The sequence below is a fragment of the Phaeoacremonium minimum genome, assembly GCF_000392275.1.
Source record: "Phaeoacremonium minimum UCRPA7 unplaced genomic scaffold PA7_03_scaffold_134, whole genome shotgun sequence".
In the NCBI taxonomy this organism is placed as follows: Eukaryota; Fungi; Ascomycota; class Sordariomycetes; order Togniniales; family Togniniaceae; genus Phaeoacremonium; species Phaeoacremonium minimum.
In genome coordinates this window covers 115428-257995 of record NW_006921041.1, presented here as the reverse complement: position 1 = coordinate 257995, position 142568 = coordinate 115428, and the positions used below count along the sequence as shown (strand labels likewise).

The 142568-nt window shown below is 49.4% G+C and overlaps 17 protein-coding genes across 17 annotated transcripts in view; 7 read left to right on the top strand and 10 right to left on the bottom strand.

Moving 5' to 3' along the window:
• Positions 1-3530, bottom strand: part of UCRPA7_1864 (putative polyketide synthase protein) — a gene marked incomplete at both ends in the record, with an annotated part of 3946 nt that extends 416 nt beyond the window's left edge. Inside the window, 5 exons of the mRNA XM_007914443.1 lie at positions 1-421; positions 838-1441; positions 1552-1868; positions 1956-1989; positions 2443-3530. The exon at positions 1-421 is cut by the window's left edge and continues 416 nt beyond it. Coding sequence (XP_007912634.1) covers positions 1-421; positions 838-1441; positions 1552-1868; positions 1956-1989; positions 2443-3530 — 2464 coding nt within the window. The remainder of the gene's footprint in view (positions 422-837; positions 1442-1551; positions 1869-1955; positions 1990-2442) is intronic.
• Positions 3531-50420: 46890 nt separating this feature from the next.
• On the top strand, positions 50421-50941 carry UCRPA7_1863 (putative duf1640-domain-containing protein; the record flags this gene model as incomplete). Its single annotated transcript, XM_007914442.1, has 2 exons — positions 50421-50452; positions 50512-50941. 2 exons carry the CDS (start codon positions 50421-50423, stop codon positions 50939-50941), a joined length of 462 nt encoding a protein of 153 aa, XP_007912633.1.
• Positions 50942-51717: 776 nt separating this feature from the next.
• On the bottom strand, positions 51718-52479 carry UCRPA7_1862 (putative pheromone precursor protein 1 protein; the record flags this gene model as incomplete). Its single annotated transcript, XM_007914441.1, has 1 exon — positions 51718-52479. One exon carries the CDS (start codon positions 52477-52479, stop codon positions 51718-51720), a length of 762 nt encoding a protein of 253 aa, XP_007912632.1.
• A 5700-nt stretch (positions 52480-58179) lies between these two features.
• Positions 58180-60125, top strand: UCRPA7_1861 (putative glutamine synthetase protein; the record flags this gene model as incomplete). Its single annotated transcript, XM_007914440.1, has 11 exons — positions 58180-58182; positions 58269-58304; positions 58391-58483; positions 58734-59200; positions 59296-59339; positions 59398-59428; positions 59487-59551; positions 59602-59730; positions 59792-59943; positions 60000-60043; positions 60101-60125. 11 exons carry the CDS (start codon positions 58180-58182, stop codon positions 60123-60125), a joined length of 1089 nt encoding a protein of 362 aa, XP_007912631.1.
• An 8496-nt stretch (positions 60126-68621) lies between these two features.
• On the bottom strand, positions 68622-70267 carry UCRPA7_1860 (putative mfs transporter protein; the record flags this gene model as incomplete). The annotated part of the gene is made up of 3 exons (XM_007914439.1): positions 68622-69219; positions 69277-69934; positions 69994-70267. 3 exons carry the CDS (start codon positions 70265-70267, stop codon positions 68622-68624), a joined length of 1530 nt encoding a protein of 509 aa, XP_007912630.1.
• A 1886-nt stretch (positions 70268-72153) lies between these two features.
• Positions 72154-72669, top strand: UCRPA7_1859 (putative l-psp endoribonuclease family protein; the record flags this gene model as incomplete). Its single annotated transcript, XM_007914438.1, has 3 exons — positions 72154-72318; positions 72382-72539; positions 72603-72669. 3 exons carry the CDS (start codon positions 72154-72156, stop codon positions 72667-72669), a joined length of 390 nt encoding a protein of 129 aa, XP_007912629.1.
• Positions 72670-73262: 593 nt separating this feature from the next.
• UCRPA7_1858 (putative dihydrodipicolinate synthetase protein) lies at positions 73263-74267 on the bottom strand (the record flags this gene model as incomplete). Its single annotated transcript, XM_007914437.1, has 1 exon — positions 73263-74267. One exon carries the CDS (start codon positions 74265-74267, stop codon positions 73263-73265), a length of 1005 nt encoding a protein of 334 aa, XP_007912628.1.
• Positions 74268-75001: 734 nt separating this feature from the next.
• On the bottom strand, positions 75002-76444 carry UCRPA7_1857 (putative alanine racemase domain protein; the record flags this gene model as incomplete). The annotated part of the gene is made up of 1 exon (XM_007914436.1): positions 75002-76444. The coding sequence occupies one exon, from the start codon at positions 76442-76444 to the stop codon at positions 75002-75004; it is 1443 nt and encodes a 480-aa protein (XP_007912627.1).
• A 1185-nt stretch (positions 76445-77629) lies between these two features.
• Positions 77630-78741, top strand: UCRPA7_1856 (putative lipase 2 protein; the record flags this gene model as incomplete). The annotated part of the gene is made up of 2 exons (XM_007914435.1): positions 77630-78075; positions 78132-78741. The coding sequence occupies 2 exons, from the start codon at positions 77630-77632 to the stop codon at positions 78739-78741; spliced, it is 1056 nt and encodes a 351-aa protein (XP_007912626.1).
• A 2212-nt stretch (positions 78742-80953) lies between these two features.
• Positions 80954-82544, bottom strand: UCRPA7_1855 (putative gaba permease protein; the record flags this gene model as incomplete). Its single annotated transcript, XM_007914434.1, has 4 exons — positions 80954-81327; positions 81379-81486; positions 81910-82454; positions 82513-82544. The coding sequence occupies 4 exons, from the start codon at positions 82542-82544 to the stop codon at positions 80954-80956; spliced, it is 1059 nt and encodes a 352-aa protein (XP_007912625.1).
• Positions 82545-86622: 4078 nt separating this feature from the next.
• Positions 86623-87093, top strand: UCRPA7_1854 (hypothetical protein; the record flags this gene model as incomplete). Its single annotated transcript, XM_007914433.1, has 1 exon — positions 86623-87093. One exon carries the CDS (start codon positions 86623-86625, stop codon positions 87091-87093), a length of 471 nt encoding a protein of 156 aa, XP_007912624.1.
• A 2490-nt stretch (positions 87094-89583) lies between these two features.
• On the top strand, positions 89584-94789 carry UCRPA7_1853 (putative clathrin heavy chain protein; the record flags this gene model as incomplete). Its single annotated transcript, XM_007914432.1, has 4 exons — positions 89584-89670; positions 89729-90100; positions 90152-94384; positions 94436-94789. 4 exons carry the CDS (start codon positions 89584-89586, stop codon positions 94787-94789), a joined length of 5046 nt encoding a protein of 1681 aa, XP_007912623.1.
• Positions 94790-95359: 570 nt separating this feature from the next.
• UCRPA7_1852 (hypothetical protein) lies at positions 95360-96293 on the bottom strand (the record flags this gene model as incomplete). Its single annotated transcript, XM_007914431.1, has 2 exons — positions 95360-95588; positions 95665-96293. The coding sequence occupies 2 exons, from the start codon at positions 96291-96293 to the stop codon at positions 95360-95362; spliced, it is 858 nt and encodes a 285-aa protein (XP_007912622.1).
• A 1337-nt stretch (positions 96294-97630) lies between these two features.
• Positions 97631-98290, top strand: UCRPA7_1851 (putative upf0145 domain-containing protein; the record flags this gene model as incomplete). The annotated part of the gene is made up of 4 exons (XM_007914430.1): positions 97631-97753; positions 97813-97947; positions 98027-98128; positions 98186-98290. The coding sequence occupies 4 exons, from the start codon at positions 97631-97633 to the stop codon at positions 98288-98290; spliced, it is 465 nt and encodes a 154-aa protein (XP_007912621.1).
• Positions 98291-98649: 359 nt separating this feature from the next.
• UCRPA7_1850 (putative dipeptidyl aminopeptidase b protein) lies at positions 98650-101358 on the bottom strand (the record flags this gene model as incomplete). Its single annotated transcript, XM_007914429.1, has 1 exon — positions 98650-101358. One exon carries the CDS (start codon positions 101356-101358, stop codon positions 98650-98652), a length of 2709 nt encoding a protein of 902 aa, XP_007912620.1.
• Positions 101359-102210: 852 nt separating this feature from the next.
• UCRPA7_1849 (putative glycoside hydrolase family 79 protein) lies at positions 102211-103795 on the bottom strand (the record flags this gene model as incomplete). Its single annotated transcript, XM_007914428.1, has 6 exons — positions 102211-102732; positions 102783-102994; positions 103042-103073; positions 103125-103193; positions 103246-103680; positions 103767-103795. The coding sequence occupies 6 exons, from the start codon at positions 103793-103795 to the stop codon at positions 102211-102213; spliced, it is 1299 nt and encodes a 432-aa protein (XP_007912619.1).
• Positions 103796-123003: 19208 nt separating this feature from the next.
• On the bottom strand, positions 123004-124129 carry UCRPA7_1848 (hypothetical protein; the record flags this gene model as incomplete). The annotated part of the gene is made up of 3 exons (XM_007914427.1): positions 123004-123092; positions 123613-123988; positions 124049-124129. The coding sequence occupies 3 exons, from the start codon at positions 124127-124129 to the stop codon at positions 123004-123006; spliced, it is 546 nt and encodes a 181-aa protein (XP_007912618.1).
• Between the last annotated feature and the right edge of the window lie 18439 nt (positions 124130-142568).

The window sequence follows — 142568 nt, the reverse complement described above, 5'->3', positions numbered from 1 at the left end:
CATAGTAAGCACGGATACCGGTGATCACTTGTGTCGACTTGATGGGTCGCAGAGGGTTGCGCATGGCAGACTCAATCAATCGCATAGCGCGCTCCGCAGCAATGGGCTCCATGCCAATCTTCGCCAGGCGCTCGCGGACACCCTCGTTCTCTGCAACAAAGCCGACGACTTCGATAGCGCCGAGATCAATAGAGACAGCAGCCAAGCCTTGAGAGCGACGCCAACGTGCAAAGGCGTCCTGGAATGTAGAACCAGCAGCATAATTAGCCTGACTGGTACCGCCACCCACTCCAATGAGGGAGGACAGCATCACAAAGAAGTCCAGGTCAGGCACATGCCTGTGTAAATTCCATGTCGCATCGACCTTAGGACGGAGCGCTGACTGCCACTGATCATACGTCATGAGTTCGAAGATAGAGTCCTTAACAACGTTAGTCATAGCCTCTATAGGAGCTCAGGGCTCGACTTACATGGAGAGCCATGCCAGCATGGATTATCCCTCGTATTGGCGGTACGCCATTTTCATAGCACCCCTGAAGCACCCACAATAAACTTGCCTCGTCGGCAACATCACAGTTGCGAATAGTGGCGGTGCAGCCCATCGAACCTAGCTCTTTGATCAACGATGCCGCAGCCGGGTGATCTGCAGCAGACCGAGATAGCATGATAAGATTCGAGCACTGTAAATTGGCCATGTATCGAGCAAGCTCTCTTCCAATGCCGCCTAATCCTCCAACAATCAGGTAAGATGCCTCAGGTGAGAAACGAACACGTTCTATAGGAGGATTCACCTATACCGTATTAGTAGTGGCCATGAAGCATTGAGCTGACACATACCTTAACTAGATCACCAGCTCTCGGCACGCAAACAACTTTTCCAAGATGCTTCCCCGATTGCATCAGCCTGAAAGCGCTGGTCATCTCGGACATGGCAAACTGCGTAATTTGTGTGGGTGCATTGATGAGCCCCTTGGACCACAAATTCATGACCTCTCGCATGGCTTTCGCGATGGAATGGGTGCGATGTTTGATCATGTGGTTTAGATCAATTGCGGCAAAGGAGGCGGCTCGTCGCAATGGCTGCATCTCAAGACACTTATTCTGTTCAATATCACGTTTGCCGATCTCGATGAAGCGGCCAAAGCTCGCAATACAATTCCACGATTCCTTTAGCAGGTTGCCCGCTAGCGAGTTGAGTATCACGTCCACGCCATTGCCGTTGGTTGCGGCCATGATACCGGCGGCAAAAGACGTGTCTCTGCTCGAGAAGATGTGGTCTTCTGCAATGCCATATATCTGCATGATAAAATCGCGTTTGGCTTCCGTACCCACAGTGACGAAAATCTCCGCCTTGCGTTGTTTTGCGAGCATAATGGCAGCCTGACCTACTCCACCACTTGCAGCGTGGATAAGGACACTCTCGCCTTCTTCGAGCCTGGCACTGACGAATAATGATTGATAAGCAGTCATGAAAACCATGGGAATTGCTGCAGCCTCTTCGAAGCTTGCATCTTCCGGAATATGACCTGCCCACATCCAGTGGACTCGCACGGGTGTTCCGAAATGGCCTTCATAACGGCACAGATTCGGTCGCCCACTTTGAATTGAGAGCTATCGACACCTTTGCCGACACGCGTGATAACACCACTACACTCATAGCCGAGATGGTTGCCATCAATGTGGCCGAGGGTGATCAAGACATCTCTAAAGTTGACACCAAACGCCTTTGGCTCAAGCTCGATGTAATCGTCAGGGAGAGGCTCATACATGACCTCGTTCTCAACGAACCTGAGACTGTCCAAGAGTCCAGTAGTCTCGATGTCCACTTTCAGAGGAATTTCTGACCCGACGAAATCTGCCATCTCATGCTGTGATGTCGCAGGGGAAGCAGAAATTGCTTTGTCCTCTTCCTGGTCTTCGAAAAGGCGAGATACGTGTAAGACCGATTCTCTTACAGCGAACTCGCAGTCAATCTGATGGTGATCCTCACTAAGATTGAAAGATGACATGATGACTTTCTGAACGAAGTCCGAAGTTTCCCGGCTCCAGACATTGCTCTCGGGCTCGAGGTCTAGTGAGATAAGCCTCTTACCATGATCTTCCATTCTCAAAGTTCGCAGGAGACCTTTACTCAATCCGAATTCGGGCAGACAACCGCCGACGATACCACCGGCTGATATCCAGAGAATACCGTTAGCCTCTAATAGCGTTCGTTGGAGATGCTGGAATTCTTCGCTATCTATGCTCTGCAAAAACGGTCCAAACACATCAAGTAACAAGATGCAGAACTTCCCCTTTGGCTCGCAATTCTCAAGATGTTCGACTACTGTTCGGATGCCACTGGAATAATGCAAAGACTGTCTGAAATCTGCAAGCCAAGAATGGGCGACAGCTGAGATGGGAGCGTCGACCGGCCATATGATAGACATTTCTTGAGGATACCGAGGTGGCTTGCCAACAGCTGTGGTAAGCATAGTACTAAATGATGTCTGTCTGCTGTCCTCGCAATCGCCAACTTCCACGTCTAGACCGGAGAAACCAGTATCTAGGAGAGTCATGTTCCATGTTTGCGTGGACATGTTCGGACCAGCCTTTCTTCCTTCTTCCGCACCCGCCCACCATCCTGGCAGGGTACCGAAGATCAGCTGAACATCGATTGTGTCTGTGGTGGTCTCGACCATGATTAATTTGCCGCCTGGCTTCAGAAGCTTGCGGACATTCGACATAGTTGTTTGCATATTCTTGGTGGCATGCAGGACCTGGCTGGCTACAATTAGGTCGTAGCTTCCTGCCTCAAAAGACTGAGTCGTGGGATCTACTTCTATGTCGAGCTTCATGAACGACATGAGGCCCGCCCATTTAGCGAATTTATCAGCGGCTTGCTCAAAGAATCCGGATGAAATATCCGTAAAGTCGTAATGAGAGAAGTGGAATTGAGTACCGGCGACAGAATCGCTGGTCAGAGCCTGCAGTACTGATGTTGTGCAGCCGCCAGTACCGCCTCCTATTTCGAGTATCTTTCCCCGAGGGGTCTTGTGGCCAAACAGGCGGACTAGACGTTCTACTTGTAGGTAGGATCGATCGGCATGGAGAGCGTTTTCGTAAAACTCATAAAGGAGGTTGCCTTCCATCATTAATTCGAGTGGTGCTGTCTGTTGCCTCAAGATATTCACTAGTGAGTGGCCAATGCGACAAGTTAATTGACCGTTGACACTGGCTTTGGAGACTTCGTCGTACAATTCCTTCTTTGAGACGTCACTGGCAGTAGCCCACGATCTGCTCCCATCGTCAAGCTCACCAGTCATAGCCCGATTGTCTACCTTCAGCATCCATTCGAACATGAATCGGTGGTATGGAGTTAGGTTCTTGACATCCGAGTCCGTTAATTGTTCTAGAGCATCGTGAACAAAATGAAACGTAGCACGGGCGAGGTCTTTGCTGATGATGATCTCCTGCGGATCTGACTCAAATGTCAGACCCTTCTTAATGTCAGAGGATGCCATGAGTGTCCAATCGGGATGCCATTTCATCTTGAAACACGTGTTTATTTCATCCTGTGTGTTCTCTAAGGTCGAGATTTGATTGATTGACTGATAAAAGAGGCCGTCAATCTTTAGCAATGTACTACCACTAGTGCCATCTGAATCAATGACACTCATAGTGCTAGAGAAGCCTCGCCGTTCTTGCCTTTCGACCACGGAAAGTGCTTTAAGAAACTCCTGAGAACGTGCGGAGATGTCGCTGGACACGAACATTCGTGAAATAGAACGGGGCAAGACCATCGAGCCATGATAAGCATCGGTCCCCAAAGCCGAATAACCAGCCTGGATGACCGTGTCCAATGTAGTGGGATGCAAGATAAGATTCGTAGTCTTGGAGTAGCCTGAATTGGCTGTCTCCGGGTCTAGTACCTTGAAAGTGGTCGCCGAGCGATTGTCATCTGCCTCGATTGACAAAATGTTCCTGAAAGAAGGCCCATGATAGATCCCGCTAGCGGTGAGACGTTTGTAAATGCTGTCTGCATTTACACTCTTGCTTTGGGCCAGCCCAGAATCCTCTGGGGTTCTTCCAAGCCTCCCCACGGCCGCGTAACCCCAGCCATCTGGAGCTGATGACTCAAATACAGCTGATACGTATCCTTTGCTATGGTGCAGCCAAGAATCACCAGTCTGCTGAGTAGAGTAAAGGTGAAATTCCCACCAGTTCTGGTCATCCAGGTCGCTGCTATTGCATTGACGGATGGAGAATTGGATCTCAATGCCATCAGTAGTATCAGGAATGACCAGCGCGTTGATAAACTCAATATCCCGCAGCTTGAAGTTTAAGATTTCTGATCCAGATGCCTCTGTTATCTGTCGCAATGCCTCAATGGCCATGCTAATGGATCCTGCTCCTGGTAAGACTATTTCTGACTGAACCAGATGGTCACGAAGCCAAGGCATGTCTGTTGGGCGAAGGAAGTGACGCCAGATGGGGGCCAGAGGATTCGTTCCAGGAACCAAGTGACCTAGAAGACTGTTTGGCGCATGCTTACGATGACGGTGCGATGCATTCAGTCTGGATTCTTTCCAATACTTGATGCTGTGATTCCAGGGATAAGATGGAAGGTCATTGAGAACTCGCATGTTAGAGGTTTCGCCAGAGAAGTTGACTGCATCCAGATCAACAGGATATCCCTTGCACAAAAGCGTCGCTGCTAATTTCTGTGCGGTAGTTACAGCGTTCTGCCCACGCACTAAGCAGGAAGCATAGGTGATGTCACGGTCCTTGAGACTTGATAACTTCAGAGTTTGTCGAATAGGTCCAGCCAAGGCGCTGTGTGGTCCAAGCTCAAGGAGTGTATGGATGCCACCATCGGCAGGGCTAATCGAGCACACGTTTTCCAGCGCTGTTGAGAATAAAACAGGCTGAAGCATGTTTCGAATCCAGTTCGTTGCTTGAAGGCTGGATAGATCCTTAATGATGCCTCCTGTTACCGGAGATCCATATATGACTGTAGTCTGACCTTTCTTCGGCGAAAGCAGTGAATTCAAGAGACGCAAATATTCGTCTGCCATTGGCAGCATGTGGTGGGAGTGATACGCGGCACTTACCTTCAGCTTGCGTGCAAATACGCCGGCCTTGGTACAGCGCCGCTCTACTTCGTCGATGGCGACCTCATCGCCGGAGAGTGTTATACTTGACGGGCTATTGACGCAAGCTACTACCGCCTTGCCGGAACTAAGAGATTCGAGGTAAGGAATAACTTCCTCGTGGCCTAAGCCAACAGCCATCATTGAACCTTCCCAGACAGAAGTATTGTGGTATTTCTCCGCCAGAACACCCCGATGATAGAGAACACCGAGGGCTTCTGAGAAGGTCAGTGCACCGGCTGTATAAGCCGCTGCTATCTCTCCACTGGAATGGCTGATCACCGCAGCGGGTCTGATATTCCACGACGCGAGCAGCCTAACAAGGCAAACTTGCAGCGAGACACAAAGTGGCTGGCTTAGAGCCGGGTCGTGTATCCGGCTCGAGCCTTCATCCTTCATAAGTTCTTCTGTTAGAATCGTTAGCAACTAATGTTTTGTGACGATGCAGCGGAGCATACCAATTAGGGACCACGAGGCACCTAATCCCCTAAATATGCCATCAGCCTCCTCCATAGCTTGTCGAAAAACCGGGTATGCAAATAATTCCCTGCCCATGGCAAACCATTGCGCACCCTGACCGTTGAAGACAAAGCCTAAGCGGGGGGCCTCGCGAGTGTATGTTGGCTTTGTCGAGGGATCTTTTAGTGCAGTAACAAGCTCGGAGCCAGTTGATGCAGTGACCGCAACTCGCCATCCGAATAGAGAACGGCGTGCACCAAGTGTATGAGCAAGATCATTCAAAAAATGAACCTCGTCCACTCTCTCCTTCCTCTCAACGTAGTCTGTGAGATTGGACATCATGGCCTGCGTTACACCTGCATCTTTGCTTGTCAATAAGAAGACTCGTTGATCCTTCTTGTAAATAGTTTCAAGCTCGTCCGGGACACTCGACAGCTCCGTGGACGCAAGGCTCTCTTGAGAGCTTTGATTTCCATTCCGCTTATAGTGCTCATCCAGTTGGAGTTCATTTATCAAGCCGTTGCCTTTGGCTTGAAGAAACCCCTTGACCCGAGCTCTCTGAAAGTCATCCGAAGTGAAAGCCTCCAGTATTACATGACCATTTGCACCTCCGTAGCCAAAGTTATTGACAGAGGCACGGCGTGGCGACCCTTCTGGCCACGCTTCAAGTATAGTAGGCACCTTCTGTAGTTAGCTTTCATATACGCGACACTTCTGCTGGAGATAATATCACCTTAACATTCAATTTCTTCGCATCAATAGCTGGGTTGTAGTTCTCAAAGTTCAAGTTTGGTGGAATCAAGCCCTTCTCGAGGGCTAGGACCGCCTTAATCACACCGGCTAATCCGCTCGTAGCTTCCGTATGACCCAAGTTCGTCTTGATAGACCCTACGAGAACTGGGGATGTGGACAGTCTACCGGCTCCGAAAACCTGGCCAATTGCGTTAGCCTCTATGGGATCCCCGGCCGCAGTACCTGGACTCTGTTTAGCTGACACGAAGACAGGAGGAACGGCGATGTGTGAACGAATGCATACCCGTCATATGAGCTTCGACATAGGGTGTGTCGGCTGGATCGAGACCTGCTCGAGCGTAACACTCCTTGATGATGTTCACCTGGGCTTCTAGAGATGGCTGGGTGATCGTTTGGGATTTGCCATTGTGGTTGACAGCGGTTTCGCGTATGACAGCTCGAATGTTATCACCATCGCGAATCGCATGCTCTAAAGGCTTTAAAATTAGCGTCGCGATGCCCTCGCCTCTGCCGTAGCCATTGCCACGATCATCCCAAGCATAGCACTTCCCATCCGCACCTAGAACTCTGTGTCTAGTTAGATTCACGGCCTTGGAGGGACATTGGACTTTTCATACCCGAGGTTTGACAGAATTATGAAATTGTCTGGATTGATGAACAGATTTGAAGCAGCGACAATCGACATATCAGCATCCCCGGACCTCAAGCTTTGACAACCTGAATGAAGTGAAAACAAACTAGTGGAGCACCCTGTATCAATCGTCATGCTGGGACCCCGGAGATCAAAGAAATGAGACACTCTGTTAGAGAGCATAGCAGCCCCAACACCTGTGAGCAGAGTCCTCGGGAACGTTTGGGGATCTCGCATGAGGCTATCGCTAAAGTCTCGAACAAAGGAGGATGCAAATACCGAGGTATTGCTTCCTGCGAGCTGTTCGAGTGGCAGGCCCGCTGGGGTTTGTCAGCTCCAAGATAATTAGACCGTGCAGATTCAGCTTACCATTCTCCATAGCCTCGTAAACCGACTCAAGCTGCAGACGTATCTGAGGATCCATGCTCTAGAGACTGTTCAGTTTGCCGCGAAATGGAAACACACACGAGGGTTGTAAGAACACTGACACTGGCGACCTCAGTCGAAAAGTTGAAGAACGTAGCGTCAAATCGAGATATGTCATCATCGATCAAGTAGGCGCCTTCGGCGTTTGTCTTGATATTTGTCAATACGCTGTCCACCCACTCGCATCTGTCTTCTGCAGTGGTTTTCAACAGATACTCACCATTCCCAGCTTTCCATGGTCAGCATCATAGAAGCTATCATGGTTGAATCTGCTCTTCGGGATCTTTGACCATGCGCTGCGCCCTTGAGCGCACAGTTCCCATAGCTTCTCCGGATTCTTTGCATCGCCAGCAAACTTGCAGCTAATGCCAATGATAGCTATTGGAAATACAGGTTGCAATTCGGAAACTGGCGTCAGAATGGCTTGAGGGCCGGCGCTGCTGGAGAACACATCATCGGACAAGGAGCCCCCATCACTTGAGGAGTCGCTCCGGTCCAGAATCATTGGCGCCATCGCAGAATTGAAGCTTGCAGCTTGATATTGGTAGACTGTTGAAAGTCGAAGAGATCAAAGCATCAGAGGAGTGCTGATGGACGTGCAACTTTCAAGGATGAAGTGGAGATGGCTGGAGTGACTTCGACGACTTGGAGATATCAAGAAGAACAAACAGTCTCCATACTTCTCTTTCAACAGCGACCGTTCTCTACCTGCCTTGTACATACATCCTGTGATCTTTGCCTGCGATAGGTTCACGGCCCGGGCCGTTCTGGGAAACCCCAGTGAGAGCTAGACACTAGACACGTCCAATCCACCAACCCCGAACTGACGCTGCATCTGATGGTGCGCTAACAGCTGCAGTGTCCCTCCTAGCGGCGACTGCAAGTCCGCGGCCCCTTCTGCACAGTCAATGTGGGCGGGGCCAGCCCCAATCGACTGGGATCCTACCCCCCTTTAATGTATGTTCGTTACCTTATTCTAGCATTGTTGACACTTCACCTTACCCAACCCCACGGAACCGCACGCCCAGAATAGCATGTAAGGGTGGTTCAGGCAGGTCGCCCGAGCACTACGAGATATTGTCGTCAGCATGCATTGAGTTTCGTGTACTGTACAGTCTAATGCAGCACGGTATCTTGAATGATCTTTCTCAAATGTTTGATCGTGATGGGCCAATCGGTCCCTACACGCGTTCCCTTGTTTACTGCTCCCCACCCTTCTCCTTCCGCCACACTTCACCCGGTGTTGGGACTCGAGATCCAATGATTGTTGCACGTCGCAGGTATCTTCAGGATGTCCTGTCGCGACTGGAGCCCCTGTTAATCATGGGCTAGGTGGACCTGGTCCCATGCAGGATGAAGATCACCCTTGAACAAGGTTTAAGCTCCAACTGCCTCCATTCTGGCGGCTCAGGCCGAGTAATGCAACGTCGGCAACGCCTCTCTCAACTGCAGTGTCACGAACTGCTCTACACGAAGGGTAATGACCATGTCTCGTTCCTATGTGCTACGATCTGCGATGTCACAATGTACAATTGGTACAGGCCTGCGAGCGGTGCGCATCGCAATGAAGGATGAGTTGCCCGACAAGCGATTGACCACTCAGTGTCAAGGGGTCCGCCATCCCAAGCTCAAGGCGACAAGCTGCTTAATCTACCACTTCGAGCTCTTTCTTTTTCTGCCTTAGCACGAACGGCAACGTGAAGTTCGTCTTCTAGAGCTTACAGCGAAGCATTCAACATCGCGGATTCACAACCACCCAACCAGTCGTCGTCGCACCACGAAACAGCCTGTTTGCTGGAGCTTTTGAGGAAGTATCGAGATCATCAGAATATCTGGCAACTAGGACATGTATTGAAACAGAGAGAGCTAATCCACTAGCCTACTAACACTGACGAGCTCCGATCTAGATTCCAATCCAGCATTCGAGTAACCACCACAGAGCCTTTTGAATTCTCACAATGCTCTCCACTGCCCAACCCGAGAACGCCCTTGGTCGCTTCCCTGATACGGAGGCATCTATTGGCAACCCCGAAATTCTGCTCCAGCCTGTCGACGATGTCTGGGCTAAACAAGTGCAGCATATTGTCGATTACGTTGCGACTGGCTTCTCGTTGAAACAGGGAGGAATGCAGGCACTATTGGCATCAGACACAGCCACAACTCACACCAAGCCAATCGAGTTGATTGTTGCGGCTGCACTAGATGCCTTTGAGCACGTGTTCTTCCTTGATTTGAAGTCGCCAACGGTTCTTTGTGAAGCGCAAGCTGAGGTGGTTGTGGTAGGCTCGCCTACAAATGCCTACCCACTCACTCTCACAGGTGCCTCTGCGACTGGAAACAAAAATACCAACGCAGAGGCGTTAAAGGAGACCATCATGATGGTCAAAGATGCGCATCGTCATTTTGCAGTGATGGGTTCAAAAGATCGGGGTTTGAGCATTGTGGCCGAGCTGGCTGCGGCGGGAACAATCGGCCATGAGCGCATAGAAATCCTCTTCAAGCCCTTGAACGATACTGTGGAGCTGGTAGAGAATGGTATTCTCGACAAAACTGTCGCAGCGCCTACTACAAAGCTCGAGATCTCGACTACCATAGAGCAAGAAGAGCTCAATGTTGAAATCAAGTATCCGGTAAACACGGCCTTGAAGCAGCGCATTGAACACTGGGTAGCAGCGACTGAAAAGTCACTGTGCTCCGCCCTTCTGCTCACACAAGCCTCCGAGCCTGGACCACAACTAGGCATCGAAGACTATCCACTACTCCATTTGCAAACGCAGACTGCATTCGATGAAGTGAGGCATAACCTCCTCTCACAGCTTGATGGGCGCCATCTGCAAGAGGTCGAAGATATTCTACCATGCACACCGATGCAGGAAGGTATTCTCTTCGCAAACCTGAGAGCTTCGCATCTGTACAAGGTATGGATAACTTGGGAACTGAAGCCTAAATGCGGAGCCGCTTCAATCGACATATCCACAATACAGCAGGCTTGGAATGAGGTGGTTCAACACCATCAGATCATGCGCACAGTCTTTGTGCAGGGCGGCGTGGGAAAGCGGAGCTTTCTTCAAGTTGTTCTTCGACGGTCAACTCCGTTGATCACGCTCGTTGATTTCGAGAACGAGTCGCAGATCATTGACGATGTCAGGCCGCTCCCTGGTCTGGACATGCCACAGCACCACTTCACGGTATATCGGATTCCTGACGGGAGGCTCTTCTATCGCATTTCCATGCACCATGCTATCACTGACGGAGTCTCGGTGTCACTTTTGAACCGAGACTTTATGCTGGCACTTGATGGCGCTCTTGCGGGCCAAGTTCGCCCTCAATATAAAGCCTTCGTTGGATATCTGGACCAGCAAAATCCTGATATAGGCTTGGCATATTGGAGCAGATTTCTCTCCGGAGCACCAGCTTGCAACTTCCCGAGCTTCTTTGGCATGGACGTAGGGCAACCGCAGCCTCTTGAGCGTCATGTAGCATGGACTTCTACACAAACATCAGATATACGAAAGACTTGCAGGCAAATCGGGGTCTCGCCGTCGAGCTTTTTCCGATCAATCTGGGCCCTCGTTTTGCAATGTTACACGCGATCTGATGACGTCTGTTTCGGTACGATGAACGCAGGACGACGCATTTCTGTACCAGGAAGCCTTAACATACTGGGCCCCATGATCTCGATCATGGCGTGCCGAGCTCAAATGACGCCGTCGATGAGTGTTGCGACACTTTTCAAGACGATGGTGAACGATTTTGCGAAAAGTCTACCTCATGAGCATTGCTCGCTTGCAGAAGTGACACACAACCAGGGATTGGGCAGCGAACATCTCTTCAACACCATTGTGAATTTCATGAGGGGACATCCCAAGGAAATTTTGGCGGAGTGCTCCCAGTATAGGGCTGATTATATCGAGTCCCGCGACCCCCCTGAATACGACATCACCCTGGAAATCTTGGATCAATCGAGTGTTGTGTCGATGACACTCCGGTCTTGGAAATCATTCATGCGAGTAGAACACGCTGATTCTATCATTGGCACTTTCAGCCAAGCTATCGCATCTGTGGTGGCGAACCCTGATCAAACGATTGGGGAATTGAACTTGTTCAGCCAAGAGGACGCATTGAGAGTCCACGCATGGTATCCAAACCCACCTCGGCCGGTATGCAGCACAGTTCACGAGAAAATTAGCCGCCAAGCGGCCCTAAAACCTTCCAAGATGGCGCTGCACTCTTCAGCACTGAAGTTAACATATAGAGATATCGAAACTCTGTCGGATCGCTTAGCGGGCACACTGGCAGGGCTCGGAGTTGGAAGAGGCAACGCAGTGCCATTCTGTCTGGAAAAGACCGTGTGGGCCACCGTTGCTATGTTGGGTGTGCTGAAATCCGGAGCTGCCTTCGTGCCTTTGGACCCTGCAAACCCGGTGGCACGCCTCAATTGGATCGTAGATGCCGCTGAAGCAAGTGTCATCCTGGTTTCACGTGATACATACCAGAAGGCGGAGAGTCTTGACCGACGAGATCTACACATTGTCGTGGTGGAAGAAGTGTTGACTTCTACGACAAATGATTCGATGCCAACACTGCCCCAGGTTGATCCGTCAGACACCGCATACGTTCTTTTTACTTCAGGCTCAACGGGTACGCCTAAGGGTGTAGTTGTGTCACATCGCTCGGTTTGTGGCAGTTCTGCAGAGTTATCACGCGCACTGTGCATTGATTCTGACACAAGATCATTGCAATTTTCGGCGTACAACTTCGATGCCATGGTCTGCGAGATTTTTGTTACACTCATGGCCGGGGGCACAGTCTTACAACCGACTGATGAAGAGCGTTTGAACGACTTGGTCGCATTCGTCAATCACGCCAACGCAAATTTCCTCTTCCTCACTCCTACAGTACTAAGGTTGATCCATCCCGACTCTGTAAAGTCTGTGACAACCGTAGTGACCTTGGGAGAGGCTATACAGCAAGATCTTGTTGAACTGTGGCAGGAGGAGGTTGTTCTGCGCAACATATATGGACCAACCGAAACTTGCGTGGCTTGCACATCAGGAATCATGAACATGCTACATGGAACATCTCACAAATCCATCGGCAGCCCCATGGGATGTAAAGCTTGGGTTGTTCTACCAGACGACCATCATCGACTCTCACCGATTGGAAGTATTGGTGAGCTTATCATCGAGTCACCTAATCTCGCAGAAGGCTATCTAAAAGACGAGGCCAATACCACGAAGTCATTTATCAAATCACCTCGCTGGGCAGATGACTTCGACTTGGGCCAAAGCTACCGCTTCTACAAGACAGGCGACTTGGTAAGGCAGGATTTTGACGGATCCCTTATCTATCTCGGCCGCATTGATACTCAAGTAAAGGTGAATGGCCAACGCGTTGAGCTCGGCGAGGTGGAGCAACAGCTAGTGAAAGTTTCGAATATCGAACAGGCGGTTGCTATAGTTCCTAAGGAGGGCTATCCATGGAGTGGCAATCTCGTAGCAGCAGTATGCATGCCGCGCTTCGACAGCGTGCCACCGGAGGATGCTAATGTGGATGCTACTGTTGTTGTTGCCGGGAAGCCAGTGCCATTGATCTCACGCTCACTTGACATTGAGGTTGCCACCGCCATTAACCAGGCTCGTCAGCAGCTCGAGGAGAGGCTCCCAGTCTACATGATCCCTACCTTTTGGGTTCCATTGACCCGGTTTCCGGTGCTCTCTTCTGGCAAGACTGATCGCTCGCAAATTTCTCGCTGGCTTGGTAGCAAAGAGGCTCAAGCTTGGGCCATTACTGGAGACGTCTTGGACGAGACCCAAGCTCAGCCGACAAACTCCATCGAGAAGAAGCTGCAAGAAATCTGGGCGGAAACGCTCAAACTTGATCATTTCAAAGTCGGTGTAAACAGGTCGTTCCTCAGTCTTGGGGGTGATTCGATCATGGCAATGAGAGTCGTTTCTCAGAGCCGTTCGTGCGGAGTGATCATAACCGTCCAGGACCTTTTGCAGCGACGAACAATAGCAGAGTTGGCGGCAAGTGTGGCTGATATCACGAACCTGGGAGATTCCCTGGACACATACTTCGCTGAAAGATATTCGCTACTTCAAATGACACCAGACACTACGTTAGACCAGCTGATCGACAACTGCCGTTCACAACTTGGAATTCAAGAGTCACTGGAAGTTGAGGATATTTACCCATGCTCACCAATGCAAGAAGGCATGCTTCTCGCACAGTCCAAATCGACAAACCTCTACCACAGCCAAGTAGTTTGGAGACTGAAAAATCCATCTGGAACCTTTAAAGTGGATATTAATAAACTTCAACGGGCTTGGGAGACAATTGTTCAACGGCATAGAATCTTGCGAACAAAGTTTGTAGAAGCGGATGGGGCTGTTGGCGCGTTTCTTCAAGTTGTACTTGCCGAAATGCCTCCATCTATACAACACAAGGAAGCGAATGTGCTGGAAGACGTACTGTCTGCTACATCAGCGGAAAATTGGGATGAGGTGACCGATCTTTCAAAGCTGACGATCTTCGAAACTACTTCCCAAGAGATCTACTGTGCCCTTGCTGTTCATCACGCAATCTATGACGCAGACTCGTTCAAGATTTTGGTCAAAGACTTTATCTTCGAATTGAACGATACACAACTCTGGGATGCTGAACGCATGCCACTATACCGAGACTTTATTGCACATCTCGCCAATCAGCAGCCGGAGCTGGCGTTGGCTCATTGGCAGAAAGAATTAGATGGAGCTACGATGTGCCATTTCCCAGTCTTACAGCCAGCCGACTTCAGCTCGACAGCAACCTATCATCACAAACGCTTTCAGCTACCAGCCGACCAGACATTGATGATCAAGGATTTCTGTAGACAGTCACAAGTGACTCTGTCGACCTTCTTTCGCACAGTTTGGATACTCATACTACGATACTATACGGGCTCTAATGATACTTGCTTCGGCGCAGTAGCGTCCGGCCGTGATGTACCAGTGGCCCACGCACAAGACATCATGGGACCACTTTTGACACTATTAGTATGTAGGACCCAAGCGAACGCATCAATGGATCTCCTATCTTTGTTGGATAAGGTACAAAGTAGCTACCTGGGGAGCTTGCCCTTCCAGCACTTCTCTTTGGCCAAAATTCATCACGCCCTTGGCCTCCGTGGTGGAGAACAGCTGTTTAACACAACTGTTAACTTTCTGATTGGGTCGGCCATCCCAGAATATGATGATTCATGGGCTACTCTAGAAGAAGTTACAGGCGATGGTCCTGTTGAGGTAAGCTGTCAGGGGACCCCACCCCGAAGCGGATCTTCAGGACACAAGGACTACGATGCTAACATTTTCTTAGTATGACCTCTCGTTCACGGTTACCGATCGATCTACAACTATAGAGGTCTCACTAGATTACTGGGAATCCTGCCTGTCTATAGCGCAAGCAGACTCCATCATCGGTTCCGTTTCTCAAGCCATTAAATCTATCATTGTCAATCCCCATCAAAAAGTAGGAGATCTAGATCTCTTCAGCCTCCAAGATACAGCGATTGTGAAAGGCTGGTACCAAGACATTCTAGAGTCCGTGCCAAGCACAATACATCGCCAGATCACAAATCAGGCTTTGCTACAGCCTGCGTCAAAAGTTGCGATTGGGTCTACGACGCAGAATATCACGTACACAGAATTGGAGGACCTCTCGAATAGACTGGCACAGCACTTGATAGAGCTAGGAGTCACGCCACGCGGTGGTATCGCTGTGCCCTACTGTTTGGAGAAGTCTGTGTGGGCGACGGTAGCGATGCTGGGCATTCTGAAAGCTGGGGCAGCCTTTGTCCCACTGGATCCAGCACATCCGGCAGCTCGTTTAGAATGGTACATTGACGAGTTGGAGACGGACTTCGTACTCTGTTCACGCACCACATACGATAAGGTTCAGAGCCTTTACCACAACAAACCAAAAGCTCGTTCGAAATTAAACGTGGTATTGCTTGAAGATGTGTTAGCTTCAGCGAAACCCACAACGTACAAACTCCCTCTCGTGGATCCTTCAGATACAGCATACATCATCTATACTTCGGGTTCGACAGGTGTTCCAAAAGGAGTGGTTGTAACACACCAAGCAGCGTGTTCTACTATGGCCCAATGTGCAAAGGCTTTTCAAATCGGCATGGAATCTAGAGTCCTTCAATTTTCAGCCTACACCTGGGATGCAATCATATGTGAGATATTCTCCACTTTAGACTATGGCGGAACAGTCTTTGTTCCCAATGAAGTAGAGAGAATGGATGGACTGGTGGATTTTATCGACAGGATGCAATTAAACTGGCTATTCCTCACTCCTACAGTACTGCGACTGGTTCAACCTCAGCAAATCACCCACCAATTGACTATCGTCACAATCGGAGAACTGCTTGGGCAGGATCTTATTGAGCGCTGGCAAAGCAAAGCGCTGTTGATTAATTCTTACGGACCGACGGAGACCTGTGTGGCCTGTACCGCAGAAGTCGTCAAAAGGGGGGGGTCTGGTCATTCCATTGGCAAATCTTTTGGTAGCAGAGCTTGGGTAGTACTTCCTGGGGATCACAATCGGCTCGCCCCTCTTGGAAGTATTGGTGAGCTTCTAATTGAGAGCCCGAATCTTGCAAATGGATATTTCAAAGACGTGGAGAAAACAGCATCATCCTTCATCAGCAACCAGCCACACTGGGCTGCTAAGGTCGGCATGAAAACTCAGTATCGATTTTATAAGACTGGTGATTTAGTCAGACAAAGTCTCGTCGACGGGTCACTGACGTTCGTCGCCCGAAAAGATAATCAGGTCAAAATCAATGGTCAAAGAGTCGAAATTGGAGAGGTGGAGCATCACCTACTCAATTTAGAGCAAGTTGGGAATGCCATAGCAACGGTCCCCAAAGACGGACCTTGGAAAAATAAGCTCGTTGCGTTGTTGTCTTTCACGCACCCGAATACCTCCCAAAAGAAAGACCCGATCACGCCGCTTTCGCAATCGGTCCACGGCGAGCTAGCCAAGATAGTCGGGAAGCATCGACAAAGACTTGAAGCAACCCTTCCAGGATATATGGTCCCATCGGTCTGGATTCCATTGTCAGGGCTGCCAGTGCTGTCTTCTGGGAAGATTGATCGCTCAAAAGTTTCTCGTTGGCTGTATAGACTGGACGATGAGGGTATCAAGGAGATACAAGAATGGACGACAAGCGCCGATACAATAGATAATGACAACTCTCAAGCCACAACCCCCACTCAAGAACAGCTTCGAGAGATTTGGGCCAACATACTCAACCTTTCGTCAGCTAAGATCGGCATCAACAGATCATTCATCAGTCTTGGAGGCGATTCGATCTCGGCTATGACAGCCGCCTCACAGAGCCGGGCTTGTGGTATTGCGGTGACGGTCCAGGATCTACTTCGCCGGAAAACAATTGCGGAGTTGTCCGCTTCAGCTGAAAAGAACATGGCAGCGCAGCGAGAGCATGATTCACAGCAGGTATTCGGACTTTCAAATGCGCAACTGCTTTATTATTCTAGCGCACAGGATCGGCTGAATCATCCTGGTTTGGTCATCAAATTGTGTCAACCACTGAAAACTGACAAAATCTTGGCTGCTGTCAGACAGCTAGTCGAACGACACCCAATGCTGCGATCTCGCTTTCAGCAGGATGGAGTCAAGTTAAGTCAAAGGATAATTGACAATGTTCAAGAATCATGGAACTGTCATACTCATCAACTTGAGTTAATGGATGATATCGAAGGTGTCTATGCCAACAGTCAGCAGAGGCTGTCTTTGAAAAACGGCCCAGTATTCGCTGTTGATCTGATACACGTGCGACATAGTGTATCGCCAGACTATATACTCTTCACAGCTCACTCTTTGATTGCCGATATTCAATCCTACCACATATTATTCGATGATCTCCAGAACATTCTGCAGTCAAGCAGTACGCTACAGCTGGCGTCTGTGCCTTACCGTGCCTGGGTTGATCAACAGGCTCCCGCTTCCGAATATTCGCCCTTCACCAGCGTCCTCCCTGAAGCATATTGGGGTCTAGCAAGTGCTCACCAAAAGGAAGTGGCTGTCGCCAGCTTTTCAATAGGTCATGAGGAAACTGAAAAGTTGATGACGTCTTGCAACTGCGCATTCAATACTGAGCCGATTCACCTTGTCATAGCCACTGCAGCTATAGCGTTCGAGCGGGTATTTACTAATCGACCTCTTCCACAAATATTCAGCGAACAGGACGGACGACAAAACTCATCCGCGAATGTCTCAAACACCGTTGGCTTATTCACAAACATCCATTCAATTATGCTACAGACGGTTGAAGATGAACGTCATCAGAATCATGGTCGTGAGAGAGTAATCGACATAATTAAGGCCGTCAAGGACACACTCTTGAGGGCCAGACGCAATGACCAGTATTGTCGAGTTGACAACCCGTCAATGGAGATCCTTTTCAAAGACTTCAACACTACTCAAGTGCTTGGGGAAAGAGGGGCTCTTCTACAAGCCAAGACTCTTACGAATCGATGCAATCACGCATCGATAGCTATGTTCGAGTTCTTCCCCTATCTAGTCGACGGATCACTAAATTTGGATCTCGTCTTCCCGGCCCACATGCCCCATCACGAGAATGTCATTCAATGGATGGAAGAGTGCAAACATACCCTTCAGGCTATGATTGACCTGACCACATCGACCGAATCACAAGCTACACTGCAAGATTACCCATTACTCCAAATCACATCATATGAAGCTCTCGATGAGGTAATAGAGAGTTGTCGGTCGCAACTTGATATACAGCGACTAAGAGACATCGAGAACATATATCCTTGCTCACCGATGCAAGAAGGTATCCTTCTCGCGCAAGCAAAGGCTCCGTCTGCAATCTACGACCAAAGACTAACGTGGAAGATCCAAGGTCCCACGGTAGATATGCATAGACTCAAGTCTGCTTGGCAAGCATTAGTCGATCATCATCCAATTCTCCGCACAGTATTCATGGAATATCCTTTACAGGAATATCATGTAGTTCAAGTTGTTTTCCGGAAGATTTCCGCCCCCTTTTCACAAATTGAAACGGACGACTATGAGCATTTTATCGAGTCAACACAAGCACTGGTACCAGAATCCCAGGCCAAGATCCTGCATCAACTCGTTGTTTCTAAAACCAGGAGTGGAGAATCATATTGTACTCTCAGCTTCAACCATACCTTGGGCGACGCAACATCAGTGCAGCTAATACTTCGTGACCTTCAACAAGCCTATGACGGCCACCTGGAATCGGCAAACTCGGTCTCATATGCCGAATTTATATCATGCATAGCGAAGTCGGACTCGAGCGAAGTCTATCAATATTGGGAAACTACTCTAGCGGGCGTGGAAGCGTGTGCTTTCCCGAAACATACCGATGTTGACCATGATAACTTGCATTCGGAAGAGAGCTTACCATTGGCGCAGCAATCTATCGAATTAACGGCCGCTCAACGAGCACAGCTTCGTCACTTGTGCTCTAAGCACGGCATTACCACTGCTGTATTGTCCAATACGCTTTGGGCACTTGTGTTGCACATCTTCCTAGGACGTGAAGACGTATGTTTTGGGTATTTAGCTTCAGGCCGAGACATCGATCTGCCAGGTATCGAGACAATGCTGGGCCCTCTCGTGACATTGCTTGTCTGCCGTGCTAATATTCATCCGAAATTGAGGCTCATAGATTTGGCTCAAACAATTCAAGACGACTATCTGCAAAGTCTACCTGCTCAGCATTATTCTTTGGCCAAGGTGTACCATGCCTTGGACTTGCAAGGCGAGCATCTTTTCAACACTGTTGTAAATGTATTACAAACGCGACTACCAGCAGATTCGGACAGAAAATCATCCAACCAAAGGCTAGAAATGGTACCTATTGACGCTAGCACGCCTTCTGAATTCGATATCTCTCTTGATGTCCTATATTCTGATTCCGAAGCTAAGATGACACTGAGCTATCGACTTGAGTACCTTACCGACAGCCTCGCATCAAGTATCTTGTCAACGATGTCGCGCATTTTGAACGCGCTTCTCAATGACCATGAAATAAAGGTCGGTCAACTCGAAGTTTGCGATGAATCACAACAGGAAGCTTTGTCAAACTGGAAAACTTCAGACGACATCGAGTCCGAGTATTGTCTTCACGAAACTATTGAGTTGAGGACAATAGAAACCCCAGATGCCCAAGCAGTATGCGCCCATGATGGAGATTTTACCTATCAGGAGGTTTGGACTCTATCCAACCAGCTTGCACATACACTTGTTCAACTAGGCGTTGGTCCCAATGTCTTTGTGCCTTTCTGCTTCGAGAAATCCAAATGGGCCGTTATCACAATCATTGGAATCTTGAAGGCGGGAGGGTGCTGTGTCCCTTTAGATCCGACTTATCCAGAGGCACGGCTTCAATATATCGTCAATCTCGTGGGGGCAACTGTGATGGTCGCCTCTGCGGAGAACAGCAGCCTAGTGGGACATCTCGTCTCAAGACTCGTTGTGGTCGATGAAGCCTTTTTTGCCACTCCTAAAGACGCAGACATTTTGCCAGCTACAGGCGTCCAGACGAGTGATCCAGCTTACATCATTTTCTCGTCAGGGACCACGGGCGAGCCTAAGGGGAGTGTACTCGAGCATAGATCCATACAGGCATCTTCCCGAATCTTGGACAACTTACTCAACTTCGGGCCACAATCAAGAGTACTCCAATTCGCATCATATGTTTTCGATGTTAGTATTGAAGAGGTAGTCTGTACGCTTATGTTCGGTGGCTGTATCTGCATCCCTTCAGAACAGGACCGGTTGAGCAACCTAGCATCAGTCATGGAACGAATGCGTGTTAATTGGATCGACTTTACGCCTACTGTCCTGAGGACTTTGACGCCAGCGGGCGTGCCGCATCTCAAAACTCTCTGCCTCGGTGGCGAACTTCTAGGAGATGATTTGATTAGACTTTGGTCTAAATCTGTGAATATGTTCAATATCTTTGGTCCGAGCGAATGTTCCATTACCCTTACAGCCTCGAAGAGTTTGGAGCCTGGAGATAGCGGTACAAATGTTGGCAAAGGCTACGGGTGCAGGATATGGATTGTGAATCCCGGAAACCACGACGTCCTTGCTCCTATAGGGGCTGTAGGTGAGATGCTGGTCGAAGGCGGCCAGGTTGGGAGGGAATATTATAAAAATCCCTCACAGACCTCTGCAGCATTCATCAAGAACCCCGCGTGGTCCATAAAAGCAGGCGAGAGTCCCCTAGGTCGAAGAATGTACAAGACGGGAGACCTCGCCCGTTTTGATCAATTCGGCAATCTTCTATATCTCGGCCGCAAAGACCAACAGGTTAAAATTCGAGGTCAAAGGGTGGAGCTGACTGAGATCGAATTCCACCTAGCTGCGCAATCCATGATCAATTCTGCGGTCGTGGTTGTGCCGTCGAAAGGCTGGAGTAAGGGAAGTCCAGTAGCGATTGTGGTCTTGGACAAAGTCTCAAATGACGTGGAGGCAGGCAAAGGACAACTGACGATCTACAAAGATGTATTAGATTCCAACGGATCAAATACATTGGTGGAAGTCACTGCGTCCCTAAAGTCAAAATTGCCCGGTCATATGGTTCCATCTACAATTATACCAGTCTACTCTCTACCCTTACTTCTCAGCGGTAAAGTCAACAGGCGCGCTCTGAAGCAGTGGGTTGAAGGCATGGATCGAGAATTTTGTGATGTTCTTGGAGGTGGAACCGACGCTGCTGATATGCCTTCGACTGAGATCGAGGAGCAGATGCAGGCAATTTGGAGTCAGGTTCTTGATCTTCCTTTGCAACGCACAGGAGTGAACATGTCTTTCCTTGGTCTTGGCGGCGACTCTATTTCCGCCATGAAGGTTGCCTCGCGAAGTCGCGCAGCTGGTCTTGCCACGACGGTTCAGGACCTTCTGAGACGAAAGACAATCGCTGAGCTAGCATCGCTAACACAGATAAACGCAACCAAAAATTATATGCAAGACGAGATGGTGGAGCGAGCGTTCAAGCTCTCGCCGATACAAACACTTCAGCGTACCGCAACAGAGTCTCACAAGCTTGGCCGCACCCTTCTCTTGAGCGCAGCTCCGCGTATCGCAGCTGAAGCAATTCAAGCTGCTGTCGATATACTAGTCAGCCGTCATTCAATGTTACGCATCCGCTTCTGTCGCGATACAGACGGCGAATGGATACAAAGGCTCGTCAAGAACACGTCGGAATCCTGGATTTGGCAAACGCATCAACTCACGGCCGTCAGGCAGATACAGAATATATGGGACAATAATCAGCAACGCTTTCTGACTGAGAATACTCCCGTATTTTTGGTTGACTTAATCCATCTACAGTCTGAGCAGACCCTCATTCTACTAATGGCAAACAAAATGGCCATTGATATGGAGTCCTGGCGTATTATTATACTAGACCTTGAAGAGATTCTAAGGACCCAGACACTTCGGCAGCCTCAGACTTTGTCATACCTAGCGTGGGCTGATCAGTATTCAGTCAAGCCGCAGGAGGCTGCATTATGCGAAAAGGGGGTGGCTGAATATTGGGGCTTGAAAACCTCGCAGCATGATAAACTTCAAGCTGTCTTTTCGATGACAGAAGAAGAATCCGAGGCTCTCATGGCCTCGTGCAACAAAGCATTCCACACAGTGCCTATTGAATTAGTCATGGCTGGTATGCTAGATGCATTTCAGCGTGTCTTTAAGGCTAGGGGTCTACCAAATGTTTTTGTTGAAGGAAAGGAACGAGAGCATAGCGCGATTGATGCAGCACGGACCGTGGGCGTGTTCACAAGTGTCTACCCGATCATTCTCCAGGATATTGTTTCAGATACGAAGGGGCACGAGTTACATCCGACCAGCCTATTACAGACAATCAAGATTGTCAAGGATGAATACAGGATCCGTAGCATATCGTCGATAGCTCCATCTACCTTCCAGCAAGTCGAGGTTCTTTTCAGGACTTTTGATGATCTTCAGAGGCTTGGAGGGGATGAGAGCATGCTCGATGTTCTCCCCGTGCCACCTGAGTGGTCAGCAGATTCTGACCTTGCTTCTCAAATGGCTGTGTTCGACATCTCTCCTGTCTGGAACAAAGGCTCGTTGGCGATTACAATCCGCTATCCCTCTGATATACGTGATGAGCAATTGATCAAAACGTGGATAGGGGAGTGTCAAAATTCACTACGAATGGTGATTGATCTCACCCAAACATCAGAGCCCCAGGCGACGCTGCACGATTACCGATTATTGCAACTTCCATCATATGCTGAATTGGACGAGGTTCTTAACATCTGTCGCTCTCAGCTTGACGTTACAGTCGCAGAAATTGAGGACATATATCCTTGCTCGCCGATGCAGGAAGGAATGCTACTAGCACAATCCAAATCCGCGAATCTCTACAATAGCCAGATGATATGGCGGGTCAAGAGCCCCTCTGGCCAAGTTAATACTCGCACGTTGCACCAAACATGGGAAGCGATTGTTAAGCGACACCAGATCCTACGGACACGATTTATCGAAGCTGGCACTGCCGGAGCATTTCTACAAGTTGTTGTGTCTCACCAAGCTATTGGTTTCCGTTGTTTGGAAGTTGATGGGTTTGACGACATAAAGGCATACAGAGAGGACCATCAATTCACGATCTTCCAGACTGCTGCGCAAGAAATTTACATCAAACTTGCAGTAAATCATGCTATCTATGATGCAGACTCATTCACTGTTCTTGTTAGAGACTTTACCTTTGCTCTCAACAACGGTCCTCTCCCAACTGGCATTCCCTTGTACCAAGATTTCATCGCATATCTGAACAATCAAAACCAGGACGCTGTAATGGATCACTGGAAAGACACATTGACAGGGGTCACAGCCTGTAAATTTCCAGTGTTACGGTCGGCCGATTTCATCAAATCAAAATACGTGAGGGAGCAGGTAATGCTTTCAGCACAGCAAACATTCTCTATTCGAAAGCTCTGTAGAGAAGCGAACGTCACCCTATCTACATTCTTTCACGCTATATGGGTCGTCATTTTACAGTGTTATACTGGGTCTGATGACACTTGCTTCGGAACAGTAGCTTCTGGTCGCGATATACCAGTAAATGGGGCCCAGGACATTATGGGGCCTATGATCACCCTACTCATTTGCAGGACGAAGGTGGACCCTGGGTCGATGAACTTTCTATCCGTTCTAGAGAGTGTACAGAACAACTACCTGGCTAGTCTTCCGTTTCAGCATGTTTCTTTGGCCAAAATATATCACCATTTGGGGCTTCGCAGCGGCGAGCAGCTTTTCAATACGACTCTCAATTTTTTGGTCCATGGAACAGATGTTCAATCTGATTTCGATCCATCCTGGACTGTCTTGGAAGATGCTAGCGGTGATGGCTCCATCGAGGTAACTCAATCCTACGTCTACTCGTGGTGGAGAATAAGCTAACGGGCTCACTCTAGTATGATGCATCGTTTACAATTGAGGATTTCTCTACTACTGTCGCAGTATCTCTAGACTACTGGAGTTCTTGTCTTCCCAAGGGCCAAGCTATTAGTGTCATCAGCACAGTCTGTCAGGCTATCACTTCTGTCGTTTCAGATCCGCAACAGATGATCAAAGATCTGAGCTTATTCAGTCCAGAAGATGCGACAAGGGTTAAGAGCTGGTGTCCTACAGAGACAACTCAGTCTGTCCCTAGCACCATTCATAAACGCATTGAAAGTCAAGCTATGTTACAGACGACGAAGATAGCCGTGTCCTCAACAGAGCAGGACTTCACCTATCAAGAGTTGGACAGCTTGGCACGCAGCATAGCCTACAAGTTGATACAGCTAGGGGTTGGCCGAGGCAGTGTTGTACCATTCTGTATGGACAAATCTGTTTGGCCTATTGTCGCCATGTTGGGTATACTCAAAACAGGCGCAGCTTTCGTACCCCTCGACCCGTCGCATCCCTCAAGCCGTCTGACTTTCTTGGTGAATGAAACAGAATCGACTATCGTTTTATGCTCGCGCAACACGTATGACAAAGCACGGAGCATCGAAGCACAGCGTGGCTTAGAGGTGGTGTGTGTAGAGGATGCAGTCGATGTGGAAGCATGTCCTACGTCCTTCTCATTCCCCCAAATCGATCCCTCGGATATAGCATACATCATATTCACTTCAGGTTCAACAGGCATGCCAAAAGGCGTAATTGTTTCTCATCAAGCAGCATGTGGCAGCATGATTGAGTGCGCCAAGGCATTTCAACTCAATGAGCATTCGAGATCACTGCAGTTCTCTGCTTATACGTGGGATGCGATAGTGTGCGAGATATTTTCGACACTGAATTGTGGAGGTTCCATTTTTGTCCCCAGCGATATGGAACGCATGAACAAGCTCGTGGACTTTATTGCACAGTCACGTTTGAATTGGCTATTCTTGACACCCACGGTACTGCGCTTGATTCCGCCTGCAAGATTTGAAAGTCAAAAACTCACTATTGTGACTATTGGCGAACTCCTCGGACGAGAACTCATCGAGCGCTGGCATGATAAAGCTATACTAATTAATGCATATGGACCAACAGAGACCTGTGTTGCATGTACTGCATCGGTGATTCAGAGCGTTGACGAGACATCGAGCAACACCATCGGCAAACCCTTTGGTTGTAATGCATGGGTAACTGTTCCTGGAGACCACAACCGCCTATCGCCAATCGGCAGTGTTGGGGAACTTATCATTGAAGGTCCAAATTTAGCAGAGGGTTACTATAAGGACGCTCAACGCTCCGCAGAGTCATTTATCCCACAACCTCGATGGGCTAGTGAAGATAGCCATCGTTTCTATAAGACTGGAGATCTCGTTAGGCAAAAAGTTGATGGATCGCTGGTCTTCCTCGGAAGGAAAGATACTCAAGTTAAGATTAATGGACAACGCGTCGAACTTGAGGAAGTAGAGCATCACATTCAACGATTGCAAGGCATTGAACATGCTATCGCTTTGGTTCCCAAACAAGGATCCTTAAAAGGCAAGCTAGTGGCTGTGGTTTCATTGTCGCAATACTGCAACACCGTGGATACGACCCAGGGATCGACACTAGACCAAATACCCCTGCTCGCGCCAACCCTTAGAGGCAATCTGGGACATGCTATCGCGCACTTTCGAAAGTTCCTTGAGAATATGCTACCGGTCTACATGGTACCGACTCAATGGATTCCTTTATCTTGTCTGCCACTTCTTTCTTCAGGCAAGACTGACCGGTCAAAAATCTCTCGATGGTTGAACGAGGCTGATGCACATACATGGGCAATCACTGAAGATGCGGTTGAACAATTACAGCCTACAACACCTGCTGAGTTCAAATTGCAGAAAATATGGGCCGATGTGCTTCATCTACCGCTCGGTAAGGTTGGCACTGATAGATCTTTCCTCAGTCTTGGTGGAGACTCGATATCAGCTATGAAAGCTGCATCAAGGAGCCGTGCAAATGGGATAACCGTCACTGTCCAAGACCTGCTGCAGCGGAGGACGATTGTAGACCTTGCCGCAGTTGACACACTGATGCCAGTAGAGCCAGCTTCCGGGTCTTTGGTTCCACAAGTACTTCAGTCATATCCCCTTCTTCGGATAACCTCACAAGCGGCGCAAAAGGAGGTCACCGATACTTGCTGTTCACAACTCAGTATCCAACTAGCAGATGTCGAGGATATATATCCTTGTTCACCCATGCAAGAAGGCATTCTTCTCGCCCAGGCAAGGTCTTCGGAAGTCTATGATCAGCGGTTGACCTGGAAGGTTTCACCTCCAACCACAAATGTTAATGACACTATCGCCAAACTCAAGAATGCCTGGCAAACCTTGATCAATCGCCACACCATCTTGAGAACTGCTTTTATCGAGTATCCACTACCAGAGCATCATTTTGTGCAAGTTGTTCTACATCGGCATATCGCAGACGTACGGCAAATCGACATTGAGTCTTACGAACAGCATTCGAACAAGCAGGCGCTGGAGCCGGCTTCTGGGAAAGTGCTTCACCGCCTGACGATCTGCAAAACCCAGAACGACGACCTTTACTGCATATTGGACTTCAACCATGTTCTTGGTGACGCCACTTCGGTTCAGATTATGATACATGAGCTTTGCCTCGCATACAATGGCCCGCTCGAACCAGACGCGCCATCGTACGCCGGTTTCATCTCCCACTTGACTAAACAAGAGTCCAGGAACGTACATCTTCACTGGGAGAGAGACCTGACAGGCATCGAGACCTGTGAATTTCCGAAACAAGGGAAAAGTGGCCAGAAAGATTCGTGCCATTTGCAGGAGTCTGTGAGCCTCAGCGCTCATCAAATCAGGCTGCTCCGCCGACTGTGTTCAGAGTCTGGTATCACAATTGCTTCCCTCTCTAATACCCTGTGGGCAATCGTTCTCTCCATTTTTCTCGGTCGCGAAGATGTGTGCTTCGGTTACTTGGCATCGGGTCGTGATATAGACGTATCTGGCGTTCAGGATATGCTTGGCCCTCTCGTCACGCTATTAGTTTGCCACACCAATGTCAGCGATCCTGAAAAGCGTCTCCTAGACCTGGCTTTAGAGATCCAGGACAACTACATTCAAAGCCTGCACGTACAACATTACTCGCTGGCCAAGGTATATCATGCTTTAGGGTTGCATGGTGAACGCTTATTCAACACCGTCGTCAATGTGCTACACACAGCTGCTTATGTCGAGGACTCTCCAAGCCAAGATTTGTCTATGGTCCCGATTGACGCGATCACACCTTCTGAGGTAATGGCTTTTATACTTGTCGATTGACTCGATCCCACTAACACTTTGGTAGTTCGATATATCCCTTGACATTGCGTATTCTGATTCAGCGGCTACATTAGCTTTGAGTTACAGTTCAGAGCACCTTACAAAGGGCATCGCATCTAGCGTAATTACAACTCTCAAGCGTATTTTGGACGCGTTGCTGGACAATCCGGCTGTCAAAATCGGAGAGCTTCAAGTCTGCGACGAAGTTCAACAGGCAACACTCTCATGTGGCCCAGATTGCGTCGAACCACAGATGTGCTTGCACGAAATTATCGAGCAGTGGACTTTGCAATCTCCGCATGTCCAGGCTGTCTGTGCTCACGACGGTGACCTTTCGTACTCTGAACTATGGTCATTATCGAACCAACTCTCTCACCATCTTGTTAGGCTCGGAGTCAAGCCGAATACTTACGTACCATTCTGCTTTGAGAAGTCTAAGTGGTCTATTGTGGCGATTATCGCTATCCTGAAAGCCGGCGGATGCTGTGTGCCTCTTGATCCATCATATCCGATAACCCGATTGGAACATATGATTCATCTTGTGGACGCTACCGTTATTCTTGCATCTGCTCAGAAAGTCGATATAATACAGCACATGGCCCCAAACTCGCTCATTGTCGATCAAGCCTTTTTTGCTACCTGCTCTGCCACTGTAGCGAGACATCCGCCTATTACTGGGGTACAGCCAAGCGATGCAGCATACATCATCTTCACTTCTGGCACTACTGGGGAGCCTAAAGGGAGCGTACTAGAACATCGCTCCATTCAAGCTTTTTCTCGCGTTCTCGGTAATTCGCTAAATGTTAATGCACAATCTAGGGTGCTCCAGTTTGCGTCATTCGTCTTTGATCTAAGTATCGAAGAAATTTTGGGTACTCTGACACATGGTGGTTGTATTTGTGTCCCATCGGATGCAGAACGGCTGGATGATTTGGCGTCTGCGATAGAAAGGCTGGAGGCGAATTGGGCCAATTTAACGCCGACGGTAATTCGAACGTTGAAACCGGCGAGTGTACCCCATCTCAAAACCCTTGTCAGTGCGGGCGAGACACTCGGAGATGATGTTGTCAACGTTTGGACGTCTACCCATGTGGATCTGTTCAACACTTATGGGCCAAGCGAGTGTACGGTGGCTGCAACCATTTCCAATAAGATAAAAAAAGATGATAGTGGAACGAATATCGGTAAAGGCCGCGGGTCGTGCCAGATCTGGATTGCAAACCCGAAAAATCATCATCTACTCAATCCCATTGGCGCCGTGGGCGAGATCATTATCGAGGGACTTCAGGTCGGAAGAGGCTACATTAAACGACCCGAGCAAACAGCCGCAGCTTTCATTGTTGATCCCGCATGGTCTAGAAAGGCTTCCACGCAAAAGAGAAGAATGTACAAGTCCGGAGACCTAGCTCGTTTTGATGAGGATGGAAATCTCATATACATGGGACGCAAGGACCAACAGATCAAGATACGAGGCCAGAGGGTGGAGTTGGCCGAAATCGAGTATCATATGGGTGCACATCCTGTGGTGTCTACTGCAGCTGTAGCTGTGCCCCGTAGCGGATGTCTTAAGGGGCGCTTAGTGGCTGTTGTTGTCTTGACGTCGCGATCAATACCCCAAGGGGCTCTCGCTGAAAGCCAGATAATAATAGCCGATGAGGCAATTGGATCGAACGCCATCGTCGAACTTTCCACAACAATAGAGCTCAACTTACCGAGGCATATGATGCCATCACTCATCATACCTATCCTTTCGCTGCCATTGCTCGTCAGTGGTAAAGTCAATCGCCGGGCTTTAAGCCAGTGGCTAGAAAGCATGGACCCGGAAACACCCGAACGTATAATGAGCGATTCGAAGGCTGACACTGTTGACCTCCCTTCGACTGACCTTGAAATGAAGATACGAGATGTTTGGGGTCACGTGCTGCATCTTCCAACGAGTCGCATCGGTATAAGTCAACCATTCTTCAAGTTAGGTGGTGACTCCATCATGGCGATGCAAGTATCTTCCAGATTAAGGGAGATGAAAATCAAAGTTTCCGTACAGGATATATTTGAAGAGAAAACAATTGCAAGTCTCGCAAGATGCGCGGCACGGAAGGTCACACATGATATGGGAATTCAGGCACCCAGGGCAGCTATCCTTGATGGCACTCAAATTCAGGAGGCATTCTCGAACATTTTCGGCGAGGAGCATGAGGCAATCGATATTGAAGATGCATTCCCTTGCTCTAGTATACAAGAGGATATCCTGGTGGCTCAGAAGCATGATTCCCGCACTTGGATAGCCAACATACTCTTCGAGGTACGATTTCAGTCAGGGTCGGTTCCAGTGGATATCAACCTGCTAGAGGATTCTTGGCAGCGAGTTGTCAATCATCATGGGGTTCTCCGGACTGTGTTCGTGCCAATACTCCATGAGGGAGTCTGGCGGCATGGTCAAGTTGTCCTCAAACGTACAGCATCGTCTGTGTCAAAATGCGAGTTGAGCGATGATGCCGCCTCCACACTGAACCTACAACACACGGAAATACCATTGCACTTACCGGCACATGTATTGACCATCATAAAAACTTTCTCAGAAAAAACTTTCCTCAATCTCCAGATCAGTCATGCTCTATATGACGCAGCGGCATTGTCCATTATTTTCAGAGATCTGCGACTTGCGTATGAAGCAAAATCTCTCCCACTTTCAATCCCATTCAATGACTACCTCCTGAACACTCGCGCTTCTCAAGAGACCTCAGACCTGGCATACTGGAAAGGTCTCTTTGAGAACTACAAGCCTCAAGTCATCAATTTTGATACAATGAAAAGTTGCTCAGGTCCGATATCCATGCGCATGGTTCAAGCTTTTGTGGCAGATCTTCCCAGAATCCACAACTATTGCCGAGAGCAATCTACAACTATAGCAAACCTCTTTCAAAGTGTATGGGCAATCTGCCTTCGAGACATTAGCGGGTATGATGACATCTGCTTTGGCAACATGGTCTCCGGCCGCGAGCTCGCTGGACCCGATCTGAACCAGGCTGTTGGGCCTTGTGTCAATGTCCTCCCGAACCGCGTGCATTTCGATTCGACAACAACAGTGCACGACCTTTATAAAGCGCTCGAGAGAGGTCTTTTCGCCACACTAGCTCATCAACACTCTTCTCTAGATGCCATTAAGCAGTTCGTGGGATTGAGTGATATGCCTTTGTTGGAATCATATCTCAATGTTCGTCGAACTCGCCACCACCAGCAGGACTGTGCTTCTGCACTCTCGCTACATGATGTGGCTAGCTCCATGCTTGAGCAGGTAAGAAACTCGAATTCTCTGATATTCACCAGAAGCTGATTTGTAAATCGAACAGTATCAAATTGTGGTGTACGTGGACGAGTTGGATCATGGCTTGAATATTTCTTTGAGCTACCAGTCGCCGGTGATATCGGACACCCGTGCCGACTATCTCCTGCGACTTATTCAGCGATGTTTACATGTATTAGTTAACAGCCCTCCTACAAGATTGTTGACTACTATTACTTGCATTTAGTTTAGGGACTTATGGATACAGGAAAACCTTGAGGTTTTCAATCTATTGTGCTCAATTCTTTTCTTGCTTTTCATTTGTTCACAATTGTATACTTTCTATATAGCAATCATCTCCCGTTGAGTCTTTTCTGCAAGTTCTTTACTCCGTCAATGCTACCAAGCAGTCCTGGCCAGTATGGTCCATTTAGATACTATCAATGATTTGAATGATTCTTTTCCACGTTATGAGTCACTAGATAGCACTATTGGTATACGTAGTATGATTCAACACATATCATCTTTCAGTCACAGCAAGCAATACCAGACAATTGTATACACGAGAATTTTTCTCTATCTAACAACTTACCACTCCTGTGAGGGTATTGGAGATCTATTGACACATCTCATGCCAGGCTCATGGATTCGGCTGTCTCCAATCTTAGTCTAATGAACGCCAAATAAATACTTAGCGCTCAGATGTATTCCAATAACTTCTCTTGGCTTACCAGTAGGCCTCTGAACACAGGTGCTTGAAAGTAACTCCTACAGTGTCCAGGGGGTGACCCAGTATTAACATGACCTTGCATTAGGACATTGCATTGTAACCTAGAATCTTGACCCTGCATACATAGTATTACGATATTGCCATCCGTACGTTATGAGTTCTTGCGCATGGCATGACATTATCCCCCGGTCCTTTCTGACTGTGCATTTGAACGATCCCAGGTGACATTGCATCCCTGCCCCCAAAAGTAGGCTTTGTTACATGTGTCTTGGGGTCATTGGCATCTTTCGAGTGTAGTCAATCCTTCCAATCGTACTTAAGACATTCTATTCATGTCCTCTTACCGTGTTACTGTTGTTTTCAGCCCTTCTCGTTGTCAGGTAAACTGCTCAAGCTGTGTTCATCATCATAAAGCAAAATGTCTTCCAATTATACCGTCTTCAAAGAGCTTCAGGATTTCCGTTCCAAGGTTCCGAAGGAGCAGTTACGGCAATGGGAGCGTCCTGAGGGCTGGTCTGGCATTCGGTCTGTGTAAACTGGAATTTTGCAGCGCACACTCTTGCTTTCTAACCTAGCTTACAGGAAATTCACACAAGACTGGATCATCATTTTCACCGGGCATCGAATTTTTACTTACAAGCCATGCGTCCTTACATTCGTCGTTGCGCTTTTTGTGATGGCATTGGGTCAGAGAGGTCTCGCATGCGTGGGACATGACTCTATACACGGAAACCTGGCGTCCAACAGAGTACCCACATTGATTCTCCTTCTCGTACGTGCAGAATGACTGACGCAGAGACTATTACAGAAGTTAAATGATGTGATCGCTAATATCTTTCTTGCACCCCCTTTATTAAGCACCGCGACAACGCAGCGAAAACAACACAGTGCGCATCATCATCTCCTTGGTACCAGGGACGATCCCGATCATGGCGAGGGGAATGAGACCAGTCTCAAGCATTATCGCGTGAGTTGGAAAGCCATCATAATCTTTGAGTGTCTAACGGCTAAGTTGTATGTGTATTGTAGATGGGTGATATTGGGCCGATGAACATGTTTGCACTCTTCTTGATAGATGTTTTTGACCCTCCATTTTGGTTTAGGTACTCGCTCGCCGATCTTCCAGATGCATTCATTCCACTCACTTCTTGGTGGGTGGTTGTATACTTTCTCTCCCTTTGGGCACTAGAGCCCGTGGATGGCATCTTCACGATTGGCTCTATGCGTATCAGCTCCTTTCCGATAGTCTTCCACGCGGCACGCTGTTCAGTCAGCTACTGCTGTTACGTTTTCCGCGAGCTTATTGATCATGCTGGCCTGGATCCTAAGAGTGGTGTACTACACGTAAGCAATGATTATGCACAATGATTTCCATGGCTTAACTATGTTTAGTTCTCCCGTACCTCGCCTTGGGGCAGTGTCTTTCAACTCTACTTTCAGCCGCACGATGACAACTATCATCTACTACATCACACCATGCCAAAGATTCCGATGAGCAATCTTCGAACTGCACATTCATGGCTCATGCAACACTCGGATGAATACAAAAAGGCCAATCGTGAGTTGCCCTACGTCCTTGTCTCGAAACTTACCCCATCTCCCCTATATGTCTTCCAGTGGCTAATCGGCTTGATGTTATAAGACTATGACACATATTTTGAGGGCCCGCGCGGACTATTTTCTCAGCAGCTCTTCACGTTCAAGGGTTAGATAACAGCGGACAAGCAGCACAAATTACTCCATTCGCAAGGTGAGGGCGAATGCAGTGTTTGACACGACCAACAAAGGGGAGATGATGATAGACGATAATCTCAAAAAAAGGAATTCAACAAAAAAGTTGCTTAAATCAAGATCGTGACTGGAACTCATTAGGTGGAACCTTTCCAGATGGCACTGAGTTCTGTACACGGTTTGACACATGGTAGTTACGCTTATGGGCGGCTTGTCAATGTAATAGCCATCCATTAAATTAAAATCATACAATAGACCGAGCTAATAGCAGTAGGTAATTGTTTATATTCCAGTTGTATTGGAGTGGAAGATATTGATTTTGATGATTTCTGCTCTTCACTCAACGAAAAACGGCTCACGGCACGCGGTCAGTAAAGCGATCATATTTCGTGCGACTTACGGAGAACGTAGTACTAGATTGCTTGTACCTTGGAACTTGTTCGCTGCTAAACGAGTCAACCGGGTGATTGGAGATTTGGGACACTCTGTTTCCCTAGCGCCTATACTAACTAAGGGGGTTTCACCAGCTTATGAAGCCTCGTAGGTCTACTCCTAGGAGATCTCTTCTTTAAATCGGTTACTAGAGGGATTCAAAATCTTGTCGCTCATTTACATCTTCGGCGGTGGGAAAAAAGCTGGCTTTTGCACGCTCTTGATAACTGCTTTCTTAGGGCCTATATATTGCACGCGGCTATCCAGGTACAAGTCTGTGTACTTCACTATTTAGCAATATTACCTGCAGGATCCAGTGCGGATGATCGGCAACAGATTGTTTCAATGTGTGTCCGGACCTGCAGTATGCATTGCATTGGTCTCACAGCGCCAATGTCTGGTGGTTCAGCCCGGGAGACACCGCATGTGCTTCGTGTGTTTATGACGTTGATAGCATACTAAAGCATACAGATTAGTCGATAAGAGTGGAATGCTTTAGAATACATGGAGTTGTATACTCGACTGAGTGAGTCCTCAAAATCATAGCTGCTGATATAATCATATGACACTTAATTATAGCAGATGGACTCTATTCACTATTGTGGAGAAAATCAAAGGTAGTTCGACAAGAGCAATGAGTTTGAGGGTAATATCTGCAAGTGAGCGGTCATATATGTCAAATATGGAGCATGATATACCTCGCATTGCTAAATATCCTTGATACGAGATATAAAAACTGAGCTCAATTTCTAGTTGGTAAGGTCGTAAACAGACTAACGCATGATAAGTAGGAGAAATGCGTTTATACCGCAAATTACTAAGCTCTTTATAGATTTAAGCGATAGGTAATGTCATCCTAGAGAATCCTCAGGAAATTTGTATAATCTTACTGATGTTCATTGAAGTCATTCCTTAGTACAAGAGCACAGAGACAAGCAATGTATATTCTTACGGCGGGAAGCACTCCTATCACTTTGAAAAAGCAGCGAGTAGGCATCTCAAGTTCTAATACTGGACTAAGCGCCAACAAAGGTTTGATACTCGAACAGAATATATACGTGACAGACTCATCTCCGGAGACGTCAGCTAAGACTCACATACAGAGAATTATAACAATTTCTTCAAGAAATATCACTCATAAATATTAGTAACCCTAGTGTTTATATAGTATTTAGAAAGAACCAATGCTCAAGTATCTCTATAATGATTTACTCGGGACAGTATCACTTCGATTCACGCCAAGAGGTGGAGAATCAAGTCATAGTGCCAAGTTTACCGGAGGTCTCGCTATCGCCTAATATTTAGTAGTAAGAGTATAACTTTATCTATATATCTTTAGGATGAAAGTACAGAATATATAGAAATGACCCCAGTACAACGATTTCTATCACGAGCCTTAGCCTTGACCTTGACACTTGCTTACGTTAGGGACAAGCATATCTAAGTCGTAAATCATCAATTGATGGTGCTATAATATATAGAAGATCGATCCAGTTCACTGATGCAGCTGTTAAATCTGCTTAAAAATCCTCGTTATCTGACACAAAATATGTTGGGTCCTCCCCTATGGCTTAGAGGTCACTTTCGCGCAACAGCACTCAAATAGTGGTCCCTAAATCGTGAAACCATTGACTGTTGCACCGTAACGTATCAAAATCTTGACAATGCCTTCATGGCCGTTTTCTGCACCGTAATAAACTGCTGTACATCCATCATTGTCCAATGACTCTAAATTTGCACCATTCAACAATAACATCTCAACCAATCCCTCATGATTATTAGAAGAAGCATAGTGCAAGGCTGTACGGCCATATTCATCCTTTGCATTCACTTGCGCGCCACTTTCTACGAGTAGTGTTGCAATTTCAAGATGCCCTCTAGTCGAAGCCACATGCAATGGGTATTTAGGGTTTGAAAGAACCCCAGGAAACTGCCACTCATCTTGAGAATTCGAACTGGCTGCCATGAAGTCAGAAAGCATCTCTAATGAGGTGCCCTGTATTCCGCCGTGTGAGTTTGATTTGATCTCCCCGTCTCTCCCCTATAATACATCACTATATCAGTACAAGTGGTCATAGTTATTTCATTTTCGAAATTATTACCTGGTGGGCCGAAGAACCAAACAAGAAGCTTCCGTTCTCAGGTGGTGTTTCTTCAGGATCTGTTTGTTCCTCTATTACGCTTAGCCAGGCTGTGGAGCGATTATCGTAGCCCCAGCCATTGCCATAGTTTGAATCTGAGCCATAATATTGATCAGGTAAATCGATGCGTGACGAGCCCCTAAATGAGTGGTCGGAATTGGGCAGTGAATGACTGTATGGGTCTAGCTGTAGTACATCGCTGAAGCTTTCGTGATCATGTCTAAATGTGTCAATAAAAGCGCTGGCGGCAACGAGGTTCTAAAGGGAAAGTTCCACACATACTGCGAATCAGCTCTTTGACTACATGAGCTGCCATCTGTTTGAGACTGATTATAGTGGTCATTGATTTGGCTAGTGTTCAATTGCTCTTTGGCTTTTCGTTGACCTGTAGGAAGTCAGCATTTGCAACAACACTTCATGAGTGGAATTTTAACTGACGTGATCTTCGCTTCGCTAATCTGTTGCGAGTCTTCTGATCTTCTTCGACACTAAAGAGTGTGTCTTGCATGTAGAAGTGTCTCTCCCCATCGTGACTCATTTTGGAATAGATGAGCGGTGGTGGCTGTGGTTTGTGTGTTTGTGGCGAAGAAATCGGCCAGATGGTTGTGGGAGTATCTGGGGAAAGTGCGCCAAGACGTCATTGGGATATATACACTTTATATCCTTAGATAAAAAAAGTAAAACATGGGATTTCGAGCTCGGTGCACAATATGCATAAGAATGGTATGCTCGAATTACCATACAATCCAATGCACCTGAGCTAAAGCTCCCGAGCTCGAACAGCTGTCTTGTCCTGACCTGCTGGTTTTAGTTTAGAGTCTCACCTCGCTTACTGTGATAAGCTGCGCTGTGCCCCCATTGTGCCGCCACAGTAAATCCAATGGTGGTCGGCATGTGAGATCCATCTTGACGAGTCTACGCAGTAACCCAATTGTAGCGCAAGCACTGGGCACCTGCGAATGCGCAAAACCTAAGATGGCCCGAAGCGGATGATCGATGACGGGGTGAAGCTATAGAAATCTCGCTTGAGCGAGATAGTCAGTCACGTTGATAGTCTATAGGAGCTGGCCATGTCTCTAGTTCATAACTCTGGCTCCTCAGGTCGTCGCCGGAAGGAACACTTTTCGGAGGGTTTTGGCCGTTACTTGCTGGATTAACCCTGAAGCAAATCATCAGCTAGAAGCTGCATCCTCCCAACTAAGGTGGATACATTGAACCCATTATCCACGGCAGTCCAGTGAAAATACGCAACAGGAACTATTTTCTGTTCATAATTGTACGCCCCGTAGTAACACCGTGGTAACGGCGGCTGCTACCTTACGCGTCGCGTTTGGTGGTCGGAACGCAGGTGACCCAAATCTCTGGTAGGCGTGCTGTTATATCCAAAGGTTTTACCAGTGAAGCGGTCGAATTCGTATACTAGGCAGGGTACCCAATCCTCCTACCCCGCTCGAGCTTTACCATATGCGGCTCATTCTATGCTCCCAGGTATCAAAGGGTTTTGCCATTCTGCCACCCAGAAAGCATGGTGTTTGCCAGGATACACGCCTTCATTCTGGAGGATAAAGTCCGTATACAGGTCTTTTGCCCCATCTGTTACAGCAGCAGAGCGGCTATGCGATCAGATCTCGCCTGATCTCAGATGGGGCATCCGATAGCGATTGGCTCACAAGTGCCCTGACAGCGTTGTAATTTCTGCCCTCTTGATTTCACAGGTTGTTGTACGCAGTTGTGGTAGTACAGAAATTCGGCGTTTTTGTTCTTGACCGCCAGCTTCTCAATGTGGGGGTTTGCCTCTCAGTGGCAATCTCTCGTGGTATGTCTTCTGGGATTGTTGGGCGCTGGGATTATTCCAGTTCGAGAGACTTCGGCGCTAATACTGCTTATTCTAGTTAGAGGTAGTCAAGATAGTTTGTTGATCCAGTGCCAGTCTTACTTGACGGCACATCAAATCCCGACAAATTGTGCAGGATTTCTCTTAGACATCCCGAGGTACAGCAGGCAACCCCGCTTGCAACAAACGAGAGGCCACTGGCGGAGGCGCATTTTCCTGCGGGACGGCTTGTCAACAAGGCATCCCACGATGTTGTGCCCGGAACCTTATTTTACGAGGGCAAACATTGTCTGATGCAATGTCATCGAGCGCGGAGAGCGGCGCAGCAAACGCCACATCTTCATGGCACTGTACCAGACAGGCTACAGCACAGCAGCATGGCCTTAGCTAAGTGATCCTGGTATGCGAATCCCACGCCCATATGAGGAAAATCGCTCTTTAAGGGCCCCGGGCTCAAGCACGGAGACGACGGGATCAAAGAGTGATCCAAGCAGGAACAGGAGCTGCATCGGCTGGTCACTTTGCTTCCGAGATCATTAAGTCAATCCTATAGACGGGGATTCAAGATAAGGACACATACAGCATTGTCGCGATCAACATATGGGTTTTCCTTTCTGAGAATTTTTTAATAGAGCTGGGTGGTAAAGTCATCGAGATCTCTGCAAGGCGCAGCGAATAAGAGACACCGGAGGCCCTGTAAGATCTCAAACGTTACTGCAAAGTCATACAGGTCTCTGCACAACAGGGCTCCCAGCCCCACCGTCTCGGCAGCCGGCGAGTTAGTGGATGCATTCCCTTGACGATTGATTTGTGGTGAACATGTCCTGTCATGGTGGTACGAAAGATCACGGCCCAGTGTCGCATACTAGCCCCGGATCCGAAGACAGATCCCCGGAAGGTTCCTGGGATGCTGTTGTAAAGTTCGGCGCTCCCCATTCGGACGACCCCTGAGGTCTTTGTGCCTCCTCGGGGCAACGTTTCCACGACATCTCAATGGGCGTGAAATCTCCGCCCACTGCGTTAGTTGTCGATCTTTGCTGGGTAGATGAAGTGTGCGTGGGGCACTGCAAGGGTTAGAGGTATCGGGTACCGAGAATACATACGATGTCAGTATCACTGTTCACTCAGATATGTCGCAAATAGACAGTGTAGCTCGAGATGTCCAAAGACCTCGACCTAGTTACAACAATTGAATTGTATGAATTTGATAGATAAAAAAACTTCTTAGATCTGTTAGATCGAAGACAACTAACATAGTTGCTAACGTTCTTGTCTAGACACACGTGAACAACATAAGCTTAGCAGATATGGCCAAGTCCAAAATACTCTTAAAACGTAGATCTAGCCTTGGCGTTGCGGGAAGTCCTGGTCAGGTGAGCTTACCTCAAAGGAATCTGGTGGCTTTTAAGCTAATTGAGGTACGGTCAGGCTCCCTGAGGGTCATCCCTGCTAGCACTAGATCGCCTACCGGGAACCGACATTCACTTGTAAATGATCCAAGTTTAACGTCGTTGCTGCACATCAGACACTTGCCTATGATACCATAGCACACCTATTAATGCGTGATCTTTCTGACTAGGCCATGCAATGTCAATCATAAACTCGCTAGCATCTCTCACACGTGTAATGGCATGACATCTCAGTTCTCACATGAGGTTGACCTTCCCTCGATAGGTCTCGTCATACGTTGACTTCACCAAGATTATGATAGTCAAACAAGTGTCACGGAAGCATCGATGAGCCATCTTACTTCGTGAATGACACATCAACTGCGTGCAAATTTCGAAGGTCAGGATTTGACAGCTTGATAATCAAACAGAAGACCTTGATTACGAGATACTAAATCATCTGAATAAGCTTAAGTTTTGCGCTGTGAGTTCAAACAAGTTGGTATAGAAAACTGAAACACAACTAGAGCTCTAACCTCCCACAGGCCGGCCTACCGACGTGATGGTGTCGCCCAGAGCTTATCAGCTCTTTTCGAAAAGTGCCCTCCCAGGTATCTTAAAGAAGTTCAAACCGAATCTAAATCCAGATCCCTTCATTGCAGCAGGACATGTATTTCCAATGCGCTTGAACAATCATGTAGCAGATGACCTTATTGACTGGTTGGTATACTACTTCAAATAACCGTCGGCGGCGAATGGCAGTTGACAAGGCATAGGTCAAATGTACCAACTGATCCAATGTTCAAATTAAGCATTCCGCAGCCGGATATGCTGCCGTCGGACGAGCTCAACCTCATGTTAGCAGCAATGAAGCGACCAAATGCATCAAGAGTTGAGTTGCGAGCTACAGCAGAATCAATACGAAAGAGCATGAATCCCCATCCAGCAGGTCAAAAAGAAGAGAACGTCCCTCGTCTAAATGGCGAGGCCCTACCCGGCTTGCAGCATAAGTATCGTGAGACCGTACTGTTCTTCCCTTCTGAGGTAAGCTCTGCTGTCTCCAAGCATCAAAAGCGCTAGGTCATCTAACCGGATTGCTTCAAGGGTCAATATTGCCATGCATTTTGTACCTACTGCTTTCGGTGGGCTCAATTCACCTCGGTTGGCTCTGACCAAACCTTCAAATCCTCGAACCGAAACCAGCTCGTGGAATATATCCATCGACATCCAACAGTAAACGATGTGTTGTTCACCGGAGGCGATCCTATGGTCATGTCTGCCGCTATGTTGCGGCACTACACAGAGGTGCTCTTCGGGCCAAACAGCCCACCTCACTTGAACACCATCCGGATTGGGACCAAGTCGTTGGCTTGGTGGCCATATCGCTACGTAACTGATCCAGATGCGAAAGAGGTGCTCCAGCTGTTTTCCGAAATTGTAAAATCAGGCAAGCACCTTACCATACAAGCGCATTTCAGTCATCCGCGAGAGGTCGAGCACCCTGTAGCCCAGGAGGCTATTCGACTGATTCGCATGACGGGCGCTCAGATCCGCTCGCAGGCACCTCTCATTCGCCACGTGAATAATGATCCCGAGACGTGGCTACATATGTGGAAACTTCAGACAAGACTTGGCATTGTACCCTACTACATGTTCATAGAACGTGATACCGGTGCGCGTGATTATTTTTCAGTGCCACTTGCCCGAGCTTTGGAAGTTTTCAATTCTGCATACTCGCGCTTGCCCGGCACTGCACGAACAGTTCGCGGGCCTTCGATGTCAGCAAGTCCAGGCAAGGTCTGCGTTTTAGGGCAGACTGTTGTCGGCAATGAGCGATGTTTCGTACTCAAATTCTTGCAAAGTCGGAATCCGGAATGGAGTCAAAGAGTATTTCTCGCAAAGTTCGATCCTAAAGCTTTATGGTTTGATGATCTAAAGCCTGCGTTTGAGGATAAAGAGTTCTTCTTTCAACACGAGTATGAACAACAGAAACTAAGAGTTTACGAAGGCTCTTCCGGCCAGCTTAGCGATGATGATTGGACTCGACCTCAATATCCTATATACCCGTTGGAGACTGAGAGCTTCGCGCAAGCCGCTGCTGGTGCTGCCTAGAAAAGAGACATGGAATTGACATAAAGTTTATCCATCTCCTTTCTTCAGACATGTGTACTTGTGGAAATCCTAGGAGACGCTAGATACTGCATGTTTGGCCATCTTGATATGCGGCCCCTCGTAAGCACAAGCCTGTCACATTGGCTGAGACAAATTGTAGAGCACCCCCACCATTAACGTCATAAGCTGAGGGCTCCCTGGCTAGGTCATTTATACTGTTTAATTGCGACGACCAACACAATACTTTAATAAATGAAGTGTGGCAACTGCGAATTTGAATGCTTACAAGTAAATGTATTCACAAGTTGGCCCAGAATAAGATAATTGTAGTGTTGAATAATTACACATCGTATGCGAGAAAATTCATCAATTGATTATTCGCCGTGTAAGATCAAGTGCATTACCACTGGCGCGTATCGGCTCCTCCCACTTCTTCACTCTCGTCGAAGCATTTGACCAAGACTGCAGACAATCTCTCTACTATGAGATCGATTTCCTCAGAAGTGACAGTATATGGTGGTGCAATCAATATGTGGTCACCGACAATACCATCCACAGTACCCTTGCCGGGATAGAGGCACAGGTTGTATGGCTCTTGCATTGCTAGTTCGTGGAGTGAGTAGCCCACATTCCGGTCTGGCGGGAAGGGTTCCTTGGTCTGCTTGTCCTGCACAAACTCTACCGACCAAAATAAGCCGCGACCCCTAATATCACCGACGTTGAGATGTGATCCGATCTTTTCTTGGAGGGAATTAGCTAGATATTTGCCCATTTTTCGAACATTGGCCAGCAAGTCATCTTCTTGGATGATGTTTTGAACCTCCAGGGCCGCAGCACATGCAGATGGATGGCCCTGAAAGCTTTGACCATGGGAAAATTTGGCAGAGCCCGATTCTAGGATGTTGTTCACGTTGTGGTCGATCAGCACCCCTGAGATGGGTACGTAGCCTGCACCAAAGGCTTTGCCGATGACTTGAATGTTCGGGACAACACCCTCTTGTTGCCATGCGTGCATGGTTCCTGTTCTTCCCATACCACACATGACTTCGTCCATGATGAGGAGTGCGCCATGCTTCTGACAGACCTCTTTGACTGCAGCGAAGTACCCATCCGCTGGAGGCACTGTTCCCGTTGATGCACCAGTGACTGGTTCTGCAACGAAGGCACATACTGTGCCAGCAGGAAAACGAGAGAACGCCTGGTCCAACTCAGCTGCAAGACGCGCCACATATATCTTCTCGGATTCTCCAGGGCGTGGTCCCCTATAGGTGTTGCATTGCGAAACCTTGTCGGTGTTGGTTGCCAACATTGGTTCGAACGGCGCACGTCGACTCAAGTGGCCACCAATGCCCAAGGTCGTCAGGGTTGCGCCATGATAGGAGGGTTGTCGAGCAATGAAATATTTTCGCTGGTTCTGAGGCTCGGGCAGCTCCAGAAAATATTGCCGTGCAAGTTTCATTGCCGCTTCCAGAGCCTCCGACCCAGAGCTCAGAGTCAGCAGTCTGGCCATTTTCCCACCCGTGGAGTCTATAACGGCTTTTGCAAGCTTCTCGCTCGTCGATGTAGTAAAGAATTGGCTGTGACAATAAGGCACATTGTCCAGCTGTTTGCGCACGGCCGCCTTGACTCTAGCATTGTCATGACCGAGACATGCGACTGCGGAGCCGCCACATGCGTCTATTATCTGTCGCCCACAGTCCGTGTAGTAATAAATGCCCGCTGCACGACTAATGACGGGGGTATTTTTGCGCAAGTCTCGAGATAGAACCGCGCTGAAAGCCTGGGTGCTCATTTCTGTTGTGATTGTTTTGCTCATAAGATGTCGTGACATGATGTATGAAATCTTAATGTCAATGTTTCTGTTAGGATAGGCCAAGCAAAGACCTGAGATGTGCGGACTAGCGATAAGAGACTAATTTCCACTGACGCAAAGGTTCTTCTTCAAGGTGGCTTCAAGATTGGAAGGTGCTCTGGCAATGCTTTGTTATTTAAATATTTGCTCCGTTAAGTCGCGAAGCCTTCTATTGCAGTGACAATTTCGAGTATCTGCTTTTGCTACATTACTACAGAAGAAGAGGATAGCGGTTCATGTACCCAGATATATCCCTACCTTGATGATCATCGTCAAGCCGCTAAACGCATCTTGCATATCTGGTCTGACTACAGAAGGGTACCTGCCAGGAATCCACCTTCTAACCAATGCCCACATAAACAGGCCAGGAAGTCACACGTATCCTTGACAACACAACTGATCCGTGGGCTTTGGCAAGGCTATGATTGCAAGATAGCTTGGGCTACTTATTCAATAGCTCTTGAGACGCCTTCCTAATAATAGAAGACCAAATCGCGACTTCATGACACCGCTTGTTACATAGATGTGCGATAATGCTGCGAGGGGAACTCTAAATTGTAGCTCGTGGAGGTAGAAGGTACTTGGGCATGGGATGAGCCGAGAACCAGCTAAGAAATGCCACATGCGGCTAATGACGGCCCGCGTAACATAGATTCATAACCTACGCCTTATTGTAAGCTAGCATGGGTAATTTAAGTCTACTAACAGGCGGGTATATGTATGCTAAGCTATTTACTTAGGTAGTCTACACGTGTAACTTGCACTTGGGGTGCAGAAATAGGATTTTAGTTTAATAGGCAGGTGAAACTCGATGGGACCTTAGTCGGAGCCTTGCGGCCCTGCTGTGCGCAGTCATCTTCTTAATTATTTCCGTTAGCATTGATGATCGTCGGTGCTGCACGGTCATATGCGCAGTCACACTCCACCTCCCGTGTTGCACCATGTTGCTTACCCCACGAGCGGTGCCACTCAATCTGCATCCTTTTGGCGCAATGTGATCGAATTGGCTTATTGCTGCCATTTGGAGCGGCCGCTGCGCTCAATGATCACCTCTCCCCTGATTGGATCATTTCCACGTGCCTTTAGAACCCGTGGATGCTATCCAGCACGTGCCTGTGCTTGTTCACAGCCTACGGTGGGCAGTCCATAGTTTGCCGGTCTACACACGAGGTTGGGGAATCTCGTTCATTCTCTCACAGAAACATGAAATATTTATCGAGTCAATCAATTTAGATGAAGGTTTCATTTCAGACTTTCAAACTGTGTCGCTCATGACGAATGTCTAAAAAAGCGTAAATGAGAAGGCAGGACTGAACGACTGATCCTCCATGCTCAATATGTGAAGCTGTGAAGAAGATACCATAACAAAGATGACTTGGTGACAATGAGTCTGTTTTGTGATATAGTTTATCTTATATTTGTTGTTCTGCTGTGTATCTTCGCGTGCAGTTGGGCGGTATGCACAGACGATCCCAGAGCCAGGTTAATGGGTGGAGATGTGTTTCATTGAATCTGTTCCAATTTATCGAATTGAGCATCTGAGTGTCTCTTGACACGATAGTGCTACACCTCGCATTTTACCAACTTACCTCTTCATCTGTGCGATCATCTAGCTTATTGATACTGCCATCAGGGCACCACCTCGATATTGGCCACTAACAGGGTTAGGAGAGGAGGTCTGACGCTCTATAGGCACGCCTACTATATATCTTACTTCATAAGACAGTCACATGGGTTACAGTGGAATACCGCATAAGCATGGAGAAAGGTGTGATGCTTCAAGCATGAGTAACACGCTATTACCTGGGTTCGAACAGGGGGCGAGCTGCAGGTACAAAATCAAGTTGGAACGAAGGGCGAAGATCATTCGTGTCCGAAATAAACGAGATCAGAGCGTTGGTGTACCAAAGTCTATTTAAGAAATCACCAGTGCATATAAGTATGCAGGTTGGGCATTTCAAAGCCGCCCCTGATAGCCTTTTGGCGAGTTAGAAAGTACGGAAAAGAGATTGTTCCAGCACAACAGGCTGCAGTATACTTTGAACTACATGAGTTCAAAGCCTCATTCCCCGTAGATGGTATAATGTTACTATTCATGTCTTTTAACATGACACTTTTCGAATCTTGCCCTCTGGAGCCCTCTAGTTACCTACCCCCTGAATCGCAAAGAAAATGGTACTGACTAGTCAGGAAAGCACCATATGTCCACGAGCCAGAGCACCGCAGGCGAAGTTAAAGTTGTACTAGCTCGCAAAAAAAACAAAAAAAAAGGGGAAAATTCAGTCCCGAGAGCCTAGTTCTAATTTGAACACAACTGCAAACAGGCATTCGACATTCGAGCCATCAAGACAACAAGTACTGAGCTTGGCCAAACATTTGAAGTTCGAGCCCAGTCTCAATCTATTCAAATTGGCCGTTCCTTTTGACTCACTCGCTCAAAGTCTAGACTTGAGAATTATCGCAAGCATTTTAATGAAACTACTTCTGCTGGGATAAGTGTATCAACGATTTGCTTTTCCAGGCTCTCATCACCTATTCACTCACTCACCTGAGTTTTGCATATTTGCATGTCGTAAACTTTTTTCACCCACAGTTCTGGCATGAGTTTGGCTTATGGCAAGCTGTCAGTCCGATCGCCTTCCTGATTGTCGTCTTGAATTTCTAATGGCTTGCCTAAGTGTTATGGAGACCGTCAGTCAAGCTTGTTGTAGCCAAGAGTGTGAAGGGATCTCAACAATCCTGCCTCATATAGTCTACACGATTGTATGCTAGGTTTTTTGGCGCGTCAGCACTACCTATCTGCGTTTAATCTGTCTTCCTAATACGCGCAAAGTCGATTGTTTCAAAGTATGGATCACTGACGACTGATTAGTGTCTTCATGTAATTTTTGTGTTTCTCCACCAGCGATTTTTGAAAGATTCATATCAAACTTGTCTGCAGGCTTTGAAATGGCCATCATACTTGCACATCTTGGCAGAATACTGGGATCTAGCCAGATCCTTCCTTCACCAGAGGTTTAGAGAGAAAAGAAGCGCGCGTTGCCGACCAACCCATCTCGGAAAGGACTAGGGTTCTTCCGCCCACCAGAAGATGCTATTGCAACCTGCAGACCGACTCTTCGGGTTTCTCTCCTCCTTTCCTCAACCCTGTTGTGTCAATTTCCTCGACAGAGAGATATTCGCGTGTCGCGAGAATTGTCATGAAATCTCATAATCAAAGTCAGGTTTTTGCACTCCTTCCCCTAGAAATCCGACCACCTATTTACACCGACTTCATCCCTCGCGCAATCCATGTATTCTTACAAAAGGGAAAAGCCAGAGTGTCATCATGTACAATGCGCGACGATGCCAAAGTCAAGGACTAACTTGGTCTCGAGCGTAAGGATACTGGAGACCAGAAGACAGATACCCTCTAGGCAAGGCGATTGCAGTCCTCCTGGGGTCCACACTGGAAATGCGAGGAACTTGCACAAATCACAACCGAACCTCTAGGCCATGAGAATACATGTTACTCTGGTGATTGTGATATAATGACTGCAATGCTATTCGTTTGCAAGAAATGTAAGTTGCCGAGCAGTTCCTACTCCCTTCTTCGCAATACTGATGGAAAGCATCTACTAGGCAAGAGGAAGTCTTGTCCCTGGTAGCCGACACTAACATTAACATCATAGACCTTGAAATTCTCGACCATTTAGCAAGAAAGCGCCTTATGGGTAGTCCCTTGTTTATCGAAGAGTTATCACCCAAGAAACTAGATATCACTTTGAGGCTACCTATATCATTCTTCAAGGCATTCGAAGTGAAGTTGTTGGGTTCTTCTGGGATCACGCGAACGCCAGATCACTCACTATCAAGGAATGAGAGTGATGCAAGTAAAAGCAAAGACGATGAAAAGCCGAAGTTATGGAACCAAGTTTGGCCAGTATTGTTTTCTCAACTGGAAAATCTGCAGGTGGTCCGACTTTGGTTGGACCATGAACAAGCTTATTCGTGGACCTTAATCAGTGAGCGGACCGCTCTCTCACCTCTGATCAGCTCAATATTACCAGATGAGGCAAATACATTCGAGTCTCGGCGTATATTTGTCAATCTTCCTCTTTTTCATCCGCGCTGGGAGCAGCCTGAGCGGCACTTCACTCAGGAAAGTCCCCCTCCGACTTGCTTGGTGATCGAGAGAAGACTCCGCCAACGCTATCACTCTGGTGTCAACGGTGTGACATACGAAGAAGATTTCCCTATAATGCTTGACCTCCTCGAATGGTACTCCGGCTTTGAAGACATGACTCTTGAGGAGCTCGAAGCAGAAGAGCGAAGTTAATGGCAGAGTGGCGAGGATGTGAACCAGCTTTTACTCGATTGTGTAGGGTCGTCATATTGTACTTTCGAAGTCATCTAGTCTTCTCACAGCGGTCAAGTCACCTTTTTATTTAAACAGAACCGCGACAAAATCGCAACGACTTAGTCTCGCACAGAATTATTTTTTGACTTGATTATTCGTGAGGGGATCATTTGCCTAGTATCGTTACCATTTAGCTTGGCAAACCTTCCCCTTAAATTCCTTCAAGATTCATACTACGTATTGATGGGAAAATGTTTGGTTCGATTTCATGTATACATTCAGTCTGCAACGACGATAATCATATCATCGTATGCAATACAACCATCAAGGTACAATGCGTTGACCCGTCAAAATCGTACTTATACATAGACACATCTACTTAGATCCACTCTTGCTACCCGCCTCTCTTGCTTTCTCGCTGCCAGGCTCGAAGGAACCTGATGATGCTTGACCACCCTTGGATGCAATGTCGCGCTAATAAGTAGTCAATAATCTCCGTTAAGTCATCGCCAATGTGGAAGACCTTGACTTGCTTATCCGCATCCATGTTAGCAAAGCCGCCAGAGTGACTGGCTTGTCCACCTTTAGAGGCAATTGCTTGGACTTCCTCCTGGGGGCTGCAGGATATTAGGCACTGAAAATAAGTCGGCTCTGGAAAGTGGTGATCAAACTTACCGATTAGCAAAATTGCCGGGGTTAGTGTTGTCGGACATAATTGATAGTACGTGGTCCAAATTTTGTGGAGTATTGGGGATGTTTAGATCGTTGCGTCTTCAAAAAGGTTGGGTTGGGATATAATACTAACGGGGTCTAGGGCCTGATGGGGTATTTTATATCTTCGTCACTACTCGGCATTCTATCTTCGCACAGTCCACATCATCAAATGATGACGAACTCTTATGTCGTCATGGCTTTTCTTTTGTTTCCGGCGGAATGGGAAAGGGGTTAGCAACCTGACGCAATGCATTGCTTGCATCATTGCCAACGGAAATGGATGTGACTTATAGGAGCAATTCGATTTGTCTCTTTTGTGCCACCTCCATCATTATGAGACTGACGAGCCATTACATGATGCTTAAGGCTAGGAGCAACCTTGGTTGACCTCATGCCAGTTTCTTTACGCTGCGCCTGAATGTAGTGCGATTGAGTTCGCATTCGCTAAAGGATTGCCCCTGGACGCTTCCTCCTTTCAGGGATAGATTTACGCTGTTAAAGGCTTAAGAGATGCTCCAACAACTGGTGGATACAACCGCGTATCGTATAGATACACCAATGGCAGTTGCGAATCGTTATAAACTGTCCAATTCTAGCCTTACACGCCTCCAAACTGTCTCGCTAATTCTGTGGCTGTATCTATATTCTGGAACTGTGCTCAACTACACTTGAGGATATGCACTGCTTTATCCAGCCTTAAGAGAATTCGATGCAGCTAAATCTTTATGGGTACACATCTTCAACGGCTTCAAAGGATCTAAAACAAGGATATGGAGCTCTGATGCAACTCTGCAAGCTAGACTCCAGCTTTTCTAGTCTAAAAGTCAGACGAATCCATACGAATAGCCTCTTTGGGACGAGTTGAGTGAGAATCAGTGATCGATATAGGGGTTGGACTGCATCTCAGCATCGAAGGGGCCAAAATGAGCGATGAAATATGGATTCTGGTTGAATGATGTATCTATCTTCACTTGCAAAGTGAGGTGCACAACTAAGTTCGCTTTCCATTCCATCAAATCAGCCGGGCGGCTTTCAGCACTACGCTCGCTAATTACATACAAAGCGAAGGCAGCAGTCATGCTGTGGCAGGGTTCTGAGATTGTACACAGTTATCTGTTTCTACTTAAGGAGTATGATCAAATCAACATACATCAAATATCGACTTCAATTTCCAACCCCGTTTTGAAAGCGCGAGGGAGTCCTTGTATGCAATGGGCTGAGGTTAGATGCTCAACCTCACCAGGAAAATTCATGTTGAGATCTTCTTTCCTAGATTATTTCCCGTCTAGTTGGACCGGCACACTGATCGGCAACTTCTGTTGATGGAATGCATCATGAGCTTCGGCTAGAATAGCCAAGCTCGAGCGTACCCGAAAATTGAGGCCGTAAGTAGCCAAATTCTCCAACAAGCTCATCATCCCACGACGAGATTCAATGGCGGGCATCTCACGGGGCAGCCTAGTCTTGAGGACTAGCCAAAAGTAAGAGAATCGCTGGATACATGCATGCTGTTACTTGTCATAAGAAGCAGGAGGCAAATATGAACATCAGAATAGGAGTTTGTACGATGTGTGCGAATGACAATGAATGACGCTAAGCTCAAGCATTTTAAGTGATCCTGGCTCAGTGCTATTCAAGCACCCATTTTACGCGGGTGGGTCGACAGTCACGAACAATCAAGCTCAGGATAAGATAGCTCAGGAAGCGAGCAGAGATGATTCGAGGTCGAGTAGATGAAGCCTAGGGGGACTCTGGGCAGATGGGCAAATTACGTCTGGATCATGGATATGTACGACCAATCATTGCGGCCCTTCCCACAACCACGAGGGCAAGGAAAGCACCGCACCCAAGATTGTGCGTTTTTATTTTGTTCTCCATTCTGTCCGAAAACTTCAATGGTCATGGATACATCCAAAGGGGTACCTCGTATCGAATTGTGTTGTCTCGAGAATGTGATTTATGCGTTGTTATTTTGAATAAAGAAGAAAAAAGAGGAAAAGTCTTTGGTGAGCCTCAAGCGTCGAAATTTTTATGGCAGTAGATTCGTTGACACCTGAGGCAACACTTTCTGGTTAGCGCGCCTCAACTGCCAGCCGAGCCCAGCCGCCACGCACCGGCCAGCAATGCCGAGATGAGGTAAATTCTTATACTGGCGACTGACATCAAACCCTCACAAACCTGCTTGTCCGTACCTCAAGATCGATTGGGCTGTGACTGCCATAGCTGAGCTCGTGAGCCCATCCACCAGCTATCATGGCGAACACGAGCATGAGCGCCGCCCTTGTGCTGCCCAGATTCCTTCTTCCACGCCTAAGCTGGGCTGGCCCAGTTAGCAACACTTTCAGCAAGGTCGCGATCGCATCCGCTCAGACAAGCAGCACTCAACCGTGGCACGGCCAAACGCAAGGCCTCCACACGGATAAGACGTATAGGAGATGTATTCTGCCCCGGCAAATGAAGAAGCATTCATCCCTGCTTCAGCGGCCTTCACTTCGAAGGGCCTTCCATGCCTCCGCCCAACGGCAAAGAGACCATCACTTCGACACACTCAAATTTGTCCAGCGTCTCCAGAGCGAGGGCTTCACGGAGGATCAGTCTGTCGCCATGATGAAAGTGCTCAACGACGTTATAGAGGAGAGGTACAGCAAGATCTCAAAAGAGCTCGTTATCCTAAAGATCCCTAGCTAACATCTTCAAGCATCCAGAACCTGACCAGAACCATGGTCCTCCGTGAAGACGCCGCCAAGGCCACCTATACACAGAAAGTGGACTTTGCGAAGCTACGCTCAGAGCTGCTCTCCGCCGACAGCAGCGAGTCCAACACGACGCGGGCCGCCCACGAGCGCCTCACCAACGACATCGCAAAACTAAGCTCACGGTTGCGCGACGAGATTGGACGGACACAGGCAAGCGTACGGTTAGATCTGAACTTGGAAAAGGGCCGCATACGAGAAGAGGCGGTGTCGCAGGAGCTCAAGATCAAAGAGACGGAGACCAAGATCGAACAGGAGGTCGCTGGTCTACGGCAGCAGCTTGAGCAGGTCAAATTTCAGACTCTGCAATGGCTGATCGGTGTGTGCACCGGTTTCGCCGCGCTCATGCTTGGTGCTTGGCGTCTATTGATGTAAAGAGGATAACTTCATCGTTACTACCGGGAATCACGATGTACATTACGCTTGGAGGCTCGAGATGTATATGACCACTGGAATATGGGACGGCTTATACCTGGAACATCACGCGAGGATTGTGCGATAGGATTGGAGAGCAGCGGAGATTTAGAGCATATGAGAGCAAAGGCGAAAGTCACAGAAATCCACCGAGTTTGAACAATTACACGCACAAAACGAGCGCTTATTTTGCAGTGCTTTCACTACAATGGCAATCAGTTCACGTGGGCCCAGGAAAGAAGTAATTTGAGGTACGGCTCATTGTAGTGAGTGATGTCCCTAAGTAATAATACAGAATTTGAAGGCGAATTAAGTTTTCATTCCAGTTGGCCAATCGAGGGTTCCATCCCTGACAGCATATGACAAACTGCCACCGCAACCCCCCTTTGGGTGGCTTAGATCATCGTCGGATTTGTGATCCAAAAAGACGTCAAGCGTGAGCGCCGTATATTTGAAAATGGAAGCATGCGACCACTCCACAGGCACGACATGCGTGGGCAGGTCGGATTTGGGCACCTATGAGAGGGTAATGACATGCTCAACGAAGAGAAGAGTGTTTTTGTTCTTGCAGCAACTTTGATACAAGGGGGATGCTGAACCGTAACTCCCTATCGAAGGAAAATATTGGAAAATGAGTACCCCGGAAACCGAATTATGATTTGGCGGTCGAGTAAGGAAGTGTATCTCTACCAGGCTGGTTAGCGGAGCTTGAAATGTGGTAAGGGAATCAATCTTACTTATGCCATCTCCTCGAGAACACTGCGTGCAGCAGCATACATGGCATGGAGATCACGCTTAGCGACGCTGCAAGCACCATTGAGCTCGTTGCAGCGCGCCTCGACGGACGATGCCTCCCGCTTCCAGCATGACTGGCCGTGCTTAGTGCACCATGGCTCAGGGCCGGCTTCGCGCTTGCCACGGGCGACAGGCTCGAAGTCGACGTCCCGAGCCTCCTTGGCGAAGCTGTCGATGGTGTTAACAATGGCCTCTGCGGCGCGCTTAGCCTTCCAGCAGCTCTGGCCGTGTTTGGTGCACCACCGTTTGTCGTTCTCAGGGGTGATAACGTCGCGCTTCTCGGTCTCCTCGGGCTCGGCGTCCGGCGAGAACTCCTCGAAGAGGTTGAGGTCGTTGTAGAAAGTCTCGGGCTCGGAGCGAGTGGCAGCGACGACGCCGGCGAGCTCGTCGATGGCACGCTTGGCGTTGTAGGCGGCGTTGCCGGGCATGTTGGAGAAGGAGGCCTCGCGGGACTCGACGACGCCGCCGGAGCTGGTGATGGCGTTGGCGAAGGCCTCGGCCACGCGCTTCACCTTCCAGCAGGACTGCCCGTGCTTGGTGCACCATGCCTCGGGGCTGGCTTCGGCCTCTCGCTTCTTCCAGCACGACTGGCCATGCTTGGTGCACCAAGGGTCTGGGTTTGCCTCGGCGTCAGGGCTGGCGATGGCGGCGGCGTTGACGCCCACCGCAACAGTGACGAGGGTGATGATTGTAGAGAACTTCATGATAGTATAAGTTGTTGAGTGGTCTTGACTGGCTAGGATCTTGACTTGACTTGGGTCTTGTTGCGTGTTGGTCTTGCTTGAAGGCAATAAAGTCTTGTCGAATTCGGGTTTTTGACCTTTTCGATTTGTCTGAAGACGAAGAGAAAAGAGGAAAAGAAAGCAAGATGGCCTTTCATCTTGAAGCTTTATATCTGTGTTGTGCTGTCTAAGGAGGCTTATTGAGAGATGGCGGCCTGGAGAACAGTAAGGATGGTGGGTCGCCGCCTCCAAACAATAACTGAATAACGGACCACATGGTCTCAACCCCCTCGACCGAAATCACAAATCGCAAGATTTCAAAGAACTTCGAACTCGAGAAGTGATTCATCAAAGATCTTGTTCAGGAGAACTTGAAAGCCGTCGTTCTCGCCAAGTGATGACTGCTCGGTAGCGAGGCTAGGTCAGAGTACTAGAAGCCTGTGGCCTCCTATTCAGGCACAAAATAGGAAAGGGTGTAGCCATTTCTTAGCAGGCTCATTCAGATATGGAACAAAGCATTTCACAACGCTTTGACTGAAGTTTTTAGGGAGGCAATTTGGGTGACCTCGCTGGCATACGGAAAGGCTCCGAGAGTGGTTCAGGAACGAGTTTCTCGGTTGTTGATATTAATAAAGAGAAGAGGGGAATTCAGAGAGTTCAGACCATTTCCAGGACTTTGCACTCTGTTGCGAAAATTCTCATCGTATAGTTAGTGGTGTTGGTGATGTGTCTAGATCTGTGGGGCGACTGAAAGCCCTGAGAATTGATTGAGGCTCTATTCAAACCCCTTTTAGGAAATCGGGTAGAAGCCACTCGACGAGTCAAAGAATATCATTAGCGCCACCACTAAACACCGTTCCCAACCACAAATACGCGAGGTCATTCCAGTTGAAGAAACAAAAAGACTTGTCTCATTACTTAGCAGAGTTGCAGAATGGCGTTTTCTTGGCTAGACTACCGCTGCATCACGAAAACCCTTCTCCCGAGGAGGCATGAAAAGCAAGGGGCAGCAAGGGGCACATTAAGTTTCACTCGATTCATAGGAGACATACCAACAGTTCACAAATCAACCTTCCGATTTGCTCTAATGTGCAATCCTCTGGGGTTTCCCGCTCTGCATCTTGACATCTGATTCGTATCTGGTGTTGGCACACCCAATCACCCAACATGTTATTGAAATCTCATGATCTTCAGCACATGCGGGCATCTGCAGAAAGATTTACAGTTCAATGTTAAATCGAGAGCCATCGAGATAAGCGACGCCGTTCAGATCAAGGAGAGATCATTGGCGATCATGGAATGCATCTTGCTTTTAGCCGTGTCGGGTTATTCGGCAGGTAGCCCCCTCACAACACTTCTCTTAACGGAGAGAACAGTTTGCAGTTTGATGATTGCTCAAGCCATTGTGACAGCAACCACGGCCACCTTGTCAAGCCTTCTTTACTCTAGTATTAATTGGTTGTGATACCCATGCTCACTATGTTATCGAGACCTTCTACTTCGTTACGAGCCAAGCCAAAGCCCCAAACTAGGCCCAGGGTCAATCTTCTCTCGACGACACACCGGCAACTACTAATCATTGGTCTCACCGTGGCTGTCTTTGCATGTCTAGCTCCATCATTATTGAAACTTGTTCGTCCCCTCTCTGCACTATCAGCCGAAGACATTCAGTGTCTCTCACATCGGTACACAACCGAGCTGGTATCACTTGATCCCTTGCTTGTGTATATCCATGGTTTTGTAGCGCCTTCTGAAGCCACCTCGCTCATACGAGCAGGTGAGGCACTTCTCGAGCCATCTCCAGTGACAGGCTATGGCTCTAGTGCCCAATCTCAAGCTCGAACGTCTTTGAGTGCGCCGTTACCGGCTGATGACACCACCGTCGAGTGTGTGCTTGGTAGGGCAGAACACTTCATGGGGACACTCATGGCGCCTGGACGAGATGAGATGGGTGTAGCGCAAATGGTTCGATACACGCCTGGACAGAAGTTTGACCTTCATTATGACTGGTTCCAAAGACCTCGGCTTCAGGATGGGGACAATGGAAGGCAACGAGTCTACAACCGCGTTGCGACCTTCTTTGTGATTCTTCAAGAGAACTGTACCGACGGTGAAACCTACTTCCCGTATATCAAGCCGATCAGCTCTCAAATAGGAGGAGATGTCACTGCTCGGGTGTGGAGGGAGCACGAGGATGGCGGGATGGCCTTCAAACCTATCGCCGGCAATGCATTATTCTGGGTCAACCTGATGCCGAATGGCACAGGAGATAAGCGTGTTCTCCATGCCGGCTTGCCCGTGACGTCTGGGACAAAGACAGCTCTGAATATCTGGCCTCGGGCGTTCTTTGGGCCGGAGGCTTAGCTGAGCTGGCGGTGGCCGCAACATGAATGGCAATTTCTGCATTCATGAGTCTGGATTTGATATGTTTGCCCGTCCTCAGCTTGACATTGAAAAGAAAGCGTAGCGAAGCTGCTATGGCTCCGCGGTAGTCCGGAGTGATTAAGCGGCGCCTTACTCCATGCGCCTCGGCGACGCAGGACCCGGGAACGGCGCAGTAGCACGGCGGCCGGCTGTCGTCAGTACCCCTTGTTCCGGATATTCCCCGCAGGCGTGTAAAGGGATTTCTGTACAGTAGATGCGGCAAATTCATACGAGAGACATATCTACCTAGGTAATGAGAGATTAAAGGTCCATTAAATTAGTGTGAGCTCCAAGTCAGATCATCCAATGCCTCAGTCTATGGTTACATGATGGTACAGCAACATCATAGGGCACGCGTGCAACGCGCCTTCTGCCACCACGAATTCTCGGGAAAGCGCAAACCGCCAAGACCGAGGGAATTGTTGCGAGAGACGGCAGTCGCAAGTGGTGTTCCCGGGGAAGGCGGGAGGGAGACTGCAGCTACGCACGGCATCTTGACTAAGGTAGGGGCCAAGCTACGGGCATCCCGTGGCAGGAACATGAATCTGGAGTCTGGGCAATGACTGCGTGGCGGTTTGTTTAGGTAACACGATCTGTATGCAGTCTGGACTTTGGGGAAGGACCCTCTGGCAGTGACTTCCGTTTGAGACACGAGACATACAGTATGTACGTTCTCGGAAGGGGCAGCCCAGCCCAGCCCAGCCCATCCAGCACGGCAGCTGCAGGGTCCAGGAACGACGGTGTATGGTCGAGGCCACCAATTAGGTAACTGCCATTACCTTATAAGGCCACACCTGGATGAACAGTGGAAGGCGTCGCCGGGCTGCGATTGGCGGGCCGCGTCTCGGGCGACGGCGTGCGGTAATAGAGTTTTGCAATTGTTTCCTCACCCCGGAGCGCTTCAGCCAGCGAGCGAGAAGGGTCCTTATCTCCCGACTCGAGCAATCTGCACCATTGGTACAGTACGAGGAACAGTACTGCGGCTAATAGGCCGATTGTGGTCTGCACCAGCCTGTCAGGTATCACCTATTTTTCAGCCACATCGCAGCGCACAGGCCATTGAGGCGCCTGGAAATAATCGACATCGGGTAAAGTCCTTCTGGGGAAGCTAGATAATAGTAGCGCACATGCCTCGCCAACCCAACCTGCCTAGGTACTCAAAAGACCATAATTAGAAAGAGGTAGGCTCCATACTGTGTAAACAGACAAAGATTTTTCATCGGATCATCGTTTCAACACTTCCAAGGTTCGCGGCGAGTAGGCATATCGTTAGGGGTCAGTTCCTTCTCAACGATGTCGTTCCGGCTTCGCCTCTTGGATAGTGAAAAAAGGATTCAATTCGGATCTTAGCTCGTTCCCACGGATGGGTCCAGGAACAAAAAACCCAACAATGAATGCATCAGCCCTTACTGCTCACCTCACATATCCATACCTCGCTATAGCCATCAAATAGCCAGTCGGTGTAGGTACGCCGACCCAGGGAGATTGAATTGGTTTCCCCGCCAAAGCGGAGACGCACTGTCGGCCTGGTGCGTCCGAGAAATCCCTCAAAAAAAGGCCAGCTGGATGGAGCACCACCTCAGAGACACATATGTGAAGGTCAGGGAGAGAAAATATGCCCTCGGCCATTGGCTATTGGTTCTGGAGCAAGCCCGGCTGCAGGAACCGGTCCTCTCGAACCACCAAACCCCATACCATCAATGATGCTGCTTGTTGTTGCGGTGGTGCTGCTGATAACAGGCGACTATTTTAATGACTCGTTTTGTTGGCCGCGATGGCGGCGGCGGTGGCGACAAGACGTGGTCTGCCGCCGTAGCAGCAGTGACATTGAAGCACAGGCAACCGAACGACGACGACCCCTGCATCACCTACAGCACAGTATGCGTAAGATCAGTGGTTCACGAAAGCCTCATGGACTACTGCGGGTTGACTTCAACCCCTTCAGATGACACTTCAAGTCGAGTAGCAAAATATGGATGAAAATGCCCCTATGACCTCACAGCTCTTTTCCATTTTGGAGACTGCTTTCCAAGCGGATTGAAAATGCCATAAACAGTAGTGAAGACGTCACAACTTGTGCATCATGATCGTCTGGAATACGCCTCGAACTCGATCACAGGCCATGTTTGCGATAGCTACACTGCATCTATCTGATGCTTGCTGGTGCTTGCATTATCACCTCGACCAACCAGTTTGGGGGGCCTCCCCCCGCCATTCCGTCACCCCACCCCACGCTCCCGCCGCGTGCAAGGTGGTGACCATCCCACGCGATATTATTGGGAAGCTGGCATAATGTCTCTCAGTTGCTTGATCGGCTTTTTCAGAATTTCACTCATTTTACGACTGCGTTTTATGTGCGCGCGTGGTGGTATGAGTGTCTGTGTGAGTGTGCGCGGAGAAATTGCCGCACTGTCGGACAGTCAGTTCCTTAGTCCTACCTTACGATGCCGATGGACTTGACGGACTCCAGCTCGGCCAATGAGGCTCAAGCAAATGAAGGACGACCGTGAGAGGGGCACAGGCGGCCTTGGCGGGGTTGAACCGGTGCGCCGATTACGGCCCCCCCTGCCTTTGAGCAGGCCGTAAATGCGTGAACTTGTTCCAACAAATTGTCCGTCGTTGAAAAAAAGGGCCGCCGTCTTCACCCATAAACCAACACGAGTACCTGCTATACATATGCATGCGCGGCCAAGTGCGAGCTACTTCCTGCTCCCCTGCCTTATGCCGCTGGCAAATTGGGGTTGAGGGCCGGTCAGCTTACCTTACCTTGCCTGTAATTACCTCTCTCAACGTTACCTTACCGTACTCGGGCTGGCTGCAGGTGTAGATGTAGATGTAGTCTCGCGTGTTGCATGTACCTGAATCAACTAGCCTTCCTTTAGTGCGAGGTGCAGTTTCCCCAGCAAGAGACGCTGGGCTTGCTTGCTGCACCATCAAGCACCGTAATAATGCGCAGTAGCCAACAGTAGTCTTCAATTCACCCCATTCCTTATCTTGCCGTTCCCACCGTGCCGCCTGGCACTGTCCAGCCCGACTCGCCGCCGCAGATAGAAATCTCCAGTGGTCCCCCAAGCCTCTTCGCTAGTTTCCTTGTTCTTCCTGCTCCTCTTCGTCTTCTTCTTTTTTGAGTCCTCTCCTGCGTCTCGTCTGCTTCAGTGTTCCTCCTCTCCGACCGCCTCAGTTCCTGCCATATCCAAATAGCATTATCTCGAACCGGTTGCGCTTTCCCCCCCGCGACTCAAATCACATCCAGCAATCATGGTGCGCCTGCCCCTCCAAACCCCTCCTTGCCCACGTCACGCAGGGCGGAACAACCAGTCAGGCGGCAGCGGCTAACTAGCAATCAGGCGACCACCGACGCTGTTATCTCTCGCACCGAGACTGTAAGTGCACACACCGGACAATGGCTACGGCGATCGCACAGACGCCGAGAAATGGGCTCTTTTGCTAACGTGACTCTTCTCAACAGCTCAACAAGTACCTCAAGCTCGACCAGAAGGGCAGCATCATCGCCGAGTACATCTGGATTGACGCAGAGGGCGCAACTCGCGCTAAGGCCAGGGTGAGTCAAACGGACCCCTCCGCTCGTGTTCTGTCGCCAGCAAGAAGCCCCAATGTCCATATTACGAGCACACGCAGCGGGTACTCTCGGGTGCAGACACCGCCTCCTCGTTGCCGCAGGCTCGGGTTCATCACTGCCAGCGCCAAGAGCCACGCCGCTGCGGCCGCTCAATCTTATTCCACACAATCGTCCAGAAACAGCAATGGGCGCGCTCAGAGCTTCAAGGAATGTTCGCTGACATGTAGATCAGACTCTCAAGGACGAGGGCAAGACCCCCAAGGTTGAGGAGCTCCCCATCTGGAACTTCGATGGATCGTCCACCGGCCAGGCCCCCGGCGACAACTCTGATGTCTACCTGAAGCCCGTCGCTATCTTCCCCGACCCGTTCCGCGGTTCCCCCAACATCCTTGTCCTCGCCGAGTGCTGGGACGCCGATGGCACACCTAACAAGTTCAACTTCCGACACGAGTGCGCTAAGCTCATGGAGGCTCACGCCGAGCACGAGCCCTGGTTCGGTCTCGAGCAGGAGTACACCCTCCTTGACCTCTCCGACCGCCCCTATGGCTGGCCCACCAACGGCTACCCTGCTCCCCAGGGCCCCTACTACTGCGGTGTCGGCGCTGGCAAGGTTGTCCAGCGTGATATCGTCGACAGCCACTACAAGGCTTGCTTGTACGCTGGCCTGAAGATCTCCGGCACCAACGCTGAGGTCATGCCGTGAGTAACCCCGACAGTCATGGTCCAGCTTTTTGCAAGGCCTTTAATCTTCCTTTTTGGTGAAGTTGTAAGAACTGACGTGATTGTTCGTGCAGCGCACAGTGGGAGTTCCAGATTGGCCCCTGCCTGGGCATTGAGAGTGAGTCGAAAAGATGCTCCTGAAATTTGACAGAGTAGATATGCTAACAATAGCCCAGTGGGTGATCACCTTTGGATGGCTCGTTACCTGTAGGCTTTGATCGGACCCAATTAGTTCGCAAGAACCAATTCTGATAAATCGATTTAGGCTGAACCGCATCGCTGAGGACTTCGGCGCCAAGATCTCAGTCCACCCCAAGCCCATCCCCGGCGGTGAGCATACCTCTCTCTAGCGATACTTGTACAAAACTAATAATGAATAGACTGGAACGGTGCTGGTCTCCACAGCAACTTCTCAACCAAGGAGATGCGCAAGGAGGGCGGTATGAAGTACATTGAGGCTGCCATCAAGAAGCTCGAGGGCCGCCACAAGGAGCACATTGCCGTCTACGGTCCGTCTTTCATCCAATAATTGCCTCGTGTAGATCAGCCACACTGACTTAGTTCGTACAGGCGAGGACAACGACAAGCGTCTGACCGGTCGTCACGAGACCGGTGCCATCGACCAGTTCTCCTGGGGCATTGCCAACCGTGGTGCCTCCATCCGTATTCCCCGTGAAGTTGGCGCCAAGGGCTATGGTTACTTCGAGGACCGCAGACCTGCCGTGAGTAGACTCCTTCGGTCTTTTAAGATGGTTGGAAGACTAATGAATGTATACAGAGCAACGCCGACCCTTACCGCATCACCGGCATTATTATGGAGACGTATGTGATATCCTCTGCCATCTTGACCCGGGGGACCTAAGCTAACAGACTGAATAGATGCTTCGGAGGTGTTTCGGAGTAAATACGGCGGTGATTCTGGGGGTGGCTACGCTGTAGAGTGGGTGGTAGAAGTAAAAGAGTGCATGGAAGCGATGATAAAGTGCGTGGAAGTGAGAATCTACCTGTTCCTTAAACATAGGTTTGCGTCTAGGTGGAGGGGACTTTTTTGTTCCAGTGGTTAGCTTTATATCAAGACTGCGACTATTACCCCTAAACATGCTGCGACTGTCTGATCTGTGATTCTTATTTATTTGGACATGACTCAGCTTGTGGAGTGACATGTAATCTATATCTACCCAGAGGATAGTGTTGTGTCGTTCTTAGCAAATCTCGTTGACTAAAATAGCAAAGTTGCAAGATTCCGGTTTGTACTTCACCAAAATTTAACGCGTTGATAACTCATCGAGAGTCAATCTTAGCCAGTGATACTCCTGGCAAGACCGAATCGACGAGCTTTTAGAAATAGGAGAATGATAGTCGAGTTCACATGAGCCCGCCCATGTTGCTATCTAAGTTCTTTTATCGGCCATATATTTTCCTAGGCAGCATATAATCATCGGTAGTCCCCAATTTCCTTCAGTGCACGAAACCCATCCCAGTCATCGCACTCTCTCATCATCCCTATGAGGTTACTGCCCGATACACCATAAGATACACAGTGAGACATAATACCATTGTCTCTCTTCACAGTAATCAATTTAACGCAGTAAAATGTTCTCAATCAATAGTCCTCTTTCTGATGCTCAGTTGTAGGGTTTTCAAACAGGACCAACTTTTCACGGCAAAGAGCATCGAGGTCCCCGACAGTTGTGAAGAGACTCCACCAACAATGATAACAACACACGGGTTCCCTTTAGTCATATTCTGATAATTTCACACTATTACTTTTATTATTCAATCTCCTAGAGCTACATACCTCCAAACGACCTGCAAATCACAATCAAATTATGGTTGGTGGCCTATGACGTCCTTAGCCACCTCAATAATGTGGCTTCCAAGCATTCTGTGACGTTGGTCCTTTCCAAGCCACTTTCATTCGTTCTTGTGACGCCTGATCAGCCCAATGCTTAAGCGTCCTCTCTCTCTCGTCCTCAAAGCTATCTCGTCTGCCTGAGCGACGGCTTGTACGCTTGGAGGCTGCCTTCTTACTTCGACCCCCAGACTCCCTGTCAATGTACTTTTCCGGATCTTTCCCATGCTTCAACGCAAGCTGCAAGGCCTTGTTCTCGCTAGCATCAAGATTTGGGCACGTCGTGACGTAAACTCCTTGGGATGCTTCGTCGTCGCGCTCAGAGAGGGAGCACAGGAATGTCGAGGAGTTATACCTCGACCAGAACGCGTTCGGGCTGGGATATCCGATGCCTATATCTCGATACGCTCCAGAAAAGACGTGCAGTTCTCGAAGACGCGGTGGTTGAGCTGCAGAGTGGTCCCAAAGATACTTAAAAAGCGTCCCACACGACGAGAAGGTGGCGTATGGTTCTACAGCGCTGCCGTCGGAATTCCTCCCTAGCTCGAGCCAGAGCTTCAAGGTTTTCAGCCTAGGGAAGGACGCTAAGACATCAAGCACTTCATAGGGCCACTCTCCGTCTCTGGCCAAGTCGATGTCGAGTTCCTCAATAAGATGACACTGGTCGCGAATGGCTCGTAAGGACTCAGCATTCACTGTCTGCTCCCTCCATGTGTCACGTCCATCTTCTTTACTGTGCAGCTGGAGAGATCTCAAATGACTGCTATGTCTCAGCACACTGTCGATGCCAATGCTCTCGAGCGTTGGCGCACTAATTCGCTCAAGACTCGATGGAATTTGGGCATAGAAAGCTTTGAGATCCTCGTCTTTGCCTAAGCCTGTGATCTCAATTTCCCGAAGCGCGGTCAAATGCGGCAGGAATTTCATGGCAAGCCAGACTGATCTGGTCCGCAACCGACGGAGACGTGTCCAGTCGAAGGTATCCGCCCAGTAGTCCTCCTCCATTACACTTCCTGGGTACCCATCATAATGATAGCCAAAACCCCTAGCTACGTCGTTCGGCGCAGGACGGCCGAAAGGATAATCTGTGAGCTCCAAGACTTCTAATGGTGGTGGGCGTTCGCCATCCTTGAAGCCACACCCAAGGTACTGGGGCCCAAGTCCGTACATGACGCACCCAGCTCGTGGCTGGTGGATATCAATTTTGAGGATACGCAAGTTCGAGCAAGTAAGCAAGACGTCTCTCAGCGGCTCAGTCACATGCAAACAATCAGAGTGTCCGTAGGTGGCATCAACGTCGAGCGAGTAGAGGTTGGCAACGCCCTTCAACTGTTTGAGAGTGAGGCATTCCCCCCTATCATGACAGCAGATAACAATATGCAAGCGAGCATCGCGGCACTTCTGCACTGCTTCGACCATTTCCGTGGGGATATTGTTTGACGTGATGGTGATGTCTTTGAGGCCACTCATTTTTGGCACGAGGTCAGCCAAAAGCCCCCAAGGGGAGCTCTTGTCGTTCACTGCATCGCCCTTCACTTTCAGAGACCTGACTGCAGATAGTAGCTGCTTTTCACTGGCGAGCTTCAGGCGATCGGACGCAGCGGACGAGTGGTCGAATTCCATCTCGCGGTATTGGCATTGCTGGGCCAGCTTTCTGAAGGACGAGTGGACGAGGCTCATGGACACAACAGAACGAGGACTTGCCTGCTGGAGTTCGTCCAATATCATCATCACAACATCGTTTCCAATGTTCAGCAACGACCGAGAAGACATCTTGGAGTCCATCCCTGTTGAGCTCGCACGTGTGCGGCGAGGGCGGCGAGGGTGGCCAACACCAAACACTACTCTTGTGTTGATTGAGTGGTTGTCTTGGTTGTTCCAGCAGGCCGTAGACTGGAAAACGCAGAGTTGATCAACTTGGTCACATCAAGTAGTAATTAGTTGGAAGAGATGTGATGAATAGGCAGAAAGATGCCTTTATGTGGCTGAGCGTCTCACCTCCTAGGACTGTCATACCAGGCACGTGCAGGCAGCAGCATTCTCGGTACTGTGGTGCATGTACTCTGGAGACCTGCGTGTTTTGCATATGTCATTGCTAACAAGCACCTCGCATCACACTATCTCGGAATTACTTGGTCGCAGTTCGTTGAAGAAAATGGAAAAGACTTTGATGCAAAGATGCAAGTCAATATCACATTGCAGACTAAAGGTCGAAGGCCTGATCAATATTCGTAGGTTATGTAGTTGGCATGGAGTGTGGGGAAATGAACTACTTCAGGTGCCTCTCGACATTCTGTAACACCGCTACGCAAGAAAGCGTGTGAGAGGGAGCTATTCACCACGAACAGGAAAAAAAAAAACGGAATTGTTACTTCAATCAATTCGAGTTGCAGGGAAGGTGACGGACGAACCATTGTTCCCGGTGACTTCACCATCCAACAGCAAGAGGTCAATCAGTGAGTTAATCCAAATAAAACGTCAAACGCCAAATCCTTTTATAAGCTTTACAAGGTTTCCCTTGGCGCCGGCTTAGTATAAGCACTGCCCTCAAATTGCCTGGCGCCATCAACAGCATGCACCCAGCTCGCGCGATCCTTAGTGTATATCTCCACTCGCGGCCTCAACTTGGTCTCATGCAGGTTGAAATCATCTACAGTTCCGATGCGCAGAATGCTCTTTCCTGGAAAGGCTGTGCCGACACGATACATGAGCGTGCCGCAGATATCACAGAAGTAGTTTGTCATGGTATGGCCCGAGGCGATGGTGCGCTTCATGCTGAACGTCTTGAGGTTGTCACGCCCTCTCACATGCTTTAGGTGTGTATCTGCGACAGTGAAGTTGGATGCGAACATGGACGCCGTGAGCTTGCGGCAGTCTGTGCAGTTGCAGACGAAGGTAGAGATCAGACCCGGACCTTGGGTTGGCTGAGACTGGTTAGCTGGCCGAGCAGGATTCCATGAGTGATGAGTGATGAGTGACGAGAGTGCTCACGAATACTAGCTGTACTGCGCCGCAGAAACATGTTGCCGTTGCTTCATCTTCTTTTGACCAGCCATCGTCAGCGCCGCCGGCTAGCGGGATATACGGGGTCGATCTGTCGGCGGAGGCAGCCATTTTCGTAATTTTGTGGAATGTTATAATGAGATCGAATTGATTAAGATTGACTGTAGGTCGTCTAGACGTACGTTGACTTTATACATCGTCACAATGTGCCCAGGTTAGGTTTACTGAAGAGCATGATTGGTCGCTTGGTTGATTACTGAACTGTTAGGAGGAACTTCGGAACGGAGTTGCGGAGAAGGGTTGGGGACCAGACAAGCCTCTCGACCTATGGCAGTCCTTCCTCGAGAGAATTTGACAACGATGCGCTTGATCGCTACTAAATCGACAGTCTGTATACAATAGATCCAGCTCGTCATCTGACAGCTCATGCTGCTAATTTGTTTTACAAAGATACCATGATTCTGTGTGTTGCTAGTGTTGCTCGGAGAATTGCTGCACCAAGCCAGCGGTCAAGGCCCGGCCCTCACTGCTCCGTTACGGCAGCGTTTGATCCCCACCTAGCTTCGGCTCGGATCGTCGGCCACGGGTGATAGAGGATTTTCAGCAGTCCAAGATCCCGAATTTGTGGGTTAGGCATGTATTTCTTGAGACTCAAAAATAATGCGCACGCTCAAACAGGCCAGCCCGGCACCCTCTGAAGATATCACTTAGAACACACATAAAAAGAAGCCTCCTAGGCATGAGATCGTACTGAGAATGAAGGGGCAGCAATTCTTGTATTGCAAGTAATAAAAGCTAAGTCAAGGGAGTGAAAATAAGTAAGAGCAATCAAGTCACCTAACAGCTTGTAGGGGTAAGACCGTGCTCCCCAAAGTCAATACATTACAGCGTGCGGCACGTTGCAAACATAGCCTGCGAGAATTCAGAGACCTAATTGTGCCCTAGAGTCAGGAGAATATATGAAGTTTGAAAAAATTGAGGCTGGTCGCGCTACCGCATCTCTTGTATTGTAACATGAACATGCTCCAGTATCAACTTTGAACCGCGCTATTTATTCGTTCTGGCGAGGCTGTGCTGCCATCGTGAAGGACAATGCCGCCTGATTCAGTAGCAACAATTCTGTGGTGTGGCTGAACATTGATGTTTTTTCTCTCGTTCCCTTAAGGCTTCCCAGAAGATACGCAGCTGGTGACATGACTGAGAGTTTATAACAGGTAGAGTAGAGCTATCAGTAGCTACTCTCTCGGCGTCTTAAATCAGTATAACACTTTGTTCTGCTCCTGGGCGTGCGACTTGTACCGAGCCCTGGGTACCGCCTGGAAAGTCGATGTCATGTGTCCTATGCAGGCTCTAGACCCGGTGGCGTTTCGGAGGCAAATCGCAAGGCAGATTGCGGCTCCCCCACGCGTAGCTCTAACGCGAGCTTTGTGTTCACTACACTCAATAACATACAATGATGGAAATGGCGATCATGTTCAATAGCAACTTCTATTGAGATCTGCCACTAGTCTACTAACCTTAGTATAGATCGTACGACGTCTCATTCCTGGGTTGACGTCTCCTACAATCACCACATGGCCGAACCCGTTGGGCTCGCCTTAGGCGTCTTGGGCATCGCAGGTCTCTTTGCGTCATGCATTGAGAATTTCGACATTGTGGTACGGGCGCGTGACTTTGGGGAGGAGTTTGATTTGCTTTGCACACAAGTAGGCCACACAAACAGCCTCAGACAAGTTTAATCCTAAGCATTGAGTTTTAAGCTGTCTCTTCAAAGAATCCGCTTGGTCTTGTGGGGCGAATCGCTGGGGCTTGTGCCTGGCCCGAAGGGCAAGAGAATTCCGTATAACAAAGCAGTTGATCGCCCGGACATCCGACCGGCCATCGCATCATCGCTCAACCACTTGCAACTGCTGCTGGGGAAAGCGGATGTCGTGACTGATCGTTACGAATTAAAAGATGGTGGTAAAGCCGTGCAAGTCATGCCGGCCAAGGGACTGATGATCTTTAGGGAGCGCTTTGAGGCTTTTCGTGGCCGGATCCGGAAGAACCAGAAGGACAAGTCTGCCTGGGCTGTCACACGCTGGTCCATTCACGACTCCGCTAAATTTGAAGCCTTGAGCAACAAGATCAGGGACCTCATGGACGGTCTTGAGGGAATCACGAGCTCGCTTGGCCTTCTCGAGCAGCAACGGGCCTTGTTGAAGGAAGAGATTGAATCGATCTCCGATACTAAAAGCCTACGGCTTCTTCAAGAAGTCGCTTCGAGCCAACGTACATCCGTCTCGCAGCGGCTTGTTTCAGATACTGCCAGCCACCGATTAAGCCTGGTCACGAGGCCGGCGTCATCTAGGGCGGTACCTTCCGTCTCCAAATTTACAGGCAGTAGCCGGTCTTTCTATACTGCAGAATCTATTCAGCATGAAATTTCAAATATCATTGGCGAGGATGATATTGAAGAGGATCATCTCGGCGAGTCCGCAGAATCGCCACTGTATTCGATGTCCGTTGTTTCCGATACGATAGAGTCCGTGAGCCTGGAAAGTCTACCCACGGACAACACGAGACCGACCAAGATTGAGATGACGAATAATGTTGCTGAGAAAGGGGCTGCTGAAGTACCCGCACTTTTAGATATTCCTCAGAATCAACGAGTTGTGTCCGAATTGTTGAAAAGGAAAGGCGCCAACTTGCCAGAACTCAGCTTTACATCTGGGGAGTCGAATTACGGAGATGCAATTGCCAAAGTCAAGGCAGAAGACGAAGAAATGTGGAAAGATAAATCTCTACGTCTTTCTCTCAACGCGGACAAAGGACAATCCGTAGCGCGAAGGATGTTCTTGGAGCTGAGGACTTTAAGGCATGTCAATGTGCCTTTCGTTAGTGCTGCCCCCGTCGAAGACAGCCTAGACAAGATTCTCGCAAGCATTGAAGGACCACCCGATACGCCGTACGAAGGAGGGATATTCTGGATCACTGTCAAGATACCAGCAGGCAATCCATCCCTAGCACCGTCCTTGAGATTCCAAACAAAAATCTTTCATCCAAATATAGACTCTAGCGGCCTCATATGTGCCGACTATCAGTCTTGGTGGAACGACAACGAATTGAATCGCCATCTATTTAATACCAAGGCTTTAGCCGGGGGCAGCAACGACTGGTGGTTTTCAGAGCGAGCCTCAAGTCGATACTCCCTAGGCGCGTTATTGACTGCACTGTGCGCTTTGTTGGCAAGTCCGAATGTCGAAGACCCTCTTGTGCCTGAGATTGCCGAACTGTATATCACAGATCATCAACGGTTTCGAGAAGTGGCAAGAGAGTATACCCAAAAGTATGCCAGGGGTGAAAGACCTCATCCAGAAAGCCTCTGCTACCAAGATGAGAGCCAAGAGCACAGCGATCTCAGAATCTCCGTACAACGAAACTTACAGCAGACAGCCTCAGTTATTGCCGCTGCAGACACTTTGTCTGTAAGCTCACAGCTGAACAAAGGTTTTGTCACCATTCATGATCGCAACATTGAAGATTTCGGCAGAAGTATTGGTCGAGATTCTGTGCAGTTATCACCATCAATCATCACTCCAATTTTCAATGTCGACCAGGCGTGGCAAGAGATCGACAAAAAGTAAGCCAGGTTTGGCCAAGTATATAATCTGACTTGAGATATCATTTCTAACCAAGAATTTAGAAATCTATGTTGGGATACCACTGCTTTATATTCTTGGCGACCATTTGGCTTTGATAAGCCAGCATCGAGGTCTTTACGTGCGGAACTGACCATGGAAGTCGCAGACGTGACCGGGCTGAAACATTTCAAAGATCCAGTCCTATTGATCACGATACAGGAAACCCATCAATGGATACTGACCAGTCACATTGCTACAAATTTTGACTCTCTCAAGTTTCTCCCTATTGCAAGCAAGGATGTTTTCAACAATCCCATTACTACTCCGCAAATTAAGGCGAAAGATTGGAGATATTCTCAAGTAAGCAGAGAAACTTTGTAAGTTTTTACTTCAAATCTCAAAGACAGAATAGTGCTAAGTATCAGTCGCGTCAAAAAATGGGATGGAATTGTCTCCTTCAATCTCTTCATTTTCGAAGGGCTCCCGGTCCAAGTTGTGCAGAGGTCTTTGGAGTTGAAGGACTTGAATCCCGGCGTGTCCTTGCGGATTGCACTGAAGCCTGAATCTTTCAGAAATGATTTAAATTGCGAATGTGATGGACTATCGTTCTCTATCATCATTAAATGGTCAAACGCTTAGAATCTTCCGTTGATCGGACGATGATTTCGTCATCGTGAAGCGCCAGACAGACAAGCTTCTGATAAACAGGTTGTGTTTGGAATAGGAATGGAAGGGAGTTCCTCAGAATGGAAGATAGACTTTTTTTCGAAGTAATCGTCAGATCATGAATATGGCGATACACACAACTTAGCATTAAAGCATCTGAGGCTGTTTTGCCTAAATGCAAGAGTTTTGACTATCTTTTAAAATCAACCCACCACTACAATTCCAACAGCACAACTTTTTGACAACAATTTCCACTTTACAAAAACCATCGGAACTCAGGCGAGCTCGGTCCATCCCGCAATCTCTGGGTCGGCACATCCCGGGCATCAATCTTGATGCCCGCCTTGCGATTCCTACGCTTATTGTCGAAGATCATGTAAGCGCCCAAGCACGCCGTGACAAGCGCACCAGTCGCGCCGAAGCAAGCCGTGGTGATCAGAGCCGGAAGGTACTTGGGGGCGTCATGCGTCTGGAAGATGTTGCTCGACACCAAGCCCATGACGTTGGCGAGCGGGACGCCGACAGAGGTAAGCGTGACGCGGCGGCCCTCGTGGGCGACATTGTTGTTGTACCAGGTGGACAGGATGACCGAGGGCGCTGAGGTGCCCCAGCACATCATGAAGGTGGCGAAGTAGGCGACGCGGATCTGGGCCTCGACGTCGGTGATGGAGGCGAAGATGATGAAGCCGATGAAGGTGAAGGTGTAGCCGAGGATGATGAACGGGAAGCGCAGGCGCGTGAAGTCGGAGCTGAAGGCTAGGATGAGCAGCATCACTGCGCCAGTGATGTTGGGCGCGACGGTGTACAGGTTCGTCTTGACCTTGGAGTAGCCTAGGCGCTGCACGATTTGGGGCCTGCGGGTGGTGTTAGCGCCGGGAGTGCTACGAGGTTGCATTCGAGAATTTACTTACAGGAACAGTGACACAGACTGCAGTGGGACACCAAGGCAAATTTCGATGAGCAAGAAACCGTATGTGCTCGGGTAGGTGAAGATCTTGAGGGCATCCTTCAGGTTGAACTCTTCTCCGACGACAGATGACGAGTCGACTTGAATTCTATAGAAGGCTAGATGTTTCTCCTCCTCGTTGAGGAACTTCGCTGTAGCCGCGCTCTTGGGCAGATACCAGAAGGCAACGAATGAGAAGAGAACAGAGGCGGAGCCCTCAATAATGAAGAGGTAACGCCATGCGAACATGTTGGACTTGATATGGAACACGCCGAAAGCCAAGAGACCACTGAAGGCATTGGCAATGTTAGAAGCGGCGTAGAAGATGGCCAATCGCCGAGCAAGCTCGCCACGACGGTAGAAGGTGGTCAAATAGTAGATGACGAGGGGGAAGAAGGCCGACTCTGCCATGCCGAGGAACCATCGTAGGGCGAAGATGCCGCCAAAGTTCTGGACGGATGCGGATAGGAGCGTCATAGAGCCGAAGGTGAACATCATGATGGGCAGAACACGTGCTGGTCCGAATTTCTTGCCGAGCATGGCGATTGGAGGCGCGAAGATGACATATGGTACGAAGAAGATGGAGACAATCAGGTTGTATTGGCCGTCCTTGAAGTGAAGGTCTGTGGAGCGTGTAAGTCCATGTGTATACAGTCACATAAAGGACATGCCAAGTACTCACCATCGCTCAAACCATCTGTCTGTGCATTGCCTAAATTGCCCTTATCGAGGGCATTGAACAAGTACATGACAGCCAGGAAGGGCAGGATGCGGATGTCGAACTTGCGGCAGAGACGAACCTCGGCGGCGTGGTCGAGGACGCGTGCCGTCTCGGCGACGACGCCGGGGCCGCTCTGGGAGCTCTCGAGGTCGCTTCCATCGCCATCGGCGACCACCTTGCCGTCCTTGGTCGGAGGGTTGACCTCGACGGAGGTATCCTTGTCTGCGATCGACATTGTAATTGTCCCTTTTTGTGTGTCCGTGGACCAGCGGTGCAGATGTTGCAGATGCAAGGAAGCAGCAGAGGTCGGATGGCAAGTCGAGGGACCCAGAGCAGAATAGAGACCCAAGGCACCGGGACGGGACGAGGCTTTTATTAAGACGATGTCTCGCGTGGTGCGAGATATATTATCGGTACAGTACGTGTTACATTGGCTTATTATCTATCACAATATAAGGTTTTGCACGGTTGGTCGGGTATTGCTACCAATGGAGGTTACCGTACACTGGCTTCACTGCAGGGCTGCCACTGCGCGGAGGAAGGATCGTCGGGGGTCAGCCATCATCATCTGCAGGGCTATCTAATCGCTCATTGTCACGACATACAGTACTATGTACTACCATTGCCACCCGTTTGGGAGAGAAGATGCATGCTCAGCAGGGTACCGTGGTTCATTGAATGAGTGAGCGAATGACTATCAGAGAGCGAGAGAGAGATATTTGCAAAGCGAATAACGTTTTCGCGCGGAGAAGTGACTTACTCGTAGTTTCAATTCGTATCTCTGGAGATCAACCCCATGTCCTTCCCAATCAGGGCCGGTTCCGCCCCGGGGCTGACCAGTGAGCGTCCCGACAAGCTTATCTCTACAAGTCCACTGCTAGTCTACTGGGCGCTCTATCAAGGAAAACCCTGCCGGGACTTGGCAACGGTGCGCGGCGCGCGGCGCGCGGTGGCACTTTTCGCGCAGCATTGGGCCGAATCCAGATAACATTGAAAGATGTCAGCGGCGCCTCCGGAGAGCGGCTGATTAGGCTTGTTAGTCTCTCTCTTTTCGTGTAGGTTGTGTGTCTAAGTGTGTGTATTGTATTGTTATCAGTCGAGATGATGGCAATCCTAGCTGCTTAGACTTACATCGATCAGGAAGGCTGCAGCTGTCAAAAAGGTTAGCATCGTCACATCTGCCACACTCCCCCAGCTTCAAATCGTCCCATGTCACGTCCAAATTTCCGACGGCTTCATTTTCTGGCAGCTCTAGCTCACTGCTGTTCGAGATGCCTGAGACGGTGGGGAGTTGGGGGTCTCAGCCCTGGTCAGCTCGATAGCAAACCAGTCATGTATGGCAGCGGTTTGATGAGAGCCATCTGCCCTCCCCCTGATTGATCTCAAGCCTCCCCCGCATAATCGCCCTATATAGCTACATCTCATTGAGAATCTGGTGAAACCCCAGCAACTTGCCAGCTTGAGCTACAAGAAGGGCCGAGTCCATGGATTCAGGCCAAGAGCTGCCTTCGACGAAGGTGGAGTTCCCCTATCAATTAGCTAAGACTTACTACGCTGTTGAGTAACAGGATAAGGGAGACATCTAGCGGCGTCGCCTGCCCCTAAGCAACGTCTTAGGGGAGCCCTAGGGCATCTACTATGCAGTAGGGTGTCTTGCGCGGGCAGCATGGCTAAGTGGGGGTCAGTGGAGACGGGCTACGGGGGTCATCTCGAACCCCTCAAACCCCTCTCAAGAGTCGGGAAACTCCACCGCCAGATCACCAACGCGGGCAGTTGGGCAGTTCATCCCGATAGGCTGTTTGCGGGTAACGTTGCTCTCATTGTTATTTCTTTTTGCGCCCGAGACTCTGGTTGTCGGGTTTCTCTTCCTTCTCCTCCCTGTTATTACTATTCTTGTCTTGTTGTGTTGTGTCTACTTTGCTCGGATTCATCCAGACTCACCACACATCCTTTTCCGACGTAGGATCGTCCGGAACAGACCAACCAACCCTTGTCACACACGTTCCCCCACCTCTGGATAATCCCTGATTCTCATCTGATAAGCTTATTTCTGCTTTGGGCAACACACTTTCTCACTCACTCACTCACTCAAATACACATTCACCAGAAATCACTGTCAAAATGTCTGCCAAGAAAACCCCCGTCCTTACCAGTGCGGCTCCCAAGCCTCTCCCGGGCATCTACAGCCAGGCCATCAAGGCCGGTGGCTTTGTCTACTGCTCCGGCGCCGTTGCCATGGATGCTGAGACCGGCAAGATCGTTGAGGGTGGCATCAAGGAGCACACTGTGAGTTTTTGACTTTGCTTCCCTGACGTGTGGAACGATACGTGAGGCTAATATGAGACACAGCACCAATGCATCAAGAACCTGACTGCCGTCTTGGAGGCTGCTGGCACCACCATTGACAACGTCGTCAAGGTCAATGTCTTCCTCTCCAACATGGACGACTTTGCTGCCATGAACGAGGTCTACACCACCTACTGGGGCGATATTAAGCCCTGCCGGACGTGAGTTCATCCTCTATTACTCATCCTCTGCCGTTAGTATGCATATGCTAACAGACATTTTAGATGCGTCGCCGTTAAGACTCTGCCCCTAAACACTGACGTTGAGATTGAATGCGTTGCGGTGCAGTAGGTGCATTCAATAGAACAAAACTTATAGAGTATCAAAAAGTAAAACTTCGTTTAGCCCACCTGCTCCAGCCTCTAAAATGTGATTCATTACCAAAGTCTAAGAAGCCCTGCATGGATATATGGATGAGTTCCAATGAGTTTCCACGCCGGTATGTTAGTATCTGCTGTTGATTTCCACTAGCGCTTCTTCCCGCAGTATAGAATATTAGCATACAATTAAGAACAACAATTACTAATATTACTAGCTATACTGGGCATTATCACGCAATGACTGCCCAAACAGCTCAATGGACCGCTTCAACGACCTATCATAAAAAGAATGCGGAGAAAAACCTACGGCGTGGCCATGCGTGGGCACGATAGCTTACGCGGGCATCCCTTACGCGGGCTTGGTGGAGCACCGCTTCTCCGCAATGTGATTTATCGAGGAAGATCATGTTGATATTATTTGAAAATGCTAAGACTTTTGGCATGAAAGAATCATGAGACAGAAATATCAGCGCATGAGCAAGAGGTAAAGACTAGTGCCACCACCTTTTTTGGCCCCCTTTCAATGCAAGTCCCCACGTAAACCCCCCTGAACAGCCCGCTGCTTCAGAGAGTCTTCTCCAACTCGACGATTTCCCTGAATCCGTCGATGATCTTCGCCCTCTCCAGGCCCTCCGGCCGGGGGAGCGGCTTGCGCGCCCAGCCTCCGTAGCCATAGAATTCCTCCATAGCAACCTTGGTCCCGACGACGCCCGTCTGGATGGCCGCCCAGTCCGCGCGCCCGAGCACATCATGCAGAACATTCGCCTCCTCGTCGCGACCCTGCTGGTACAGCTGGAGCAGACGCACGACGGCCTTGGGCGAGATGTTTGCAAGACCTCCGATGACGCCCGCGCTGCCGGTGATCAGGCTCGGCAGGAAGAAGTCCACCGAGCCGGCGAAGCAGAGAAGGCTGCCGGTCTTTGCGCCGGTGAAGGCGGAGGCAACGCGGCCTAGCTTGCCTGTGTTTCCGCAGGTGAACTTGCATCCAACGATGTTCGGGTGGCTCCCCAGGGAGATGAGCGCGTCAGAGGTGAGATCGACGCCCGTAGCTTGTGGATAGTTGTAGATGATTAGAGGAATGGGCGAAGCGTCCGCCACGGCCGTGAAGTACTCTGCTATCGTGGATGCATTGAACAAGCCTCTGTAGTAGTTTGGCGGCAGAACCAGAGCATAGTCGCCGCCATATTCGTGTGCCTGCTCGCACAGATCGATGGCCTCCCTTGTGGACTGGGCGCCGCAGCCAACGAGCACCGGCATGGAGGTGAAGCCGGCGTCGTCCAGCGCCGTCCGCGTTGTCTGGATGATGCGTTGCCGTTCGTCATGAGTCAAGTGGACAGCCTCCCCGTTTGACCCTTGGACCGCTATACCGGTGACTCCGGCGCGAGCTAGGCGTACCGAGTGCCGGGATAGCGCCTTGAGATCCAGAGCCTCAGTGTTGGCATCGAAGAAGACTACTGTCGGCACATAGACGCCGGGCACTAGGGCTCGCCCGCCGTCGTGGCCATTAGTGCGGCTCCGCCCGCCTTCGATGTCTAGTTGAGCTGAGGGAGACATTGCCGGTAGGGTCATTGTCTTGTGGAGAAGACAAGAGTACTGGGAGGGAGTGAGAGAGGGGAGGAAGAACCACTTGAGACTTGCACCATGCAAAGGACGGGGAGTCGTCTAGGGCACCGGTTTGGGTTATTCAACGGGGATCCGGCGAGACGGGAGACGTGTCGTATACTTAAGCCCATGGTTTAAGAGACTTGTCCACATGGTAGCTGGAGTCTAAAGTATGTTTAATCGAGCAGCCCGTGACTACTACCACTGAGGCCAACCACCAGTGACAGGATTCCATGACAAACAACTATTGAGGTAGATCCCGGAGACTAGGCGGCCCTAGGGGTCAGTCGCCGTGATTAGGGCAATGGGGTCATCAGGTAGTACGTATTAGCTCATCTCAAATGTTGGATAGAGGCCGATCATGTTGGACGAGAATAGGTTCGGGATCAGGAACGGAACTGGTCTCTTGGATTTTGTGGAGATGTCTACGACGAGGTGGGGAGGAGAAGCCGACCTCGCCAGCGAGTAACATATTGATGCGGCTCAGCCGGACCTCACCGCCTGACGAGGCAGGTGAGCACGATGGCCTGTCTGGTGTAAGTGTGTACTGTACGTGTGTATGTACGAGGATGTGGTAGAAGCTTGGTGGCCGCCACCCCCACAGAGTGGGAGACCAGGGCTCGCAGGGGGGAGGGAGGGCAGCATCCATCACCACCGATGTGGAGACACCCCAGACTACACTACAGTAAGCATAGCGACTTCTACCATCCCCTGGCTCTGACCCAAATATCCACAATTTCATCCTCCTTCCCCTCCCTGCTCTCGTCCACCACAAAGTACCAGCCGAAATGAGCTCCGGTGACACATGAATGGTTTGGCCAGAGCCTGACCTTCTGCCCGACTTCTAGAGCGTCTGGTTCCTGCAGCTGCCCCTTTCCGGAAGTCTTCTCCCCCACTGATCGCCAGGTCAAGATGCCATGCTCCTGCGAGAATCTGCCCACGATCCAGCCTTCGTATTGCTCTACGTCCACTGTAGGCATCTCGACGTCCTTACGCCCCCACGGTGTCACCATAGCCATGCCTGGGTATGCCTTGCAGGTCTCCCGACCCAGGGCGAAGATGCCGGCCCCGATCAGAACCTCCGGTCGTCCGTCTGCTCCGCGGCCAGGGTAGTTGCTATGCACCTCTGCCAGAACAGTGAAGGCAATGTCCTTCCATGAGACTAGGGAGGTGGAGACGCTGTGTGCCGCAAGCTGCTGCAGATCGAGCGTTGGGTAGACTCCAGCGTGGATCTCCACCACATGGCTGCGCTCGCGGATGGTGTCAAAGAGTGCAGAGAGGCTAGATGCTGCGGCATGTAGCTCAGAATCCTTCTCATCCACACTCCCCTCTGACAGCAGGTTCTGCACAGACAATGCAGTAGGCGAGGCGCCGGCGGAAAGTGTCAGAGGCGGGACCGCAACGCCTGCATCCTTAGCGATGGTCGTCAGGCGACCCGCTCCCGTGAGCATGGCACTGAGCTCCGCACCCATCATCTTCATAGCTGCCACTCGACTATCGCCGGCGTATGAGTGTCCTGCGTGCGAGTAAAGCCCAGAGAGGATGATGTTGCCTTCGCGATGAGCGGCGAGTGCTGCCTCAACGACCTGGGCGAATCGGTCACTCTCCACCTCTACACCAGCTCGGCGTCCGCCCATGTCGATTTTGATATGCGCATGGGGCACAACGCCCCCGGCCTGGGACTTGAAGCTCGCAAGACCCGGTAGTTGAGCCGGGTCGTCTAGAAGCACGCTGATACTGCCCTCTCCAAGCGCTTTGGCAACAGCTGCAAGGCGAGTGACATCCCCAGGAGCAGCCGGAAGCCCGTAGAGAACATTGACCTTCCTTCCTTGACTCTTATATTCCTGCAATACTGGAAGCAGGAATTCCGCTTCCACGTGAGTAGAAATGACAATCTTGACGGGCCGGTCGACATCATCTCCAACTTGGAGCTTGGTGAGCTCAGCTGTCTTGTGCGTCTTGACATGCGCTCTCCATTCTAGCCCAAGCTTCTTGCACGCCTCAAGCATGTTGTCGCAATTCCTCTTTGCCGCCGACACGTCCATGACCGCTGCCGGTGTAGGCACATCGCGAATGGACTTGCCCACATATCTCTCCGAGAGAGCTGCCTTCGCGGCGGGCAAGAAGAACTCGAGTTGAGACATCTTGCAGAATGGGTTGGCAATGTTGTTTTGATGCTTCAATTCGTCAATTTGGCTGTTCACGGGCCAAGTCACAGCGTCGGAATCAAATTCTTTGTGCTGGCGGACTGTTCTCCGACGATGCTCAGTCTTCGCGCCGCCGTGGTTCGGCGCCCCAGTCTCTTGCAGGTCCCACTTGAACTCGGCGGCAGTCCGGACACGAGCCGGTCACACTAAGACTGCGTTTTGGGTACGGCTAGATACAGCTTAATGAGCGCAGTATCCCAGATGAGGGGTAATAATAAGAAGATGCCACCATCTCCATCCTTTGCAACGTTGAACTGTCCTTTTGAGGGCCCTAAAGAAAACGGCCCGGTTTGCGATTTCGATGCGGTCAGCAGCATCGTGGACGTGTCCTGGGTTTTTTCCCCGACACGACGTTTCTGCCGATCGTCGCTCACGGAAAACCCCCCACGCTGGCATGCATAACCCTGCATGACGTATTCTAGAACCCCATTTTGCTGAGCATTTCCCCGGAAGACGCGACATTCATCTGGCACCCTGCGTCGCTGTCCTTGCCACGCCTCTGCGACGCTGGCCTCTAATGATTCAGGGGATGCATTCCCAGCTTCTCGGATGGGCCGTCCTCTCATGCAACAACAACAAGACCCTGACATCACGCTCCAGCGACGTTTTGGCTGGTTCAAGATCTCGTCCAGCTTGCAACTCTTCGGTCTGACCCCCACCAAAGCAACCCCTATGCCCTGAATCGTGTCCGACGCATTTACTGGTCAGTTAGTCCGGTCCACTTTCATCACCGTCATCGGTGATAAGTGTCCGTATCCTGATAAGAGCCACGGTAGCGTGCATCTTCACCGGAGACACTGATTGATCCATGAATGATGGAGCGGACCCAGTTCGCAGCTCCATACCGGAGCTTGGCTCTGCTTCCCTGTCTCCTGGCCAGGAGAAGCCGTTGAAAAACATCGAGATCGCCCCGTGCTCGCTGACCAGCGAATGTCGGTCATCTCATCCTAGCTTCTAATTACAAGTCCCTCTGATTCACTTGCTGTTTTACTTGTAACTCATTGAACTGTATCCTTTCGCTGATAATCTATAAATAAAACCCGCCTTTGCTGCTGCTGTGTACTATTCCAGTAATCAAGCGTCAATCGTGATCTCATCATCTTGCCTCAAGTAGTCGCGGCAATGGGTTCCCTTGACTTACAAGACCCCCCAAAGGAGCAAGCCGCCTCCACGGGCCCGCAGCCCCCATACCCCCTCCACCACAGCGTCCTCGCCAGGATAGACCAAGACTACGCTGCATTCTACAACAAGCACATCTTCGACAAACAGCAGGTACATCTACAGCCCATAGAAGCGTCAAGAACAAGTGGTGTTCTCATTCCCGGCGCCGGACCGCTGCTGCCGGTGGGGAAGACTGCCGATTATGCTATCACGCGGAAGGAGAGCACAGGACCGGACGTCAAGGTGCGGTGTTTCACGCCTCAGGGGCAGAAGCCTGACGGAGGATGGCCAGTTATGATCTACTTCCACGGTGGCGGTTGGGTGCTCGGCAACATTGACACGGAGAATGTCGTGTCAACGAACCTATGTTCGCGTGGTCGGAGTGTGGTTGTGTCAGTGGATTACAGGTACAGACAAGATTCCACCCTTAATAAGACTTACGATGCTAAAGATATTCCTTTAGATTAGCTCCTGAGGACCCGTATCCCGCAGCCGTGCATGACTGCTGGGAGGCAGTACTCTGGGTGTTGGGCGAGGGCAAGGAGATTCTGGAGCTGAACACAGACAAGATGGCGACCGGCGGCTCATCCGCAGGCGGCAATCTAGCAGCCATAATGTGCCAACGAGCAGTTGCGCGCGGCGGACCAAAATTCTCGCTGCAGCTGCTCTCCGTGCCCGTGATGGACAACACAGCCGACACGACTAACAACCAATCGTACAAGGAGAACGAGTTCGTGCCGGCGCTACCGGCAGAGAAGATGCTCTGGTACAGGAGACACTACCTACCCAACCAGGAGGACTGGGCACATCCGGAGTCAAGTCCGTTGCTGTGGGAGGGCGATTGGTCGAAGCTGCCGCCTGCTGTGATGGTGCTGGGAGGGCTGGATGTACTTCGAACGGAGGGCGAGCAGTTCGCCGAGAAACTGCAGAAGGCAGGCGTCGAGGCGAAGGTCACAATCTACAAGGGCATGCCGCACCCGTTCTTGGCTATGGACGGCGCACTCGAGGTTGGACGGGATTCTATCACCCGGTTCTGCGAGGGCTTGTTGAACACGATGTACCTACCTAACTAGTGGCTATACCGGAGTTCATTGGTAGCCTCTAGACATGGCGGGCGGCACGCATATCAAACTTAACTTTGCTAGACAAATATCTAGACCGAATAGAGAAGGCTTTAGACGGCACTGAGGCCTGTTGCTCAAAGAGTTTCGAGATTTCGATAGTGCTCTGAGGGGTCTATCATGACACTGAGCCAATGCGAGGTGCCATCAGTAGAAAAAGTGAGAAGGAGTTTGGCCGATACATGTTCCTACAGACTCTCAATCATATAGCATGCTGGTTACACCGCCAGCACAACAGCCTCTCTAGACGCAAGCACCCTTGATTACCAAGTGATTCCAATCCAACGCTCGCTATATAATCAGCGCTAGAAATACAATTGAATTAATCAGACACGGTGGGGGCTCTCTAGTCTATGACTCCTCAGAGTCGATCAGTATAGCAAAATTCCAATCAGCTGTAGCATTGTGGCTCTTGGTCAGGTTTGTCTTCATCCAGCAAGAGTGGAGATTTCCTTGGTCTCCATCCAAAATTCCCCAACCAGCACCTTCACAGCTCGACTTCGCAGCGCAAGCATCAATACAAGCATCCATGCTCTTGGTCTTGACATTACCCAGGTCGTCTGCCTCGCCATTGCCGCCATAGTCAATGCCGCAAAACTTGCGAAACTCTTTGCCACCAGAGCTTGCTGTGTAGACGGTGTTATTTGACTTCGGGCACTCATTGACGAATGATGTAGTTGGCGAGGATGTGGCCGAGGTCTTTGTAGCACTCGCGCTTGGTGTTACAGTCACAAATACTGTCGGAGAACCAGAACTATTGATTATTAGACGTCGATGCCAAGACAGGAATCTTTACACGTCAATATACGCACCCAGTGAGATTGGCTTGGATGTCTGCGAGCTCTCCCTCTTTATCGTGTAGATTCTTCTGGCTGACACCCAGTCCGGCGCCGAGGCCAATGACAAGCGCGAGTAAAACGGCCGTCACGCCAACCACGGCGAAGAACGTCCCGCGCTTCATCCCGAGGACCGTCGGCGGCGCAGTAGCAGCAGCTGGATAGCCGGATTCCGCAGGTGGATACCCGGTCACCGGCGCGTTGTACTCGGCCGGGTACTGCTGATACTGAGGATCAGGATGCTGGTATTGCCCATCTTGGTATGGTGCGTAGCCTGGCTGTGCCGCCATTACTGGACCCTTCTCCGCAACAACACCTTGTTGCGGTACAAAATAATTTGCATCCATCCCTGAGCCATTGGGTTGCTGCATGCCGTGCTGGTGGTGGTCCATCGCGACTCCGTTATACACAAGCAATTGAACGCGTCTCCTGCATAAGCAGAGCGAGGTGGAGAGGAAACCGCCCCCTCGAAAAAAAAGTGAGCAGGCTCGCATCCTTTTCTTCGATACAGCAAATGCCAAGGCCCATGTGCTTTTTGATGATTGAAGATACATTAAGGTCACTTCCGGTTAGATGATGTTGCAACCCCCTGGTAAGCGACATCCAGCGGCCGCCAATCTCACGTCAGCAGTATCATTCGGTACTGATGCAGTCGCGTGCAGTATGCAGCCACAAGCAGGTCTCGCTTGTTTGGGATGAATAAACGCTCGATAATTTTAGAACCGGGTTGGTGATATCGCATCCCGTAGCGTGCAGCAAAGGGGAAATAAGGCGGCCGATCTCCAATTATGCACTTCAGCTCAAGATTTAGGTTACGGAACGTGCTCGGTGCGTGCCGTCGTACTAGATAAGCTTCTCGGTAGTTCGAAACATTATCCTCAAGTTAAATGGCCCCGGAGAGATGGCTGCAACAGTTGCAAGAACAGAGTCGGTCCTCCACCAACGATATGTCTCCATTTCCGCCTTGAGGCTCCTCTAGGCGCGATTGGGCCCTGAGAGCTTGATATCCTGGCAGGGCGCCATGGACCTACGGCTAATAGCATTGGGGGCGTAAAACCCCAATTACACAGGAGTAGACTACCATTATTCAGCTTCATCGAGTATCTTTAGTAAGCTTTGCGCGAAGATTGCGTTTGGAAAATACTAGCCCGGAGAGCAAGGTCATTTAGTCAGGATGAACTCAATTGCTCCATCCCGATATTTGCGCATAGTCTTTGGTCGAGTACCTCCCCATATAAGCCGGTGAACAAAGTGTAAAGAGATATTCTCCATTGTACATGAGCTCCAGCAGTCTATCTTACTACATATTCTGCACAACATAGCCGTATTTAGCCTGCCTTGACTGCAAGCTCTTCGTTTCTAGGAGCGGCTGCTGCTGCTAAATCCTCGCCAATGATGGGCTTCTCGCTAGGTCCAAGCCTTGGACCTGTGAAATGTTTATGGCCTGTTGTCATCCATGTAATTACACTAATGACACCAATTACACCAATGGCTGCAGATGTATAGTTCATGGAGTCCTTGTCAACAGGGGCGCTATATGGAAAGTTGAATGTGATGGATCCAAATAGCAGATAGGTCAGCCCGATAGCGTTCAAGCACAGCGACACAGGAACCGACATTGCCCAAGGGCCGGTAAATGCAGTGAAATGGCCGGTGTAATATGCCAAAAGACGTGACAAAAGCGGCATGGCATAGGACAGATCTATGGCGCTGTGTTAGATGAGTTACCGAGTCATGAATAAAAAAGGCTTACAAAATCCTTCTGTAGCAATAGAAATGACTGTCTCAAATCCGGTCAGTGTGCCGAAGTAAATTGCATTCAGGGCCATCTGCACGCCGAGTGTGAGGCCAATGGCATAAACTGGAACTTGAGTCTTAGTGTTGACTCGAGCAAAAAATTTCGAAAAGGGGAGACCATGGTCGCGGGCGAAGGCGTACACAGCGCGAGAACCCTCTGCCAGAAGACTGTTCGAAGCGAAAATCGCAATGACGGTTATCATGCTGGTGAGAAAACATGCACCAAGCTTGCTACCGGTCGAATCGTAGAATATCTGTATAATCGGCACTCCTGTGGACGTGTTTGCGGTTGCTTCAATGTCTCCAATGCAGAAGCAGAGAGCTAAAAGGAATCCAAGTCCCGTAACGGCCCCCATCACCACCGAAGATACAATTACAGTGGGGGCTTCCTTGGAGGCGTTTTTCATCTCCTCAGTCATATGCGCTGCGGTGTCATAACAGCACATGCCAAAGCAGGATTGGAGAATACCGATGATTGCCGCCATACCGGAACCCCAGCCCGTGAAATTCTGGAATTCCTTGAAGACAAAGGACACTGGCTGCTTATTGTCGTTGGTAGCAAGGATTGTCACCGTAATGATTATAAAGGAACAAATATTCCACCACAGAAGGACATGAGAAATTTTGTTGAGGAGTTGCGGGCCTCGAAGATTGATACCGGTGGCGATGAAAGCGATAAGCCAAGCCATTAACACCGTCTGCCAACGCTGGATGACATATTCAGGAAAGACGAGATTCGCTTGGCCAAGGATGAAATTGGCTGTGACAAAGTTGTTTGTCGCGCCCATTGCAATGATACCAATGAGCATGAACCAGCCGGCAACATATGAGAATCCGCGCGCCACACGTGGTGGCGCCAGAATAGCTACCCAGGAGTATTGACCTCCAGCAACCGGGTACATTGAGCACATTTCTGCCATGGGTAGCGCGACACAGAGTGATATCAATGAGACAGCAATCCAACTGTACACCATCACGGGTGGGCCACCAGCATTCACGCCGACGATAAAGACACCGCTAAGTGCTGTCCAACTGTTACAAACAGAGTTAGCAAATACCTCATCTGTGTGCATTCGCTGGTTTTGCTTACCATGTAACAATACTGAAACTGAAACCTATCATTCCGAGCAACCCAAAAGACCGCTTAAGCTCTACCGGCAAATAGTTATTAGTCGCCAGCAATACCATTTGGAGACTTTTCAAGCTTACCCTGATGATAGCCTAGGTGTTCTAGACGAATGTCTTCTTGGGCTGTATCCCCAAAGGGTGACGGGCTGCTTTGGTCATCGTCCACTGCCATGTTGGTGAGGGTTAAGTGGCCTGGACTTGATAGTTACTGAGCCAAGAGTTTTTGTGCTGGATGTAAAACGCGATTTGAAGGATTGAAGTGGAATAGAAGCAATATATGAATGAGGAAGTAATTGACAAAGAATTGCCATCCATCATCTCGTCATAAGATTATACGATGATTGGAGAATCAAAGACCGCAATGCTTATCATCTTCCTGTCGGACGGTCCGAAAGACCATCATTGATAACGGCAAATCAACAGCAGCATGCAACTCCCGGCGCTAAGCCTAAATGAGTATCAACCTGATAGATAACCTCAATTCTTTACTTAGATTTGACATGGATCTCAAATAATATTTGATAATGAAACTAAATACCTCTACCAAGTCTTCTAGAAAATTGGGATCCTGTTATCCAAGATGGAACGCTCCGCAGATAGCTGGATCGGCTTAACGGGCCCCCAAGCGAAAATAATGAAGACCAACTTTGGTGGTTCGTTAAGGAAATAGGAAACAGCCAAACATATTTCAGTCCAGTGACATGTTATTTGTGATGTTGAATACAGAATCAAGCTTAGGTGTCTCTCCCCACCATTCTAGGCATCCTCTGTCACCTAAGCATCATGACACACTCAATGTTGGATTGAGCATGTCCGAGTCCTCCATTTCCGCAGCCAGCTCGTTTCTCCCGAGCCCGAATGCTATTCGTAGCACTTACAAGCCTCTCGGCCAATTCCAGTTGCCTGAGTTAGGGCGACTCGAGCCGATATTTCAGATGAATCTGCAAGAATGAAGCCCAGCTCCGAGAGGCATAGGAATTTTGGAGGCCGGGTCAGCCGAACTTCTGACGTCGATCTAGTGGAGACAACTGGTACGACTGCCTATATCACCCAACTAATATCCTGACTAGAAATATGCGTCGTCGGTCAGAATGCTTTACGTCTTCTTAGATAGTCAAAGTCGTACTCGCTCTATCCCTCGCTTACCCAAGTATTTTCTTGAAGTAGTACGTGGGAATAGGTGTCTTCTCGCCCGTCTCTGGATCGGTGAAGAAGAAGGCCTCAGGATTCATGTGAAATTCTTCATAGCCTTGCTTTCGATACCATGCTTCATTGGACATCTATCCCTCGGTTAGTTCATGCGTGTTGATCCACAATTCCCTACCTTAGAGATGCGCAGGCAACCCCCAGCATCGTGTCAAAAATGGTAGTAACTAATACACATTATATTGGATATACTCACCCCGGGCTGGTTTCCCTTAGAAAGATAGTACAGGTTCAACATTGCGGGAGAGAACTGAGATTTCTCAGATATCGCATCTAGAGCGCTCATCTTTGCATTGAAAGGCGGGCTGACCACCATCGCCTCAGCTGCCTGCATCGTTGCTCGCCCGATTCCGCCTCGCTGAAGCGACCAAGACACGTATAGCGGACCGATCCAGACAACACCCTCTGAGGGAAGGCCGAACTCTGCATCGTCTTTGGCGCGGTAACCGAGCCCAATGTGACCAATGGGAAGGACAGACCGCTGAGATGCGACGCGAGGCGAGCCCCAATGTGTCGATGCAGTATCCAGAATAGGATCAGCTTCCTTGGGAAGGCATTAGAGGTGAGTTTCATTGGAGCATCGGCATAAGGAGAAACACACTGTGGGGTATTTTGTCTTGTGAATGGCAAGTTGTTCATCTCGCCCTGGGCGATCATCTGCTAAGACCTTCACGCTTATAAGTCATTGTCCTTTTGTAAGAGAGATTATGTCATACAACCCAATACATAGTCTTAATGCCTTTAGCGGTAGCCTCCTTCCATATGTCGGCCATTTCAGACATCCAGCCGCAATTGATGCGCTGCTGCCGCATTCTTTCGACATGGTCCTCGGAGGTATGATCCCAAGGAATGAGCTCGATTTTGGAAGTATTGTTGCTGCTCATTTTTGGTCTTGTTTTGTGTAGTCCAGGCTTTTGGAACCGTGTTGAGGGAGGGGTAAGTTAGGGGCACTGCCGGTTCCACTCGAGTTGATGTGGTGCTTGGGGTTATAAGGCAGTACTCATTGTGCATTTTCCGAGCATGCATCGCAAACGTCAGTCCTACGCCCTATTGTACAATAACTGGCACGTTTAGCGCGCTGGAAGGGCTATTTCCACTGGGCCACCTGCCACATGCAGTTAGAGATATAGAGAGTTGTTTGACCACCTATTATTTCTCTCGTCTCAAACGAATTGGCACGGGACTTCCAAATTGAGAGAATAACTAAATGTGCGAGGAGAAATGCTCAAAAATAAGAGCCTCGGAGTTTGGTAACGTTGCGATTGCTGAATACTCGCGCTAAATTGCTGGCAGCCTTTGGTTTGCGATATCAAAATCTTCAAAGGAACACTGCATGACCTAGCGAGATAATCTCTCGAGTCGCATCGAGGGACGATATGCATGATGAGGCCGGTCTACACAGAGCCTTCCAGTGCTCTTATAGGAAGTTTGTTGTACTCAAGTCTTTCTGACTGGAGTTCTTAGATTGCCGCACTTTCAGCGGCCAAAACCGCAGTCAGTGATCATAGCATCGAGGCAGCCATCAGAGGCATTAGAGAATGATCAAAACCTTGCTCAGTCGGGCTGTGCAAATATGGGTACCATTCTTCAGCACATGTGAGGAACTCTAAGCCTATAATGACATGTAAAGAAGTTCAATTGAGTCAGCACGGTTCCGCACTACTCGAAGCGGAAATCCTCCAGACCATCAAATATTCTGAGGACCAAAGAAGATTGGCGGCTCAGCGGAGCTAAAACCTTAGCCTCGAGAAATGCACCCTTTTGGGAAATCGGGTCGAATTGATGGCCGCCTATGCTCATGGCTCAGCCGAGTCTTTCGAATACTGGTGCGACAGGACGAGATTTTTGTATAAAATGATCCAATTTCCATGAACGCTTCTTCGGGTCTTCTTCTCTCAATGAATAATAAAGAAAAGGGTGCATTCAATCACAGAGAAGCTTTCGAAACCCCGGAGCGTTGCATTATTTCCTGCACTTATAGTGAATCTCTTGATGAGATGATAGCTGCCACTATCAACATGGATTCTACATACAACCAGCAACATTACCCACGCCCTCAACAAAGCACCAATAGCTACGGCAACATATTCCCAACTTCTACAACCCCTCAGCAACTTGCTCCAATGTACCCGTACGCTCCTCAAGCACCACCAAGCTACTCCGCTGCAGTGTCAGCCGGTGAACGCCTACAGGTGAGCTCGTGCTTGGACCGACTGCGTTGATCATCGCCAACTGAGACCCAGAAACCCGTCGTTATCCCTCGTGTCGATATAGGTAGCCCCCTTAAAGCTTCGCTCCCGTTCATGAGGGCGTATAGTCCCGACTTGCGAAAGCACGGCATCAACGAGAGAGGTTTTGTGGATTTTCTCGACAATCTCGCCGTGGCGCAGGCCGCACCAGCTCCTCTGCAGGCTCTAGATGCGGCTGGCCAAGTCATAGGTATCGTGTAAGAACCCCCTTTCCCCTCATTCTATTCGGTGTTGTCTCTTCTCGACTCACTGCCCTCATATCGATACCTAGGCCACATCATTGGGCACAAGCGGCATCGGCCGGAATGTCCGTAGTTGCTGGTGTAGGTACGGCGGCAGTCTCCCGCGTGCGAACGCAAGCGTTATTAGAAGCAAGCAACCGCGACTATTTTGCACCACGAGGACTCAAGGCGAGTATCTGTAAGAGCAAAGATTTGGCTGCTCGGCTTGGCTGCGGCGAGGTATTACCCGTGTTAGAGTGAGTACCTTGCTTTCCCCCTGATTAGGTTGCATTGCAGGCCTTTTCCTCAGTGCAAGCTAGGTAATTTGTTGCTGAGAGAGAAATTCGTAGGTCAAGCGGATTAGATGAGTCGCCAGCCACTGTTACAGAGCGTCGGATGCGGGTCCTCGCACCCTACATAGCCTCGCTCTCGTTTGACGTCCCACCGCCCTCGGAGCAGCGAAATGTTATCGACAAAATAAGTGCGAAGCAAATCCAGAGGAGACTGAAGAAACGGGAGGAGAAGCGACAGAAGAAGCTGTCTAAACAGAAGAGCAAGGAGCGCTATGGATCCGTTGATGATACATCTAGTTCCAGTTCCGACGATGAAGACCTTGAACTGAACCGAAAGATTCAGGACATACAGCGCCGATCAGAGCACAAGATGGCAGAGGCAAACTCAAGGAAGGTCGACAAGATAGAGAGAAAGATGGACAAAAAGATCAAAAAGATTGAGAGGAAGCAAGAGAAGCTGCAAGATGAGCGCGAAACTAAGTCGACTAAGCGCGAGAAGAAGGCTGACAAGGTGTCTAAGAAGCAGGATAAGAAAGCGGATAGGATGGAGTTTATCATCATAGAGAACTTGTAGATAGCTACATGCTCAGCTCTTTGTCCCATGTGCGATTAGCTGACCTCATCAATAGACGTGCCCACGCTGATAGTGGAGCTTCGCAAGTCTAAAAGATACTTTGCCGTCGCCCATCTTCCGGATGACTGTGAACGGATGCTTTCTAATTTGTTTCTCAGCCATGTGCCTACCTCCGCATGACTCTTTCCCACAGCATCGAAAGCCATCCTCATTGGAAAGAAGATGAAGAGGCTGTCTGCTCCGACCCGCACACTGTCCAAGTGATAATCAATGCTACGACAGACAATTATTCCTGCAGAATACACCTCTTCCTCTAGCCCTTGGTACTCGTCGCCATTGGCCAGGCCTTGTATAAGCTGTGAAACGAGGATGAAGATACTGTAGTAGAGTGAGGTGAGATTCGCGAGGTGAACCGATTTATAGTTGAGGATGGTATTCCAAAATAGGCTTCGCTGTCCATCAGATCTCACGCAAAAAGGTGAGTCTGCTGGTGTTGGTGCGTCTATCCATTGGTCTAGCAAATTCGGATTCGAATCCCTCCACAACTTCAGATCCTCAAGGACTTTGAAGGCTTTGCTTTTGAAAAGTTGCAGAGACGTAGAATAACGATCGGTGCCGTGCAGTTGGGCGGTCGTTTCATTTCTCAATATGAAGAGTTCGGGACAGTCCGCTAGAATATCGATCAAGAGCTTCATGGCATCACCGCGCTCTGGATGTTCAGTCCAGGGAATGGCTTTCCATTCGGCACGGGAAAGTATGGTCCGGCGACCGGAGAAGATGGCAGCAAAGATCATGGACGACCTTGAGCTTTCGAGGATGATTAGACTGCCAAGAGACTTCATAGATTCTGGCCCTTTAAGTCGAAGCAGCTCCTCCAGTCCACGTGAATGTTGCACCCAACCACTATCTTTGTCGCCAATCAAGAACTTGAATCTTACTGTCAGTAAACCCTGCGAACTCTCATTAGGCAAGGAGAGATACTCACTTCAAACAGAGTCATCACAACGACTGCGAAGAGGAGGTCGGTGGACTGGCAAGCTGTGGGATCACTAAGACCTCTGTTGAGATCCGATAATACTTTCCCATATCGTGACAAGCCGAGGCGAGTGATTGGTTGCTCAACATGGTCTACTCCGAAGTACGTGGTGGACAGTGCCAAGAGACACTTCTCAGTAAGTGAGTTTAAGGGTCGAGAGTCGAACCAAATATCTCCATGATCTCGGATAAGATGAGAGCGAGTATACGTTAGAAACACTTCGTCGTACAGGATCGGCATTTGGCGGCTGACATCCAGTAAGCTTGCTTGTGCTGAATATGCTCGGAGGTCGGCGGCTGGCGAGATCATCTCTGATTCAGCTGCTCTGGTTTCTTGCAGCATGCTACTCGGCTGAGCCGCTGTTATCGATGGAGCAGCTTGACTTTTTCCACCGTTGTATTGGATGAAACAAACATCCTGACTTCCCCCGCATAACAGTCGTGCTTTCACGCATCGTGAGCACGCAGGAGATGCAAGATCTGCAAGGTTAGATACAGACGACAACAAGCTGCTGCGATGATACGTACCACATTTTATTCGCCTACGCCGGCAGTTATCGCAAGCTCGTGATCTTCCTCTGACTCCGACCATATTAGCTTTTGTCTTTAGCTAGCCATGGCAGAGGTCAGTCGATTCAGCCTGCAGTTAAGGGGATGAGCTGAGGTTGCCTAGAGTATCATCATAACTAGCCTAGTTGTAGACCTGAGTCTTCTATAGACATTTTAAAATGGCTTGCATGTATGTCTATATATACAAGGAGGTAGTCAGGTAGCGATTTAGTTGCGGCATGTATAGCGTTCATCAGCCGGAAGTGCAGGCGATTCTGAAGGGGCCTCCCCCTGACATAATCACTATCCAAAGAGGCTAAGCCTGATACAGAACCCACTGGCACTCCAGCGGCATCACGTGCGGGGTCAGATGTGTTTGTGTGGGTGGTGGCCAGGGGGGTGGGTCAGTTTGGGTTAGTGCAATTGGCAGGAGCTACCCGATCAACAAGGCAGCCAGCAGAGCAGGAAGGTGCGCCCAGGTGTCGCGAAAGCTTGGAGTAGCGAAGCGAACAGGTAGACCTCAAAAAATGTAAGCGCACCTGCACCTACCTTACGTACCTACCTTCTCCATCCAAACATCATCCACAATCAAACATCTTCACCTCACCTCCACCTCTACCTACCTAATACTCCCGCTCATTCCCGCCATCATCATCGACGGGAAGGAAGCTTTCTACGATCCTTCCTTCATTCTGATTGATCTCCTTCTTGCCAGCGGTCTCTACTAATTCTTGACGAGTTTCCCCCTTTCGCTCACTCTGGCAGCAGCTGATCCGCCGGGCGAGCTCTTTTCTTCTTTCGACCTTCCCACACCCTCCTTCATCGATAGCATCTCCATCGACTCTCGATTCTTGACGACCTGACGGCTGCTGTCATCTTGCTCCGCGCACCGCCGCGCACATCAACATGGCGCCGCTACCCATCAAGTTCACTGAGCTCTTGCAGCTCACCAGCATCGGCGTCGATCAATCAGCTATTGGCTTCAACTCCTGTGTATGCATCCCTTCTCATCACTCGGTCGCATTGATTTTGCTAACTTCTTTCCTCACAGACCTTAGAGTCAGATCAGTACATCTGCATTCGCGAGAAGAAGAGTGAAGCCGCACAGCCCGAGGTGGTCATCGTCGACCTCAAGAACAATAACAATGTCACCCGACGACCCATCAAGGCCGACAGCGCAATCATGCACTGGACGCGCAACATTATTGCCCTCAAGGCACAGTCTAGAACACTACAGATTTTTGACCTGGAGCAGAAAGCTAAGTTAAAGTCTGCCACCATGGGTGAGGATGTCGTCTTCTGGAAGTGGATCAGTGACACTACGATTGGCTTGGTCACAGACTCAGCAGTCTTCCACTGGGATGTCTTTGACCAGACACAGGCTGCGCCTGTTGAGGTTTTTAAGCGCAACCCCAACCTCGTCGTAAGTTCTAGCTCCTAACTGTTGCCCGGGGAGCCTGCTGATCGTAAAAAGGGTTGCCAAATCATCAACTATCGAGTCAACGTCGACGCAAAATGGATGGTTGTTGTAGGCATCAAGCAAGAGCAGGGACGAGTTGTCGGCCAAATGCAGCTCTACTCCAGAGATCGAGGTATCAGCCAGGCCATAGAGGGCCATGCCGCCGCCTTCGGTACCTTACGCCTCGAAGGCGCTCCGCAAGATTCCAAACTCTTCACCTTCGCAGTACGAACTGCCACTGGCGCAAAGCTACACGTCGTCGAAGTCGATAAGCCTGAGACAAACCCCGTTTTCGCCAAAAAGAATGTCGACGTCTTCTTTCCACCCGAAGCTGTCAACGATTTCCCGGTCGCGATGCAAGTCTCGCAGAAGTACGGAGTCATCTATCTTGTTACGAAATACGGCTTCATCCACCTCTATGACCTTGAGACTGGCAGCTGCATCTTCATGAATAGAATATCGAGCGAGACGATCTTCACAACTTGCTCTGACAACGACTCCACAGGTATCGTAGGTATCAACCGCAAGGGTCAGGTCCTCTTTGTGACTGTAGATGACAACAGCATCATCTCTTACTTGCTGCAAAACCCGGGCAACACCGAGATGGCTATCAAGATGGCCTCACGTGCCGGACTTCCTGGCGCAGATGATCTATATGGAAGACAGTTCGAGCAGCTGTTCAACGGTGGCAACTACATGGAAGCTGCCAAGGTCGCCGCCGGCTCACCACGCGGTTTCCTACGAACCCCTCAGACGATTGAGAAGTTCAAGAGATTGCCTCAGCAACCCGGGCAAATGTCCTACATCCTACAGTACTTCGGAATGTTGTTAGACAAGGGGACCCTTAACAAGCATGAAACCCTTGAGCTTGCGCAACCAGTTCTCGCGCAGAGCCGCAAGCAACTTCTTGAAAAGTGGCTGAAAGAGGGCAAACTGGACTGCTCTGAGCAGCTGGGTGACATGGTGCGACCTCATGATATCAACATGGCTCTCACCGTCTATCTGAAGGCCGAAGTACCACACAAGGTTGTCGCCGGCTTGGCGGAAACCGGCCAGTTCGACAAGATTCTGCCATATGTGACCCAGACAGGCTATCAACCCGACTGGATCCAACTCCTGCAGCACCTTGTACGAAGCAATCCAGAGAAAGGCGCCGAGTTCGCTACCCAACTCGCAAACCAGCCTGGCGGCTCTCTCGTTGACATCGAGCGTGTTGTCGACGTTTTCCAAGCCCAAGGAATGGTTCAACAGGCCACCGCGTTCTTGCTCGATGCTCTTAAGGACAACAAGCCTGAACAGGGTCACTTGCAGACCCGTCTATTGGAGATGAACCTCATGAACGCCCCTCAGGTTGCAGATGCCATTCTGGGTAACGACATGTTCTCGTACTTCGATAAGGCACGGATTGCGACTCTTTGTGAGCAAGCCGGCCTGTACCAGAAGGCTCTCGAGTTGTACGAAGACCCCGCAGCTGTCAAGCGGGTCATCGTTGGAATTGCAGGAACTCCAAATTTCAACCCCGAGTGGCTGGTCAATTTCTTCGGCAAGCTGTCGGTAGAGCAGTCTCTCGACTGCCTCGATGCTATGCTTAAGCACAACATCCGTCAAAACCTCCAGTCAGTCTTTCAGATTGCTACCAAGTATTCCGATCTCCTTGGTCCGACACGTCTGATCGACCTCTTCGAGAAGTACAAGAGCTCCGAGGGTCTCTTCTATTACCTTGGAAGTATTGTCAATCTGTCTGAGGATCCAGACGTTCACTATAAGTACATCGAGGCTGCTACTAAGATTGGCCAGTTTGGCGAAGTCGAGCGCATCTGCCGTGAGAGCAACTACTACAACCCCGAGAAGGTAAAGAACTTCTTGAAGGAAGCCAAATTGACCGAGCAGCTGCCTCTCATTATCGTTTGCGATCGTTTCAACTTCGTGCACGATCTCGTTCTCTTCCTCTATAAGAACCAGCAATTCCAGTCAATTGAGACGTACGTCCAGCGAGTCAACCCCTCTCGTACACCCGCAGTCATTGGTGGACTCCTCGATGTAGATTGCGATGAGAGTATCATCAAAAACCTGCTCACCACAGTCAATGCGGCGTCTGTTCCTATTGATGAGCTCGTCTCTGAGGTTGAAACCCGCAATCGACTCAAGTTGCTGCTACCGTTCCTTGAGGCGACGCTTGCAGCCGGTAACCAGCAACAGGCAGTGTATAATGCTCTCGCCAAGATCTACATTGACTCCAACAACAACCCCGAGAAGTTCCTGAAGGAGAACGACCAATATGACACATTGGTTGTTGGAAAGTACTGCGAGAAGCGCGACCCCAATCTCGCTTACATCGCTTATAGCAAGGGTCAGAATGACTTGGAGCTCGTCAACATCACCAACGAGAACTCGATGTACAGAGCACAGGCAAGATATCTTCTCGAGCGCGCAGACAAGGAGCTGTGGAATTTCGTACTCAGCGAGAACAACATTCACCGCCGATCTGTTGTCGACCAGGTCGTTGCGACCGCTGTACCAGAGTCTACCGATCCCGCAAAGGTTTCAGTTGCCGTTGCCTGCTTCTTGGAAGCCGATATGCCGGGCGAGCTTATCGAGCTTCTAGAGAAGATCGTTCTCGAGCCATCGCCGTTCAGCGACAATCAGAACCTCCAGAACCTTCTCATGTTCACCGCGGCAAAGGCAGACAAGGCGCGAGTCATGGATTATATCCATCGCCTGGATGGCTTCGATCCCCAGGAAATTGCATCCATGTGTATCGAGGTCGGATTGTACGAGGAAGCCTTCGAAATCTACAAGAAGGTGGGCGACAAGACCAGCGCAGTCAATGTGCTCGTAGAGAATGTTGTCAGCATCGACCGGGCTCAGGCATTTGCCGAGGATGTTGATCTCCCAGAGGTCTGGAGCAAGGTCGCCAAGGCTCAGCTAGATGGACTTCGAGTTTCTGACTCCATCGAATCTTACATCAAGGCTGAGGACCCGAAGAACTACGAGGAGGTCATTGAGGTTGCCACTCATGCCGGCAAAGACGAGGACCTGATCAAGTACTTGCGCATGGCGCGCAAGACGCTTCGCGAGCCTCCTATCGACACGGCCTTGGCTTTCTCCTACGCTCGACTGGACCAGCTCTCAGAATTGGAGGACTTCTTGCGAGGCACCAATGTTGCGAACATCGAGGAGTCCGGTGATAAGGCTTACGAAGAGGGCTTCTTCGAAGCCGCAAAGATCTTCTTCACCAGCATTTCCAACTGGGCTAAGCTTGCCACCACTCTTGTGCACTTGGAAGACTACCAGGCCGCGGTCGAGTCTGCTCGTAAGGCCAATAACATCAGGGTCTGGAAGGAGGTCCACAATGCATGTGTGGGCAAGAAGGAATTCCGCCTTGCTCAGATTTGCGGTCTGAACCTCATCGTTGACGCCGAGCAACTGCAAGCGCTCGTTCAGCAATACGAGGGATACGGATACTTTGATGAGCTCATCAACCTCCTGGAGCAAGGTCTGGGTCTGGAGCGTGCTCATATGGGCATGTTCACTGAGCTTGGAATTGCCTTATCCAAATACCACCCTGAGCGCTTGCTTGAACACTTGAAACTCTTCTGGAGCAGAATGAATCTGCCGAAGATGATCAAAGCCTGTGAGGAAGCCAATCTCTGGCCCGAGCTTGTCTTCTGCTACTACCACTACGACGAGTTTGACAATGCAGCACTGGCGGTTATGGAGCGGCCAGAAAACTCCTGGGAGCACCAGCAGTTTAAAGAGATTGTCGTCAAGGTTGCCAACCTTGAGATCTACTACAAGGCTATCAACTTCTACCTGGAGCAACACCCATCCCTGATCACCGATCTTCTTCAGGCGCTGACTCCACGTATCGATGTTAACCGTGTGGTTCGCATGTTCCAGAAGTCAGACAACTTGCCGCTGATTAAGCCGTTCCTTCTCAACGTCCAGACACAGAACAAGCGCACGGTCAACGATGCCATCAACGACCTCCTCATTGAGGAGGAAGACTACAAGACCCTGCGAGACTCTGTTGAGAACTACGATAATTACGAGCCGGTCGCCCTCGCTCAACGTCTCGAGAAGCATGATCTTGTTTTCTTCCGCCAGATTGCCGCCAATATCTACCGTAAGAACAAGCGGTGGGAGAAATCGATCGCTCTGTCTAAGCAGGACAAGCTTTGGAAAGACGCGATTGAGACTGCCGCCATCTCTGGCAAAACCGAGGTTGTCGAGGATCTTCTCCGTTACGTAAGTCATATTGTCAGACTATCTGTTTTGCCTGTACTAATTCCATGAAAGTTCGTAGACGTTGGCAACCGAGAATGCTATGTCGGTATGCTCTATGCTTGCTACGACCTAATCCGACCGGATCTTGTTCTTGAGATGTCTTGGCGCCATGGTCTCAACGACTTCACTATGCCATACATGATCAACCTTCTCTGCCAGCAGACTAAGGAGCTAGCCACACTCAAGGCTGATAATGAGGCTCGAAAGGCTAAGGAGAAGGAACAAGAGACAGTTGACGACAACACCCCGATTTTGGGTGGCAACCGTCTCATGATCACTGCTGGCCCGGGAGGTAACACTGGCCGTGCTTCGCCAGCTTTCGCACCAAATGGCTTCGCTCCCCAGCCCACCGGATTTGGCTTTTAGAGATAGGTACTGGATCCGCAGCTGACGCCATACTTGAATGGTATAGTCGATCATGACCAGTATCATGGTTTATCCAATCATTCAACATCTCACGTTGCTTCTGGCATTTCTCACGGCACCCAAAGAGTAAAGTGTCTACGCAGGATTGACTGGGTGGCGTTCTAAGACTTTATCCCCTTCTACAGTGTATAACCCTGCGGCGGCTGTGTTCAGTCTGAGGGCTCGTACAAGTTAGCCCTTGGGCCTGAACTCGTCGTCACCATACATGTAATGGTGTTGAGAATAGTGAAGGAGGTGCTCTCCTAGATGGTCGCTTCGCGAAGATTCGTTCATACAGGTCTTGGAGCTGTCTGCATTCGGCAGATGGTCATTATTTGTGCAGGATAGTTGTATGATAGTACTTTATGAATGTTCACCTTACTGACTGTATCTCCGCGACGACATGTTGCCTTCTTTGCTGTCTTGTCTATTCGCAATGTACATGTTTGCTCCGCAAATGCGCAGCGTTATGTCTCACTATACCCCTTCGTGGGCGGAACTATCTAGATGGTGCGCGTTTGATTTGGTCCCTTAGAGGGAAATGCAACCGTTCGAGCTGTCCTCAATAAAAAGACCCCCGTAGATTTGGCCTTCATTTAGCCCACTCTCTTGATAGCCCGAGTTTACAACATCTGAGGTACCTGTGGGTTTCTTCAGGATACCGATCTGGAATTGCCCTTGTCCCGACAAATCGGCTGAAACAGCACTGGTCACCGACTTGAGCGGCTCGTCATCCTTGGAGTAGTAAACCTGCACGGTGCTACATTGGTGTTGGCAAATTACCTAACTTCTCTGACTTGATCACGCCAGGGAGGAGGGGAGACAAATGAGCTTACTTGCTATTTATATTCAGAGTTACGGCGAAGTTCTGCCAAGCGGTGCCGTCGACGGCGGTGCTCCACAGCTGCTTCATGTTGCGGTCGAAGAACTTGAACGTGTTCTTAGGCAGGCCCGTCTGGCCGAGGATGGTGCCCGTCTCGAACATGATCTGGTCGGCACTGTAGTCGGCGGCTTCGTGCCATACGTTGAGGTACTCGTGGCTGAGGTTCAGAGCGCGCGCCGGGTCCTGCTTGACGCTGAAGTGCAGCGTCTTGATGCCCGTGTAGCCGGGCGAGCCGTTGTTGCTGTCGCCGGCAAACTGCAGGCCCGCGCGGCGGAAGCCGTTCTGCGACTGGAAGACAGACTTGTCGGACAGTGTCACCTCGAGAGGCCTGTGCGAGGCATTGTCGAAGCGGCTGTTGGGCACCGAGGGGAACAGGATGATGTTGCTCCACTTGAGGCTGTTGCCCTTGACGTAGTCTGGGTTGAAGGGCGACGTGGACGAGCTGTCGAGGTCGGTCAGAGCCGCTGAGGCGGCAATCCGGCCGTCGAAGACGATGGGACACTTGATGGTTGCGTTGGACGCGCATGGCGCGCCAGAGACAGCGGCGGCCAGAGCGGCGAAGACAAGCGTGTAAGAGACCATGATGCTGGCTGGCTCCCCTTGGTGTCACAACAAAGACAGCAATATGAGACTTCTCAAGACCGCGTCGACCAGAACACAAGACGAAACTCTTCACTTGAAGGTCTCGCCTCTCATGGTACAGGGAGAACTGTCCATTATGAAGACTTCTCCGGGCTCTCGCGTCATTCTGGGTTCCCGGGAGATCCGCACCGGGTGAATCTGCGCGAATTGATTAATGGCGGCAGGAAACAAGAGACGATGAGACGCTGTCTAGCTGCCGCAGATGCAGATGCATACTGGTCCCCCGTACCTTGCAGAATTTGCAAAGATGGATATCCCGGTCCCTGAGCTTCCGAGGATTAAAACCCAATTAATCACAAACAGATCAGTCTCCAGTGTGGGGTAAGGCATTGGATCTAGCGGGCCATGTTTGTGTCGATGCCGCCGGGTGACGATCTTGAGTCAACATGCTTCATTGATGCCGGCTCCCACGGGCACAAGGCTGAGAAGAGGCTGTTGACTGTTTAAAGCGTATTCCTCGCATCTTCCGCGCTCGCTCTGATTTTGATACGGTGCGTAGCTTACAACTCAGCCTCGCCTGGTGGCTGATGTCAAGGAAGCATAGCCAAGAAGTGCCTGCCAAGAGGAAAGTGATCAAGAACGCCTCGCCAACGATGATGTTGCGTGAAGCCTGTCAAAGTAAGTAACGACAATTGTCTTAGCGAAACAAGTAAGGTTGATTGGAAAACTCCTGCTTGATACATCACATGTTAGCAGCTTACGTCTTTCAAAGCCAGAATCTTGCCGTTGGATGGAGGTCATTGGCAGCTAGTACTGCAACCCTGTAAGGAGCACTACGATAGGGGCACAAACCGGGCCAGCCTACTGCAGTATTATGTCGCGAAGGCGGGATAAAACAATACGAAATACGGGGTTAGCGGCCTCTTGGTTGGCTGTGTTAGCCTCCGTTCCGGGGCGGCGTTGCGCCCTTGACGGCAGGTTGGCCTATCAGAGAGGCACGCAGATCAAAGACTCAGAAGCTGGGCTGAGCTCCTTCATGATGCACCAAGAGCCGCCAGCAGATCGTTGGCGATATCGCGTGACTTTATTATTTTTCAAGCAGTGTAGCTATGTAACTGAGAAGATGCTTGATCCCATGGCTCCGTGTATAAAGGAGGGATGTTCGACCGACTGCTGTTTGTCCCTGTCCCTCTCATCTCTAGAGTTCGATCATGACAAACTTTGTTTGCGTCTGGTGAAATCTAAATTGCACATATAAGCCAAGTTGAAGATTTAGGGAACTGTTCATTCGTCTCTCCATCCCTACGAAGACGCTCGCCATTTCCGAACTCACCACAATGGCCTCATTCTCGAAACACCCTGAGAAGAAGTCCGGCGAGCCGGCGAACATCCCCCCAGAGATCCAGGATCTGCACTGCTTCACAGAGACAGGGGGGGTGATCACAACCACCATGTTCGACGTAAGCGACTATGCACTCAGTTCATCTACTCAGCTGGGGATCTCTAACATCAGCTCTAGGTACCTGGATATCGCATCGTAAAGATGCTGGGTACGGTGTACGGCATAACCGTCCGATCACGCAACTGGGCCGCCGGGCTTGGCATGGTGCTGAAGAGCGTCGTCGGCGGGGAGCTGCGATGGTTCACAAACATGGTGGGTTTCCCAATCTCGTTGCATTCACTGATGCACATGGCAAAAGCAACGGGCTTACCAGGGCTTGAATGTTCTTTAGCTGTACACGGCTCGCAATGATGCCATCGGCCGCATAGTGGACGAGTGCAAGAGCCGCGGCGGCAACGCAATCATTGCGCTGCGCTTTGACACTGGAGGCATGGTGAGTTGCTGCTCTTGAAATTTGGTAGAGACAATTGCTGAATTGACATGTTGGAAGGAGGGTTTCGCTCAGGTCTGCGCGTATGGCACTGCGTGCCAGGTCGAGAAGATCGAGCCCAATGAGCCACTGCCGGAGTATCCCCAGCTCTTCCAGACTACCTGAGTGTTGTATCACGGGGTTGGCTTAGGGCGAGTCAACTAAATCGAAGCAGGGCCACAAGAGCATCAGAAAATGTGTCCGCAGAAGGGACATTGTTCTTTATACAATACTAAAGCTTCATTCTGAATCAAAATACCCCATGCAATATATGCTAGATTCGAAGGAACCCGTGACGCCTTGTCATGCCACCCTAAACGCCATCTCCAGTGCAGCGTGCCCAACATAAGCCAATATTCACTACACCGGCAGCTCTCGCCTCTTTTCCTGGGCCTCGGTAGGCTTTGCATTGGCAACTTTCAGCCATTCACCATTAAAAGCATTGACAAGCCAGTTGTTCAGCTCTGCCACATGGTCAGCATCCATTAGAACTCGTCGTAGAAGCCATGCGGGTACTTACTATCGTAGACAATTCTGTTGGCACCGTGGAAGTAGATGCCGTGATCGCTATCCGGGAAGACATGGACATCATAGTTCTCAATCCCAGCAAGATCCAACTTATCCAGAAGCGTGAGCGTGTTCTGCATGTGCACATTGTCGTCGGCGATGCCGTGCATGATCAGGAACCGAACGTTGGAGCCAAGCGCAGTGACGTTGCTGATCGCAGTGTCGTCGTAGCCAGCCTCGTTCTCCTGCGGCGTCTTCATGTACCTTTCCGTGTAGATGGAGTCGTAGAACCTCCAGTCCGTGACAGGCGCAACGGCCATGCCGTAGCTGAAGGTCTCGCCCGCATCCTGCTCCAGCGTCTTGAGGGTCATGAACCCGCCGTATGACCAACCCCAGATAGCAATCTTCGATGCGTCGACGTAGTTCAAGCCGGCCCAGTGTTTGGCAGCGGCGATCTGATCGTGTGATTCCCATTTGCCCAAATTTCCGCGGATGAGGACACGGTTGTCCCGCCCAATAAAGCCAGTACCGCGGCCATCGACGGTCACGACTATATAGCCCAGAGACGCGATGTAAGACTGAAAGTCCACCGCAAATCTCTTCATTACCTGCTGAGAGCCGGGGCCACTGTACTGTTGGAACAAAACAGGGTACTTCTTCTTCGCGTCGAAGTGTGGCGGTCGGCGCTCGACGTAGTTCAGATCAACACCATCGACCTTGAGCTTGCCATAGATTTTGATGGGCAATTCATGCTGCTTTGCACGTTCTGCCAGCTCCTTGTTGTCCTCAACAAGATGCTCATACGGTGTGGGGTTGCTTGGTGTGCTCAGGACCTTCTGCCAGGGGATATTTGGGCCAGCGTAGGTAACCAAAGCATAGCCCGCTCCGCTGGAGAAAGAAACGGCATAGTAGCCCTCCACAGAAGCATCTGTGAAAGCTTGTAGATTCGTCCCATCAAGCTTGACACTATAAACGTGGCGCTGGATTGAAGACTCCTTTGTTGAGACAAAGTAGACAAGATTCCGATCCAAGTCGATAGCAGATGGCGCATCTACCACCTCCCAGTCACCCTTGGTGAGCATGATTGGCTCTGGGTTATCTAGTGGGGTGAAGTAAGCGAGGTGATCATTATTCTCATAGATCACCGTGTCGATGTATCCGTCATTTGGACGTTGTTTGTTACCGTCGGCTGGGATGTATCGCGTATTCTGAGAGATCTCGAACCAACCGCCATCTAGCTTGCCGACATCAACAGTTCTCACAGTCTTCCCAGTTCTGGATTCGACATCGACGAGGACCACACGCATGACATCACTGATGCGGTTTGTCTCCTTGATCAAAACCTTTCTACCGGCCCAAACGACCGTTGTGATGAGTCTGTCGTCGTCCGCAAATTGGTCGGATATCTCTACGGAGAAGACATCCCCACGGATGATATCGTAGAACTGCAGATCCACCACTGGGTTATGGGCACCCGCTTTGGGGTATTTGATCTGCCGGACCTCAGGATAGCTCTCCTCTCCGGGCGAGGGCTCTTCACCACTAGGTCGGTCGATGAAATACTGAATGGGGTACTCCGGTACTCCGGTCTCGTTCGTCCTCAGGAAGGCGATATACTTGCCATCCTCGCTCCACCATGTTGCACTTGGACCACCAAGTACCTCCTCTTCATAGACCCAGTCAGGCACACCATAAAAGAGCTCAGGGCCTCCGTCTTTCGTGATTTGTGTAATTTCATTGTAGCCAATCCGTCGCATATATATGTTATTCTCTTTTGTAAAAACAATGGTATCGCTGGTTGGACTCCAGCTTGCGTGCTGAATTCGATCTCCCGGGTTCTTGGGGTCCAGTGGCTCAACACTCTGCTGGTTGACATCCAAGATCCAATACAATGCGGTTGACGAGTGTCGCCAGTTTGACTGGAGGTCTGTAGCAATCAACACCTTCAGCAGATTCGGGCTCGGCTCGACCGAGGATGGCACATATTGTCTCCCGGCATAGATGAACGGGCCGTTCCTCATCAAGGTCTTGCTGCTCGCCAGCTGAGCTCCAGTCGCAGCCACAGCATCCGGGTTCTGGCTCCTCACGTCCTCAACAATAAGGTAGTCCTTGCCCGGCACATCCTTCTCCATCAGCAGCCCATCCTCGCCATCGGCGCCGCGGATCCAGCTGATGGAGTGGCTCTTGCTGTACCAGAAGCCCGACTGCAGCTGGTCCATCGACACGCTCTTGCCGTGTCCACGCGAGGCGGTAGCTTGGGGGTCATGCTCGAAATCGGAAGCGTGCTTGTAGGATTGCGCCGATAGGTAGACGAAGAGAGCGACGACCCAGGCGGCGACGAACACGCCGGAGATGATGATGACCAGGCGCTTCATGCTCTTGTCCATGCGCTTGCCACCGGTGACAGCGGCGGACGCCAGAAACGGGCCGGTCTCGAGGTCATCATCGCGCTCCTCTTTGAGAGGGTCCTCTTCGTCGAAGTCGGAGAGGCTGTCGTGGTCGGCGTACCCATTGCGGCGCGGGGTGGGAGAGGTTCGTCGCTTGGAGGATGATCGATTATTCGACACGCGCTCGCTGATGCGCTCGAAGACGAGACTCGTGGTCGACACGGAAGAATCGGATTCGGCAGACATTCTGCGCACGTCGCCCGCATCGGCACTGTCGATAAGAGGAGCTTGGTCGGGCATGTTGAAGGAGCTCCTCGAGAGTGAATAGATATGGAGGTGTGAACCCTGCACTGGCTGGCAGGACAGTGGCAGGCAGGGGATGCTCAGCAAGCTCGCATCTGACAGGTCTTGGAAGCGTGTGTATCGGTAGGCCGGATGGGCCAAGCGTTCCGCACAGGCGGGTCGAGACGGGATATCGAGGGGATTCAAGCTTAAACGACTACCGAGGAGTTGCGATGAAACCGCATCTTGTCTCAAGGCGACTCTTGTTCCCGCTTGGCGTGCAGCAGCTCGGACACAATTGACGGCAGCCTCAAGTGTCCGGTATCACTTCAGTCAGTGCCGATCGAAAACGGATGTGCGCTGGATGTGGGGAGGGCTGGTTGTGACTTCTATTCAAGCCCCAATCCGGTAATTGTCGCTTTCTTTGTTGGCAAGCGGCCGAGGTTTCGTTCCAGCGCAGCAAAGCGCGTGGCGATGTATGAATCAAGGCGCCTTAGCTTATAGCGATGGAGGCTCTAGCCTTGAGTGGGGTGCGTCCCTGACAACATCAGTGCTAGGTGTCAGCCACCAACACACCACTGGTATTAGCCTGACCAAACCCGATTCACACCCGCTAATAAAGCTCCAAACCGAACGACACCTTCTTTTACTGTTTCCGTAACATATTGGCCCGATACGGACATATCACGGTCTTGTTTTCAAGATATACAATTTCCTAGGCCTGCCCTTGAATTCCTCGGTGCATCAGTCAAGGTCTAGATGCTCTGGTCTGGTCTACACAGACATCGAATCTTCAATTCCATTCACCATACATACATGCTCTGCTCTCTCGCAAGGAATCAATCATAGACACTTATCCACGCATTGACCTTACCAGGACAGCAACAGTGCCTGAGTCGCCTCAATGTCTAGAGATAAGCTCTCGTCCTCAACTTGCATTGTCTCCGTGTCGTTCTTTACCAGTACCTCTATACCCTTTGTCCTCAGCGGCCAGTCAAGACCTGCATACGTGATGTTTCTCAATGCGCCTCCGCTTGGCCCAGTCAACTTCTTCACCGTTACGTTCTGGCCTGACAGTCCAGGTAGGGCCAGGTTCACCGTTTCGCATGGGCGAGTCGTGTTCAAAGTCTGGAGCCACAGTTGTTGGTTCAGGAGTACCACCTTGGCCAACGTTCCGTTGGAATAGCCGGCATACGCTGTGACGTGTTTATTGTCGCTGCCAAGTTCTTTCACTTGTAGAGCGCATGTCGTGTCGGAGCCTATGAAGTCGGCCACCAACACATGCCCATACCAGCCTCCGAGCACATGTGCCCGCGTCCCCTTGATAGTCACAGGCTGCCAGGCGGCGAAGGGGAACGACCGGCCCATTTGCATGTTGATTCGGGTGACGTTCTAGCTCAAGATCAGCCGACATCTGTATACGGAAGGGCGGTGCAACTCACAATGCTCATTGCATGCAGCATCCAGTCCACCGTCCATATCGCCGACCCCAAGCTTGCAGACAGATGGTAGTCCTTCCCGGCATCGGAGCTTCCGAGGGCGCTGCCAACTTCGTCGATGATGAAGTCCCAGTTCTGGTCCTTGGCCGCCTTGACAAAGGGGAGGAAGTAGTCATTGGTCTTCTTGACCGTATTTTTGTGATTCAGTAACATGTCTACAAGGTAAGTCAGTATATAATCTCAAGGCATCCAGCGCACCTACCCTGGAGATCATCGCCAGCGTATCCTTGGTAACTGTTGATCGTTAACGTGCTGATTCATAATCAAATGGCAAGAACCCCCTACTAATGTGCTGCAATAGATTGTACTTTGCTATAGTCGACTATTCCCTCCGTCTTGTTCAAGAACTTGTTTCTATTATGGTTAGAATAAGGAGTATACAAAACTTGATGGATCTTTCACTGACATCTTCCATCTTGCTCTGTCGTTTTCAGAGCTTCGGTCAAATATTTGAAACATCCTACCTTCTGGAAGATTGGTGATGTTCGATGCAAACAGATCCATGTTTGACTTTGCTTCTTTGGCGTAGTTTTGTGCCGTGTAAGAGTCGTTCCTCCAGTTCTGAGCCGCAAAGATGTCGACTTCGTTGCCAATCTCCACAGCCTGCAACTTGTCGGGACCCATGGTATCCAGCGAATGCTGGATGAACTCCACGCTATTTGTATAGTTTGTTCCACGATGCCGAGCTAAAGCGTACGCCATAATGTACTTCGTGTTGTTCAGGGTGCCAAGACCGTCGAACCAGGGAGCGCCAAATGTGATATTTGACTGGAGGCCGCCGCCCTTCCCATTCGGCCATGCAGTTGTCTTGTTCTGATGGAGGTCAAAGATCGAATGATCCCTACATATTGTCAGCCATTCACCCGCCTTCCGTAGACAAGGAATTGCTTTCTCATACATGGAAGTGCCCCCAATGCGAATAATCACCGGTGACCCCGTCCGTTTGGCGATGGCATTAAAAAGATTCTGTGAGAAGGGCTTGGTGAAGTCTGGGAAACTGGTCGATTCGATGCCAAACCCAGGAAAGGCGTGGTCTACGGCCTTGCTTGCCCCTGATGGTACATTTCGATAGGCTGTGATGTTGACTGCCTGAGCACAAGTAATACTTGTCAAGCTGAGAAGTTGAGAGAGTCGCATGGTGTCGAGGCAGGGTCGGGGGTTGGGATAAACAAAGAAGAGCGCTCATTGCACTTTCATAGCATGTGCAGTCTGAATATATAGATTGACTTATTACTACAATGCCATGATGACATCAATTCTTCAATTGTCTACGGCTCCCGGTAGGGCGATCTTCGAGATGCTCGCATCGGCCCATTTCGTAAGCTGGTAATCAACGTATTGCTCCTGTTCATTATTTCCCAGCATTCCTGTAGATGTTCTATGCATAGAATACGATCATCATTCTCACCTCGCCGATCGAAGGATTAACAGTTATTAGGTCATCGCCACAGATTTGCAAACTTCATCGGAGTTCTCGAATCGAGGCCGCCATTACCTGGCAGCGCGTCACACCAAATCAAACCAATCGGGAAACCACTGACCGAACAGCAAATGATCTAACCAAGTGTAATGACTGCCCGCACTGTCTTCAATAAATATCGTAAATTACACGAATCCGAGGGCCTCGCGATCAAATGTAGTCAGAATAACCTTAGCAGTCAGCATAGCCCTGCGTGGCAAGTTGGTCACTCAATTGCTTGTGAGTTGAAGACTCGTGGACGAGTGTCTTTAAGGGCTTATGACTGATTACAAATGTATATAATCTCATACGAAAGTAAATTGCCATGTTCCTCTATAAACCTTATCATTATCTTAGCCTGCATAAAGCGACTGGCAGGTCTAAGTAGTGGCCCTCAGACGCTCAAGAACATATTCACCCGCCTTCATCTTCTGAAATTTGCTCACTCCCACAGATTCCTCGGGCAATGGCTCCACATCCGCATCATAGTTGATACTGAAGAAGAATGGCACACTATACCTGGCCTCGCTGCCCTTGATCGATTCCTTGCCATCGATGACATCTTTGACGGGCCGACTGACGACCCTGTGAATCGTGGACTTGTACACTCCATTCGTCCAGCGCATCAGAAAATCGGCGATATTCACTGTGAGCGTACCGGGGCGCACCGGGCACGGCCGCCAGATAGGCTTATTCTCTGTCAATGGGGATGGTGGGAAGAGAATCTCAAGCCCTGGATGTGCTGTTGAGAGGAGCAGCGTGAAGCACTCATAGTCTGTGTGCGCGCCGAGGCCGAGCTTCTTCTCCTTTCCGGCCAGTTGTGCCAGCGACTGTGCCGGATAGTACAAGAGTCGAAAGATTCCTCCTGGATGGGTGGTGAGGCCGTCAAAGTATGTTTCCTCGAGGTTAAGGCTCAGAGCAAAGAGACGGAAGAGGTGTCTTGCCAGCGAGAGTACTTGGCCGTAGTATGTTGCAAGGGCGGGCTTAAATTGCGGCAGCAGAGATGAATCTGGCCACACATTGCATCGGTCTGGTTCCGCTGGTGGCTGACCGTCCAACTCGACATACGAATCACTGGATGTTGAGGTAGGGTCAAGGAATGGCTCGTAGCCACAATTATATCCTGCCTTTTGGTGAGTCATAATGTCAAAGTAGATTGGACTTAGATTTGATCCATACCTTCTTTTGTTTCAACCTCTGAAGTACTGCTATTGTCATCCGGATTGACATATGTATCCCCCCCTGCTTCATAACCTCGAAAGAGCTTATTATGACGGATATGAAGGGCATCCTTCTGAGCAGGGGTCAGAGTGTGAAAAAATGCCTCGGCTTGACCTAATATGTCTGTGACAGCCGACTCTGCAATACCATGGTTGCTGATCTGAAAGAAGCCAGATGTTGTGCATGCCTTCCTTATCTCAGAAGCCACTGCTTGACGGTCTGCAAGTTCGGGCGAGAATGATTTGGTAAGGTCAATCAAAGGAACAGATGGCAAAGCATCTTCTGGAACGCCTTGGGGCGGTTCCGAGATTGCACCGGCAAGACGAGAGCGAAGTAGCTCTTGGGCTGCGTTGACCTCATCGATGATAGTAGACATCCTCGAGGCGTTATTGTGCCTTGACGACAGCTGTCCCAGTGTTGGTCGAGCTGCGGAGCTGGAAAGCAATAGATCTGATGTACTAGTTCGAACTTGGATTTTCAGGGTTGGCTTTCGTCTCGATGAAGAAAGGGGGAGTGTATCCTAACAAACGAAGGACGGATGCTCCAAATTTATAGATGTTCATTGAGAATGCAGGAACTGATAATACTGATACCTATTACGCGATCTTGAGTCCTTCTACCATTGCTTAGTGCATGTAGCAAACCCACCCGAAAACTCGCCCGAGGTTCTCGCCACCAATCAGATGCCTCAAATACTCTAAGTAATCGCGCAGATATCGGCACTAGACCGCTTCGGCTTAGTGTTGGCAACGAAGCACTAACTAGATATCGCCGAACCGTCCATAGAATTACTTGCCATTTGCAAACTTAATCATTATGTGACATGTAGACCTCCATGGAATCTCGTGCTCCTCGCATCACTCAGAGGGCCCCTCAGTCTTGCATAAACTGTGCCCGACGGAAAGTGCGCTGCAACAAACGAACACCATGTTCAAATTGCATCCGGCGCGGAGAAGTATCAAGTTGCTCGCCCGAGGCTGTCATTACTACAACTAATAAGCAAAGGTATCATTCATTGGACACTTCACATCTGGAGTCTTTAATGCTGAACCATTCTAGATCTGATAATCCACAAGTCTACAACGGCTTACACTATGAAGAATTGGTGACCGAGAATTTGTTTCTCCAATCTAGGTTGGCAGCTGTCTCTAACAACCCTACTGCTCCACAAAATACATTCAAGCCAGACTTTACTGTCCATGAGCATGTCAAAAAACTTTTTAATGCGACCGAATGCAATGTACTGTCGGATCATATTGCAGGAGAAACGTACATCAAATTCCCGACACGGGCCTTGAGCGATGTGCTTATTAACTTTGCTGGAGAAGAGACAGCATGGAATCACTTCGCGATTCACGTACCAACTTTCCGCGAAGAACATCAGCAATTCTGGGAATCGAACTTGTCTGATGCACAAAGACCTTGGTATGATGCTGGCTGGTTATCAGTTTATTTTAGCCTTCTTTCGGTATGTGATTACTGCCAAATCTGTCGGTTTGATTCTCACATTACATACAAGGCAGTACTTTGCTTCAAAGGAACCACTGCGATGACGCAAGTGGCAGAATTGGATGGTCAGAAGGCAGCTGATTATTTGCGACATTGGTACAACGCGGCAATGTTCTACCTCTACAAGATAGACTTCGTGCGAGTGCCAAATATCAGGGCAGTCCAGGCTATTGATATCCTGGGAGACGTTTTTGTCACTGTAGGTGAACCGCAGTGCTTTTCAACTTTGTGGCCGGTTGCAATCCGCATAGCACAGAGCCTGGGTATTCATGACGAGAAACGCCTTGCAGGAAAGAGTCATTTGGACGCCGAGATGTCCCGGAGATTGTGGTGGAATCTGGTAATCTGTGACTGGTTCGGACGAGCCCTCATCTGCCGGCGGAGCTGTTCCTTGTTGTTGACGTTGAATAGGTTGCCAGTGCCCTTTCGCACTCCGTGCATTCACCCTGACGATTTCACTGTAAATCTTCCCTCGTTCGAGGACGACGATGAATTGATGGGGAAGACTTTTCCAGACAGAGATGCGGGTTACCCGAGGCCTGTATACTGGCTGATTATCATGGTAAAGGCCGCTCAAAGCTGCTATACTCTCTACAATTTGCTTCGAAGTGGCACTTGGTCAGAATCTAACGCTGCGATGCTGGTATTTCAAACGGATGAGAAGATTGCGGAGTTGCTTTCGCAATTGCCATCGTGGTTTGGTCCTGACGAGGATCAACAAGCCGAAACCAAATGGTCCACAGCCGACTCCACGTGGATCAGAACGCAAAGGACCCGAATTTACTTGATGGCTTACGAGACCCGCATCAATATCTACTCCCTGCTTCTGAGTCTTAAACCAGGCGCCAACGGTGCTCTCTCGCGAGCCAAATCGATTTATCTGGCATCCTCGCGAACTACGTTACACCTATCACTCAATCTTACAGACGAAGTCGCAAAGTCTTGGTAGAGTAGTATTGATCTTTTCTATGCGCTGCCGATGTTCTAATACAAGGCAGGTACAATATCACCAACATTTACTCGGCTATAATGGGCCTCATTACCGAGTTATCTCGACATCCGACTGATGAGCAATTCGATGAGGACAGGTTGCTTGTTTGGCAGGGCCTCAGAATCCTGGAATCATTTGAGGACGAGAGTCGACTTGCGAGATCAGCCGTGGTTATCCTGCGTTCGAACATGAATGGCACGCTGTTCTTGGAACCTTGAGGTTCCTCTTAGGTTTGTTCAAGGGAGGTAGAGTCGAATTCAGCATGTCTACGTTCTATTGAAGCGTGGTCATATGGTTTTTCTATTTTCCTCTTTTAACAACGCAGACAACTGATAGTGGTTGGCTTGGAAACAACGACATGAATATTCAAAGTCTCTAGCATTCTGTGTGATGCCATCACCAATCATCATCGTCTTCCTCCTCATCTTTCTGATTTTGCTGCTGTGCTGTCACCGCTACGACAGATTGTGGACCATCGAGCGTGCAACTACGCGACATGTAGTACACTACGTCCGGCGCCAATAGAAAGAAACTATCCTTTCGAGGAGACTCAATTGTTGTAAGATCCATACTGGTAAATTTTCCTTGATAATAGTCCTGAATGCGCGTCGAAAACTCGGAACCGGACCTCGTGACTTTCAACTTGTCTCCTGCTAGTTCAACGTTCCATCCTATTCTTTGAAGATCTGCCCTTACACTGATCGGAAGTAAAGAGTCCAAGTTAGCAGTACATCCTGACACTTTTGAATGTTGTTGATGCGGCTCCTCTTCAAAGTCTTGTATAATATATATTTCTCGGAAATCTGTGAAAAAAGAATGTGCGAATGCCCACAAGTATCCATGGGTGTCTCCCTTGCCAGCTAAACACCTAAACTGCCACCACCGACGAGGAAGTGCAAGGCGCCGAATAGCTGTCTTGATGCGGACATCACTGTAGCCGACAACATCCTTCACGTTGAAAATGCTAGATTTCAGATAATTAAAGTCGCCATTCATCCTTCCCCAATTGCTAGACGTCTCTGATCGAAATGAGGGATCCACTAATACCATCATACTCGGAGACGAAACTCAAGTGTACCAAAATCCATTTCCGTCTTCAGAGGTGAGCTCTCGCCGCTCTAAGCTGAGCGAGCCCTGAGCACCGGGTGAGCAACCCTAAGCTCCAGCTGACGCGGACTGAGGTTGGGCTGAGCTGTAAGAGCTGGCCCACTTTTAGGATCTCATACCCCTGTAACAACCATGTAAAGGCCCTCTATATGGCTTTAGGTCCTAAAACCGGGAATATAGCCCTGTTTTTGGCCTCGGTTAAAGTTTCCACAATCAAAGTAATGATGTGACCGAAACTGTGTCGCAGCCTCTGTATGATTTATCTTGATTGTAAACCCAAGGTAGCGTGATTTTGACTCTAATAGCAAGGCAAATATTACACTGTGTCAAATCTGGAAATGATTCTATGTGCTCAAGATGACAGTATGGCTTATAGAGTAAGAGCTTATAGTGTAGGCTTGTAGAAAAGGTAGTGTGAAGGGAATTCGTATTGATTATCTGCAGTCTCTACTGTACAGTAACCGAGGACAAACTCAAACATATGCTCCTAGCAATAGTTCCCCAGTGTGAGAACTGCCATCACTGATATCGAGTTAATCTATAGTGAATATCTATGTAAGATTAGGATGCCTTAACTTAAGATATAACTAAGGTTCAATACCACCTAGACAGTGTAGATCAATATGTGGCTTATGACAATAGCAAACATTATATGGATATTTCTAGACCCTATAGATCGCTTGGGAGAGGTAGGATCTAAGACTACCCCCCTGAACCTGACAAACCCGGAGATATCGGTTGAAAAGATGCTAAAACTGTCAAAGTGGGACTATTCGACAGTACTAGAGGATTCCTCCGACCATTGTACGTAGGATCTTGTATCTACCGGCACCACCGATTCTCTGTCCCCTGTGATCTAAGATATTAGCTGAGCTGAGGAGAGAGCGAGCTCCGATGGCTAAATTAAGCTACAGTAGTAGAGGTTGATGTCTAGAGCCTGGATAACCGTCTCGTGGCCTTTCACAGATGCCCACCACAGCGGTGTCCGCCAAATATATCCGGCCTATTGATCTCGATCTGGTTTGTCTTGAGAAGCAGCTTGACCACTGCCTCGTGCCCTCTGACTGCTTTATAGCCTCTTTCAGCAACTCTCGACAGCGGTGTCTGGCCATACCCATCTGGCCCATCAACATCGGCCTGGCCCGTCTTGAGAAGAAGTTTGACGATCGTCATGCGGCCTCCTATAGCTGCCGCAGAGTAGAGTCCCTGGAAATCTTCTACGGTTGTATTGATTCTGTTGGTGTAGAATAGCGCAGATGCTAGCTCATAGCCCTTCTCTGCCAGATATGAACTAATAGCCTTTTTCTTTGAGAACTTGAAGTGTCGCCCCAATAAAGATTGTCGACCTTCGTTCTGAAAATAAAGATTATATATATGTTTGAATATGTCATTGGCACCTTGCCGTTTTCTTTCGGCCTCTAGGAATACTCTGACAGCCGAATCACTACCAGTGGCCATGACTGCAAATAATGGCGGCCTATAGCGCTCATCTCCAGCATCAAGATATGATAGTATAGATTGATAAGCTACGATCATATACGATAGATTGTTCTCTGCCAATATGTAGAGGAGACTTGCCATACGCTTGTAGCGGCATACCTCATACTTCTCAAACAGATTGCTGATATTGATCCAGCGGCTAAACGGGAAGTTGCTGATAAAAGCTTTTTGAGTGATACCGCTGCCTTGTGCTAGATCGGCATGGTAGAGTATGTTGCGCACAGCATATTCCATGAAAGGAAACTTCTCCACAGCCAGAGAAGCGCCATGATATATATGCTCTTGCTAAAATTCGCGTATGGCTGGACAAGCCAGCGTTTGATGACTAATTGGCAAGTGTCTGAAGATGATTCAATAGCTATTATCTTACTCGGGTATAATGAGAATGATTGGTGAATCCTAGGGGCTGTCTTGTGTTCGGCATTTGGTGATTGACTCGGAGAAGCTCCGGCACCGACCGGAGTTGGATAGCGATGAGATAAGGTTTCGTCGCGGTATTTTTAGGCGAGGCGTAGCAATGTAGGCGGTTGTGTTAGCTTGCCTGTTTTGCTAGTGCCCCATGTTTCTATTTAAAGCAAGTTTAATAGAGGTCATGCTGGGGGTCCTCAAATCCAGGTGCTCCTCAAATGCCACCCATACACGCAGTGTAAACAGGGTCTCCGTGGAGACGGTAGATTAAGCCGAGAACCGTAAGTCTGCTAATGCCCAAGGCAGGGCAGAGACGTTTACTCTGTCACCCACTCATATGCATGCACGGAGGCTGGAAAGCTAAGAGATGAGCCGGAAGGAAGACACAGGGAGACTGCGATTAAGAGGCTAGAGGAAACCTTTCATCCAGTGTATCACGAACCTTGCTTTGCATGCTTATGTATATCCTTAGAGCGCGTAGTTGAAATATAAACAAGGCCCCTATGAGATCGCCTACGGTTGACAAGTCTCCAATCAGAATCGACGCCCTTTCAACGCTTAGTGGCATGCCAGTAAAGTCGGCCTGTGTCAGGTTCAGAGAATCGTTCCTCTGGTTACGGGTGTTTTCCCCAAGGAGCAGTGTATTTCTCGGAGGTCTTGCGCTAAATATTCAGACGTCTTTGCTTGTATAAAAGTCGTATATGATAAACTTATTTCTGGCTTATAATACGGCCGTCGGCAGAGATTAGGGTTTGCTTCCGTATACTATGGTGCTATGATCAAACAGATCAGTACGTATATATCATAGTTGGTTCGTAATTAACATACGCTTTAATATAGGAACAGTTGCTCCTCTTCTTTACGATATCTTATATCTTGACAATCAATATAGTCACTTCGTCTTTAGACTATCCCAGTATCTTTATACCGAGATATAACCAGTCCATCTAGGCTGTCTTCAATAGAAACTTAGATCAGAGCGTCAGGTTCTTTAAACCTAAGGTCTCTAGGCCAGGAGCCACATGGAATGGTAACAGGTTCTTCGACAATGAGAATGGAAGAGAAGGATGATAGTGTAGAGAAGGGGTTTAAGCTTGAATTGGGTTAGTCCTGTTGCCGGGCATGTGGACACTCATATGATATCTGTCAACGTCACCTAAGTGGCTGGAGATACCCACCTCATCCAGCAGAAGACTGTGGGCTTCCGACGGAGGACCTGGCTTTACTCTAATTATAGTCCCCTGCTTACAGTCTAAATATAAAGGTGTCCTGATCTATCGCCGCCAGTATTCCGGAAGCCTATTGGATCACATATTGGGTCCCAGAATTGCCACCTTTTCAACGCTGAATGGCAACCCCCAAATGCAAAGTCTGGCAGGGCCAGCTGCAGGGAATCATCTTGACACTCTCCGGATACTGTACCATTCTGGCTTCTCTAGTTGCATGTGTTTTCAAGAGCCTCCTACACCGTCAAGGCAGGTACTCTCTCCAGCGGCTGGTCTAATATATAAGGGCTTCTACAGTACGCCAACTACTCGAACTTGCTTCATACAAGATCATGATAAGGAGGTCTAAAGACTCAGGAGTTGAACACTGCGAGCACAAAATTGGGATGTATTGTAAATCACGAAAGTGAATGACTCCTCTTGCATTATGGTTATATCGTGACTCAATTAACGTTTGGCATTTTGGTTATCGCACTCTCATCCTACTCTCCGAGAATTGGCGGCCTCTGGATGCCTATCTCAAGAGATCCTCCGTTAGATGGCTCTACATCAGAGACGCAGCAATCACATTCTAAACTTAAGGTTTCTGGCCATAGACGACGTGCCTACGTAAATTGAGCAGTTGCCCCATAGGCTGAAATTTGAGTACTCACAGGTGAAGATATGAGTGAATTGCAGGGTTCTTCAGCTCATTACGTAAGTGCATCAGGTACACCTGTACTTCTTCAATCGACCACTCCATCACACATTCACGTCAGCCTCTTTCTCATCCCTCGATCATCAGACGGCTCACCTTGAGTATTGTCGTCAGCCCCCTCAGAGCAAACCCTTCGAGCCCATCCAAGAGGAAAAGCCTATTCCATGCTCCCCACTCTTTGAGCGTTTTGTCCTTTGCCCAGGGACCTATCGGCACTTTCAATATATCCTCATGAACATTTATGAACCCGGCAGCAGTGATGGACTCGTGTGCCACCTCGCCTGCTGCAAATGTCCTTCCTGTCTTCTCGCCCATTTCCTGGAAAAGCGTCCACCATTTTACTAGGGCGGAGTTTTGTGCCAAGGTCCCATCGTCCGACATCGCCTGGCCTGACAATTCGACCTGCTCGACGAAGCCACCAGGCCTAAGATGCCTGAATACTTATGAATTATAAGAATAAAGCAGGAAGGAAGTATGACTCACCCTAGAACTCTTTCATAAAATTCCACCCAATTTGGCACGGAGCCAGTCATGGCGCGGATATGAATGAAGTCAAACTTATCGTCCGGATATTGCCACTGCTTATTGATATCGTCGACTATAAAACGGCAGTTGGGCGGGACGGATCCTGGCTGGATGGGAGATAGATCGATGCCAATCACTTCTGCGGATGAATATTCATCTGCAAAGTCCCTAAACAGATCGTGAGGATGGCTGCATAGAAAAGAGAACAGAAGACCTTACATCGCCCATATGCCTGTACCACATCCAACGTCGAGTACATGCTGGTCCGAGTCAGTGTTGTGGTCATCGTATCTTCTGGAACGCATACCTGGGGGTTACCTGAGATTGGAGCGCGATAGAGCTTTCCACCAAGTATTTTGAGGTACAGTTCGTGACTGTTAAGTTTCATCAGACATGTCAGAGATGCTGGACAGACTATCGTACCTCATATCCTCAGCTTCTTGCTGGATTTCGTCGTTTGGAGCCCTGCAGAACGCTCAGTCCGAGGTACGAAGGACTGAATGAGGGCGGAGAGCCAATACCAGTACTGCCCATCTTTATACGCGTGATATCTTCGTCCGTTCTCCTCTCTATACTTCAAAATTGACGACGACAAGGATTGCGTACTCGACACCAGTCTGCGTCAACGTTAGTGGCCCTATAATGTAGTAGTGGCTCGGTCTTCTCACGACTCAGCATACGCAGAGTCAAGCTCTTCCGCTGTAGCCTATGCCACCGTAAGCTTGATCGTCCCCACCAGGAACAGAGTAATCCAGACTTACAGCCTCGATTAAGTCGTGAGGAGCCTCATATGTTGGCGCCTCGGGGTTCGGTGACGAAGACATTCTGAGCTGGGGAGAGTAAGAAGAAAGTCAAGGGATACACAAAGTAGAGATATATGCTGAAGTCGAGTCTACAGTGCCTACGGAGAAAGTCGGCCAAAGGCGCAACAATCAACGGATTTATTGGGTTTCAAATGATAAACAACCAAGGTAGTAGCGGCCCGTACGCCACTTGCTGCAGTGGGAGGTGATGGGTCCATCGTCAAGGGTCCTCCAGGCTGAACCACGGGACTGCCATCTTGGGTAGCTGGACCGACCCAGCCCTGTTGAGAAGGGGTCAGACATGGAAGTATATGAGCGCTACGTAAGGTCGCTGTCTGCTGTAGGCATCTTATAGGTGATGCCCGATTGTATCAGGAAACAATTGCTCTCCGGCTAGGACGGCCATGCATGTCCGTCCGTCAGTGGAATTTCCAGCAGAGAGGCCCCAATGGGACAAAACAGTGGCTTTGAGGCCTCTCTCCTAGCTCAGGCTTGAACGGCTCCGGACTGAGAGATTGACCCAAGCACGTAGATGGCATCGAAGCTGTCGTTGAGCTATACGTGTAGCCCCTGGTAGTCAGTCGCACAATATCCTGCGGTTTAGTATTTCCCAATGTATCGGGATTTGATTGGGCGTTCGCTCCTCCTAGGGAGTACTCAGTGTCATTTACCTCTGCTTGCGCGCCACCTCCTGCTATGGGGCTTCGATAATCCGGAGGAACCACCGGATCCGCGGCAAAAGGTGTGGAAACACAGTTTTTTGCTTAACCCTGGTTGCAACGTATGCCTTGGTCTAAACTTGGCTGAATCATAATAGTTTAGAATATTGTCGTCGTAGCCGTAATTCTGTCTATCTAACAGTCATGCATTCGTCCGAACTGAGAGTTTTATTTTAGACAGAACTGCTGGATGTCTAGTCTGCGGTAGATAAAGGGTTTAACGTCGCTGAAGCGTTACTTTCAGCATTCCTTGTGACTCCTCTTCATGAGGATCATTTGACTTGTATCCAGCTGGGGTACTACTTCCGCGAATTGATCCAGTCTGAATGTAAGCGACGACCATACGGACTGGCTAGTGTTATTAACTCGGCTATATATGGCGGAAAGGATATCATCGAGGCGAAGATCTTTTAGGAGGGGGGAACGATGGCTTTGGTGGCTTATGCAACAGTCGCGAGAGACGACAGACGGGTTGTGACATGGATGAAGAGCCTTACGGATGACCAACTTGATATATTTGTGAGATCTATCAGTACGATTAAAGCTTATCCAGACTTTAAGAATCTCGTCATAAAAGCCCTATATGGCAAGACTTCCCACATCATAGAGGTGCCAGATCCTCGGAACTGACGTCTCGCCCCAAAGGAAAGGAATAGTATATCGTACTGCAAAGCTGATCGAACAACACTGAAATATTTAGGTACAGCCCCTCAACAGGCAGAGTACGATACGATACCCACGATCAAGCCCCAGGTTCTTGACGAGTGTAGAGAACCAAAATGTTCGTCCAGCAGAGTACAGGTATCCAAATCAGCACCGATTCCTGTACCAGCATTATCTCGACAACAGCGGGCGAAACGATAGCTAAGTAAACTCACGGATGCGCCGAGAGCGACTCGGCAAAGGTTGGATTGCCAGGCTGGCCATTTAAGTATGTGTGGAGATATGATGCTTCCATATGAACGTGAAGGTTCCCTGGTGTCTGGGAACAGTTTGGATGAAACTATACTATGCTTTAATACACCCTAAGGTATTCAAGATATTTCTTACGTTCCGATCTTAAAGCTTTGCTAACGTGTGATTAAAGCAGGGATAGGATTCTCCTCAATATCGTAAGATAGTAACCCCGGACAGGATCTTAAAACCTCTTTACAAACTCACCAGCAAGAAATAGAAGACAAAATATATGCCTTAAACGTATTTGGCGGATGGAGGATAGAGTAGCCCTCCACTACTCTGGTAATATCATTTACCACGTTCGAAGGTTAGGATATCAGCAGCTATGTCAGCCTCCCCAAGCCAAAGACAATATAGTTCACTATCCGCCAGAACCTTAAGTTTCGTATCTCCGGTCAGGCGTGTCAGACATCCGGTATGCAGTGGCTGGCCGTCAATGGTTCCTTCGCCTAAGAAAGGCAAGAGGTCTCTTATCCGACCCTCTTAGAGGAGAACACATTTCGTCGGACCACGAAACCTTAAAGCCACGAATTTTCCATAATACTATACCTATAGGATGTTATTCATACGCCTGACATCGAAAACACATTCCTACTTTCTTGTACGCCACCAACGCGTGTGAAACTTTTGTCGCCACCAAAGGCTTCCCGGCGGCGTACTCTTCGGCAGAGAAGCCGTCATGAGGTTTCCATGGACCATGTTTGAGGGTTTGCAGTCCGTCGAGGAGGAGTTGGAAGTCTTTTATGTCTCGCAGGTCGACCTGCCTGTGAAGTGGCTCGGGGGCCATGCGAGTTGGGGCTTGCAAAGAGTTGGAAAGAGTGATCTATGATTTCCTGTGTTTTAGCACGATCAGCAATAGCATCATCGGAGACTCGTGTCTTAAACGAGAGCGGACATCGTCTACTACCTCAACAGTCCCGGTTTCCAGGATATGGGAATGTGCTGTCGCAAGGCACGGTGGGGCGGTGCCTTCGCCGAAATTCGACCCAGTCAGCGTTCGAGTGGGATGGGAGCGACTCTGTCGTTGACAACAATCTTCGCAATCTAGGAGAAAGCTAGACGGCGGAGACCGTAAACGATGGGGCACATTTTGCGTCCGCAGCCACACCTGAGCCACAGCTCAACATCTTAGCGGAAGCTCAATCTGTGGGCACAGAATATGGCGAACATTGTCACTCTAAGACGGTTCTACCGTAAGGGGGAAAAAAAAAGGAAAAAAAGGAGACCAAGACTGCCTTTTACGCCTAAATTGGTCGCAGTATGGTGTTGCAAGATGGCCAGTTGTATCTAGATGCTCTTGATGCGTACAGGCACACTGCTTTGATTATTTGGGCATTTTGTGGCTGGCTGTGGCGGTTGAGGCGGGAGACTGGTGCGTTGGCACGTGCGATAAAAAGCGCGTCGTTTTTCGATCATCCCGGGTTTAAAACGACCACATGTCGAGTCTTGGTGGCGGCTCCCTGAGACCATACATTGAGCATTGGAATCTCAGGCTTCCTTGCCTTCCAACTTGTTTTTGGTATTATCGTGTCTGTCAGTATAATATCCTATTTCGAAGCCTCCTACAAGATTACCGTCTACATCCTGGTGCCAGTCGATGGATTCTCAACACCGATCATACGCCATAAGCTCTTCCGTGGTGAGGACACTTTATTCTATAACGCACAAGGTGCATCTAGCTGCTTTCAAATACTGCTGTAGCGTTCTGATATCTCCGCAGTCTATGGCAGTGCCTCGTCCTTCTATCTCGACATCTCAATATCATGGACGGCCTTGGTAAAGAATCATTAATGCCGACCGCCATAGCTGCCCATCCTCTAGTTTATACCTCTTTCTCAAAACCATATATCCGCTATTGCCTATTTTTGTGAGGCTAGGTTTCACAATTTATCTACAAGCGCACATTGCCCGATACGAACGATAAGGACATCCTCAGAAGCTATGTCTCGACAGTCGACCGCGAAGTCTCGACACGTCCGGGCTCATCTACATGTATAGGAAGGTCAAGCCGAAGAGTAGAGGAAGATAGCATTCGGAGCTCGTTAGCGATGTGGGAACAGCACCAGGCCGTCATAGAATCTGGTCCATCACAGTCTATAGGACGAGCCCGAGGTTTTGGGGATGGACAGCGTATCTGAGCTCCAGGCTGTGTTGATCAGGCCCTAGTGTTGATCGCTACAACAGGAATGATGTAAATTAGGTCTATCTAACAAAAGCGCGCCATATGATCCGCCCCAAATATCATTATACATTCAGAATTACCTACCGCCGTTCTGGGCTACTAGGATAGTTGTATGAAGTCTGGACGGTCTATTCGGAGCGGAAACAAAGCAAGTCGCAGGAGAGGTTGCTTCGCTATGGAGACGGATTCGAGGACTGGCTTTGATGCGGCGTTAGATATCGACAGACTGATCCGAAGCACATACGTCAAACGGATATCGTGAGAGTGCCAGATAGCTTCACATGATATATTTAGAATGTCTTTGCTGCCCTTGATTCTCGGCCTGATTTAAGCTATCCTAAATTTGTGTCCGCAAGAAACGCAAGAACTTCACCAAAGGACTCCGCCCTGTCAGACCCTCGTCACATGCATTGCTTTCAACATGTTGGAAAAGCCCGCTCATGGCTGCGAATAGAGTGTCACATGTCGGGCATTTAAAGTCGTAATCATCATCGTAACAAGTGTAGTGTTCCGACTGATAACACTTGAAGGCGAGAGAGGTAACGTCTCCATCGTTTACGCCAGACTCACAATAGCCGGTCTCGAGGTGTAGAAGCATCGCGGAGGAAGAGCTGAACTTCTTCGGACATCCGAAGCAGATTAGGTTCTTTGCTTCATAAGATTGGCGGTGCTGATCAGTTAGGCCTGCTGATATATGATAAAGTGGTGTACAATACACTAACATTCTTGAGATTTGTCGGATTTTCGAAGTATCTCCTGCATATATCGCACATATTGTGCAGAGAAATATCATACTGTGTGAGCTGACTGGCAGAATTGAAGGAACGCTGACACTCGATACAGCAGTGATGAATCGTCTCAAGATGATCGTCCAGATGATCGTCAGTGTCAAAGTCTAATTCCTGAGGGCACTCGGGACAGATATGATGCCTTGATGACGCAAGGACGTGCTGGCGCTTTGCCGACAAGGAGTCGAAGGATCGTTGACATCTCTGGCAATACGCATGACGAGTAGACATACGCTGGTGCTGTTCCAGGGCGACATCATTGTCAAAATATCGGTCGCACGGCTCACAATACTCCATCGTAAGACGAGCATTATATTCTATCGTCCACAATAGTCGTGACCAAGGAACAACTCACGTTCGTGGGTGTTGGAGGCGGGTTAACAGCGAGACCACGCTTTGGAGCTGCACGTGATGGAGAGTACATCCAGCGAATAGAAATAATTGTTGGTGCTTCAGAGTGAGACATGGCAAGGTTCCTGGAGGGGGCCCACGGAGTCTTGCGTTTGTAACAGGGCATGAGTACCGGGAAGAGCTACCGGACGAGTATCTTCTCATGCCATCCTATGGATCCGACTTCCGACTCCGCGAACCACTTCTTCCGAGATTCGAGTCCGCATCGGCGGACCACGTGGTTCAGCCGACGAAGACTGCGAGAAATCGAACACCGAATTGGAGATGCCGAAATGAAGTATGGGTATCTTGTAAGGAGACACTACATGTCCGATTGCACTCTCGAGCGCCCTGAGCTTCCCGAAGTACCCTCATCATTGAGAGATATAACCCATTATTTTCTCTCTTCCATCCCCACCTTCTTGACCCTGAGTTATGAGGTCTACCGTTCTGTAATGTGATTCACCATTGGTGGCAGCGTCGGATTCGCAAGCTTCACTATGTTCTCGTCTAACCAGATCTTGAACCAGTAAAGTGATTTGAGACTGTGCTATGTTAGAGAGGTTACGACGGGACCCACGGACGTGCTTACCTGGTGTCGCAAATAATGCCTCAGGTGGTCCTCGTTTGATACAACATCCTCCGAGCAAACCCTACACTCAATGGGATATCTTGCCATTCTGCGATGTCTCGAAGTACGTGTTTCGGGGACTTGGCACACGCAGCTTACATTCCATCATCCCGTTGCCCTCAGTGATACCCTGATTGTTTTGTCACATGCTGATATTTTCTTGCGCATCGAGTCCGTCGCAAGCCGATTTTCTCCTCCAAATCTTTCCAGGCGTGGTCGCCCTCCTTCGAAGCGGTATTGATTGGCACGCTGATACCAAATGCAACGCATATGGCGCGATTGGATTTCCAGGTTCAGCCTTTACCAAACCCCGCCCCGGATACAACTCGGCGCCGACGAGAGCGGCTCGCGCCGCACTTGGGCGGGAATTTTCGCTAAGGTCGTCGGGGCACTAGTAGAATTCAAACTGTGCTAGTTAAAGGTCAATTGACGGCCACTCGATGCGTGTGGGGAGGCACAGGGGCAGCATGACGGATGATGCAGGCTGTTCCCGTCTAAGGCCTCTGCATATCTATCCCCTGTTGGTTCACAAATACGGCGAATCGGAGAGCGCATACCTATCTTTAGGGTGTCATGAGACAAGTGAAATAGGGTGAGAATTGCCAAGGATTGTGATCTTGGAGCTACCACCCTTTTTCGTGTGAGTGGTGTGCCCTCGAACCAGCAAGGGGGGTTGATTCTGGCTGCGAGGTATCCGCGGCCGCCTACTGGGCAGCACAACTCCCAACTCCAGTCTGAAATATATGATTGACCAAACATTCGACTTGCAAGTGGACGATTTTCGAAACAGTTCCATCAAGGTTTGGTCGATCGATTTTCGCAAAGGCCCTTTTCTACCACCACTCTGTAAGTCCCCTTTAATTAAATGGGTTTCATGCTGACTGAAGGCTTCCAAGGAACATAACCGCACCAAGTCACCATGAGCGGACCACCTAACCCCATTCCACCGCGGTACCAAAACTGCTGGCATTGCAAGCAGCCGCAACACAGTTCCACTTATCAGTGTACAAACTGCAGCAGACGCCCTTTTCAAGCCTGTGATCAGGCTGGGTGCAGTTCTACCGCTCCTGCACACTGATTCAATGCTAGTGGTCGACAAGTCTGCCCCAAAATTTAAGTGGCCTAGTCTGTCCAATTGGCTCTAGCAGACTCAAATAGTGAGGGAGGATTGGCTGATGGGAGGCAATTTCAAGCAGTTACTTTTTTCAGATCCCATCTACCCAGCATTTGGAGTTTGCATGCTTGTCTGAGGGACACTATCCAATCACACCTAGCTTAGCAGAACATCATTCGGACCGTATCGTACTCAATCAGTGGCAAGCACTCTATGAGTCGAGGAGTTCTATAAGCCGTGTAACGTTCGGGATATCCTCGAACTGAGCGTCGAAATCTTGCCGAGAACGGTTTATAAACTGAAACTCAGGCGGGAAATAGCCTGCATTCTCCCAGTCATACACTCCTATAACCTCCAACGTCTCATACGCAAACATCATGTTGTGAGGACCAATGTCCCAGTTACATAATATATATTGATCGGTGTCGGACGTCTTCGAAGGCCAGGTCGGTCTGTTGTCGTGATACCGTACCCAAGGTGGTGGGACGACTTTGCCATCGAGTCCCATCGTTTTGGATCTTAGCTTCGCGAGCTCGGGAAGAACCACCTTCGTGATGTAAATTTCGGCGTTAGCCCACGCCTTTTCCTCGCATGTGGTGCATTCTCCAGCATCTACATGCTTCTCTCCGTCTGGCATCCGGCATTCTTCTCTAACTCGCGAGCCGGGAATGCCACTCCAAAGCTCCGTCTCGACGAATGCAAGTCCGTTCTCATCTGGACCGCTGTCCACGAGTTTAGGTATTTTGATCTTTGTTTGCGAGAGCAGTCTGAGTGCGGATGCTTCAATCTGAAACAGCTCCTTGACGAAGGGATCGATGATGTATTCTCCACGCTGGTTCTTCTGTCGCCTCTGGGGTGGGACCTCACGTTTGATGAAGGTTGTAGGCGTCCAGCTGTAAATTCTCAGCGCCGTGCTGTAGACTTCCGTTTCATCCGGCTTTGTTGGTTGGGCTGTGACTGCCATATTCATAGACGCCTGGGAAAGGCATAAATGGGGTTTTTTTTTGACGGATCAAATTCGGGCAGGTCCGTCGGTTCTTATAAGAACTTCCAAGTCTACCCCCACCAATACCCCGCATAACTTAGCCAGGGGAATTGTGACAAGCTGAAACATGGTCGGACCAGTGCTGATCCGGGTTTGTACAAAAACATTCGTATGCAGTCTTCGCGATGCATTTCGCAGAATGTTCAACTGCATTGTCCGATTTCGACGCTCTTGCGGTATAGCCGCCAATGGCCAACCTCCAGCATCCATTCTGTTAGCGCACTTGCCTGCTTGAGAGGCTCCCTGCTCAGTACATTCGCACTCACGAGGCTTGGCTCTGTGCTCATATTTGATGCAATAAGAGGAATGTGCTCATTAACCTTGTTACTTATTTTTTTATTTTTTAGCATCTTTTTTTTTACCACTATTGCACGGACATTAAATGTCCTACTACGATGTTTGTCTCTACCTTATGGAGACATTATCGCCTCAGGCATAACACATTTCAAGGTCGAGCCCGACATAGACTGAGGAGCTACAGACGCCTTGCACCGTGCGAGGACGACACTGCCTCCAGCGAGTTCCCTTGCTCGAGTCAGGTCACCCAATTTTCACCCTGCGCGAAGGTAAGGGAGAGAGAGGGCCAGCCAGCGTAGTGTCCTCTTGCTTGGGCCATCAGGGTAGCGAGAGTGTGATTTTAATCAGCAAGCCCTTCACGACTTGGCGCCCGGCTGTGGGCGTTATGGTCACGATTAAACGCCCTTTCGATTAGTTGTACTTTTTCCCTTCAGTCCCTTAGGATGGATGGTGGTGCCGCTAGGCATCACGAAGGCCGGCCTTGACTTGATACAATCCTAAGTCCTCCCGTTCCCATAGCTTATCCAGTGGGAGACCCTGTCGCTATGACCTGTTAACCCGTAGAATTAGAGACTGGTAATAGGATGTGAAGTGATCAGTGACTGTCTTCAACCTCTTTTGCCATGATGCCTAGCTTCATCTCGGCTAGCTCCTCCGTATCCACATAATTTCCAATTGTCACGTCTAGGAATGACTCGCCCCTAGCCTCGCCCATCATAATGAACGCATACTTAAAACAGCACCCAGAATAATGATTAAGGATCGTGCATGAAAGAGTGTTGCTCGTCGAGATACGCCCCGATTGACATGAAAGACCTCACGCCAGCCTTTCCCTTCGCTCTCGATATACTTTGCTAACTCGTTGATAGCAAGTAGAGATCAATTAGAGATGAAACGTATGAGGGGTTGTCTTCTGTGAAGGCCGCTAGCTTCGCTAATTCTATCGCATCTTTTTCTTGAGAAGTATAGGGAGAAGACACCGATATATAGGCGAGAGTGAGGTCAAATGAGATCAACAGCTTATATTGTTTTCGATCTTACGGCAACCACGAGCTGGTCCTAAGCAGAGAAGCCAGAGGAAAGTTCTATGGCAACGAAACAAAACACGCCGCGGCTGCAGCTCCGCCTCCTACCCCCTTTTAACGGTAAAAAAGGGAACGGAGAGTCAATTTTCGCTTCTTATTTATGGTCCCTTGTGCCGTACTTTTTCTCTTGACTGATCTCTTAGTCTTCCTAGCCTTCGTTCCCGCCTTCTTGCCCTTCTTTTTCTTGACCACCTGTTTCTTGACCACCTGTTTCTTGACCACCTGTTTCTTGACCACCTGTTTCTTGACCACCTGTTTCTTGACCATCTGTTTATTGACCACTGGCTTAAACGCCTGCTTCTTGACCACCTTCATGGTCACTTTGTTCTTCACTTTGACCTTGGCATTGTTATTCGCCTTCGATTTGATTCTCGATTCTATTGTCTTTTCGGACTCGCTATATATTTTCTTGGTTACCTTCTGGCTAGAAAGTTCTTGCTTCATGTCGTTTGGCAATCGACATATCGTCTTGGCAAACTTAGCTGGAGAGTTGGGCTACTAGCAATCTAGCACTCACCTCCGTAGCTCTACAAGCATCAAATATCTCGTTATCACCTTGATTCCTACTGATCGGCCGCCAGAATCGTGCTTTTGGTTCCAATACTCCAAATTTCGTAACCCATAATGAGGTTTCATCGGTTGGCCACAATTGATAGCTAAAGTCCTCGGCTCCTGGAACAGTCGGATGCACCACGTCAATGCGTGAAACTGCGCGATTGCCGAGGACGCCTCGGAGGATAGGTTCCTCAATCGCCTGATAGTTTGTGTGCCCAGATGGATGGAATCGATGAGGTGGTGGCGGCAACAACACTGTGATCATCTCCCCCTGGGTTATGTGCCACGCGAAGACAGCGGAGGCACCTTTGATATATTTGCTCCATGCCTTTGCCGACTTTCTCGACTTGACACAGGCTGGATCACTCGCATCCATCAAAGGCCCCATGGCTGCGGTTAATGTCTGCTTTTCATGCTTTTCTGCCCACCGCTGCGCGTGATCGTGTGGTATACCGCTCCACAGGACTTGACTATTTGAATTCCATGTACCGCTCTGGAACTGGAGACAGATATCTTTCAATTCCGGGATTGATAGATGGCTGATAAGAAATGAAGTAATAACCTGTGGTACGTTATCGGAGACCCCGGTGGTATCCGATTTTGACATCTTAAAGAGAGTATCGCTCATCTATATCTAAGGGTGAGGTCGAGCAAGATCTGAGGCAGGAATTCGTTGTGTGATGCGATCAATACGACTATATGGCCCGTTTCCCACATCAATGACGTTTATTCCAATAGACCTTACCCATTTCGTGCGGCATGAAGTCAGACTCTGGTATACAGACCGCTAGACCAAACCTTAATCCCAAGCCCCCCATATACTCGCGAAGACCAGACACATTCCGAATGCGCTTCTCGACAATTTCTTCGATATCATTCTCGATTGCGATCCTGGAGTAAAATCCTATTGCCCGCTATTTCTCATCCTTAGGCCAACCAGGTATGGGGATCTGTCTCGATTCTTAGCTCAAGTTTAGTCTTAGGTAAATATATCTTGCCTTGATGGTATGCTCATGGATGTTTACAAAACCGGCCTCCTCGAGCGACTTGCGCTGTACTGCATCGCGAACCACAGTGAAAGAGGCCGTCGAGCCCAACTCCCTTGCACGTTCACGAAAAATGAAACCTAAATGGGGCTGCAGGCTTGACATTGACAGTGTCGTCCAACTGAAAGAGCCCAGCGAGGGCTTACCTCTAAAGACAAAAAAATCTAGATATACGTGAATATCTCGAACGAACTTTGAAGGCATAAATCTACAAGCCGAGAGAGCGTCGCGTGAATATGCACTTTTGAGATCCAATGGGCAGCAGCTACGACGATCGTATCACTGATAGCTTGAGGGGAGTGGTTTTCAGTCGCGCACAATAATACACTAGGGAGCCATTTATTTCGGCTTGTGTCATACTTTCCACATTTAAGATTTCTGATCTTAACTGTGTGGACTTATACAGTACTACGGCCGAACTCCATAAAATATACTAGCTATAAATACTAGCTTGCGACTTGATCACGCCCCCAGGAACGGCACATTCGTTTCCTACGAAACCAAAGAGAACTCTAGATATTACAACTAATTCATACGCATAGAGTTTGAGAGTCTTGCATGAAAGAGCCAGGCCCGTTTTGTTGATGTAGAGCCTGCCGATACGCGTCGATTAGCATCCGATCGCGTTGTTCTGCGCTCGACGTGATCTTAAACCTGTCATGATTGGCCATGCCCCAACAAGGCCGAGCCCCATCAGCTACATGCCCTTCCTGGTCTTTCCTGAGCAGTCTTTCTATCTCGCTACCATGAAGGCCGCCAGGAATCCCGATGCCCTCCGCTGAGATTTCAGAGAGGATGTTTTGCAGGATGGTAGATGAACAGTTGAGTACAATCGACTGTTCACTCACTAAGAGCGGATAGCCGCGTGTGTATGAAGCGTGCAGGAGGGGCAGCCAGGAGCTAGTCAGACGCAGAAGAAATGTAGCGACAGTCAATAGAGCCCGAGTAGTTACTGGGAATACGGCTGGGCCTTTCGAGAGCGATGGGGAAGTGAGAGAACCACCTCAGATTCTCCAACGTGATGTTCTCGTTACTGCCCAAGATAGATCCCACTATTTCGAATCCACGGTCGGCAGAGCTCGGAGAGCACGCGACATATTTATAGACATACCTCCTTCTGTGAGACCATAAGCAAAACAAGTGGTGGAGCGCGAGATAAACCCCGTCTTCTTTGATACACGCCTCTCGTGCTAGTGTAAACCGTCTGTTCTCGAGGCCAGATAGACGTTGCCACCCACTACTCTCGTTTCGTCTCTCGAGGTGTGACATAAGTGGGGCATAGGAGATGGGTACGAGTGATGAGCTATGATCCAGATCAGCTGATGGAAATGAACATGACAGGAATAACATCGAACATACGGTCGCTCTCCTCTTCGTGCAAGACTGATGGCATATGATGACAGCCCAATTGGCTTGTCATCGGTTGTGGCGACAGATCGGCTGTACGGAGCAGGTCTGATGTCGACGAATCGGGGCACGTCGCTGTTCCTGGAGTTGGCACCGTCCGATAACCCTGCGTCTTGTGTGACCCGATGCACAGAAGATGCAGAATAGTCATCCCCGACTGTGGAAGGGTGTCGAGGTCATGGGTGCCGGCTCGCCACTTCTCAGTAACATCAGTATACTGTAAAGTTTGTTTGTTCAGATAGAAACCCTGGTATTGGGGAAGACTGACACGATTTTCGTCTGAGATGGAGAAGGCGCCTGCTGGGGCGGCAGCGGTGGTGGAGCCATGACAACCCTTGTACTGTTCGTAGAGGTGAAGCTATGCTCGATTGGTTGAGATGTCTGTTGCTGCTGCCAGCCAGCTGGTTATAGCTGCTCCGGTGTCTTCGCGACTGACGGCGCTTCAAGTGACTCGCCTGCCGCATTGTGCGCCGAGGCACATGATTGCTTACCAAACCCGGTCTCTTCGGGGCGCAAGATCATCAATGCGGGACCAGGCGATGCCGGCGATACGGTATCTGCGGCAAGCCGACCCGAATCAGGTATCAGCGACTGTATCGAAACCGAAACGATCAAATTTGCCTCAGAACGCGGCATGGTTTGAAGCATTGATGGGTTAGCCGCGGATGGCTCCGTAGGTGCCCCAGCAGATACGAAAGACGTCAGATTCCGCGTGTCTTTTGGAAAATAAGACTGTTTCCCGGGCCTCGTCAGGTGGGGATGAGCCGGCTCAGCAGGCGGCAAATTCTGGCCTCGTGAAGACTCGTCTGAGGCTAGGGCGCAAGTCTGAGGCTCAGGCGATATGCGAATAGTATGCGGTACTTCTCCGGTGGTCAGCTCCGCGTTTGTTGGGAGATTCGACGGGGAATTCGCCTGCTCTCGTGAGACCATGCTTGGGATCAGTTGTTGGGCGGTATTGTTTGGTTGTCTGTCTGCAGCGGATAAGGCTGTTGCGGTTGTCACAGCATCTTGTACCAAATGAATCAGGGACTCGTAGCGAGGCCATGTCGCGACGATGTTGTTCTGACTCTGTTGCAGATCATTGGCTATTCCCTCCACATGACCAGAGATTACCGAAGGTGGTGTACTTCGTCCTATAGCACAGGTAACTCCCGCGTTGGTCTGAAGTCTAGAACTGTCAGACCTATGAGAGGGCGGCGGTAGGTCATCGTCAGAAGTCAAAGTTGGCGACTGTGGTAGGTCTCCCTCAGCAGCGATACCCGTTTCCGGGCCAGTCCCCGGTTTGTCCTGACCGAAATCACCATGTCGTATAGGGAGTGTCTCGCCTCGAATATCTCCAAGCTGGCTGTTGTGACAGAGATCGACATTGCTGCTATCCGATCCATTTGGCCCTCGCGTGCTCGTACCATCATCATCTTGCAGAGTCTTTAGGGCCGATGTGCCCATCGGGCATGAGAGATTTGTCCAGAGCCACACCTGTGCGCCTTCTCTGGGGAGGCCCGACTCATTCTCGATGTCTCACTTTCTCTGTTGACAAATGTTAGTATAGTTGAGATAGGGGGCCGAAGGGGATACTAGCCTTTGTCGTGGCGCATAGCTGCCTGTCTGGACCTACCTATTCCGGTTCAGTCAGTCATAAATATAGCCCGCTAGTAATCACAACGTCAGCAAAACACTACGGCAGTCTGTGTTCTCGCGTTGAACGGCGAGTTTCACGGTTAGGTAGCGGCGGCGTATGAGTCGCGTCGTCGGATCGATCGTGTACGGAGCTGACTTTGGTGACATCGCTCTTCGTATCTTCTATCAGAGTTGTTTCCTCTGGTGGCGTCTACCTTGGACATTTGGGTGAGTACATTGAAGGCTGAGGCGTATATTTTATCATCTAAGGAGGGTAGGTTATTACCACGTACAGGCTTCGCAAGACTGCGCCCAAAAATGGCTTCCACTTTGCGCCGCTGTTCCTTGACGGCTTCAACTTCGTTCCGCAACTGTACAATCCTGTCACGGTTTGTCTTATTCTCTCGCTGAAGGAACTTGATCTTCTCCTCATTCTCGCTGATTAGCTCCTGCAGAGCCGGCGCTTCTCGATTGTAGGTAGTCTGCGCATTCTGTTCACTAGCGTATAGACCGGAGAGTAGGCCTTCCACTTCGTGCTGCAAGCGTCTGACTTCAACATCAACATTCTCGATATCAATCGTAGGCATCCCACAGGGTGGCTTATTTGCACTCTCTTATCTTATCCGACATGTATGACCAACATGAAGAAGAGTAGGAAGGAGGATGCCCATCGACAAAGAAATGGCCTGCCATCGGAATGGAAAGGGCGAAGCGGGGTTGTGAAGAGCTAAGCGCCCATCGAGGGCACGGATGTCAACAGTTATCCCGAACGAATTGGACATGTCGGCTACGTGAAAGAAGCCAGGCAGAGCCGATAGCTGCAACTGGGCTGGCTACGGAGTTCTGTGAGGCAATAGTGGTGTCAAGCAGTCTTCTTTTACATGGCAGGCCTGCTAGCTGTACATTTACTACCGTCTTGAAGGACAAAGTTGTGCCCGGCGCTGCAGGTCAATCAAAAAATCAATGAGGTCCACTGGCCACGCGATGCGACAGTAAGGGCAGCGACTATGAGGGTTATAAGCATGTCAGTATGTCACGAAATCCCGACGCTAATCAAAGTGTTAGAAATCCACCAATTCCCCCCTCGGCACAACCAATCTTAAGAATGCACTCAAACTATGTTTCAGGTGTCGGGATTGTGGTGAAAACGTGCGACTGCCTCTCCTCGTCTCTCCAATCAGCCGAGCAGTGCCGCTATTGCTCACCAAGAGTCGCGGGAGAACCCAAGAAGGGGGACGAACACTAGGCGGGTTAGGGAGGTTTGCCGCACAAGATGAGATGATTCGATTATTTTCCGTATATCTCTTGGAGCAGGCTTCAAGGTTGTTCACTGGAATCACGATATTGCTTTGCTTTGGGCGCGATGCAGGATGCGGTGCTATGCAATCCGCTTTCGGATATAGAAAGCCAATTCATGCCCCGCAGCCACACCTCACAGCCTCGAACCGCGGCGGGAAGGAGGGAGACACAAGCATTTAAACCAAACAAACCCCTCTGAATCCTCAATTTTTCCTTCTCTACCACAGCCACTTTCACAACCCATTTACAACCATCCAAGAAACACCAGCGCGTCCTGGAAAGCTCCGCGATGGCCTGCCAGGCGAAAATCGAAACCATAAACACCAATCTAGTCAACCGAGATTCTACGAACATTATATCACTCTCAACCACAACGTCGCCAACCCCTTACAGCCATCTCACTAACCTTCCTGCCGAAGTGCATGCACAGATTTTTCAAAACCTTCCCAGCGTTGCCACCGTATTATCTGTTGCCTTAGTCCATTCTTCGATCTATGGTGCATTTAAGGCGTTCGAACGACAAATACTGCTTTCCATCTTTCACAGGCATTGTGAGAGAGTAAAGGGACTCAAAGTTGGAGAAGTGTTTTGGGAGCTACTCTTCGTTATTCGCCAGAGCTCTGTCGACAGAGATATAGCCCGGGAATTGTTCACCTTGTGCTGGCAGGTCTTTCGGAAGAGACGCCTGGAGGAGCTTCTCCTTCCTCTCGGAAGAGCACTAGCTTGGTCTTACTGTCTAGATGGTCCAGAGGGCTCAGCAGGTCGAGAAGAAGAAGCTGTCGCTCTTCTAATGGCACTTGTGCGTGGCAACCCCCCCTTCGATCATAAACCGTGGCCAAGGTTTCAGCATGGGATGCCCCATGAGGATTTCAAACGCATATGGCCAAAGGTAACATTGGCGCCCGTGCTGCAACTGTTGGAGCAATTGAACGGATCGCCATTCGACTGGGACAATTACGAAAGGTTTATCTGGAAAGCAGGACTCGAGGAGCAGATTTTCATAGCAGATATTCGAGGCAACAGCTTCCAAGTCTTCCCGATGAAAGAGGAAGCTCAGCTTACACTGCAAAAGCTAAGGCATGGGATACAATTTTCAGACAGGAGAGCTCTTGTCGGAATAGTTGATCCTGGCCGAGCACCATATAGATATTCAACACCTCGATGGGAAGGTCTGTTCGGCAGAACCCGTCGAACCAAGCAGGTATCCACGCATAAAAGACGACGAAAGCAAAGGACAGGAGTCACGAGGAGGAGGTTGATATTTGGACGTCTGAAGTACGCCATCACCAGGCGAAAACGATCTCTTAAGTGAGCGAGCTGTGTGTCATGGCTATAATGGCTGAAGGGACAAGATCTGTGCCATGCGGCGTTTGCTATGTGTCCTTCGAGGTCAATTGAGAAGTGCTGCATTCTATTCCGTTTAGCGTCTGCTACAATTGACGAAACTGGACCGCTCTGGAAGTCTTATTGCCGATGTTGAATTATTGTGGGCACACTGTACTTGCTCTACTTCTGGTTCTCCTCGGCGAAGACTGGAGAACCACCTATTCCACGGCCTGTTGTGCTTTTTCCCCGCAGCCTCCCTCTCAGTCCAATACTTCTTTTGCGCTTCCTCTGTCCTTTTAGAACATACGCCCTTCATCTCTCCTTGCTCCATGACGAATACAGTAGTGTTTCCCCCAAGCCCTATCCAGTCCTCGTCCTTGACAACATATGCGTAGCCAGGTTCAATAAGCGCTCCCTGTCCGTCAATGATCAACACTCCGCGGAGTAGAAATACTAGACAATCGCGTAGGCAGTCAAAACTAATTTTCACGTCTAGCCTATTAGAAGGCCAATTTGGAGAACAGCTGCCGGCAAAATGGATCTCATCGGCTGGCTCGGGTCGTTGAAACTAAATGACTGTCAAAATTCAGGTTTCCCAGGTCATTTGTTCAAGTATACCTCTCGTTTCAAAGCACACGCTATAGCTCGGTAGTCATCTGGGTCGACAGTGTCCCAGAATTCTCTCCCTCGCGGACCTAAGACTTTTCGTATAGCTGGCATATCTGAGTATGTTATCATGGGATCATTACGGCATAGAACAAGAGAGAGTAGGATTAAAATCAGATGAAATGGAGGATATGTCAACAAAAAGCCATCCGGCTGGTGAGGCAGCCTAACCTGGCGGTCGGCTGGTGTCAACTCCTAGCTGCAATTGGTTTCCTCCAGTGTCTTATTGCGTCTGCCACGTCAGCTCGCATTGAAGTCTGCTTGATAGCGGGGTTCACGACCAATATGCGATGTCAAATTGAATAGGTTACAGTTTCGATGGGTAGACCATGTACATTAGGGTGTGTGAAAATATCCGCGAAAAGGTCCTCCCTTGCCAAACACCCCCAAATACATCAAGTCTAACCTGATGAAATAAGTACAGATTATCACAATACGCGTCCGGTACAACTTAATAGATGATAGATCATCCATATGCGGCATGACTATCCGTCATATATCCAGTTAGAGATCTTCTCTAGAGTAGCTGGGGCATGTTCGAGGGGAAGGTGCTTTTGAAGTGGCTCATTTTGAGAAGAGGTGGATACTGGCAGTACAGAGTGATCGTCAGGACAGGCTCATTCTCCCAAGCGCGGCAGCTTAGCACCTCTCCAAAGCTGCCTCGATCATTAGATTGTTCTCCATCTTCTCGGAATATTCAAACAGGCGCGAGCACAGGACACAGTGTACGAAGACCTCACACTCTTGAGGTCTCCCACGATATCGGAATTGCACTGATGAGAGGAGACTAAAGGTTGATATCAGCTAGATCTTCATCCTAAATAGTATATACATACTACTCGGACGGAAATTCCGCCATGGCCGTCCTCAACATACGATACTGTAAACTATATACGTTCACAAGGCCTCGCTGATGCTTGACTTCATTCAAAAACAATGATTTTGCCCAACCAATCGAGAATACGCGCTTATCGCGCATGAAAGAAGGCTGCCATTAATGACTATATGCAAATGGTTTTACCCTGCTCGTGATACCAACTTCCTCGCAGCTCTAATCACAATGCCGAACAAATCTTCCAAGCCGAAGCTCAAATACGACGCGAAGGTCTCCTACACGTATCCGTCGCTCCACAATGACGTCTCAAGAGCGATCTCTGGAGAGATCCGCACGACATGATCAAACCGAAAGACCGGTGAAGCCAACAACGAATACTCGACAAATGTGATGGGCAAATTCAGATGTGAAAATGGCGCTGTTCGAAGCATGGGTGGAGCAGCAAGAAGGTGTCTATCTTGATAGGGGGATACCCTGGGAATGGGTATAATGCCATCGTATTCAATCAGAGATGTCAAGCATGTAACAGACTCGGCATTCTGACGCTTGACAAAGACTCGTACATCGAACGAGTTGCGTACCGACTCAAGAAGGGGGCAGGCGTAAGGGTGGATGAACAGTACTATGTTGGCAAGGAGGGCCCACCTCATAAGCCTGAACTCTGTGAAGGTTGTAAGAGAGGATACTGTCCACGGAGGTGATTGAGATGTTGAAAGGGCGAGTAGTCTTTCAAATATGCTACTATAAATTAAGCTAAAGTGATATCAGAGCAAAGATAGTAGCATTCCTTGTTAATCGAAGATTCATTTCAAAAGACAGATTTACCAATACTCACCTATTCGTACCAAGTCATTCTACTGATTAGACAGGTTTTAGGGGCGTGCCGCAAGCCTGCCATCGTCGCTGATCATCCTGCCAGAACCTAGGCGAGCCTAGATAGCGCCGATAGGCTCGAGGAATGCCTGGTCGTAGACATGTTCCTTTTCCATTCTTCAACAGAATGCCAGGCGTCCCGGCAGCTGTTGCATCGGCTACTCCTTCAGCTGCCAAACTAGTGGCTGCGTCAATGCGTAGAGATCTTCTTTGCCGGCCTTTGCAAGTTCTGCCATGTGCCGTGTTGCACTATCAACGCGCCATTGTGCCAGATCAGTGTTGACCCACCTCGTCCAAAGATGGGAGTGCCAGTACCTCGCCATTGTACATTGCCGCGGTTTTCAGCCGATAAGCCAAGACAGCGCCCTAAGGACGGCCGCTGAAGGATTTGCTCTCAATCATTGAGTCGCTTATCGTTGTATCTCCTCTTTGGATTTCAATAATGCATCACAATGGGCTCAGCCGGCGCTATATAGTTGTTTCGTGGCAGGATGTAAGGATCAGTATCCGAGGATGATAGGAGAAGGCGACCGAAATGGTATTAGGTTGGGCACACTGCACTACCACACAACATCTGCCATACTGATCGCGCAGGCAGTAGACTTTGTCGTAGTCGAGGGACGGAGCAGCCATGTCTAAACATTAGCGGATGCAACCCGTCTCTCAAGAAATGATCTTACCTTAAGTCATTAATTGTGTCAAGGCTGGTACCGAGAACCGGGGACTTTGTAAAGATTTAGCGAGTAATCCTGCAAGAGGCCGTTGAAACAGGGGCGCTAGCAGGCACCCTTGAAGCGCTGGGACTTGTCGGAGTTGAGGAGAAAACGCACTCCATCAGACATGACTTTTCGTCCCGATTAGAATTGGAGAATCGAGTCACAATTTCAAGGCCCTTTGTTAAGGTTCCATCACGTGGTGGCTACCACAGGATAGTAGACATAGATTCGCATTATGGTGAGCAGTCGCAGTCGGCAAGCACTCGATTGTTCCTGACCCAAGTTCGCGAGCTGCTACACCCTGATCTGTTAGGCCTCTTCAGCCACATAAACCACACCCCGATACTGCGGGATAGGACGTTGAGCCGAGCTTAGTCAGACGAGAGTGGCCCACTTGTCCCGCGCCCGACGAAGCCTGTGACTTCTGGAGTAGCGATACCCAATGAGCCACATCACCGACACCATATAAGATAATGTGAAGAAGAGCCGCATTTGAGCGAATCGCATTAGCTCAGGTCACCGATTGTCACGATTTGTCTTCGTCCACAGATTCACCGGTCTGCGGAGCGGTTCGCCGGAGACCGATGCCTGTCACCGGACGTGCCGCTAAGACCTCGGAAGAGAAGGACAAGTTGTGGGCCAAGCTGAGGCGCCCGGACGATGAGATAGTCAGGCTTGTCCTTGACCACGTACGTTGGCCGGACTGTAAAGGAGGGTTGGTACTGACTGTTCACAGCTTGGCGTGACAGGGCAAGGAGAGGTACGAAGCACTCTCAAGACTGGCGAAATCTCCATCTCGACACCTTGTATGGTGTTCATCCTCTTGGGAAATGTCACCGTAGGCACCGAACGCCTTTCAGATCGTGGGACTGCTTACAAGATCTAGAACGAGAAGACGATCGTTCTTGATGACCATACGTCGGTAGTACTGGTGAGCGATCGGCGGACAGAGTGACCGACAACCACTGGGATCTCTTCTGGATTGGGCAGCGAGTTATTTGTAGTTATCCCATCGTGATACTGATTTGATTTGTATCTCTCGCCAACACTACTCAGGGCTAGAAACGACGTGCGTCAAGTTCGACTCGTCATTGGTCTGATCAATGATCCGGCTCCCAGATGTTTCGTGTTCATCAGATGTCTCTTGTTCGTGTGAAATAGTGGCTGCATCCTCATTCCGATCTAAGTAGACAATCTTTTCAGTGTTTCGGTTGCGCTCTCGACTTATGCTCGTTGCATGACTAGTTCGGAGATAACCTGGATATTCTGGATGCCCAATCTCCGCCGCGTCTGCAACATTTGCCCAGAGAATGACTTCGTTGTGAGCTCCGTCGAACAGTAGAGAGTTCTGGCATGCGAACCAAGTCACCCATTCATTTGAGAGCGGCTCAGGGCAAGACCATATACTCTCAGAAACCGCGTCGGTTCTGTCTGCCACGAAAAGGTCGTTCCAGTCCGGTTGTCCATTGATATCTTCATCCCCAGAGGATTGGTTTTGATTTCCTTCTCCAAGCCAGTCCCGGCATAGAATCTGGCGTTGTCCCGGTATAGAATCTGGCGGTGTCCCCGCACTCAAAGCTGCGGATGGATATGAGTGCTGGCTTCTTGTTGGATGGTCTTGCTTTGGCACCTTCTCTTCGCGAGCTTGAGTTGATGGCCGACACGTAAAGCTTTGAATAATTTCCTCCTCGGGACGATTATTTTCAGTTTGGGAAGAAATCATGAGATGACCTTCTCGTATCAGACCTTTTTGTTCGCTCCGGCTGGCCTTCTGAGATGATAGACGACGAGGACAAGGATACGGCTGGAAACGAATATGTCGATTGCTGTACTGCGTCGCTGGCCCGCAGCCACTGGAGACGGACGACTGCTTCAGCCTGAAAAATTGATTGCCACGCATTTTGGCCTGATGGACTGACAGTAAAGTATAGCAGTCAGCGTCCCTTGAAGGTCCAACGGAGTTAGGACGGAAGTCTAGAAGCCAGGGAAGGACAGTGTGCTCCTCCAAGTCGAGAGCAGATTGTTAAGGTACGTATTTTTGCCGCAACGGGCATGAGTACGTATCGCTTCTAAGGACCGGCTGGACAATTCTAGGGAACGCAACGCAGCTAGGCAACACCGAGGCACGTTCTCCTTCCTCATACAGTCAGAGAACGGACCTCTTTGTTTATGGATCCGTGATTGCAATGCCTATGTACGGCTGCGCGAGGTAGATACGTACTTTTACCATATTGAGCAATAGTACGTACTCTTTAACACATGAGGAGTACATTTAGTTTACATTAGCACGTCCAAAGGAAGTAGTATACACCTTCCACGCACGTGCAGAGCTTCTGTGACTTGAAGTGTCACCTCCCGTCTCTCCATAGCCTCCAGCCAGGCATCAGAGTCCCTATACATATGAGTGGATCCATGCCAGTGATGGATAAGCTGACTGGGTTGTCCTTCATGCATGCCTCACTGTGCAAACCTTGCAAACCTTTCAATCCTGACAAGGTGGCGAAGCGTGTTTTAGGGGGCACATCCCAGGACGCCGTAACCGTAAAAGTCTTCGTCCTGCTACCTTGTTAAGATAGTATAAAACTGAATCTAAGATCGCGGGCTAATTTCGGGGCGATCCCAGCGCACAACAGCGGGCTAAAAGGAGCAGCTTTGGGCTTTAGTACAGGCGTAGCTGGAAAAGTCTTGGAGTGATGAAGGGCGAAAGTATATTAAATATGTGTTGTCGCCTCTCTTTCCCTCTCTTCAACCACCAATGCATATATGCTGCCTATGTCTTTAGAACCGAGTGTCAAGACACTTATTAGATCCCCTTCAGTCCGCCTACGACATTGCCAACAAGACCTGGAAGCCTAGTCGACCTCACTGCCGTCCATCTTCTCTTGGGATCAGATTGACTGCTTGCTTACATATCACTTATTCTCTCCGTCTCATCCTTCCCGGTTTCCCCTTCAGGAAAGATTATATAAAACGTAGCAATATACATTAACGTCCTACCCGACCGGCCTACATTAACGACCAACAAGTCATACACCTCACGCCGCCATCAACCGCATTACCCGCAGAACGTCCACTGCCCGTCCGAGCCGTCCACGGCGGGCTACCCTTCGGTCAACTAGTTATCAAGCAGCATAGGCTCTCTTCGATATATAAGCCACGAGCCGCCGTACTTCGTGCCACCTCCAATGGACCAAGACACGTCCCTACCTCCCCTTGATGGTATAGCTTACGGCGGCCGGAATGCTACCAGTGTCTCCTTACAGCAGTCTTCTGCCGGCGGCGCGATGCCTATCATTTTAACTACGGAATATGACCCAGTTGCGCCATACAATTTGTATGGCGAGAAAATCTACGACGCGCAAGCACACAATGACCACGCTATCTCACGCAGTCCCTTGGCCCCCGGCATGATATACTTTCAATCTCCTAGGCCATCCATGACCAGGACGTCTGTTCACGGCCTAAGGCCTGGCGGCGTGGCCCAAGGGGCACCTAGGCTGAAGCTTGAGGGCCAAGGCGAGTACCATCAGGTTGGAGACGATATGCCACAGGACCCGTCCCTGAGGCCAGGCCATTCACATCAGCCAACTGATCCGAGCGGGTATTCTCAGCAGAGTATCGGCTACCTATCCGACAGCCAGTCATCCGTATGGTGCAAGCCAGAGTATCCGCCCCTCGAGCCGGACCATAACTATTCGGGGACAGAAAGCCAGGCACCTCCCATATTCAATGATGGTAGAAGGGTAGCGCACATAGTACGTACCCAACGGAGAGTACCTAAACGACTGACCACAAAGGAGGAGGCAAACTACCAGTGTGATATAAAGGGGTGTGGTAAATTGTTCAGTCGCAGCTACAACTACAAAACTCACCTGGAGACGCATAATGAGAACCGTAAATACCCGTTCCCTTGCCCAGTCAACGACTGCAACAAGAAGTTCGTACGCAGGATTGACCTCCAAAGACACCACAAGAGTGTACATATGAAGGAGAAAACCCATAGGTGTGATTATTGCGGTCGTCTCTGTGCGCGCAAGGACACGTTGCGTAGGTGAGTCCGGAGACACTTGGATTACCTGATTAGGAATTATTGACCAGACTGACGCGGGCCTTAGACATATGGAATACGGGTGCTCGAAGCGATTTGATATCGGCACTAGTGTCCTTTGAGCGGAGAGTTACAGTCAAGTGACCACGGAGGCCACACGGGACCTATGAACGGGAGATTGTTGTCTACCATTCCGCCGCCTCTGCCAAGTATCACTGTTATAGATCCCAGCGTAATCATCATATAAATACGTTCAATATGTATTCTAGCCAGCGAAACATCTCTACTATGCATTCATGACCGATAGTGAAGCCTCGAATGCTAAATATGTCAAAATCTATTGTAACATTTGGCTGGGGGCGTCTAATCACCGTCTTGACTTCGCCTCTGTTCCGTAGAAACCGGGGTGACACCTGAAATCAATGCGTCTGCACCTGCAGCGGAACGCCGCCCTTATGTAGTACCAGGTGTCCCAATACTTTCATGTCTGATACTTCTCATATAGCCGTACTGCTGCTGTTGACAGCAGGGCCACTCAGGGGCAATCCTGCAGAGCAATCTTATTAATCATCTGATACCCAGCGGATCCGTCAACTGTCACATCTTGTGCCGCCCTTTCACACAGGCTCTTGAGACTCTTCAAACTCGGCTTCAGCAGTCGGGTCCAAGTGGTGAAGTCCAAGTGGTGAAATATCTTGCGTTCCTTTCATCTCGCACTACATCATACCTTGCTCGAGATGTCTTTATCACCCATCCTCGACACGCCAACGGGCGATATACCTCCAATATAATCGAGCCTGTAACTCTGAAAGGACTTTGTTCTCTTGTCTATCCAGTTTACTCAGTGTCATAGGATACTGCATAAGAGCTTGACTCTGCATACGCCGAATCGTGAGAAGTGATGTTGCCACTACATTACCAGGTTTTACTAATTTTGATACAGACCACCATCGAGTACCCAGTCTCTATCATCATCTATTCTAAACTTTAGGACTAAGCATGGTCAAAGATATCATACATACAAAGACGGATAGTATTGGTATTGTATCTCTCCAAGTATCTACTCCCAAGTATGTGTGATTGAGCGTTCTGTAGGGCCCCAAATGACGACACCCAGTAAAAAGCTGAGGATATCAGGTATGATGGAATCTCAACGTCTTAGACATATCTGATAATCCAAATAGTCATGAAATGTGCTTCCAGATTTTAGGCGACAGGCTCAATCTCACTCTAATCTCGGAAAACCTACAGGTATACAGTTTGACGACCATGGTACTCACAACACTGACCTAAGGCTAGCGAGTTCTCGATGTTGGGTATGGTACAGATCTCTAGGCGATATAAAATTATTTATCTTTTTCTCTCCCAACCTATACTCATAGACTACTTGAGGACTTTACAGGTGAGTTCCCTTCTACAGATATTATTAGCATTGACCTCTCCCCTATTCAGCCAGGATCTGTCCCATCTAACTGCCATTTTGTAGTAGACGATATCAACAAGCTATGGCAGTTTCAGGGCGAATCTAACTTTATTCATCTTTATGCTATAACCGGTTCAATACTAGACTAGGTAGAGTTACACTTGTAGAGAGAGAAAGTGCAAGTGATTGAGCCGCTTTGATATGATTACATTATCATTGCTCTAATGAAGTCTCGGATTTAATGACCGGTGATCCGGGAGCAGCAATACCCTGGAGGGAAGAAACCCCTTTTGCCTCCTTCCTTATGCTGACAATACAATCAAATGAGTGGACTTGCCGCACATCTCACATGCTTCTTTGGGTATCTTGGGTAATATGATCCCGAAGGGGATGGAGGATGGAGGAAGACAACCTAGTTTGGAATTATGCCACGGTCTAGCATGAACTTCTCTTGCCGCACAAGAAACCCTGCGCTATGCCGCATAGTATTTAAATAATCCCCCCCTCGGTTCTGCGGTAGATTCACTTCTCTTTATATTATTGTAGACTCTCAAAACATCTCTCCTGATACACAAGATCTTCAAGGTATCCCGCGCACTGCACACTCCATGAGCCCGGTTGATCATCCGATATCCTACAAGCACCGAATCCACTGAAACCATGAGTTTTGAAAAGGCCTGTGATGGGAGTGGCAACGCTGCTCCGACACCCCCGTCTCAGTGTAGTGGGATTCTATCAGTTGAGCCCACACTTGGGTCCTATGGAACCCCTAGTATAACACACCTCAAGCCAGAGGAACAGTCTCCTCTCTCTTCATCAGGCCACCAAAGCGAGACAAACAGTCATCCTGTATGCCGTAAGTATTCCTCTGAATAAAAGCCTTGAAAATAAATCTCTGGCCGCTTAGTAATTGATATTAGCCCATGAGGATATTCAACAGTACATCCCCCTAATCGATCGACTACTTTCAACAGCCGATCTTGGTCAGGTTTCTCCCGGGAAGATCCGACAAGAACTAGAGAAGGTCGTTAATAAAGACTTGATAAGCCATGAGGTAAGGATCCTTGATACCTCTTACGGAATTAATTGTGATCATTCGCTTATACATCCGTTATACATCAGGAGCCGTGTTATTGACTGTTCTTAGACAGAATTGAACAACCTGATCAAGCTACGAATTCAACAAATTGAAGCAGCCCACATTGGAGATTCTCACTCAGTCTCAAGTTCTTTGTCTATTGTACAGAGCTCTAGAGAACCAGATTCGCATCAACCAAACAACTCTTTGCAAAGAGAGAAAGGCATCAATGAAGTTGTTGCTGATAACAATATTCCTAATGACGATTCGAGCAATGTTATCGATCTCACACAAACCGACAACAATGAGAAGTGCAAGCGGAGTCCTTCACAAGAGCGTGACACTTCTTCCGGGCAGAAACGCAAGCGTGATAGTTCAGATTTGGATCAAAATGCACGAAGCAAGTCTGAAAAAGATTTCAACTCCAGATTGTCAACCCATCGGATGACTAGAAGTCAGATGTCTGAGTTGATAGAAAGATTGCAGTCAGGTCGAACAGTACTCAAACTTGAAGAGGTGATGCTGAAGATCGGAAACACGCAGTGCGTCTATCACTGGGACCGCGAAACTGAGGCATGGAAGGGAACAGAAGGTCTATTTAAGGTTGCAGGTCTATTTTCTAGCAACTTGGATTTTCTCATTCATGCCAAAGTCCGCCACGAAAGTCACACAAAATCAGCTTACCTTTATCCAAAGAGGGTCAAGAGAGGTTTGAATGTTTTTCAAGGACTTGATGAGAATCGTTGCCCCTTAGAAGTCACGATAGGAGAGATGAGAGATATGTTGTGCAATCCGGAAGGGAGGCTTTTCGCTGGGCATATTCTAAACTTTGATTAGAAACCTAATCAAACTTCCCTGACTTGTATCCGAATATGTTTGTATGCTCTTCAGAATTTAATCTAGGCTATAACTGACGAAAGAATCTCGCCGTGTCTGATATCGTTTAGAGTGGAGTGGTTAGACGCTATCATTTAATTAGTCTATCTAGCTCATTTGTCATGATTTTTGAGTGAACAGAAGAGTCTGCGTCTCCCATTAGCGGTGAGGAATAATAAGCTGTATAGTTTACACAAACTTTTTCGGCTTGAACGCATGAATCCCAGGTATCATAACGTTATACTTGATCTCGATACTAACAATTCATCACGAAATCGTCGAGCGGCCCGACCTGCTCGATTCCAAGTGCTGGAGTTGGATAGTTGGATATTTTTTACCTCCTTTCCCGAGACGCGGATTTCTACATACAGGGCGCAGCTGGGGCTGACTGATATGAATCTTCGCAGCTTCACATGCTCCACAATACGTTATGACCGGCACGCGACGCAATGCATTGATTTACCAAGGGAGGCTACAAGAAGTTTGTCGACAGGGCGCTCGAGACATGTCTTGTGACGGTTAGCCTTAGACTAGGGTTACATGGCCGATACAGGCATCAAATTGAGGATTGGCAAGGCAGAATAGAATGACTCAGGCATCCTCCTATCTAGCCATTGAGGTATATAAGTCCTTCTCGTCGTATGGCTTAAGTTCACCTCATTTCTCACATTCGTAACAAGTAGAACACCATCAAGCAATGATCAGTAGTAAAAGCCTTGTCTAGTACTTCATTTCAAGCCTTTGCAAGCTCACTGTTTATACACTTTTTGGGATCCCAATCATCGACCTAGCAGCTAGGGATTCATCGACAGGACTTGATACGACTCAGGATGGCTTTATCGGTTGAGATCATGTCAATTATCGTTATAGGATCTCTTCTCTACGCCATTCCGTGGGGCTTCGCCATCCATCACATTTTTCGACGCGTGAAAGATATTTTACCTCGTGTTGAATCTGATGGAGGTCTTCGAATCTTCTGCATCGTTATATGCGGCCTTCTCGCGCTGCTTTGGCCACTAGTTGCGGTCCTTACTGTCCTCTGTCTTCTCGTACTGGCATTGAAAAGCATCTGGGACTATTGTCTCAAAAATTGCACCGAAGAGGGGAGAACGTGCTGTTTTGTCAGCTGTCGCGATATTGAAGAGGGAGACACATATCCAAGAAGCGATTACAATGGGTTGAGCGGTCAATTCCACGGGCACACCGACGTCTACGAACTTCCGACCAGTATCAATTCGGAGGCGGCAAATCCATTACCTCCATCATATGATGGTCATCCTTCGTTCTCTGTCCACGCTACAGGCACAGTC